This window comes from Catharus ustulatus, chromosome 1 (genome assembly GCF_009819885.2).
Source record: "Catharus ustulatus isolate bCatUst1 chromosome 1, bCatUst1.pri.v2, whole genome shotgun sequence".
In the NCBI taxonomy this organism is placed as follows: Eukaryota; Metazoa; Chordata; class Aves; order Passeriformes; family Turdidae; genus Catharus; species Catharus ustulatus.
The window spans coordinates 14,883,294-14,985,134 of record NC_046221.1 but is presented as its reverse complement, the minus strand read 5'-3'; the positions used below and the strand labels follow the sequence as shown (position 1 = coordinate 14,985,134).

The window sequence follows — 101,841 nt, the reverse complement described above, 5'->3', positions numbered from 1 at the left end:
CTGCCGTGGGTGATGAGACAGGTTTGCTCAGCTGAGCAGTGTTCCTTTAGGACAAAAATGGGAAGGAAGCCTTTGGCCAGAAGAAGTGCTTTCATTTGATATGGACCATGAATGGCCGAGTAGGAGCAGGGAAGCTGATGGCTAAAAGGGAGGCTACTGCCAGTTCCATTCATAGACTCTCTAAAAGCCCAGAGGATGGCTACAATGATGATGTCTGGCCTGCAACAGGCCATGAGCCTTAGACTACAACCTAGCAAATGAGAAAGGCAGCAGGAAGGAAGGAAAGGCTCTAGTCCCCAGCCTCTGACTTAAAAGGGCAGCACTTCTGCCATCTGAGACTGATGCTGGCAGAGTGGAATTTGCTGTGCCACCACCAGCAGCACTCAACATTTTGTTGTGCTGCATCTCGCCCTCACGTGCTCAGGCTTTCTTTTCATCTCAGGGCTGCAAAGAAAGCCCAGAACACATTAGGACAACCACCTGGGGTGTTAGTTATGATTTTTAAAAGCTAATGATGCCGCCCACTGTTCAGTGTTTATAATAAACTGTCTTCTCCGCCTCTTAACTAAATTGTGTGTATACAGGGTAAGAAGCTGTACCCAAGGGCCCTGAGCACTTGGCTTGCTGCACAGAGCTGCTCTACTCCATAAATAGGAAAGGTGGACAGAAAGTTATTAATTTTAACGCATTGGAACGGGACAGGCTGCGAAGATCAGGCAAAAGAAAACAACAAGCATGATCCTGGCCTACAGCTGCAGTGTTTTAATGCAAACCTGGAGACTGTGCTGTCCTCTTGGCAGCTGGCTCACAGCTCAGCCTACACAAGCGATGCAGACGGGGATTCAAAGGTTGCGTGGAAACACATTGCTTTCCTCCAGCCCTGTGCCAAATGTAATACCTAATTGCTCAGCTCACGTACATTTCTGCAACACTGGAGAAGAACAGGCACTCTGCAACACGGAGCAGCACACAGCCTGCTTTAACTATTACCTGGAGAGGAACATTTTTCTAATTCTCTAGTCCATGCTTTTACGCTGATGACTGCTTTGTGATGAAGTGTCTATGGCTGAGTGGCCCATGCCTCAGCCTCCGCCAGGGAAGCAGTGCTCTGGGCACAGCACAGCACATTCCAGCCCCTGGGCTCCAGACTGTTGTACAAATAAGGAAGCAAAATGTCCGAGCTGAATTAGAGCAGGACTAGTACATCAGTGAGAACAGCGCTTCAGCTCTGAACCAGCTTCTTCATAGCAGGAAATACAGCGGCATCCTTCAACCTGCCAGAGGAGAGGCATTACCTTTTGCACAACCATGTCCCAGTTTTTCCTCACAGAAGAAAGCTGTGAAGTCGAGCTGGTCACACGTGTGTGTTGGCAGAGGCCTTGGCAAGGCCAGCACCCCCAGAAGAGGCACTCAGTCACTCGGTGCCAGGGGAGAACATCCCTGCAGCAGGCAGGCGAGCTTGGTGACAGCACAGTGCAGGACAAGCGCCCGCAGACCAAGCACCGCCCCGCCCAGGCTGAGTTTTTCTTGTAAAGGGGTGATTTTTCAGTTCTGTTTCTAGGTTAGTTATCTCCTTTACTGGAACAACTAACTAGTTGGGACACTTGCATGCAGGAAGCCACAAAGCCACCACCAGCTCAGCACCACCCTCTTCCTAAGAGCAGAGAGCACCAGCATACCAGCGGCCAGGAAACACTGCCAGTGGTTTGATTCCAGTTATTTGGCTGCAAGATGATGAATTAGACAGGCTGACCGATGTTTAACATGTATCTTCCAATGCCTGATATAAGAAATGACAGCTTTTAATTACAGTATTTAATTTTTTAGAGGACAGCTGTTTCTTTCACACTTTGAATTAACAAGCTATTCTGAGCAGACTTGTACTGTGCATGCAGATCTAAACTAGTTGTGAAAACAGTTTAGCTTGGAGTTTTATTTTTTGGCATACTCCCTCTTTTGAGCTTCATGTATTTGTTTTTTCTGGTGTGCTGAGGTTGTAACAGACAGGACCACCTGTGCTTCTCAGGATCTGGTGCCACAAGGGCTGGATTTTGGATGGGGCCCTCAGTGTCACCAACACTGCCAAACTGACACCAAGTTTATTTTTGCATTGCACAGATGCTGGTTGAAGGGACATGGTTCTTGACTCCCATTGGCACTCAGGTGTTTGTGTCCAGGGAAGTGGACACAAGTGCATCCCTGAGGAGCTGACACATAGAAGCAGCTCCAGAAAAGATGGAGAAAGACATGTTTGCAATGTTACTTAACTCCACCTGTTCACAGAGCAAATTACCCTTAAAAAACATAGCTGGGCCTTCATCTGTACTGTAAGATGTGCAAAGGAAGAAAAAGAGAAAATAAAAAGCAGCTCCAGCCCACATCCTTGGCAGCCTGGCTCTCTCCCAGGTCTCTGGCCTGGATTCCTGCAGTTCCAAGGGAATGTTTCTTTGCTATCTTGCTTGTCAATCACACCTGCTTTGCCTGCTGCCTTCAGTGTTCTGCATTTACTTATTTCCACACTCAGGATCTTTCTCCCCTTCCCCAGCCCCCTATATTTTAGTGTAATTAGCTGTAAGATGAAATTCTTCGAGAAATAAAACCAATGCTATACCTGCTTGTTCCACTTTGCGGTCCTGAGTTTGCTGAACACAACACAGATTTCTTTTATTTTTTGAAAGTAGCAGCTGAGTACCTTAAGGAACTAGAATATGTTTGGGGAAGTTGTAGGAAACTAATATTAGAGCTGCCATTTAATTCTCAAGGCAATAAAAAGGAGTGAGAGGCCAAGTCGCCTCTGAATGTCTTTCATGTTGGTTTGTTACACAGTGTGAGCTTGTTTTACAAGTGCTCTGTTTACAAGAATGCTGGGGGAGCTGGAGAGGGGGGGGAATGTTCATTTAAGTCCCACATTCACATAGGGCTACTTTTGTAAAGGCCTGATCCAGTCCTACCAGCTGCTTGCCCACAAAACTTCCCAATTGTGGAGGCTAATTAAGATTCTCCAGAGGAGCTCTCCTGTCCCCAGCGGCTGCGGCAGCCTCATCAGACATGCTGTCCCTCCCCCTGGGCAGCAGAATGCCCTACTGTGCCTGGGCTGTGCTATGGCTTATGAATTAACCAATTGATTCTGAAAATATCACCACTTTAGGGCTAAATAAAGCTGTTCCCTTTAAGGGGAAAGAAGTCAGCTCGGTCTTGGAATAAACTGATACTGTGTAACCTCTAAACTCCCTCCTCTCTCATGCTGCACGGAGAGGATTTGCTTGCCAGGGTACAATGAGTTGAATACAAAGGGAATTTATCATGGATTTCTGAGAAGACAGGGAGGCTGTCCTGAGCCTGGACAGTAAGCATGACCTATCCATTCACAAGTAAATAAAGCTTCCTGCATGCAACTCTGGCTTAAATTAATTTACATGAAATGACTGTGCATATTTGCCTTGTCTTTTCTGTGTCCAATTCTCCCTCCAGCTCCAAAGTGACAAAAGCTGCAACCAGCACAGACCAAGCATAGCTGAAAGCTGCTTGGTACTACTGCTGTGTAGTGAACCACAGAGCTGAACACAACTCTAGAGCTGGAACAAAAACTTCAGCCAGCACCAATACATGATGTTGGACCTCCAGTACCCTTTGAGTGGTTATGGTCCCAAAAAATTTACATTCAGGCTTTAAATTGAGTTTAAACCAGAACCAAATCTGATATAGAGCATGAACTGAGGAATATATAAAATTAACTATGTTTCATCTGATACACACAGCTTGGTATGTTTGTGCAAATCCCTCATTTGGATTATTTAAAAGAAAGCTAACTGCAGGAACAAGACAAGATCTTTCAAGCAGTGAAGAAACTCCATATGGTGACATACAGAGTTTCATGTTGGTCACAACAAATGCACCATCAGCTTGGACTTCCTCCTCTCCCTGAATGTCTCAAGTGTTTGCCTATATCTCTTTCAATTAAAAAAAAAAATCCTCTCCCCTCCCCAAACTAAAAATTAGAATATTAAGACCACTGCACAAAACCATACTAGATATTGTAATAACAAAATGCTTTATTTTTGGGGAATACAAGGAAAAGTGTGACATCCTCATTATCAAATTGCTTTAAAAAGGCATTCTTCCTTTGAAAAAGGTAACACTCGCAACAAAAGGTGACCAGTGAACAAGCCCTCTCACGTAGCAGCAGGAATTCTTTCTTTACAGCCAAAGGCAGGGTTTGAATAATGTACAGCCACAGATTCCAACTCTGTCGGTATTTTGTAGCAGGTATGGGCACAGGCTGAGCAGTGCTGGCGTGACAGCCCCGAGGAGGCTGACAGCACACTGCTGAGCCCGGGCTTTCAAAGCTCTCACCCAGGTCGCTTTGCAACAAACCACAAGACTTCACCATTACCACAAGAAGACACTGAGAAAGCCACAAGGTTACTAATCTTCTCGCTCATCTCCAAAAACTTTTCATGCAAGCCCTATGCTCATGAAATTCCTGTACCATCAGTCTGGTTACAGTTTAGTGTGCCACCACAATCCCTCTGCTGCCAGCCAGGGCTGGGTGTGAGAGGGGCACAGCAGCCCTAAGGCTACAGACACAACCCCCCTTCCTCTACCTGACTCTTTCCTGTACAGCAGGGATGTGTTTTAAAGACTGCAAATTTATATCCATAAATTACTTCTGCCCTCTCTGAACCTTTATGTTAGAATTCAAGTTGTTAAGGGGACTGGGAAGTTCCTAAAATTGTCAGGCTATGCAGTAGGCATTCATATTTCAGTCCAGTGTGACAGCTCTTTGTCACAAGCGGGATCCATCCATGCTAAGGGGTAACATACATTGGTCTTGTTTAAAGGGGGTTCGTGTTGGCTGAAGTGGGTATGGTAAACTCTAAAAGAACTATTGGTTTTCTTTATTCAGGTTAGACATAACAAATATGTCAGATACAGCAGTTAGTCTAGAAAAATACATTTAAAAAAATCTTCAGCAGACCATGCTCCCTGTAACAAAATCTTTCAAAACCAATTTTACAAATTATTCTACATTAATGTAAAAAGAAAATCTTAAATTTAGCATTGTGGATTCCATCAAACATCTATCTATCAAAACATGACTTTTACTATCTGTAGATGTTAGAATTCATATTACATATTTCTAATGTATCCTGTACATATTAAATAACCTAAAAGGCTCTTCTTGTAGTGCATTAACAATTTAGCAAGCACACTCAGTATTTCTCCAGTACCATTTGCATTACAGTTATTTGCCCGCAAATGTAATTAACATCTAAAAGTGCACACAGTTAGATCTCCCTCCCTCCCCAGAACCTGTTTCCCTGCTGAAACCCAGACATCCACTGGAAATATTATGCTACTTTAGCTAACCTACCCATGATTAGAAATGTGTGACTAAAGTGTTCTTAAACTATACAGGAACTGAATTATGTACAGGAATCAAAAGGACAGCCTGTATTTACATCAAGAATGAACTTCCACTACCACAGCATTATACCAAGAACTCAATACAGTGTTACAGTCGGTATGTACTCAGGACTTTAGCTTTAGATCAGTATAACACAGAACTTAGCTCAGGACATACCCTGAAAAAATGAACATGTTTATTAAATATTACTTCTATTATGCCCCAAGACAAATAACTATTGCTGGATATTTTTACAAGTTCAGTTTTTGAAATAGTGTAATAGTGTGCTGCTCTATGAAGCAGCAAAGAACTTCCAGAGAGGCTGCTGGGGGAAAAAAAAGTAAGAAAGAAGTAAAAAAAAGAAAAAAAAAAAGAGAACCAACAACAGAAAAACAGGAGAAAAAGAAGGAAAGAGGGCAGCAGATATCAAGTGAAGAATTATATTTGAATAACTAAACCAAATTGTTAGCACAAGTCTATGACAGTCACTGCAAGCAGAAACCTCTTGGAAAAGTGTGTCATACAGATCTAAATACATTGTAATAAACAAGCTTAAGATGTGACTTCACTGAATTTTTCCATACCAGGAAAAATGGTAGCACTTTTCCTCATCATATGGAAGAATTTTGAGATTAAATTCCAGATTATCCAGTCTGAGATTATTAGTTTTACTCTCTGAGAAATCCAGTGTATGAACCTATATTAAATTTTTCCAATGATACTTAAAAAAGGCAAACTAGAAACTTTTCAATTCACTTTTTATATTGAACTTTTCAAAGAAATCTGAAGTGTTGTCTTTAATTCGCATTAAAGTGGTCAAACATTTCTCCTGTTTCTCTCCTCCCCGAAAGTGCAAAAAACAAGTTGCTGCTTGGTCCACAAACATAAAACATCATATACAGCAAGAGGCTTTCCTTCTGATGGAGTACTGCTGCCAACCCATCACTTCCAGTTTCTTCTCCAAGAAAAATGTCAGCGTCCAAAGATGGAATTCAATTCCAGTAGAATTAACTCTACAATCTGGTTCTGGTACACTGTGTGGACTGCTATGTTACCAGTCTCTTTCTCTGGCTTTAGTAAGGTTGGACCAAAAACTATTGCTATACTTTGATAGGTCATTCGGTTCTTTTCTCCATTTTCTACAACTCTGAAAGAGAAAAAAATACACCAAAAGAGATTTATCAGTGTTAGGACAATAGGATGACAGAAAAAGACATATCCTAAAGCAAATGGCTATTCAAAGTATTTATTCAATGAGTAGTCTTGCTAATAGGACATACAGCTGCTGTAATTCCACTCTCTATGAAAAAAGTTTTGTTTTGAAAATTCATTCTTGGTCCTCTCACAGTCCCTCTAAAGGACTTGGCAGCAAATATCACAACTACAAAACTGGCTCAAGTCTGCTGCTCTGCAAGCTCATATCCAAACAGGCTGATATGCTGCTTTTATCAAGTACAATATAAAAAATGCAGTAAGAACAGTCACTTGCTAACTTTTAATTGGATTCTTTATCTTTAAGGGAGGATCAGCAACACAAAGCTTTCCCTTCTATCGGTTACTTACCTTTTCAGGTGCCTAAAGAGTACCTGCATCGTGTCCTGATTTGGTTTTGGCAGCTGCTTGATTAAATCTTTAACAGCAGGGACACGCTGCCTTGGTTCTTGCTCTGCAAAAGGATGAGGTCGAGAAACAGAAGTTCAGTGTTTTTGTTTAAAACTTTAGCACAGAACTGAAAGGCGGTGGATGGAAGGCAGAATGCGCAGCGCTAATCCGAGATGGGACACTGCCACCTGCCGGCCGGCCCCGGCAGCACCGACAGCAATCCCACACGAGCCACCCCGTTCACAACCAAAACGTCCTTCTTATGTCCAAAACCATTCTAAAAATTGTACAGGACTTATCCAAACACCATGTGTTAGTTCTCCAGACTTACTAATTGCATTGACAAAGTCATTGAAGTGGTTGTAAGTGAACAGCGGCTCCGGCAATTCTCTGAAGAACATTTTTAGAGCTCCTGTAATGACATGTATATCTTCCCATTTACTGTCACTCAAGTCCAGCTTCTCATCTGAGAGAAAAAAAATAAATCATTAATGATAATTCTTCAACTATAAAAGCTATTTTTTTAAACTAATTCAACTATTCTTCTGTACTTATTGCTTTCAAAGCAGTGAAGACTTGCTCTGCTTCAGCACATTCCATATCCCACTCTGGGATACAGAGCTGCAGTAGCAGATGGAGATGGCTAAACTCTGCCTACTGCACTACATACAGTTCCCCTACTCCTAGAGCATTCTCCAGAAGGGAACAGGAGCTGCTGACATAACACAAAATTTACTGTTAGATCCTGTCAATCAGGAAACAAGAGGTCAGATTGTGGATGGGCTGCACTAAGACACTGCCAGAAGAAAGGGTTTTATACACAGAGTATAGTTAAGAGGAGCTAAGCCCTCCTCCCACTAAAAGGCAGTAGCAAATCTCACAAAAAAAAATTAACTTACAATTTTAATGCTAGTGGAAGCTTAACATGCTTGCTATTTTTCCAAAAGGTAGTGAGTTTTCTTTGAAATAAACCCTCTTCCTCAAACTCTATTACCATCTTCGTTTAGAACTCTCTTCTCTGTGGTCCACATGAGACTAAACCTCCAGAATATCAGGTTTTTCAAGGGATGTATGTTACATAGTCAGTGCTGTAATTCTGACACAACTTTACTTCGAAGACGACAGTCATTTCTCATGACATACTTCAGTTACAGAGAAATATTTTTCTTTAGCTTTCTATGAACTTCAAGCATCTGAAAATATATGCCATTGTAATATAACTGGAGGAAGCTTACCATGATTGACTGCAAATCTCAGCTTCTGTATCACCGCAAGATTGCCACTAACTCTGTATAAGCCATCAATATCTAATCCTGAAACAAAGCGATAAATCCATTTTAATATCTTACATACGTATAGGTCTACTCAACAGAATTAAAAGCAAAGGAAACCCGCCTTGTAATAAAGAAATAGTAAGTTAAACTAGCTTGTTTTGATGGGCAGCAGGGCATATAAGACAGAGGATGTTTAATTTGTTGACAAGTTTGGTAGCATCAAGCTCAAAGTAAATCTCTAAAACTTCCTATTCAAGTAGTAATGAGGCAACAGCTCCAAGTTTCCCCAATGAGATCAGATGTCTTGTTTAAGATGCTCTTAATGTGGGTGGGCAGGGAATACATGGGAATCCAACATGCAATAACCAGGTATTTTGTGGTATTTTGTGGATACAATGTTCAATTTTTAATGTATGGTTAAGAAAAATCCAATCAAGTCATGCATAGAGAGCATCTCAAAGTTGCCAAGTAACCAGGTTTACATGGAGAAGGATTTACATGCACACTCAGAGCTACCCAATAGCCTACAGAACTAAAATGGGCAGCCCTTGCCTCACTGGACTGCACAATCAACCAGAAAAGAAGAAAACTCTGTCTCTGTGGTTGCTACTGCAGTTACTCAGCAGTGATTAGGATGTAAAGAATTTATCTGAAAAGCCACTTGGATGCAGCAGGTGAGTCAGTGCCACTGAGAGGATGAGTGTTGCCAGAATACCTGCAAGTCCCTGTAGCTCCTCAAGGAGTTGTCTGATGCAACACACCACAGTTACCAGCACCATCTGACACATCCCTTTTCCCCATAATCCACTAGTCATTCCTTTACAGAAAGAACTGATTTGAAGTGTATTGGTAGAAGGAAGAAGAGTTGGAGAGGTAGGAAAAAAAAGCTGTTCATTTGTGTCAGCTTCCCCTTAGGTATTTAAAAAAGGAAAACTTCACTATCTTCACTGCAGTCCTGCCTTTAAAATAAAAAAGAAACAACAAAAAAAAAGGAACAAAAAAAGGAACAAAGCAAAATAACCCTTTTCTCGCAATCTTCAGATCACAAATGGAATAAAGCCTGCTGCCACAAGCAAGGTGGCAGTTTGTCAAACTGCAGTAATGGAATAGAAGCAGATTTTCTCCCCCCTCCAGGCCGTAAGACAAAAGCATTGTCAAAGAGGACTACAGGCTAGAAGAAGTTCCCATGGAAGATGCCCTGGAATTCACATGTATTCCCCTGTGACACTTACCCTGATACTCAAGAGAATGTTCTCAGATTAAAGGACTGGTAAATATCTGAATGATGATTATGGAGATGCCATAATCCCCTCTCAGTCATGTTTTCCAAGAGAAAAGGCAAAGACAGCAAAAAACAGGCAAGAAAACCCACAGAGACTACAGCCATGTCAAGAGTCACAACTGACAAATTTTCAACAAAAATATGAAGATGTGTTTTACAGCAGACAACCCAGAATGTCACATGTGTGTTCTCAGTTATTAGGTAGGAAATGCATATTTTCAATGAAAGTAAATAATAACTGAGTCAATATGTGGACACTGCTAATCTCCAGAATCGCATAAAATTTAGCAATTTGTGTAGCTGGCTGAAGGGCATCAAACCAACAGAGTGGTCTTCTGGTAGTCAGTGCATACACAAGGCAGGAGCAAAACTTTTCCCTAGAAGTTTATTTCAAGGAAGTTTTAATAGAAGTGATTGTTAGCATGCTTAAACCTTCCCAAAATTAATAGTTGCATTTTGATAGTCTCACTTTTTAATCTGTAAAAAAGAAAAACCTTGATAAGCTGAGCTCTCCTACTACTCCTTGTAATCCCTCTTCCCTTGGAGCCTTGCTGCCAGGAGTCCTCCCTTCTCCTCAGCTTGAAACACACTGAAGCAGATCAGTTTCTCAGATATGATTTCCTCCCCTCTCCCCACTTTGGATCCCACCTATGTCCTCACTCTTGAAAACCCAATGCTAACTCCATTTACAAATTTCAGATTATTTTCCCCAAATAAACCAACAGTATTTTAAGATTAAAATTTTCAACATTAAGAGTGGTGAGCTAGAGAGATTTGTAAATAAAAAAATTCAACCATACCATGTTCCTCAACATGCTCAATGCACAGCTTCACGAACTTTGGCACCGTGCTGTTTTCTCTTTGACACAAGCTGGTGAGATTTGAACCAAAAACTTGATCTGGAACCAAGTAAAGAGACTGATTTACAGTGGAACAGGACTCAAGTGACAGAACTAGTTCAGGTTAAAACAAACCTCTACAAAGGGCAAAGCCTACTGGATACAATTGTCGCAGCATTGGAGAGGAAACAGGAAAGTTTTGAAAAGAGTTCTCAGCAGCTCCCAGCGAGGAAAAAGCTCCCAGTAAGAAGAGAGTCAGCAGCTATACAAATGCGAGCCTTCAAGAAAGGAAGTTTTGCTACTGAAATCATTTTAATCCATCAGGTGAAACTTTAAAGAGTCATTTTGCCAATAATGCTGTAAGAAATGTAATGGATTCAAATGTGTCCTGTTACACTCCATTCTTGTCCCAAGTTCAACGTGTATTTACTGCAATCCTTGTTCAAAATTCGAAGAGATAATGAACTTTAACTGGAGTGAAAGCTTTCGGCATTGCTTGGGAAGAAACCCTGCAAAATGTTATATTTCAGTGCACCCACTGTTTAAAACAGCATTATATAATAATTTACTTTAACATAGAGTCTTCTGACATTTTTAAGTTCTGACACAAATTTGTAAATGACAGACTTTTGCCTCAGAGCTCTGAATGGATGCAAGTCTGACCATGCAGAGACAACCTGGCTGCAAGGTCAGAATCTAAATACAGATATTTATGGGCAATGGTAAATCTGAGTCTTAGTTTCAAAACTACACAATCCAGGGAGAGTATTTTCCATCATAAAGTGGAGCAAAAATGAAAATCAGCTTGGACAGAGAGGAGAATCTTGCCATGTCTCAGTGAATTTTAGCAACATGTTAATTCTTCTTGCTCAGATTGTTATCACCAAAATCTTTGATAGATCCATTTCTATGGCTTTCATCAAAGATGCCCAAATAATAGATGGCCTCTTCTGTTCAGAGGCACGAGGGCGACACGGGGTCTTGAGACAGAGAAGCAAAGATCCCACTCTTAAAGGGAAGGGATGTTTGTTGGTTTGTTTACTCTGTTAAATTAGGTACACAAGGGTCATCTTCCCAGAATCTGGTGTATCTTACTTCAGAGCTTCTGCAAAAGAGACTGCTCTTGCATTTGCATCATGCACAGCATCCAGCCCATTTTTCATGTTCAATAATTTCAGCAGATTAACAACTCTCGCATCTTGACTAGTGCTTTGGGAAATCCAAACCAATTTTACAGTATGAAAATGGGCATTTCATGGCATTATTAGCTGGATAGGGTAAGGCCAGTGGTCCACACCACCTCAGTGCTGTGGCAGCTACTCACGCAGCGAGCTTTATAAGCAGAATCAGTAGCAAAGGATTGAAAAAGCCCACGCAGCAGAAAGCCAGGCTAGCATGCAGCTGTGGCAGGTAAAGCAAGGCAGATTAGGCAGCAGAAGAAAATAGTAGCATGTAACAAAGTAATTTGCTACAATTGCCTTCAACTTTAACAATGTCAACATATATAGGAATAGTATTTTTTCTTCACATCTTAAAAGTAATTTCTGTACTTTTGATTTTCCATGTAACAAAACTTTAGCACAGTTCCTTCTCCACTTAGTGCATGCTGTTTCAAGTGGATTTTTTCTTCCAGAACTTTTCACTAATTTTTCTGCTCATACTGGATTTGTCAAGCTTTCCATTTACTAAGCTTGTTCTGCAGCAGCCACAAAAGTACACTGGGCCTTTAAATGAAGACTTCTGTATTCTTCATTCACACAATAAACGTAAAGCTGTAAATCCAACTTTAAAAACTTACACCATGCTTTTAAATAAAAACCAAACTCTTCATTCCTTAATGCCTTTATTAAAAATCCAGTCATCAGCACGCACATGTACAAATCAAACTTGGCTTAGTGTTCACTGTTGCCAATGTCAGAAGTTATGTCACTGAGCCATGACATGAATACTAAGTTGTAAAGCAGAGCAAAATGTCAAAGTCTGGGAATAATGCTTCCTTATTCCAAAGAAAATTTCCATCATTTACAAGTAAATTATATTTGCAGATACACAAATATATCAAACTCCACATGCAACAGAAGCACACCTGTTAAAGTATACGGTGAGGCAAATCACAGTAGGATTTGGTCTGGTATTTGCCTACCCATATTCTATTTTGACCCTAGTAGAGCACCACCTACAAGTCCTGCTAAAGCATACAAATAAATAAATAAATGAAGTTTTACAATGAGTATCAAGTTCAATAATCTACACAAATACAATAACTTAAACCTGTGCAAATACTGTACTTTCAAACTTCTACAAAAAGAAATCTTTCATAACTTTGATTCAAGAGCATCTGTAACACTCTTCATGAAACAATTAAAACAATGTATACATTCAAAAAACGTTATGGGAAAAAGATGTTTAAATTAAGACTCCTGTAACCTCATCCTGGTTTTCCTAAGTCTTTCGTTTCTTATGATATGGCACATGATTGTCTGGTTCCACACGGACTAAAACACCCTTATGAAACAGGTGAGCACATGCACTCAGCTTTGTACCCAAAGGGTTGTTCTTTCCCCTGTTTGCACAAATGAGGGTCAGATATCTGGATTTCCAGCTCAGAAGGGTGGAATGCAGTGCTTCTTAGCTAGAGAGTCCAAGTCCAAACGTGCTCCTGGGCCCCCTGTTTTCACTGCAGCTTGGCCAGCAATGAGCTGAAGGAGAGCAGTTTAATGGCTAGTAACAGCACTCAGAAGTACAGCAATCACCAGTTCCACTATACAGCCAAGACTTGTGTTAAACCAACTATACACATGTATTTTACTCTGAAACTAGACCACTTTAACCCCATTTTACACATGAACTACTAAATTCAGCTTTTCAAATTATGTCCTTTGTTAAAAAGGTTCATTTACCCTTAATGTAGCCTTTTTCACGGACAGCTTGTAACGTAGGGCGCCGTGTAAGAAACTTCTTGAGTTTTGTTTTGGTCTTTTTCTGATCTGTGGAATCTATATTGCTGGGTGCTTTCACTGCTGAAAAGAGAAACACATTTAACATTACTACCCACAGACCCAACACTGCCTTTATCAGCCAAGGAACCAACTTTAAAAGGAAAAAACAATTACATTCCAGAACACCCAACAAGCTATTCAAATTTGCAACGCATCCCTAACCTTTTCCGTAACTTTCTGGAACTTCTTGCAAATGACATCCATTTTTCAAACTCCCAAGAGACAACCCTGTCACTAAAAACTTGCAAAACCAACTAAATGGTAGCTTACATATGGAATTGATATGGAAATTTAAAAATGCAGTTACGTTTCAAAACCAGTCCTGCCTCTCATTAGGTTAACTATCTTGAAAGAAATAAATACTTTTTTGAAAATTACATATAGGGCCCAGAAGGAAAAGACAAAACAGTCAGCCTGATTAATGTATTTCTGTGCACAGGAAGTTAATTCCTGTGTCTAAAAGACATTTAGCTCCAAAATTCTGAAGGTGTAATTAAAAATGCTTTGTTTCTCTAAACAGCCAGTACATCAGTGGTAACTTAGCAAAATTGCAGCCCAAGTTAATAGTGCAAATATTTACAGATGCTGTGCCACAGATAAAATACAATTCCAATCAGTAAAACAACAAAAGAATTCTTATTCAAAACTATTTATAAAAGTCAGATACTATTTCTGTGCATTTGACAACACCTTGAAAATAATTCATTTCACCACTGCTTATTTTCCCCTGTTTTAAATGTGTCATACAGCAGGAGCTAAAGACATTTCACACTTCTTTTCTTCTTCTTCCTTTTTAAAAATATGATTAATAAAACATGGAAGAAAATTTACCCAGTGGCATCAAGATGTCGAATGAACTATATTAAGATTGTTTCCAAACTTGAGTAGTTTCATTTTCAGCTGTTCTTTTCTTCCCTATTTACACATAATACTGAAGATGCAGAAAATGAAAACTGACATTGCTAGAATCAATTAATGGAAAATTTTCAACTCACAACGAAGTTTCTTAGAGTCTTTATTTTCTTTTTCTTTGTCTTGTTTTTCCACTCCAGGTGAATCTGGTACCTCATCGTCCAATGCTTCATCAGACTCTATTACCTGTTGGATTTGAGAAGATTTATGCAGTGCTCAGTTTGCCAATTCAGAAAATACAGCATTAACACACACATTTCCTGCAGACAGATCTACAATATACAATTTTCCCCCCTATAAAGACATTCAGTTTGCTCTTTCCTGAACTCTAGATGTTAAACATCTTCAGAGACAACACCTCTCTCATTGGCAGAGTGAGTAACTTTGAGAAACACTATTTCATCATGACTCAATAAAGAAAATGTTTCTGGACACTGAACAAAGTACAACCAGCCTTTCATGATAACACTTCATTATTTCAACCAATAAACAGAAGTGATTTTTGGTTGGGCTTATTTTCCAAATCCAATAGACAAACATCAGCTATTTAATGGTCTGCCACAGAAATGCCTGACTGATAGAGTGGAAGAAAAATTCTAGAGCATTAACCCAATTTGTTTTCTCTATAAACAAAATTTTAAAATAGAAAATAGAACTATCAGTTGGAAAATCTCACTACTGTCAAAACATACACCGAATTCACTCTGAAAAATAAGTGTACTAGTGCCTGAAATTCTTGCCCTGTGTTCCTGCTATCTCAGCATATTCTCATTAAACACTGTCAAGTGGAAACACAGATCATGTTGAAGTGTGGAGGCAGATCCAGGGTCTGCTGATCTTACCTGCAGCCCATGCTACGTGCAGGACTGCAGATATACCAGGAAATGGGGAAAGAAACTTCCTCAGTTCAGTACAACATATTCCCTTCCCATGTCTTACTTCACTTCAACTGAAGTGAACTGGACTGCCACACAGTTGCTAAAATGTGACTGCAGAGTGCCTTCTTTTACAAGGAAAAAAACTGTACAAATGAGGCAGGGCTGTGTACTCCAGAGCACTGAGTGAGCAGCAGCATGACTTCATGATGCACTTTAACCTGTAGGGCAGTGTTATCTTTAATCACCTTCATTCCTGTTCCTTTTCAAAAGCCTTTTTACATATAAAAGATCCATATATTCAACTGCCCAAATAATGTCTCCACTAAGGATCCTCTGCCACTCTTCAAGAGGTCTCAAAGCTTTTTAGGATTTAAAACTATTAAAAGTTTTGGAAAAAAGTCATCTGGGATCTAGTTTGTATCATGCAACAAGTCTAAAGTAATAACTTGGAAATTTCTTTATTAAAAAAAATGCAGCTAGATCCTCTGCAGGTAGCTGTTTCTTTTGTACAGGATATTACCACAACAGCAGCCTGAGGGAGCAAAGAGAAGAGAATCTGATCTGGCCTTTCTTTTGAGGAAGATCTTGTCATGCTAGCAAGAGTGCCTGGGCCATGGGAAAAAAAACCAGCTGCTATTACCATAACTTTCCAAAATCAAAAGTTGGATTTAGATCTGATGGATTTTTGTACCCAAAGCTTCAGTGCTTCAAATTATCAATGCACTTTCTTAAGTCTTGTAGTCTTGGGTCTCTTGACTACCAGCTCCCAGCAGCATACAGCACCATTTCCACCAGAGTGATGATAAAACTCTCCTTATTCCACCATTCATTTCCTCAACCTAACACCTAACACCTCGCTCACATCTCAGCCTTTCCAGCTTCACTCATCTCTAAGCAGGAAGTGGCCTTGGTTGTGTGACACAGGGCAGACAGAAGGGTGTCACTGGGTGACACTGCCTTGCCTGGTTATTAAGGACCATGACATTGCCATACCAGGAGAGAGCAGAAGATTAGGAATCTAAACCACGAACACTCAGAAAGGAACTGAACCATTCATATTAGCCTGTTGTGTTTTGGTGGAAAACACCCATATGTGAAAAGCACTATCAGAGCTATAGAAATGAAAGCAACTCAGACTGGCATTGAAAGCAACAAAACTGGAGCTTATGGACAGCAGCCAAGCCTGGAACTATTAAAAAGTAAGTATACACATGAAGTAAACTTGATATGAGAGCAGTATTTTCTCCAAGATCTCCTCCAACTTCTGTTTAAAATCAGTTAATCTTGTTTGGCAGTATCAAAAGCAAATGCTTGAGCACTTCTCTGATAATTAAACACTTGGCATTATGCTGTCAGATAAGAAGAGACAATACAGTATTTTGCCAGGACTTTAATTTGCACTTCAGTGCAGCCACAGTGAGTGAAGAGCAGTATCAAATGCTAACAAATGTACGTCATTAAGTTGTCCCTTGACCATCCTCCCCCTTTCATTCCCTCTTTAGCAGAACCTGTCAGGTCACTGAGACAGAAGAAGTATTTGGGCACAGAAGTAAGTTCATTTCTGGGATGGACGCCAGCCCACACCTCCTGGATCTGAAGCCAGAGGACCATCTTTCTTCCTTTGCCACTATTAATTATATTTCACTCACTAATCCCTGGAACTGCCATATCCTCAAACTCCTGCCTGCTCTCAAGAAAAATCAGTAAATGAAGATGCACATGAAGCTTTAGAAGTTGTTATATCAATTTGTTTACTAAATAATATCACTGTGAAAACAGAACCTTCAAGATTCAAATACATACCTGATTATTGATGGTGTAGTTAAGAACTTTATACCATTCATTAATAAAGCTGTCATTATCTGATTGAATTAAGAGCTCAGTACCTTGGCGAGTTTTTAGCTTTAAAGAAATAAAAACAGGTATCATCAGAATTGATAAACACACTACAGTTCAAAAGTCAAATTACCTTAATCAAATTAAACTTCTCACTGGTAAAATTGTTAGCTAATACCTTGCCACTCAAGAACATTCACCAGTGAGAACAGCCATTAATAGTCTACTTAAAACTGAAAAGCATATCCCATACAGACATATTAAAAATGGACATTTCTTGCAGTACTAGGATAACAGCTATATTTAAGGATAAAAGTGGATAAAACTCAAGTTTTGAGTTTTTGATTTCAAATGTAAAGAAAATTTCTTACATCAGTAATTAAAGTGCATATAATTCTGCATTTAAATAAAATATTTTACCTCAATAACATTCTTTTTGCTGGATTTGTCCTTCGAGGCCCAGTCAATCAAAGCCCCTTTGAGATCCACTGTAAATTCTGGCTTAGATTGATTAACACCAAACTTCTGGAAAAAATTAGGAACAATGATGATAAAATGAAACCTGAGGAAATTCTTGACAGACTTGCAATCTTTTAAATATAACATGTATTATTTACAGTCTATACAACTCAAACCAGATATAGTACTTTGCTACCAATCAACAGGCATGACACCAGGAAAACAAAAACCTTCCACAGAACAACCTTTAAAGCACATCTCTTACAAGCTGCTCAACTCAAAATTCCGCAAATTAAAATGCCAGTCAAATTCCATCAGAGATTTTTTTCCTATCACAAATGGCAGAAGTCCATACAACATTTGATTGTAGCTTGGTTTTAGTCAAGATAGTCCCAAGCTTTAAACAAAGCCAGCTAATGAGTAACTGAACAAAACACCCCCAAACATTCTGCCACTTAATTAGTGGTTGTATGTAAAACCAAAAATCAAACTAGAATCATTAGGCTTGCTGGACAGGAATCATATCCCTCCACACTGAAAGACCACTCTCAGTTTGTACATTTATCTACTTAAATTTTTTTAAAAACACTTACTCCCCAATGCTTTTACTCTTTTCTGTAGTGCTTCTATTGCAATACTGGAGCCTGTCCTACCAAGTAAACAGAACTCACTGTCTGTCTACTAAACAAACAGCAAATAACCCACAAGCCACCCTTCAAACACATTGGAGGAAAACTTCAGGGAGCTATTCTTACATTCTACTTTCACATTTATACTAGGCATCAGAATTTTTTAAAATAAAGCACTTTTACTATGATTCCAACATACACCACATAGCTTTGAAATGTAATTCCTCAAGGAAACCAATCCAGTGGCCCACACAAACAAAAAGTTCTAACTGTGAATGACGTGAGTAAAATATGGAACAGGGAAAGCTGGAAGCCACTCAGTTATAGCTCAGAAATTTCACGCTGTAGTTCCAGGGAAAGCTTGTAGCATCTGCTCCCCTAGAAAGGTTCTTTTCTTATTTCTTCACAAAGTCTTTGATGTGTGAAGGCTGTTCCTGTGACAGCTCTGGGGGACCTAAGCCCCAGGACAAGCTCCTTGCAGCAAACACAAGTTTCCAGCCTGTACAAGAACAGCCATATCCAAGGGGAGAAAAGATGGCTCAGAAAACAGGACTAATCTGCTGCTTCTGATTAAACTCCCAGCATGGATGTTAATTAATGCTAATTGTGTTTCAGAAAGGCTGTTTACCACTGGAAAATCTCCATGCCTAGAGTCCTAAGGGCAATGAAGTTTTGAATGGAAAGTAGCATCTTAACTTCTTTATTTTACCTATGAAATATCAGAATATACCCTATGCCAACTGGCACTTGGGAAAACAATCCCTACCACCTTCCGCTTTCTAACTTAATTCTCAGACACCTCATCCAAGAACATTGCTTATTAATTATAGTAGAGCTTTTGTGAGAAGCCCAGCTCAGCAGCAGAGCCCACAGGAACAATCTCTGGGCCATTTGGGCTCCTGCAGCAGCTGCTTGTTCAAGAGAAAGTCACATAACTGCTGCACACACATCCAAAGTGTCCCAGGCACGCACTTCCTGGCAGTCTAGATCAATCTTGCTGCGTGTTGGAAAAAAAATTAAATCAATTTATAGAGTTTGGCACTGGAGAGAACAGGAAACAAGTGCCAAAGTCCTCTGCAGCACTGGGGGCAGGAGGGTGATTAGCTAAAACCACAACCCACATGATGCTGAGAATCACAGGACAGGACTTGCTACAGGTAACATCAACACATAACAAGAAAAAAATGTTACCTGTCAGTGCTGTTTTGACCAAAATAAAAGCCCTCCACTACATTAATCCATACCTGACAGATTACAGCACTACCTCCTACAGCTTTACACTCTACCCATCTTTTTGGCCTGACTCCCCCCAGCATTTCAGAGAAGCACAAAAGAAAGCAGAAACTAAAGCTAAAAGGGAAAAAAAAAAAAAAAAGAAGTCTTTTACCACTTCTTCACTCAATGGTGGCCAAACTGCTGTGTGAGATCCAAGGATGGGGAAAACCAGGCAAATAATCCAGCTACCCTGCAAAGCTCTTCTTAAATACCAGCACCTTACATACCCATCACAACCTTATTATTCAAGGACATTTTAAGTTTACCATGGAGCCTCTCCTTTCTTGTCAAGGTTCTTTTCTGCTCCTGGGTCTATGAAAATGAGATGCAAGTGCTGCACAGGGCTGCTCCCACAACCTGCACACAAAGGTTGCTGAAGGCAACTGAACCCTCCTGAAGCCAGCAGGTTCTGCTGACATGGGTTAAAAAAACCAGCCCTTCCTTTGGCATCTGCTGCCACACAGACATTCAGTCTGCTTTCTCAAAACAGTGCTACCTAGTCAGCACCAGTCAGGAGAAATCCAGTTCTTGCTGAGCAGACTCCTTACTCTTACTGGATTTCTCTTTTGAGCTGTCTGGGAATTCTGGAAAGGGCAGCAGTGTAAGACACAAAGAGGGAGGGCTCTATACATGATGCTGCCAGCTGCCCTAGATATTAAGCTGTCCTACAGCCACTTCTGACAGCTTTTTTTAGACAAAAAAAACATAGTCATGGGATGTACTTATGCTGGTTGTATGGGAGAGGTAACTTTTTGGAATTAATAGGGTGTTTTCTTTGCTTTAGATAGAGTAGATACTGTGCAGCTTAAGGACAGCCTTGAAGATGTATACTGATGTCAATATATAGAAGGCCTTTTCAGTCTTTTCAGGATTTTCTCCAAATCATGGAAGCCTGCACAGGGACAAACCACACAGACTGTACTGCAATATATTCTAGTATTCTTTGGAAATAACTGGAAGTGATTTATGGGATTTATGTGAAGTGATTTAATGGGAAGACCCAGCATTCTTGTAATTCTGTTTCTAATTAGTGTTGGGTAGGATCTTTTCATTCCAAGTCCTCCTCATCCATGGATGGACTGTAGAAAGAAAGCTGTGGAGACATGCACCTTTTTGGCTGGGAGGGGAGTTTCAAAATTACAACTTAAGCAAAAAAAAAAATTCTTTATCATCACAGTAAAATGATGGATTATTTTTAAACCAGACTGATAGGAGCATTTGCATTCCAAAAAGTTTTCACAAAAGCTTCCGAGTTCCCATATAATCAGCAGTGCAATACTGATGAACTGTAGTAATGTACACTACACATCCTTGGCTAAAATCACAGTTGTGTAACATAAACAAGAGTTTGCTCAGATGAATCTTGAAGAGTATCTTGTTCCTTGATGTTTGGGAAGTTTACAGGCTGGGTTTGCCACCACTGTACTTGTCACTGAGCACATGTGCCTATTACACAAAGCTGACAGATGAATCCTTCTAAGCAGTTACCATTTTCTTTGCTTTATGAAGCCCTGTCACTTTGACAATAGCTAATACATCTCATTCATACCAAAAACTGAGTGAAAAAAACTTTTAAAAAAATACAGATCTCCTTATAAAAAGTAGCCTTTTACAAGGTTATCAAACTGTTCACAAATTATGTGTTTCAGCCTTCCACATACAGAGCAAATAATTTCACAAACAAGAAAAAGACAGTTGCATCATTTTTAACACAAAGTTAATTTATGCACTTGGCATTTTCAAAACATAACTACAGATGCTTAAATTACATAAAAAATCCTACGAATTTCCATCAGCTTTCTGTATGTGGAATATAGCCAGAACATTCTTGCGCTCTTTTCCTTTCACCTCTTCACGCATAACATTTACATTTTTGGTATTCCAATTACAGCTAGTATTATCAAACATGTACACCATTGTATCAAAGGTATCATAGACACCATACAAAGATTTTAAATTAGTTGTGTTAGAATCAGACAAAATATCTGTCAAAAAACTCAGCATACCATGCTGCTTATTAGTCAAGGCCCTAGAGGTTCAAATAGGAAGCAAATTCAGGATTATAATTCTAGCACCAATGAACCAGATAGGCTTTCTACTTTGTTCCAGTGGAACAATTACAGGATTATTGCAATAAATTTGTGTTAATTTGCATCTTGGATGACTTTCAAAAACAGCAAACAAGATACATGAGTGATTATATGAAGTGTCAAAACTAACTCTTGGAAAAATTCAAGTTTAGTTTCAGGATTAGTGGTAAATAGCCTTACAGTGACAAGAGGCATGCAACAAGAACACATACACTGATAGCTGAAACTTGGGCAGAGTTTACATAGGTGACAGCAGGTCGATGACTGAGAGCATTTTTCCAAGAAGAAAGCAGCGAGAGCAAGAGCTCAGGAATTGAGCCCCCTTGGCAAAATGACTTGATGAGAAAAAGGAAGAAAAGTGATGAAGTCAAAAAACAATGCACAAAAAAAAGAAGATATGGTTATATCAATCACTAGAGAATGCTAACTATTCTTCTCATAAGATGAAGAAGAAATGTAATTCTCATTGTATGTCAAACTGCTAGACTTGACTTCATCTTATTAAAATACGGACACAGAACAAACTTTGAGAGGTGAGGTGGAATTTTGAATACCTAAAAAAAATAATAATTTCCTACAGAGACCAAGAAGAGTCTGAGCTGAACACACAGCTACATATCTACAAAGTCAGCTATGATTATGCAGGTGCAAAATATTAAGTCCTTGAAAGAGATTCTCACTTAGTATTTCCAGCTTCATTTTATTCTGTTTGTACTGTTGATATTTATTTTGCTGACCATACTCTAATGCTTTACAGTACATACAGTCGATAGTGTCTCACAGAAATATTCTGACTACTGGACTTATGGTCCACTTAAATTATCAAAAGAATTTATACATTTTTATTTTTAAATTTATTTGTTAAGATTTTCATTTATTTTTAAATTATTCTATCTGGCATAACACAACCTACACTAGTGCCCATAAATCATGCAACTCTTCTTATTGCTTATATTTTATGGATAATTAATTTGGGCACACATAATTTATAACTATCACACATAATTTATAATTCTCATATATTCATGAACAGTTTAGCATACAAAACACAGCTGAAAAAGACAGTTCTGTTGATTTACAGCCACTCCTGAATTAAGAGTATTAGTAGCTGTAGATGAGATTTTGGAACTTGACTAGTTATCTAGGTAAAACTTTTCCTTTGCTACATGCAAACTAAAATACTTTTTGGATCCTTGGATGCAAAAGCATACCACAGAAGTCACAAAAATCCACTTCCTGCCATACAGTGGAATTTACCTTTTCTCATGCCTTTCATCTTTATTGTTTTTCCTTTCTTTTCCCTCTGCTTTACCTTTTTCATTCTCTTCTACTCCAAACTTTATTTATCCATCCTCATTTGGTTTTTTCCAACCACCCCTTCTACAGAAGGGGGAAAAATATAGGTCTGGAAAAAACTAAACACTATAGAAATGAATTGTCAATTCCAATTGACTACCCATAATGAAGCACAGCAAGAGAACGTGAGCCAAGTAGAAAGATCAGTAAAGCACAGCAAGATAGCACAGATCTGTAAGAGGCAATTTTGCTGGAATTCACATGACAATACATGGAAATAACAAACACTGGCTCTGGTCTGTCTTTAGTTATTACAGGAGATCCACACAGTTTAATGTCAGACCTCCAAAAGAGGCTATGTAAGCTGCAGATAAAGAGCCATTTCTAAATATATTAATGCAGCTGGATAAATATAGCAAATTTAATTATAGTGCTATTACACTAGAGGTGATAAATTGAATAATCATTATCCTCAGTGTGATGTTTCTCTTTTGGTCTTCATCAGACAACAAAATAAGTACAAGTACTCGTCATGCACTATGAAGACCTAAAACAAAATACAGAATCCAGCAAGACAAAGACTAAATCATAAGACAACAACACTGCATTGCTCAAATAGGCCAATGCAAGAAGCCACGTGTCAGACTATTTTCCTCATTACATGTATCGCATCCAAAATTACCTGGAGTTCATGAAAAATATCCAAGAATGGTAAAACACACAAACTGTTTAGACAAACACATTAGTAAAGAACACAAAAATATTTGGCCTGGAGAAATAACTTCAAGCCTAAGGAGTACCTGAATATTATCAGTTTTTTGCCTGTCAAACATACATACATAAAACTGGTATATATAGGTATTTAGGCCCTGCAAATAAGAGAACTTCAGTTTATTGTGCTTTACATGACTAACACTTCAGTGAGGGTGGGGTTTGTTTCTGGGCTTACCCAGCCAGTTCCACTTCCTTGGGTTTTAGTGAACAGCAGGGATGACCCTTGTAACACTGCCCATGATGACATCCAATTCTTTCTGTAAATAATTTTAAACAAACATAAAATAAATTGAAACTGAAAGCAGATATTTAAACTGTCGATCATTGCTGCCCAGCTGACCTGTATGTTAATATAGTTAAGCACATATATAGTCATTAGTGGCATCAGTAAGTCTTAATTGCTATCACATTTGTAGAAGGGAACATATGTTAACAATTCCAGCCCTACCATCACAGTCTAAATCAAACAAAGCTAATTAGCAGTAGAAGCATTCACCAAGAGGAACACCATGCAATTATAATTTCAAAGGGCTAATCCGGAACGCTCAGCTCACTGTGTACTTAACATGCCAAACTACTGCATAATTCTGAAATTCATTGATCTGAGATGCAACTCTCCCATATTTATGCAATAAGCTCATTTATATTGGCAGTAAAGTATTTGCTACACATGTAAAAAATTAAGAGAAAGAACGAGTACTTTCAGTTGTCTGACTATTTGATTTTATGCCAGCAAACCCGTCCTCCTGATATGGTTATAAAAAAGAGGTGTTGACAAGCCCTGAATATCCATTCCCATTGCCAAACATGAATTATTATTTAACAGCTCTGAGAGTGACAGGAAGGCCAGGTTGCATCTTTCTGTTCAGCAGTGCAACAATCCAGATCAATGATTCCAGCAGATTCAATGTAAATGATGACAGCACGTTGTACCAGCAGCAGCTTACACAAGCTACTGTCAACCCAGCCCTACCAAACTCTTAGGAGCAGCTCTGAGGAACCAAACTGGAGGTCAGATATGCTGCCCAGCTGCACTGGACTAGGTCAGGGTGGGTCTACAATAACAGCTGTGTGTTGGCTATTTAATCCTCAGAACAAGCATGCTTCATGTTCCCAAGTCTGGGAAACACTGAACTAGACATAACATAATATTAGATCTAAAAGATTAAATTAACCGAAAAAGAAAAAAAAAAAAAAAAAGAAAAAAAAAAGGAGAAAAGGAGAAAAGGAGGGTGGGTAGAAAAAGGCAAGAGCAAATTCAAATTAACTCTGAGGAAGTACCACACCTCTGCAGTATTTGCCATTGATGCTTTGCAACACACCAGAAATGCAGTTAGACAGCATCACCTGATTACACATTGTGATTTATAGTGCAAATTGTTGCCTGGGACGCAGAGAAAAGTTACAAATGAGGTCACTCATCACCTACAGGAGACTGGGCAATACACTGCTCCAAACCCTTCACAAGCATAGTGAAGGAAGAATTAGGGAGCACATGGATGTACACTCCTTGGAAGTTAAAAGACAGCAAGGGAAATCTTAAACCAATTTTATCCAAGGAACAAGGCACACTTTAACCTATACAGATTTGCTCTTAAGTCAATCAATCAATCAATCAATCAATCTCATTCTAAAAAGCTGTCTCTCATCAATGTGTGAAGCCCTGATACATGAGCCTCTGGCTTTCTGCAGTCCATTATCTTTAGCTCACTAGGACAAGCACATGGGGTAAGGTTAAGCTGTGTCATACAGGAAAACCTCCAAGGCAAATTCAGACAAAAAGTAAGAAGTTGCAAAACCCCAAAATGTTGTCCTAACACAAAAGACCTTTCACAAACCCTCAGCACATGCACTTTTCAAGTCCAAGACTTACCGAACTTTCTTCCCATTTTCTGTAATTTTTGTCACATTTAATAGCCCATACTTTTCTTGACCCTGTAAGATAAGAGTAAGACATAAGAACTACAAAAGAAAATCTGCTTCTATTAACATCACTTCACAGAATTCAATCCCCAAATAATCCATTTCTGGCAATGAGCCATCTTTGCTCATGTTTTAACTTCAAGGAACTGTCTTTAAGCATATTTAAATATTCAAAGATCAGCAAAATCAAAATTCCTCTGGGAAAGTTCTTATTACCATTCAGAGGGTAAAAAGCCTTCCTTCATCAAGACCAAGACTCTTTGGACAAGCCAAATTAAATAATTTGTGAGATAGTAAACAGTGAAAATTATGAATGTAAATTTATCATGATTTGTATAATAGCACAATAGTCCTTTACTAAAACACGAGGTGGTTGACAAAAAACCAGCCTAAATTCCCATATGAATTTTTCCCATTAATTTTAATATCATTTCATATTTTAAATAAAACATGGTTGAAGTGAATAAAAAATTAAATATTCATGTTAAAAACAGAAGAGTGAAGCACTTCTTTGATGTCCTCTCTTCTTCCTATCCCCATGGAAAATAGTAGAATTTTGAACTACTTAGTTATGTCTTGTTGATGAAAACCATCTACATTAGTATGCCTACAAAAAAAATTGAAGACCAGTCAGTCATTGGTGGGAAAAGAACACTGCTGAACAAGAAGGCTGCTTGCAAGTTTCAAATATTTGGAGTGAATATTTCTAGTTTCTGTGTAAAAATAATAACATGAAGGAATGTTCAAAAAAGCATTCTAGGACAAAAAGATTCACTTAAACCATCATCTTAAGATGTGGTATCAAAATCCACCATTTTCTTCTGACACCCCAGCCTTGTCCTACCAGCCAATGGTGCTAAAAGAATGCTAAATTACTTTTTATCAATTCCTTTTCAGTAACAGCTTCTAACAGTTCCTAATTTATGAAATAAGCTGTTAGTTGAAACATTCAACTAGGCAATGGATCGAAATTAGTTTTATCATTAAAAATTTACCTCAAATCTAGATCCAATGAAAATAAATCCTCCTCAGAATTTTCTCTAAATCTCAAATTTAAATGGACCATAACTGCACAATACAATTTTGAAGAACATTTTCATGCTGGGATACCACAGACAACACTCCTATCAGAGACATAGATTTTTTTTTGTGGACCTTAAAAATTCTACCTACATGTTTCAAGCCCAGCATACAAAATACAGAAAAGACACATTATCAAGGACAAAGGTGTTTTGCTGGTGGATCAGATGTTATTCCACTTCAATGGTAATAGCTGCTCTTACTCAGTTTAGTATCTTCACTGGGCTGAAATGCTTTTCCAAGCCAGTGACAGATAAACTGGTATTTTCAACAGAAGAAGTGAGTCCCTTCCCTCATCCACCCTCCAAAAGGCCCAACAAATGAATTACCCCATTCTTTAGACTACGCCATTTGTGATCCATGTGAACCATGGACCAACAGCCCACTGCACCCTTTTAACAAGAAGAACAGCCTATCACCAATCTTCATAGTGACTGAGGAACCTGTGCTCACTTCCCAAAATAAATCATGGTTTTAATCAATTACTCAGAGTGGAACCAGTGGGGATGTTCCAGAGAATTATTCAAAGTATCATAATGCCCTACTCAGCAGCAACACTAGGGGGTACTAACGGGAAAATTAATGGAATCAGGGAAAAGAAGAGGAAAGCAGGTTAAGGACCAAAATTCTCAAAAATTTACCAGTTTTCTTTGGGATATTTAAATCCTAGGGAACAGTTAAAGAAAATACAGATGTTTTTTCTATTATCAAAATCAGGAGTGAGCTCTTCCACAAAATACAATTTCAAAAATTCAAGATCTGAGCCATATTTAAAGAAATCAGATCACGTGCAGAAATAATTGCTCTTGTGTAAGGCTATCAGCTATGCTTGCTTAATAAACGATGTTTATTTTATTGTGGAAAAACTGTTTGAAGTATTGTGAGAATGGATTATCACAACTAAGCCAGAGAACTATTCTCCTGCACACAAAGCAAGAAAAAAACAGGAGAAGTTGTGCTTTTAATGCCTTGAGGTACCTACCAAGGGGCTGGTAAAACTGACCAAGTGGCTTATTTCAATGCTAATGTAGTACAGTTCCAAAATTTAAATAAATAAAATAATATAAAAATTAAGATTTTTATCCATTTCCCACTGTTTAAAAAGGAATGATCACAATTGAAATATAAACTGGGAAGGAAAAAAAAGAAAGCTGTTTAGCAGGCCTAGGTTTTTCTCCCAGAAGTTACTCTACTAAATCCAAAGGACAGTTTATTTATGCCATGTCCTCCATGTTTCTTTAAGAAGACTGGAACACAAGCCAAAATTAGAGATATCAACTATTATTGACTAACAGTGAGGGATTCTGTGAAGAGGAGGAATTTCCTGGTTTTACTTTTCAAGATGCTATGTGAGAAGATGGGACTGTCAGAGGAAGCAAACTGAGTTCCACATAATTTGACACAACTTGGCCACAGTGAATTTTTAACTTAACCTACTATCACTAAGTTGCATTTAAACCATGGACATTCACATTTTTTTCCCCGAAAGCAGAGCTGGAAGTAAAGCATTCCTTTTAAAATGCAAAGCTTCAAATAGTTTTATCATTATTTTTCCCAAGAAAAAAAAGGCTTGCCCTCAATTTTCTAATCACAAATAGCTCAGTTTCTACAACACCTGTTTATCTATTTAAACACTTTGCATACTGACTGTGGCTTGATGCTTTGGTGAAGAAGGAGATGATTCATTTTCAGGAAAACTGGCCTTAGAAGCAGTTGATGATTCCTATAAAATTCAAATAGTTAATGTCAACAGGTACTGTAATCTTTCACACAATTCCTTTTTTTTTTTAACCAAAAGATGCTTTCTCTCTTTCTTTTTACACACTCATAGATTAGAAAAGTACTTCTTTTAAGCATTCATGATATTCTCAGACAGTTACATTCTAAACTTGCTTACTAAACAGTGTTCTTACAAGGTTTACAGACAACACTCAAACTGGGTTAATTAGTACATAATCATTTGAAAAAAAGAAGTTAATACATGCTGCATCAGCTTCAAGCAAAGCCTTCATCCTTATAAAGGGGTAGATTGTTTCTATGACATTCCTATCAAATTACGATGTACACTTAAAATAATGGCTTATTACAACATACCATACACAAATAATAAGATTTTAAAGAATACATTTCTTTATGGTTAGTAAAGACAAGATTAGCACTATATATGTACATATTATATATGTAGAAAAACATATACCAACTTCATTAATTTTTGTGAGTCATGATCATTAATCTCCTTATGATCAAACACTGAAAATCTCTAGAGATTTGGGGTTTTGTGTTGAATTGTTAACTACAGACAAAAATAAAATACTAAATCCTGAAAATAAGAAAAATTGCCCATCTGGAGAAAAAAAAAGGCATGTGCATTTCCTCTGAAGTAATGGTTGCCTTGCACAAACACACTGCTTGAAAATCTGGTAAAGAATTTCAAAGGGAAGAAAAGCATCACTTGTTCTCTGTTACTGTTAACACATTTCTCCCCCTCTCTCTTTTTAAATCCCTTGATAGCTCTCCTAAACCCAGTTTGCTTTTGCAGCATTACATAGCACTCTACACACACTTCTGCTTTAAAATTCATTTGCAAATTTACCTAGAGAACTTGCCCGCTAGTTCTTTTAGTAGCATAATAACAGAGAACTTTAGCACTCCTAAGTAGAACAGCCTAAATGTTTCATATTTTCAGATGTCTGCAAAATCAATTGTCCCTCACAGGAAGGTGTATTTCCTGTGCTTATCAAATTTTTTAGCTGATGGCTATATCCAGATATGTGCCACAGCCAATAACCAGTATGTTTGGTATCATCAAACACTCATGAGCCCTGGCAATCCATACTTTCACTCTGACACATTTCAAGTACAGTAATTTCACGAATACAAGCCGCACCAATTTGACCAAAATTTTGGTGGAAACCCGGAAGTGCGGCTAATATTCCGGGGCGGCTAATCTATTAACAAAATTCTAAAAGCTGCCAACACGGAAGTGAGAGCCCGCGGCAGCCCCAAGCCAAGCCGGAGCCCAGCCGGCCCCGGCAGAGGTGGGAAAGCCTGGCAGAGGCGGGGCCAGCAGTGTGGGGGGCGGGCGGCAGAGCCTGAGCCAGCAGGGCGGGGGAGCCCGGGAGAACTGGGGCTAGCAGTGCAGGGGAGCATGGCAGAAGCAGGAAGGCCGGCGGGTGGGGTTGCCTGGCAGCGGGGGAAGCCCAGCATAATCGGGGCCAGCAGCGTGGGGGAGCCCGGCGGTGCGGGGGCCTGCAGTGCCGGCCAGGGCGAGGAAACGCGGCGGCGGTGCAGACTGGAGGGGGCGGCCGGCGAGCCTGGTGGCGGCGGCGGCAGCCCTGCCGGCGGGGCGAGCGAAAGCGGCGCTCGCGAAGCGCCGCCGCCGCGAGCGAAGCGCCGCCGCCGCGAGCGGAAGCGCCGCCGCCGCGAGCGAAAGCGCCGCGGGGCGGGCGCGGCGCTCGCGAGGCGCGGCGCTCGCGAGGCGCGGCGCAGGGCGAGCGAAAGCGGCAGCGGGGCGGGCGGCGAGCCCGGCGGCGGCAGCCCTGCCAGCCGGGCGAGCGAACGCGGCAGCGGGGCGGTGCTGACGGGAGAGGGGGGCCAGCGAGCCCGGCGGCGGCGGCAGCACCAGCCGGCCAGCCCCGCCGAGCCGTGGCGCTGAGCTGGGCCACCCGGCCCCGTCGGCAACCATGAGCGGGCCGAGCCTTCCTGGCCCCGCCCCGAGCCAGTAAAGCCCACTATGCCGCGATCCTGTTACTAATTGGCCAATTTGTGAAAGCTGCGCACGGATTCTCGCGACGAACGAAAGTGCGGCTAATATTCGGGGTGCGGCTTATCTATTGACAAAGACAGCAACATTGTCGAGGCACCGGGGGTGTGGCTTATAATCCGTGCGGCTTGTATTCGTGAAACTACTGTACTCTTTTGACTGCCTATTTTCATACAACTGAGTTCCATTGCTTTTCCAGGAAAAAAACAAATAAGGAAAATAAACAGAAAGCAGCTTCCCTAGGAGACAGCTAAAAAGAAAGATTGGTGTTCATGTGCCCATCCAGACAAATACCAGTTGCTTTCCCTTCTATTTCATTCTGAATTTCAGATAGCTTTCATACAGCAAAAGCAACTCTGGAACAAGAAATCCAGTATTTGAGGTAATGAAACATTCCCTTTCCACATACTAATTTAAAGCAGAATATATTAACAGTGTGCCTGCTAGTGGTAATAAAACAGCTGCACTAATGCACTAAAAATTACTTGGTTTTCCATAAAACATTAGTTTATTGCTCCACTACACATTTTAAATTTTCTCAAAGCATTAATGTTGTGCTTCACATAAACTATTTTCTCCTCACCAATAAAAAGCACATGCTGCCTACATCTTTGGAAACTGTTAAAGGAACTTTAGGCTGCTGACTTAAGACTTCCCAAATGCAGCTCAAATAGACTTTCTTTTGGTTTTAGCCCAAAACATTTGTGTATTTTCATGTTTACTTCACTAGGTTTAAGTTCTCTGTATGTGAACGCTGAGCCTTGAAAAACGCAAACAGCTATTATTCAATTATTCAAAGTTTTACAAAAGCTTCTTCATTCAGTGTAGCACTACATGAAGCTCTTTCCAAAACAGCAGTACATCTTATGCCAAAAAATAAAAAGTTAAGTCTTCCTTTAAAAGCGAAGCCAGAACTTCAAGCTATCTCCAACAAAATTGCTCATACCTATGAAGCATAAACTGCACATGAGGCTAGAAGTGTCCACTCAGTTTTGATTTAGCAGGGCTCCATCTAGGCTGTGTCTCGTGGAGTACCACACTGAGTACAGAAGGATGCACGAGGCAGAGGAAGAGGAGGAGGGAAAGGAGTAGCAGCAGGATCTCAGAATCGCTGGAGCTGAATTAATGCCGAGAGGTGCAAAGTCTCCAGCCAAGCACAGCCCACTGCCTCCTCAACACCACACATGATATATCCCAAACTGACAACTCAAAAGCTCAAGATCAAATCCAATATATCCTGCTCTGAAGTGCTAAGTCAACTCATGGCAAGCAAGTCCATTAAAATGGAAACAATGGGTCGAGCAAGCAAGATTCTTGGCAGCAGATCCATTGTCATTACAGCTACTGTGTTTTGTCCATTTAAGTTTGGTTTTGACATCCTGGATTACACAAGGCCATTCATAGGCTTCTCCTTACATTTTCAAATCTGCATTCATTTAATCTTTTTTTTCTCAGAATTTCAGGAAAAGGGAGCTTACAATGCCATTTTTTGGTATTTCGTTCTGAGAAGTTTGTGCTAATATTTCAGCACTACCAAGTCATTTCATTTTCCATGAATCTTGGGATGGACTGCAGGGAAGTTACAGAAACCACCATACAGCACTCGTTTCAGTTCCTCCCTGCTCAGCTCACATCAGCTCTCCTCACCCACAGGCAGAATGGCCCAGCACAAGCAGAAATGGCTGGCAATGCTAGGGAAAGGTCAAAGCACAGGGAGAGCAAGGGAGAGGCCCTTTCTCCTTGCTGGCTTAAACAGCACCTGTTACTGTACAGCCCATAAAGACTATCAAGAATATGCCCTAAGAACAAGCAGAAAGCAGCTTTTGTTGTTACTGACTCACAGCATTTTTCAGACTAAATACCAGCTCAGCTCTGGAGAGGACCAAAGCCAAGTGCTTCAGCACTTTCAGCACAGTCCTCTGCCCTTCAATAACAATATTACAACCCTGTTGTAACCATGCACAGCTTTTCCCCTGAACCAACACTAGCACAAATATTCAAGGACAAAAAAAGAGCTACTATTCACAAAGTAACAGTAGTGAAGTTATTGAACAGCCCTTGGTTTTGCTGTGTGTTATACACAGTGATACAAGAGATCAAAAGAAAAATGAAATTTCAGAAATTCAGGCACAGTCACTTCTAGTACATTAAATATGTCACACATCAGAAACAAGTGGCATTTCAGCATGCTGATAACTTGTTCCTACCTTGTCGTTGGTGTCCAGCACAATTGTGCTGTGCCTCCATTTTGTTAAAACTATTGGCTCCTGTAGCCTTCTGTCCAGACTCCTACTCTTTATTATATCTCTCTGCTGCTGTGGTGAAGCATTATACTAAAAAAAAAAAAAATAAAATTGTGAGTTGATTCTAATTAATGCAAACAAGACCTGGACATACCACTCATATGCCTCAACAGTGCAAGCTTTCAGATTCCTGATGTCACCACCCAAGATGTGAAAACAGCCTGGGTTTTATTTTGCATTTAATCTTCAGAATTGTCCTTTCTCCTGTGGTCCTCTCTGAAGCAGTATTGGGATAATACTCTCAATTAGCAGAGAGATGTTTGATTTCTTCTGCAGCAGATGCTGCTGATTTTGCAACCCAACGGGGTATTGAGAACCACCAAGGAATTACAGGAAATACAAAATTTAAACATTCACTCTTCACATTGCATTGACAGTACTACAGCACCTGACCAGCTCTTGTGTAAGAAAAAGAAAGCCTATTAACCTGCAGTAAGATATTTAGATTGTTATGACTGCCTGGTATGACTCTCTTTGACCCAAAGATTTGGGGTGTCTAGGAAAGGAGACACGAGGGTAAGGACTTGCTTTTCAGAATAAATCCATCAAATTGTTTATAAAATACTTTGCTGGTGTGGAATATACATACCACATATGAATGTACGCATTCTGTAAGTATGGAAGATAAATATTTGGCAAAAAATAATTTTAAGACTTAGCAGAGCTGTAACAACCAAGGAGAGACCACATTTATCATAACACACGTTTTCTAGTAACTCAAGAGCATGCAAACTGGTTGAGAAAATGTAAGGGTCATGAGAAGGACACAGTATTTAACTAGATCTCAATTGCAGCATATTTTTCATTAATAGTGTTGCCATTTTATATCATCACAATACATCAATACATTATAAAAAAATCTAAAAATATTTCAAAATGTTGTACTGAAAATACAAACAAGAAAAGACAACATCAGTGCATGCAGGGTGTAAGTAATTTATTAACATCTCATTCTTTTTACTCAGTATCTAATGACTAAAATTTGCACATAGAAAGAAACTTAAGACAGCATTTGTGGAGTCACATAAAGCACTAGAATCCACTAGGTAAGAAATAAGAAAGAAAAGGGAAGTACCCCTTTTACCTGAGAAGGCTAAAGAAATAATCTTTGCAAGGACACCAAGTTCCACAGCTTTGCTACTGATTCCTGCTACAAGTGCAGAGCCTCAAGTGTTCAAAGACAGAATAACCTTTACCTGCACATACCAACAAAGCATGGCAAGATTTAACCTAAACAACAAGCACTAAATCTAACCAAAATTGCATAATACAGTTATATTTATAGCCCCTATAAAGAACCAGCATTGCTACTGCTATAGCACTCATGATGCTCAAGTTAGCTTTGTCTTTTACTATGAACAGAGTTAATGCTCCAATAAGCCAACAGGTAAATAACTTTATCATTTTGTTACATTATTTTAATATGCACAAGACTAGTAAAACACACCCAAGTGAATGGATGTTGCAGTACTGGTAATAAAATTCAGTAGTTCATGTACAGACAGAAACTTAATGGTTGCCACTGCAAAAGTCACTTCTGAGCCTGCTTGGTACTGGCTTCAGCACATTTCACATTTCCACTCACATGACAACTGCTCCCCCACAGAGGTGAGGTTTAAGCAACTCTCAGTTTGTCTCCTTGTTAAATCAAAAGCTGAGCCATGATACATGCTGGAAGGACTCCAGTCCTGCCTTGCCTTCTTGTTAAGGAAGTAATATACACTTCTGCCTTCTTGTTAAGGAAATATCCACTCTGCTGGTGCTCCTGCAACCCAAAACACGGCAGCATGCTGAGCAACGTGCAGCAAAATTGCCTGCCAGCATTAAAATTAAAATCTAAAATTTCCAACAAAACTATGCCTAAATCACAAAGGCTGCAACAAACAGCATTCCTTGCAGCAGCTCTAACCCACTTAGGTGGGCAATTCCAACACATTTCTTGCTATGAAACAGAACTGTTTATTTCAGAAATAGATGTACACATTACTGACACTGGTATACATTATTTATGCAAATCTTCCATGCACTTTCCTTGAGTAACTCAAGGAATTGAATAAACAAATACGTATTTTGAAGTAATTTATCTTGAATTTAAGTACATTTTAAAAGTTAGTATATAGGCACAGGCAATCTATATTTAAACAGTGACTTTGACACTATCAAGCAATCAGGAGTTAACTTCTCTAACAGCCCCACCTTGAAGGAGAAAGGAACTGCAACATGAAATTCAAGTTTTACTAAACATATTTAACAAGTACAACAGTATATGGAGCTCATCAACAAAACACTGCTAACAACTCAGGAACACTGAGCTCTATGTATCTTAGCAGCTTAAATAATTTGCATTGGTGATACAAACAGTGTTAGTAAACTGACAAGTCTTTAAAGGGAACATTTGACATTTTTGCCCCATTTTCTCACAATAGAAGTTTCAAGTAAATCTTTTTTTCTTGGGTGTCTATTAGTTTTTTTTCTTTGTTTTATTCATTTTAAATAGTAAAACACACTGGGGGGAAGGGTGATGTGAAAATAAGTTTTGTGCTCCTGGGCTCAAGACAAGTCTCCACTTTTAAAATACATGAATTGGTCTGTGATCTGCAAAAAGAATCAGAGGGAGACAGAGACACCACTTCCTACTCTGCACTGTCCAGCAGAACCCACATCCTCTAGACCAGGCAGAGTCCCCTGGCCAGGGAGGGGAGGCCAGAGCTGGAAGGTTTGCCTGGTTGGATGGCACCACCCTGCTGCTCTCCACTCTGCCCCCAGCCAACCTCAGTTCACAAAGCCTTGCAGAACAGCTTCAGGTCTGGTTCCCTTTCCACTACACTCTGACCTGCTCTCTCCCTCTGTACTTGCAGTATTTACCATTGTTACCAGAAACTAGGCTGGGTTTGCCTTCCCTCAAACAAAATACTGTTTTTGCATAACCATAAGCAGGTTGCCTAAGATTTAGTGTAATCTTGAAGACAGATCAAGTAAGGTCTGTCCTCTGCAATAAAACTGACCTATTTAAATTGCCTGGTGGGACAAACCCTGCCACACCACGTGCCTTAACAGCATCTTCTTAGGGTGCACTGTTATCTTCCTAACTCTAAAGCTTTTAAAACACCAAATTTACACACTATTGCTCCTTGGAAATCCTCCACAAACTCAAATTTGTCCCATTACACCAACCCCTCTCATCACCTAAGTTTGTTCTCCATTTCATTGGGAGCATCTCCTATCACACAGGGGGCACATGAGGAAGTCATTCATTCTCTGACTGCACACACCAAGCAAAACAGGGATTTTTTTTTTTAACAGTTCTTGCTGCAGTTCAAGGACAGCAGTGGTGTAAATTTAGGTCACACAGTATTCTTTTCACTGCTGAATTTGTTCAATACCTTCTCCAGCTACTGAAAGGCTTTCTTTGCCTCAGTATAAAATTTTCTAACCTTCTCAACCGGCTGAGTGATTTCCATTTAATTTTAAACTGATACACGGCATGGCTCAAGGCTCTATCCTACCCTAACTGTGGCTGAAACAAATGTAACACCTCCAAGTTATTTGTAGTAGTTGTCCCCATTCTTCAGAGATGGCACAGATCTGTCAGCTTTAAGAAATAGAAAAAATATTCTTCTTGGTTTGTGCTAGCAAAATCTTCAGCCAGACAAAGGAACTGGGTGGGCTAAGGGAAAAAAGACTGGGAAGCAATCAATACTGAAAGTTGGTAAAGACCTGAAGTGAGCATTTTACCTTACTGCAGTCAAAGACCAAACTTGCAGCATTTAAAAACATTATCCTAGAACCCTGTAGCACCTCATAGATGTTATTTGCAGTTGTCCCAATAGAATGTCTGAAATAGAAGAATCTTCTCCAAAAAAATTAAAGCTGCCTCAGAGCAGAATGACTTTCTAGTGCTCCTACTGTCCTTGGCTTTGAATGAACTTTTTTGTTGTTGTGACAGATGTAGCACCTATGTTAAGCTTTTGCTTTTCTTATCAACTGAATCAGTAACCCATTTTTCTTAAACCTACATAAATAAATAAATAAGGATTATTTTTGGCCTTTTAAGGGATTTCATTCCCTTCCTTTCTCTAGGGAATGAAGATTCCTCACTCTTCGCCACAGAATGTCAGGGTGGCAGGAATTGGAGGCCACATGGAAGGAACAGAATCCAGCAAATGAGACCATTGGGACAAACAGCTCTAGCTCAAATGTACCAGTGACTGAAAGACCTCTGGATAACCTACTTTGTTCACTTTGCTGTCTTGGACATCCACTGCTTCCCCTTTCAATCCTCAGGGTCATTGATGAGCAGCCCCAAGCCCATGTTGACTGCCACAGGTCCCTCTCTGTGCCCAGGCAAAAGCTGAGCGAGGTGGGAGCCACTAAATCCCAGGACAAAGCAGGAACATCAGACCAGGTTTTATGAGTAGAAATACACATATTAAAGAGAAAGGGAAAAAAAAAGCCTGACTGCATTCTCATACTTAACTCAGGTTTTGTTTTTTTAACAACTTGTTATCACACCAACTGAGGCTGTCTCAACTTTTCCAGCCAATCCCCAATTTTAGGACGAGAATGTCACTACTGCTAATGGAACTGCCTAGCACGTTGACTTGCAGTAGACTCAAAATGCCAGTACACAGGGTAACCTCAAATCCAGGAGCACAGCTCAGAACAAGACAAATTTACCATAAGACAACCAAGCTTTATTTACATATTCTCATATTTATTTTCTTTTACCATTTGATTGCATTTCTTTTACCATCTGATGTTCCTGACATGACCTGCACCCTGTGTTACTGTAATTTTTTCAGCTATCATTCTCTGACAGTTTTCAGGTCTGGCCCATTAACACTGCCAAAAATGAAGATCCTCCAGCTACTGCAGATGCAGCAAGGAGAGCTTATGCTGCAGGAACTTGTGAGAAGAACACATGCAATTGCAATATCACAGTCTGTAAATATTAACTCTAAAACTGAGTTCACTCCAGAGGCTTACAGTACACACATTTTTCTTCCAAAGGCTACTCTTGGATCAGTGAACTTGCTCAGAGGAAGGCCAAGCATCACAATCTTATGCCAGGTGTTGGCTCAGGAATGCATTTTGAAAATCTGAGATATTTTTAATCTCTACTTTTTATTAGGTTGTTCCCTCTAACTCTTATTTGATTGATCTAATCTCTCTATTTATTAGATAGATTTCACACTTTTTTTTTTCATTTTGATAGGTTAACTCTTTTTGAAACTCAGAAATTAGGGAGTTCCTACTCCTGAGACGAGTTTAATTCCCCTCACCCTTACTAGAGATTTCTCATTTGCTTAAGTCATGAAACTCCCATTAGAAAACTAGGTTTCTGGAATAGGGTTGTAGCCCTTCTTAACCTGAATTTAAACAGTATTCTTTCACTACACAGGAAATAAACATATTTCATTATAGTGATCTAAAATGATTTCTAATTGCTTGTTTGTTGGGGATTTTTGTTGTTTGGTTGGTTTGGGGTTTTTTTTATAATTGTCAAGAACCAAAAACTGAACACAGCAGAATGCAGAAATCTCAGTCTTGCATGATCTAGTAGAAACTATGATTAAAATATTATTATCCATTTTAAAGATTAATTCAGTATGTTCTTCCCTTCCATTGCAGAAAGCTGGGTCACACTCATCATGAGCCTTAATAGACTTTTCAGCAGTTGTCAAAGCTACTCCATCTGAAACATCATTTTTAGCCAGAGGCATCCAGCTATTCCTAGATGTTATTTAAATTCACATGACTGGAGGGCTTTCTGTGAGACTGTCTAAAGTAATTTGTTTTGTAACTGTCCTCCCTTCCCAACCTATACCCTCACAATGTTTAACACATGTACAAGAACAGTGTGTTATTCCCAAGCACGTGCACATTTACAGTTAATTCTATTATTCCGACGATTTTTAATGTCACAGCATTAGCTCAGCTAGTGTGCTATTTCCAGAAATCTCTGAAATATTCTTAGTTTTAATGAAATCCAAATTATTAAGAACCATCTAACAAACAGATTCTATTATTTTTCTGGTTTAATAGCATTACATGACTGTGCTATTACATCACTTTACTTCACAGGATTTGGAAGGTAATATTTGTGCTAAATACACTGGGGAAAAAAAAAAAAACCAAACCAAAACTGAGCAATAGGAGAACTTTTCCTATAATCTTACTTTTCATTTAAGCAAGTGTTACAATGCTGAGATGGTTTCACTGGTTTTCTCTCACTACTCAAGAGAATTTTCAAAATAGATTATTTATCTTCAAAGCAGTTTTGTGGTCTAATTCATTTAAGTACTTTAGAACCAGCTTCAGCAAGATCTTTGCGAGACTAATCTCCAACCATATTTAATTACTCACAAGCATAACATCTTCAAATATATAGTTACATAAACTAGCTAAATCTTTTGTTGACATATTTAATCTATTCCACAGAATTTAAAGTTAAAATCCAAGGATTTCTGAAAATAGAGATTCTTGGAACATGAATCTAAGAGTCAATTGCTCATTTTCTTCTGTCAGTCTTATATTTGCTGCCAGCCAGGATTTACTAGTTTCAAGAAGAAATTTAGAAGCACATTCCACCCAAACGGATCATGAAAAATAATATTCAAGGAAAACTTCTAACACTTTCAGATCACAGATTACAAACCAAAGGCTATATTTCATATTTTGGAAGTGGCTACTAATACAACAGAAGTCAGACTTTGTCCAGAATCACTAGAATAAGATGCATTATTAAACAAATACTAGAACCCACTCCTTTATGCCTCCTAATGTACCTCAGGTAATGGTTCTGGATTATGTTTGTGACTTACTCTAATTGGATTAAAGGCAATTTGCTATTTAATTCAAATCCAAACTCAATCTATTTTTGTGAAACACAATCTCTTCCAAGTCAAAACTTCCTGCACAGCAGAAGTCATAGAATGAAGCACTCATGATATTATTCCCCAAAATTATTTCAATTATACATATTGAAGTAATAATAGTTTCTGGTAAAACCTGGTCTATCAGATTTTCAGACTTCTAATAAATCCAATAACTAATCAAAAGCTAAACAGCTTTTAAAACCAACAGGTACAGATTATATTGTTACATTGAGCCATGTAACAAAATTTGTCTAACACATCAGACTAACACAGGAGAATTCTCAAAGCTAACTCAACTCTTCAGTGATTCAGATGCACATCCTTCTACTGACACAACAAAACAGTTTAGCATATAATTTCAATCAGAATTTTCAACATAAATATTTTCTCACAAGTATTATGAAAGCAGTACCTATTAAGGTTGATCCTTTCTAAGTGGAAGTGTCAGTGTTTACTGACAAAACAATAATGGAAAAACACACTTTTTCCTACATTTATGCACACTTTCGTGTGAAGCAATTTTTTTAATGGTCACACCTTATTATGTAGTATTGAACAAAGAGCAGGGAAGACCTACATTACAACATCCATATGACAAATGCCCTAGTTTTTTGAAGTGAATATGAGAATTAAATAGTATTAGATATGTCCTCAGACTACCAAGTGTCCCTAGATCTGTCACTTCCCTACAAATTTCTATTTTCACTACATAATTAATACATACCAGAACCCACTTCTGGTGAAACTGTGTCATCCTCAAAGATACCACAAAACTCTGCTGAAACTTTTTTTTTTCCAACATTTTGTTTGTATAAGCACTTTGGAGAGTACTAAAAATAGACTACAGTTTCACAGTGAAGATTTCTCTTTTTCCTTTACAGGTTTTCTTTATCACAGCAAAACCACAGACACTATTCTGCAGCCCTGCATAAAGCCTTTCTCAGTTCAGCAAAGACACCAGATCTCCTTTGACATCTGAATAGCTACATACATCCATTTTTCATGTCCTTGAGTAGATTTTTTTTCTTCATAATCAGAAATTCCATAAAAACGCAAAAAGTAACAAAGATCAATATCTGAGTTGTCTGGTGGTTAATCTCACATTAAAGGCCTGACAGAACACACATTCAGGAAGAGGGGAAAGCCCCAAGATGCTGAAGTTTCTTTTTTAGGTCACTCACCTTAGGTAACTCCCACTCTGACCTGGAACCATCAGCACTGTAGTAGTATGGTCTACCTTGCTCATCTGCGTGTTTTATCCACTGCAGAAAGAAATGTGATGATAGAAAACATAATCAGAGTGACAGTCACAACAGTAAATCTCTGAGACCTGAGATTTAAAGTTAATTAAAAATTAAGTGCCATCCACTTCAGCCGTGTCTAATGCACAACCTCCATTAACTAACCAAGGTTAGATTGCAATGACAGCAACAGTTTTCAGCATCCTGATATTTTTCTTCTGTAACTCCTCAGAAAAAAAGTCCTGCAATATCCCAGAAGAGATTGTGATAAATTGATTTTTTTAAGATACCGTATCTCATTCTTATCAACATTATATTGTCAGTTTAAAGGAGGCTCAATTTTTCCATCAGATCTGCATCAGGATCTTACACATAAAATTACAAAAAAGCAGCTCAACCAGCAACTGCTGATAATCTGAGAAATACATGCACTTGCTGAACAACTTTTTTAAAACATCAATGGAAACATGAGATGCAGTCCCTAGAGAAATCATGAAGAAGACAATACAATTTCTGTAACCTCTACAAGCACCTCCCACAGTCAAAGAAGCAAACCCATGACAACTGGGACTGGTCATGCAGAAAGAAAATAATTGCAATGAGCCAAAAATCAACCAGAAGATTGCAGAAAAATACAGAAACACTCACAGCAAGGCTCTTGGCCCAAGCAGGTTTCACAAGATTGCCTTTCTACAACTTTGTAGTAGGAAAGACTGGTTTTTATCAATCCCAGCGCAATTAAAAAAGCAGGCTGCATATTTGCTAAAACATAGGAATGTGCTTTACAGATGTTTGTCAGAAACAGATTAAAGAGGATAAAATTCTAAAACTGACCAAAAAAATCCAATTATTTAGAAAATTCTTGCAAATAAAACTTGCCTAATTCAACTCAAGAACAGGTGATGCTATATGATAAACAATGTACTGTTTCAGTGAACACTTCAGAAGTTAAAAAACTCAAAATGCAACTTCAGTGAACAATTAGAAAAATGGACTGCTTTACAAATATAAACAAATGCTGTCATTTATCCTAAGTGGGAGAAGTTTTATGGCACGCCCACAATCACAGTAAGTAGTAGTAATTAGACAGCAAGAATAGGACATAAATCTGCTGGTATGGCTATAGTTTAATAAACAAGTTTGTCTACATCTGAAAGCAGTAGTGAAAATCTCTAATAAAAGAAATTATGAAAGTAATAAAGCAGCATTACATTCAGTTTAAAAACACCTTAACTTGAAGGTCTATGTAGACAAGAGCAGCTCTTAAAAGACAGTAAGAAAAACTTATTGGCATGAAGTTCATTCCTGAAGTAAAACCAAGAGCAAGAGGGAGAGCAGGAACTAAAAAAAAACCCCACATGCTATGTTCATTGAATATAATCTGATACACAAGTGGAAATAAAACTTCTAAGAAACAAAAACATACATAAGAAAAAAAGTTCACTTGCTAAAGCTTCATGCATATTTAAAAAAACAAAAGGAGATACTGCTGAGGTATGCTCCTCACTTTTGGAAATGTAGGTTTCATTTCTAGAAGTGAATTAGTAGAAAAGATTTAGAACACATGATGAGAAGAAGGAAAAAGTACCTTTTCATTAGTATAGTCATTGGTATATAAGGTTTGACCATGTTCATCCAACTCTTCTGACCAACCCTTTGGAGGAGAACCATACTGACTATCTGACTGGCTGTAACAAGAACTGTGGTCGTTTTCTTCTGATGAAAGATGCTACAAGTAGTCAGAAACATATAAGGCAGTTTTGAGAATGAAAGCGCTTTAAAATCTGAAAGATCAAAGATTATTTGACTAGAAAGAGAATAGTAATGAAATCAGGGAGTTCACATTTTTATACTTTATATGACAGAATGAGATGCATTTTTATAGTGCAGACAATTCAAAGTATTTTCAGAACAACTAGCTTTTACTGATACCTTTTTTTTTTATTTCCATTATACCAGATTTCACTACTCAAATTTAAACTCCAGGGGTTTTGCCTATTCAAATTTTATTCCTAGAAATTTACATTACTGATGAAAAGAGTAGCTTTACTAATCTGCATTGCCTTAAAGAAACCTGGGAGCCCTGCTATCTCAGTTTTCTACCACCATCCCAAATTTCATACTTAAATCCTTCTTCTTTTCTGAACTACATCTGGAAACACAGGAGTGATTAAGGACAACTTGAAACTCCAGTTCCACCTTCTTAGATACCAGCATTTTACAGTATTTGTCCAATCCATCTCAAAATACTATGAATTTCCACTCGCTTCCAACTCTGATGCACATGACAAAGAGCATTGCAAAACCAAGGCTTTCCAGCAGGCACAGCTAGCTGAGGTGAAAAATTGTTTCCCAAAGGTAGAAGTAAATTATTATGCTAGCAACAAGTTTGATGTGTAACGCAAAGAAAAGATTTTACACACACATCAAACAATTTCTGCACCCCCATAAACCTTGTTCATCCCCTTGCTAACACACTGTAGTCTTAGTCTAAGCATCCACTCCATGCATCAAAAAAACCCCCTTCTTTCATCTCCTACAACATCTCTATGCTGTGGTCTCCTGAGGAATTCTATGCAGATTTCCCTTCACAGTGACTTGGATCCTCAGCTAGCAGGAGGGATAAGATTTAAGACACCCTGCTACTCAGAAACTACAGGAAGAAAATACTATGGTTCAATAACACTGGCATAAGGGTTTTGAGAAAAACTGTAAGGCAAGAGAGAGACACAATTTCAATTTTAAATATGAAAAAACCTCTCCCAAAAAAAGTAAGTCTTACCAAAAATATTCAATTATCAGAAAATCCCCAGTTTTTAAAAATCAGTGGGTTTAAAGACTATGTTTAGTGATATATCCAAATGATTTCTATGTAGGTCTTTGGTGTTACTTTTCTGAGTACCTTACCACTTCTGTGACAAACTCCCTCAACTGACATGACCCAGTTTACCAAGCACAGGAAAACCCACAGGAAGTTTTTAGGCCATTAATTAAGGAACATGGAAAAATGCAAACATCCTGTACAGCTTACAGAATGTGAGCATGTAAACTATGGATTCACCAATGCTACCTCTCCTGCACATGGGGCAATGTGAAATTCTCATGTGCCAATTCCTGAACACCGGAGGAGAGGAGAGCAGAGGGAGCAGGGTGGGGGGAGTGTTCAGTCCCATTTTTACAGTTGCAGAATTAAGACTGAAGAGTTGCCAAGGGTGCTATTGCCACCCACATGAACTACTGTTTCATAGGATAACTATACTGTATACATGTACTTAACTTCACCTGGCCTTAATAGTTAAATATTAATTGCACTGACATATGCCAAATCAATGTAAGAGACTTTGGACATTTTTATTATTACTATCTACAGAGATTATGACCTAATAATATATCCTCCAAGTAATTCCTGATACTGAAGAAACACCCTACACAGGTAAACAGAGGACTGAAAATGAAAATTCTCCTAGTAAAACCACTGTTGTATAGCAGGAATTACTGTTAATGTGTCTATCTGCATGGCATCCATATAGTAATAATTTAGATGCTGCAAGGCTTAACTCACATCCTGTACATTTGCAGGCCCAAACTTCAACAAAATTCCTGAGTTGTTACAAATTTTACCAAGCCAAGGCACTCCTTGTCCCTCAGCTGTCAGGAACAGCTGCTAAGGCTGCATCCACAGGGTTTAGAGAACACTGGCTAAACCACCTTCCACAGTTTTCAATTTCACTTTCAACACTTTTCCAGCATTAACTGCTTGTATGTTTTTTTCATACTGTCCATGCTTTATCTCAAGTCTCATCCCCAGTTACACTATCTCACACCTAAATAAAGCCATCTTAAGCAGACAGTTGCCCAACCTTGCACCTTAGCTATTACATTAAAGAGAATTACAGAAAAGGTCCTTCATATCATTGCTTCAATTTACATAGAAAATTCCTGGGGGCAGAGACCAGTTAGCACCAAGTAATTAAAAGGAACAGCTATCTGTCTCCCTTCTATCAATTAATCTTTCCAGCTTTTAACATTACTACTACTTGTGACAGTAAAAATAACCAGGAAGAATACTAATTAAGCAAGCTACCATCCCTTCATTACTGTTTGTTGATATTGAAACAAAAAACATGGAATTAAATCACATTCTGGACATGATTTAAATCTAGCTTTGAAAGTCAATTAAAACACGCTGCTTTTCTACAGCTGTTGGGTAATTTGTGAATGACTACTTCACATCATGACCTCCTATCTAGGTATAAAGGGTTTGCCTTCTCTGATATTGTGACATCTCATTCCCTTTACAGTTCAACTTAATTAAATCACTTCACTTGACAAATTTCTCCTAGTTCCTGTTAAGCATTCCTTCCTCAGACACATTAACAAGTCACTGCCTCTAATACATTTTATCTGTAATTCCAAAATCTTACACACTTTCTTATAGGCCCTGTCCATAGGACTTCACTGCTTCCTCACATCCCATCCCTGTAACATATAACATCCATTTAACTGTCATGAACTACAACTGTTTTCTTTGTGCCATGTCTGTGACCAGTTACTCTGGCAAATAAGGTATAATTCTGCCCCTTTTTAATTATCCAATAAAACTTGATTTCCTAATCACAAAGTTCAAAGACCAACTATAAACTATGTCATGTTTCATATATTACTCATATATTAGAATATGTGATCTCTCAGATCTCATTTTTGCATCACCTTCCATTTTGCTGCCTAATAAAACATAAGCTCCTCTGAGAACAAATCAGTAGAAACTAGCATTTAATCCTTCTGCATGTACTCTTTTATTATTAAAAGAGCATAACTCAGACTAGCATAAAAGCCGATTTATAATAATTAAGATATGTTAGCTCTAACTTTTCCTAATCAGACAAAATTTGAGATGCCCTACATTTTACTGAGCCTAATCTTGGATCTCAATCTTTATTTTATATTGGATTAAGTATCCAGAGGCTCCAAAAAGGAACACAAACAGTGGAGTGTGAAGCATGTTCCCAAATACAGAACAGAAAAGGAAAGAAAGGAAAGAGGGGTGGGGGGAAAGGCAGTTTCAAAATCAACACATGACTGCTGGTAAGTGGACTGACATGATCATGCAACATGTACCTCTCCCTGAACTCACATTTTGATAATACAGTCAAGAAACAAATTACCTAAGGAGCTTATGCTACTGGAAATACAGTTAAAAATCAAAATATGTATCATCCACTGGTCTCACAAAGACTGAAAACTTGATAGACAAAAATGTCTGATGGTCAACTTGCGATACTTGAAGCATCACAAATAAACAGAAGAAATGAGATGAAAGAAGCTATGGGCAATTTTAAAAAAAATAAAATTACAAATCAAGCATTCTGAAGATGCAACCATGTGGTGAAGTGATGGTACAGATGTATGAGTAAGAGTCAGAGGGATTGCTTGCAGATGGGGAGGGAGAAAGAATTCTTGCAAGTCCTCCCATAAACAGGAAGAACTGCAACAAAGAGAAAACCATCACTACGACAAGGAGAAGCACTACTCAAAAAAGCAATCGGCTTATCCAGACTAAAACCAGTCTTATCCAGCAAAAGGACAGTCAGTGATAAATTAAGAGACTATCACCAGAGATACCAAAGGGACAGATATAAACATTCCCTCTGTTTGCCTGTTGCTGCCATTCGCCTGAGGCAAGAAAATTTGGCTGTTTAAATGCTTGTGGATGTCATGGTTGCTGTGAAGGCCAGTGCCAAAGGAAATGAAAGGTTTCCCTTTCCCTTTCTCTGCTGTTCTTGTTACTACCTCTCCAGAGACAGACTTCTGTGACAGGTTTCCAATAATCAAAAATTTTTGAGCAGTCCATAATTCAATTTTAAAATTAAACTCTATTTTTATAGCTTAGATACATATGTAGGATATACAGAGACACCATATATAGTTGGCGTAGGAGAAAATCCACCAAAACTATATATATGAATATATATATATATATTTGAAATGGGTATATAGAAGTGAAGTATGTAGAAGACTTCTTGATAAATATTTGCTTTTTCTTTCCATCAGGAAACTGGTTAACCTCAGCACTATTTGGACAGAAGAACACCATTTTAAGCATATCTAAATAGTAATATCCATCTCCCAACTATTCCTTTGCTTTATCAGAACCAGTTCAGATAAACAAACCCCATGATCAGACTTTCCTTAGCAACTGGCAGCACAGAATAAATTTGCACCTCAAATATTAGTCCAAATCATCCTTTAACATAAATAACTTCATGCTAGGCCTGTCTCAAGGTCAGTAGCAAAGCTTTACCAAAAGTCTTTGCAAAAGCAAAACTTTTACATAATGAAAAAAATCCATTGATATACCTAAAGAATATGTTTATGGCCTGAATGTAACCTGGTCAAAAGTGGCAATATGTGCTATGGGGTTGTTTGTACAGCAGTTTTACAACTTGCTACTCTTCCACACAGCTCATGTATGTATTCCTCTACACAAAAGCAACTCAAGAGTGAAACTGTTGACTACTTCATAACAAGACACATAACCAAAAAGACAGACAGTCCTTGACACCATGAAACTAAGAGATACCAAATTCCACAGCAAAATAGCATTCATATGCATTACAATCTCATTGCTTTTGATCTCAGAAGGAACTACCTCATGATCTGCATGGCTCTGGGAATCCCCTTTATTAATGCTTGCATCCCGGGCCCACCGCGGAGGTTTCCAGGTTCGCTCCTGTGATCCTCTGTTGTAGTAATAACAGCGTCCTGTCGTATCTTTATGGGTTTCCCATTCCCCATTTATTTGGACTGGAGCACTTGTAGGTAGTGGTGGAAGTGCAGACTGAGATATTTTCAGTTCTTGTAAATTAGCATAAACTGGTGAATCAGGCCTCCCTTGGCTTGGTGGAGTAGTTGGCTATTGAGAGAAGAAATGCACTGTTAACGAGCAAATGAATTTTCGAATGCTCCCTTACAAATCAGAATACAGTAGTAAAACAAACCAACAAACTCCTTTTTATTTGTTAAGTACAAAAGCACAAAGGACAGCCATAAAATGCTGAGGTGTAAGAACATTTGATTCTTAATTCTAAGGTAGATATCACAACCTATATTTATTTAATACTGAACCAATTTTTCAGCATTTCTCAAGATGACAACTGATAATTATGTCTTACAGTGGATTTGAAATACACTGGAATCATCATCAAAAAATTATATGCTTGCCATGCCTTGCTGAAAATCTTCAGCTTTACAGTTCAAGTATTGCTCAGAAACTGTAAGTAAAGTGATCTTGTTGAATACATAGCATTTCTGAGATGTCACTTGATAGGCAAAGATTGTTCCCCAGCCTTTCCAGTTTGCTGTTGATACAGTGATGGTGAATGTAAAGCAGCACTTTTGCATTCTCAGCAAGGTCTAAACAGGCAGCTCAGTCAGAAAGATGAGCACAACGTTGTGATTAAGAAATTCTGAAAAACACCTGGACAGTTCACCTGTATTCCTCTTCAAACATATTTATTTGAAAATATTTTAGGTAACATCACCAAGTGCTTCAATTACCCCTCTCTTCTTGTAGAAATTAAGTAGATATTCTTATCCACCTGATTTTGTTCACATACATGCACAAAAGCAGAACAACAAATACCTACAAGAAAACAAAACACTAATGACAATTGATTATTAATAAATAAATAGTTTGTTTATGTGACAGCAGAAAATACGGTTAGAAGACCACAGAACTTACTGAAACCTCAAGTAATTCCAAATGAGTGTTTAGGAGAGAAATAAAGTTTCAGATGTTCAGTTTTTAAAGTCTAATACAAACACACCATGCAGAGTGTAAGAGCATGTGTTTTCATGAGAGCTGTGATTATGAGACTGTGAAAGTAGCTAGTTATTAAACCAAATTAATTAAAAAGAGTTTTCTGGTAATGCACTGCCATTTCTGTATTTTAAGGCACAATATTTACGTACTCTAAAGGAAAAAACTACACAATTTATACCATCCCCCTTGGTTTTAATTGGACAGCTTTGCTGTAGGCAAGTCCTTGTGCCTCCCGTTGCTACTGCATTGCATAAAAGACCTTTTATAATGTACTTTTAAACATTAAAATCATAAGATGCTAATCTAGGCCACATCTAATCATAAATTATCAGGGTTTGCTCAGGCAAGACAGCATATCATACCACACAATCAGATATAAACTGATTGCACCATAGGTAGAACCAAATATGGGCAATATCCACAACCAAAGGGGGAAACAGCTAGAGAGGAACTTAACGAGATTATAACGGGCATGGACTTGTTCTGCGTGCCTTTAAACGAGACAACACCAGATCTAGCAAGTACAGTACATCCAAGGCAAACCACAAGTGCTGAAAACAAAAAAATATGCAGCACTGGCAAAATGTGAAAGCCAAAAGCAATCAGTATCCTCCTATACCTGAATCAAAGGAAAAATCTGTTACAAAACTTGATGAATAGTAAAAGGATATTTTTCTACTATCTAAGTCACACGTGTTGCCTTTTCCTTTTTTTTTTTTTGTGAGAACACTACTGTGAATGAAGACCACCCTACTGTCTTCAGGGATGAACCAATTCCCTGGGATGTCGGGGCAGGAATCCTGATGCCTCCTATTCAAGAGCCCCACTTCTGTCTCAGTGTCCTGAGTCTCCAGAGCTGCATCTCCCACATAAACCATCCTGCCATTAAACCACAGGGTTTGTCACTGAAATGACACCACGGAACGCACAAACCTCCAGCTCCTTCCTCTCTTTTAAGGAAGTGGCAGAAGTGGCACCACCACTGCTGCCATGGGGGTTGGTGGTTTGCACAACTCTCACCTCCTGAAATTCCTCCTGTACACAAAGCAGTAAGGCAGCTTTGCTGTCTGGCCCGCATTTAACAGCTACTTTTTTTGTTTCAATTAGGACAATTAAGTGCCATCATTAAAAGAACGGTTCTTTGTATTAATAAGTGCTTTCCAAATAGAAAGCCTGTAACAGAGAATGCTTGGTGTATTTTTGCTTTGGAATATTTTCTCAAACAATGCACAGGAATATGGCTCAGAGGCTTCACACTGAGGTCTCCAACCATTCCAGCATTACAACCTGCACAACTCCAGAAGAAGCTGCAGGACAGGGATGTGCTCAGCCAGTACTGGGAGCTCACAGCCAAAGTCCTGCCACCTAACTCAGGCAGTGTACAAGGAATGTTTGAAACAGTAACACGACATCAAAGTGTAAATGAGGCATTTTCTTCTGAATGCTCAGCGCTTCCAAACTCAATATACCAATTTCTGGTTTTCAAGGAGAAGACAGAACTTTTCTCTTGAGCAACAAACAAGACATCTAGTCCAGCCAAGCCAGCCCTCCAGCCACTTTCACTCCCTGGTGTTTTCTCTTCTGACAGATTTTTCAGGGAGAACTGCAGATTTTTCAAAGACATCTGGAAATGACTGCTTTCAGTGACGCATTAAGACAATGCAAAGCCACCAATCTGACTGTAACACACAGCTTAGCTCACAAGCACGTCTTTGAGGGATATGACTTTGTTATCAGGAGCTATTTTTAATAACCTTGTAGCACACCAAACTTCCTCATACCCCGAGCCACATGATGAGGTATGTTGTTGTGTCTAGGATTTTGCTCAGTTCAACAGCACTCAACCTTACCAAGGCTAATTTTGTCAATATCTTATTTATTGATAAGGAAAAACAGGTTTTAGGAAGTTCAAAATTTCCTAAAATTCACTAATTAACATTAATTAGAGTATGTTCTATGCCAGTGTTGGCAGGAAGGTCAATCCCCCCTCGCCCCCACCCCTGAGGCTGGGGAGTCCCACAAAGGAGGTCACAGTGGATGTCCCTGCAGAGCTCCCAGGCACTGCACCACCTCCCCTTTCCTTTCAGATGACCATCTTGTGAGTTCCCAAATGAGTTGCAAAAAACTTGAACAATTTCAAGCCAAAAAAGCAGATTAATTTAACTTTATCAAAATCATTACTCACTGACAATATATTAATATGAATAGACAAAGTATTACCTAGATCAAAATAGCTCCTGATCACTTCCATGGGTGTATGCTCAAAACCAGACATACCCAGTTAAGGGAGATTTAAATACATGCTAAGTACTAAACAGGACTTCCAGCGAGAACTTCCCTCCCTGAGGCCTTTTTTTTTTGCACTATCAAACTCTAAATGCTCATAAACAAGGAATTAAATCTTCCCAAAGAGACTCCCTGTCTTCTCACTATCAGAATTGCAAGAACACGTCCTTCAACACGCCCATGCATGCACACACTAAACGCCTTCTACTCCAAACATTTCAACATTCATTTGCTATTTGATAGGGATTTCAGACTTTTTCACGTTGCTTTCTCTTGCTAAGAAGAATGAAGGACTCCTGCTGTAAAAGTGATGTAGGAAAATTAGAAAGCAGAAATACTTCTATGACACTACAACATGAATGAAAATTGCACAGCCCATTAGGCACACTGGCAACTTCAAGAACATAAGGGCCTCTCCCAAAGCTCAGTGATGTCCTGTATAATACTGTAGAAATCTGCCACATTTAACCTCAGTCTCTGAGAAAAGTCTGCTCACACTAGATCCTTGCTAATTGATAATGAAAAGAGTTTCATGCAGGCAGGACCACATTTCCAGGATCAACACACAACACTCGTCAAACAGAGACTGCACACACAGCACTTTCAGAACAGTTTCTATACTGGCACAGTAGGAAGCAGATAAGTGCCTTAAAAAAAAAAAAAAAAACCAAACCTGTTAATCATTCATGAATGAACAGTCAACATTTTTAACAAAGGCCACAGATATGCTATCAGGGCTCTGGAAACCTGAACTCAGTGCAGTGGAAAGCAAATGTACACATTTCAGTAATGAAAAGTACCTTGTGAAGCAGCACAGTATGCCAGCAACAAAAAGCCAGAAAACAAAGTTTGCTTGTAACTGGTAATTAACTTTTTCCTTTTACAGAACTTAAATGCAAGACAAAAACTTCTAGAACATAACAATTGCTTAAAGAATGCCTGCAGTGCCGGCCTGCCAAACACGACCTACCACACATCAAATTGCTTTCACTGTGGTGCCTCTGTTTGCAGCTTCTCTTAATGTTATGAACCTGAATGTAAAGGCTCTCATTTCAGCAGCAGCATTCAGATTGCTCTAAGTAGTTGCTAAAAATGAAGATACTTCAGGGAAAAAAAAAAAAAAGAAAAAAAAAGGCAAATCTCAACACTCCTTATGAAGTTACAAACAACAGATTGTCCATACTCATGCAAAAGAGGAGCGTTATATTGAAGGAAAGCAAGGGAATATTGTCTCTGCAGCAGGAAGCTGAAGAAAGGAGAACAGGAAAATCCCACAGCATCCTGAGACTGGGAATGAAGCATCCCAGTTCCCTCAACAACTGAGCTTCTTGCCAAGGAATTCCCACTGTCCTTTCAGGAAGGCCTGGGACTTCAATACCAGCTCTATTCAACAAGAATGATACAAAAGAAATCTCAAACTCTACAGTTTCATTTTCATAAAGTGACAGTTTCAACTGGAATAATTAGCTCATCTTTTATTTCCTCTTTCTGCTTTTGGTTTATTTTTTTACAAATATGTGCTGGATTCTGTTTTCCTTCTAATAGATACAGGTATATTTACAATTTATATCCAAAAACCCACAGGGGAGACTTTTCAGTGAGTCCTCTACTACCTCAGAGGTGAATAGAGAAAGCTAATTTAACAAACCAAATTTAAATGGGAACCGAAACAATTTTTTATGCACTAACCTTCTCCAACATAGGATGGATAATTCACTCTCTAAGGAACATATAAAACAAAATATAAGAGTAAATATTAAAAGCCTGTTAACAGCTAATTATAAATTTCAGATAACCTATAGGAATGCAAATATTATTTAAATGCATTGAAGTTCTTGTGTTCAGTTGATTTGCCATTATAAAGTGATAAGAAAAAAATAACATTGCAAAGCAACACAGAAATAAAATCATCCCATACAAATCATTCACATATATCTGCCTAATAAAGGCCATACAACAGCTAAAAGTGCCCCATTTAAAAAGCAGATAGATTCAAAGTAATTTTTTAATGGCTAGTCAGTGTTTCAATTAGACTGCAAACACTTAAATTAAGCGTGATTCACCTTTGCTAATTTTATCTTTCAGGAAATTTTGTATTTTACTTACACTGAAAAACAGGCTGATATATTACTTTCTATTACTGGAGATAGTTGCATACAATTATTTTTATTATATATACTTCTATTAATATTCTGCTTAATGAAAACAGATTATGAAAGAGAGTCTTAGGACATCAGGGTTGCCAAATGTGCTTGTGTTATTTCAGCCATGTAAATTCCCTTCTGTTTTAGCTCTCTCATAATAACAACAACAAAAAAAATTCTTATAGTTGATGAAAATATAAATCTTTATCTAGTGCTACTGTAATGTACCAGTATCTAGGTACATAGCAAAAAGCAAGAAGTGGCTTAAATTATTTTCATACTCATCAAGATAATGATTTATTTAATTGTATTGCAAAATCCTGCATCACAGAAAGTTAAAGGTGGCTGCCTCTGCCACATTCACAAGCAGTGGGGAACAGGAATGGAAACTGGCTGCAGCAGCAGGACTCAGCCTGTGACAGGAGGGAGCACTTGACTGGGTCTTGGAGCACCAGAGACCTCTCCCAGATCATCCATCATAAATGACTGATCAAAGAAAATTGATGGAAAACCATTTTTTTTCCCCTTCATACTCTGCAAATTTCCCATTCACATTCCTGCAGTTGCTCACTGCATGAGCAAACTATTACATATGAACGTAGGAAGTTTACAGCAATAAAAGAAAGTAAACTGAAGGACTGCAACTGTGATGTCAAATATTTTAAAAAACGGAAATAAGATCTTACAATGGGATCCTTTGTCAAACATGCACAAAGATGACACTGTTTACCGTACTTGTACTTTGCCACTTGCACAATCTAGCTTCTTCTTTCCATAAAAAAGCTTTTGTCCAAGGATACAGACAAAGCTGCTTTTCCTGTAGCAGAAAATTTCAATACCGTATGAAACACTTTACGTCATACATGCTTACACAGCAAGCTTACCCCAGTTAGGAAAGAGGGGACAAATTTGACAATGTTCAAAAAATCAGACAGTAAATTTCCTTCACTCCTTTTTCCCCATTCACCAGACGAAATGCTGATACTTTCAACACTCATAATAAAGTTATGTGCAACCTAATTCAGAAATTTAGTCCACATCTTGAACAACATGAAGGAGATTTGCACATTTATTTTTCCTCCACTTTTAGGGAAGTTAATTTCAAGGTGTTTCTGGATTTTAGCTCAATTGCTGTCAATTATTGAGCTCTGTGAAGCCCACAGCACATATCTGAATGCAGATTTGTGAATAATAAAGCTGATGGGAATCATTTGTGATGTCTCCCAAGGATGTATTGCATAAAAATTAAAATACTACACTAAGAAAACACAAGAAAAGCCTAACTTGCTTTCTCCAGTAGAAAATTATCCTATAACAGTCGAACAGGTACTGCTTTTCAGATAGCAAGTATCACAAGAGCACAACAAGCTGTACAGTTGTTTTAGAACTGTACAGCAGAATAATCTCTTGAAGTTTCAGAAGCAGTGGAGACTCCTCACTTACCAAAGCATTTATGGTTTTAGCCAGTTTAATGCATAGCTGCACATCTCATTTGTCTCAGAAAGGTGAAAGTATTCTTAAAGGCAAATCTTAATAATCTTCATGGAACACTTCTGTGTTGTATCCATTACAGAAACACAGCATATCTAAGAAGTTAGCTCCTATGAAATATTATTGTGGGAACACTGTAGAATGGTATTGTTTGAACTCATAATAGCCTAAAGGTCATGGAAAAGTTTCCATTACAGTCACTTCAAACTGAATAGCAATTTTTTCTACACTTTACATTTTCAAAAGTACAGATTCCATAGCCTCTAAGTGTACTTTTGAGGGTCCAGTGCTTACACAAAGCAGTGTAAAGTCAGGAACCCATGGAAAGTGCAGATGGGAAAGTAAACACCATCTCTGATAAAATTCCCAAGTTATTGAAGTTGTAGTACCAAGCAAGCTCAAAAACCTAAAAGATAGCTTGAGAACCACTTAAATAACTAGAATGAAGTCTAAATACTACCACACAAGTTACCAAAACCCCATCATTCAGTAGAGCAAAAACTGTAATATTCTCCTATTAGAAAGAGAAGGAAAAACCCAGAACAATTAAGAATTTTTAAACTCTATGCATGTATTATAACGGTTCACTTTCACAACCGATAGCTGGGGATTCTTTAAAAAAATAGAAAAAATAACAATTTGCAAGAGATAGCTCTAAAACAGAGCAGTCATCAAATATGTGTTCTGTTAGAAAGGCTATTTCATTACAAACACTTGACAAGAAAACGAAGAACTCCCACTCAGTTTACAGCTGCTGTCCTTTTACTCTGCTGCAAAAGCAGATTTCACTTGTGTGAAATTCTGCTTCACCAAACATTGCTTGTGGCAGCCAATCTGGCATGCGTTTGCTATGGTCATATTTCTTGGTTAGGTGTCAGAATTTATTTCAAAATATCTTCCTGAGCTTATGAACTGCAACACTGAGAAGTTTTTAATAACACATGCAGCTGCAGAACATCACCAGTATTCAAACAGTACGAGCAAAGTTGAGGTATGAGCACACTTACTGGGATACTGGAAATATCTTATGGGATTAATTAAGGTGGAAAACCCCAGTGAAGAACACTGGCCTAGGAAGCAAAGTGTCAAATCAGTTATTAGAATGGCATCTGCTGGTTTGCCTGACTAATATATTAACAGTAATACACTCTGTTGTGTACCTGGTAGGCTCCAGTTTTTACCCTGTTAACCTCCACATCTGCCTCTCCAAGCACTCCCTGAGTTTATTACCTGCAATTACCATGGACAAGCTACTACACCTCTCATGTGCCCCAAAACTCCAGAGGGCAATTCCCTTGATTACATTGCCCACTAGGGAATAAACTTCAGAACCAGCCAATGTAGCTGTAGCTATTCACATTGACTTCCATAAACATTGTATTGAAATCCTGGGAAACAAGTTTCAAGAGTGCTCAATTTATAAACAGGAACGCCTTAAAAAGCATAGGGATCATAACTGGCTAAACAATTTCAAAATATATAATTTGAAGAATCACATTTTACACACTGCCATACTAACTCTGTACCTATACAAACCAAAACACAAATTATACACCCGAAGTCTAGAAAAACTATGATAAAATCTGTCCATTAAGCAATGCGTTCATATTCTAATTCAAAACAAACTTGGATGAGGGAAATAATAATCTCAGAATGTTTTTAAGTCTGTACACAGAAAGTCCATGTTTCTAACTTCAGGCAAATTTTTTAAGAGCTATAATTTCTAACACATCAGAGTGCCTACTATTAAAAAAAAACAAAACAAAAAAAAAAACAACAACTTTATTTCTTTATTTCACTTCTTCCTTTTGAAAAAAAACTGGTTTGCTAATCTTCACAGAAAGGTAAACCAAGAGAAAAGTAATTTGCCAAAGTAACTTTACATGAGTTAGTTACCCTAACTACCCAGGCACACAAGAAAATAATTTCCTTCATGCAGGAAGGCAGAAGCCACACTGACACTTCTGCTCATACAGGAGTTCAGCAAATGCTTTTGCTAATTCAATGCATACAATCAATTCAATAAAGCACATAGTTCAACAGACTCAGGTAACAACTCAATGTTTAGAAAACGAAAAATCACAAATTTATATATTTCAGAAAATCAAAGATTATTGATACATTTTAAGACCTAGCTATGCTGGTCTGCTGGCCACCAGCTACCAAAAGGAGCAACCCCATCTCCCTTGTCCTCTGCACCCCTGGATGGAAAAAAACCAGAATGGCAATAAAGTAACCCTGTTGAGACTTCAAAAACAAAACAAACAAAAACCCGGCAAACAAACAAAAAGCCTCCCATATTTAAACTTCTTAGGTGTTTGCAGGTCACTACAAGGTCAGCCAGAGACAACTCTGAAGTGTCTCAGGTGACAGGAGAGCAGGACCTTCTCTTTCAGAACCTCTCCTGGCCCTTAAGGAGGTTTAGCTGCCTAATTAAATTCCAAGGTAGCTGAGAGAAGGAATTATCTTCAAGTATCCAAAACAGAAACAGCTATAGAAGCAATAATAAGTAAAGAACTGTCTATTTCTCCAAGGGACAGAAGTAAAAAAAAAGGGCTAGATTGAAGAGGGGGAAAAGAGTTACTTACATATGGAGCAAACAAGGAACTAAATTTTGCAACAGCCTGATCAGGAAAATAGGGAACTTTCCTTGAAAGCTTAAGTGCACAACCTTCAATAGCACTTCTGGTATTCTTGATTCTGTCCCTATGCAGTGAGAAAGAACCACAACGGGGTTGTTCTCTATTTTCCTTACTTTCACAAGGCTCTGTAAACAAAGCCTCATTTCAAATCTGTAACCCTCATCCTGAAAAGCAGCACACTCACATCTGAAGTTTGAAACAAATGAAGAAGCTATTAAAAGTATATAGTAAAAAGCTGATTTATTGTACAAGTATGCACAACTGAAATGTTGGGTTTAAGTCCCTGTTTCTTCTTAAGAACAACCAGTAGCCTATAAGAAAGCACAATGCAGTACCATGGTGATCAGAGCATTAAAAAACTGAAGTAGAAGAGGCCTCATGGCATCAGAGCAAAATAAGTACCCAAGTAGCTCAGGTAGAGAATAACAAATATTTTTAAGATGACTAAGGACAGCTTTTCCTGTCACCACAGAGTATAGAACACAGCAGCAGGATGACAGATAAGAGTGAAAAGAGAAAGATATTTTGTTTACTAGTTTAAGTTCTACACTCAAAATGAAAAAAATGAATTCTGAAGAACATGTTTTTGTCAGCATTTTAAGAAAAACTGTTTTAACATGAAATCTAATACATGCAATACTTTACATATGGAGCATAAAACATTCTCCTCACAGCTTCTTAAAAAAATTAAAAATATTACTAATACTCATTTTTAGTAGAAAATCCTCGGTCAGGAATGGTGGGAATATCTTAAACCAATTTAAGCAATTCTATATTCTCCTCTCTTCTGCAAAGTAGCGCAATACTCAAAGTAAGTTAAAATCCAGAAGTGTGATAAAATCATGCCAGTAAGGAAAGAGGACATTTACTCTCCCCCTCCCCCTGCAGACCTTCCCCAAAATGAAAAATTTAAGGATAATTTTCTTCAATCTGTAGCAAAACTGGCAGGGATAAAACAAGAAGCTACCTCTGGGTCTAGTCATCCTTCCAATTTCAGACATTCCCACAAATCTGAGGGATGAGTTAAGGACAATCAAACTTCTCCAATTTCAGAAGGAAAATAGGGACATATCACTATTTTCAGTCATGTCAACCCTGTAGTGATCCTTTCCAGTTCACTGAAGTGTTTACCACAAACAATTAGTGAGATGCAAAATAAACCAGACAAGAACATATACACAGTGCTATACTTTGTGGGAGTAATACTTTTTTTTTTTCAGAACAAGCAAGTTCAACAATGGACAAACCCACTTCCATGTCCAGAGATGATCAAAAAGGCAGTAAAATCATGTCTACACTAAAAAGCTTTCCAGCACAGAATTCAAGTCACCCAAGGCAATATCCTGAAATGTGGGAATACTTGTGCTTCAACTGTATTTCTCCCCTGACTGTGAGTTATCAATTTCACCATCCTCAGAACTGCAGCTCATAAGTCAATTCCCATGTATAATTTGCAAAAACAACCCCAAAATGTTATGAGCTGGCAAACCACACATGTTTAATTCAGAGTTGTTTTACTGAGACCTGTGGCCATTTCCCCCTGGTTCGCTTTCACAGCTGCAGCACTGACAGGAAACTTAAAGTCACTTTTCTTCCCTGAGAAGTTGCAAATAAGCAAATGATGAAATAAGCTGCATTTTGTAATACAAAACAGAGGTCCTGCAAATGAAATTAACTGGGCTTTGGGGCTTTTGCTTAACTTCTTTATGCTTCCAAGTAAATGCAGGGCAATCTAAAATCCACTATTCATCTCTTCAGAAGCAGTTAATCCTAATTTTCACAGTTTAAACATAACTTCTGCATGGCCATGAGGACAAAAAAAATTCCCTTGATTGTATGCTACAGCAACTAAGAAAAAACCACAAAATAGTGCCTATAGTGCCATGTCTATTCTGTCTTGCATAAAACAATTGGTGAAGGGATTAGGATGGTGTGTCATGTGATCTAGAAACTTTTTAAAAAGGGGGAGAGAAAGAGTGTATGCTACAATATTCTAAGAATAATAATGAATGGGCATATCAACAATTCCCCCAGAAGCTCAGCACAGATATGCACCCTCCAAAGCCAAAACTAAATCTGAGTGTCTCTCCTCTTCCAACAACAGTCCTTAAACCCAGTTACAAGTTTCACACAGGAAATTATTGCATGATGTCTATTGGTATGCATTGCAAAACAGGTGTCAGAACATGTTCCAATGGTCCCTTATGTTCCACATGGACTGCTGAGCAATTAAAAGGCTTGGTACTGCCTATTCAATAAAATGCTGTTTGCTGTAGATGCCAGCTGTGTAAGTAACAGGACACACACACAAAAAGTCTTACTCTAGTTTTCTGAGTGGATTTCATTCACTCAGACAAGTATGAACACCTACTGCAATTAATTTTTTAACAGAAATCCCCCTGCTTGTTTGCAGGTCCTTCTCAACAAAGTGTGAGGATGAAAGAACTCTTATGAAGAGCTGAAACAAAGAGGTACAGCCTGCCAGAGAGGAGGAGGAGGTGTGTGTGGAAAGGGGGTCAAGTATTGTGATATTTGAAGCAGACTCCATCTCCCTAAGCCTGCTGTCACAGTTATACCAATCCAGAGAGGGTCTGCTAAAGATGCACTGATCATAAAGATTGCATCAGTTTTTCCCAGGGATGGCACTGCATTCAAAGTAGAGTCATTCTGACCATGAACAGCACTGCTGGATTAAGACCATAAAAACCTTTTCTGAATTCTGGGCTCCAGGAATGAGATAAGACTCTCAGAAGTAAGAGAAAAGAGTGAGAGCAGCTGCAAGTGAACCAGACCCTGCAATAAAATTAGGAAGCAGAGTTCTTTGTCATATCCCTGCCCAACATGCAGACTGCCTGGGCTGACTGTCTGTTACCACACTGGGGAGTGGGAAAACACAATGACCCTTCTCACTTCTACCATGATTGCAAGACAAATTCACAACTTATTAAAAGTAAAATTAACTGACATAATTGAATTCCTTCTGCCTTGCAACACTTTTTCACTGCTGACAAGAAAAACTAAAAATCACCCCAAGCCCTAGGTATCAGAGTTCATTCCATTTTATCAGTAAAATGAAGGACTAAGTAAACTACCCTAAAAAAAATTAACGCCCCTAACAAAAGACAGGGAGGAAAAGGAAACAGTCAGATTCAGATATCTGGCACCAATCCTCTCTGGAACTTACTCCTGATGATCCATGTGAAAGAGCCCACACCAGCACACACACTCCCCTGTGCACTGCATGCTCCACATTGCAAAGCGTGTTCCAAAAGACTGGGGAGTGAGACATAATCTAAATTAATTTTAAAAACCACAAATAATTTCTGTGATTTTTTTTCACTGAAGTAGGATTTACAAAGTCTTCTGACAACTGTAAAACCGTGACTAAATTTAGAGAGTATGTTTAAATGGACTAATAATATGCAGATGCTTTTGTTGCCAGGAATCTACTTTGTAAAATAACATAATTTTAAATTCTAATGTAAAAGCTTTCATGTAAGAAAAGTTGCATTAGTAAAGACAGAAATAAATTACCAGCACTTAGTACACAGGAATGTGTAATGGTATTCTTGTTATACAGTGTGAGGGAGTTCTGAAAACGCTGTCAAACTTCATTAAGAGGAATGCTATGCTTACTCAAAATTACTAAAACATTCCAGGCTTTTTTGACTGTCCTATGCAATAAAGCAAACCGATTAGCAGTACATTATAGCTGAGATGGCAAGAATTTGCTAATAGTTTCATGCTGATTAAGCAACAGGCAGCAAGCAGTGCCTGTGCCACAGTGAGCACAGCCCTCCCCCGTGCTGCTGAATTATAATTCCATGCTCAGCACTCAGCGGATCAGCTGGAGCCACCAGCCTTTAGAGAACATTCTCATTGAAACTACAAGTATAATAAAGTATGGCAGCACTATCTGCCAAGCTGTCGGGGGAAAAAAATGCTTTAAAGGTCGTGTATGTATGCTTGAGTATACAGCAATGCTCAGCACACGAAGCTGCTCTTGCAAGATGACAGAAAGCTGGTGTTCATCTGCAGAAAACACAGGTGGAATGGAAGAAGAACTTCCTGGGAGTCTCCAAAAGAACAATAAATTAATAATTTATGTATTTAGAACTACTGGATACACAAATACTTTGTTGTTGATTTCTATGTTGTGTTCCAGCGAGATTTCCATTGAACTCAGGTAAAAAGGTGAATTATGCAGCTGCAGGCGCTGTAGGAGCCCTGGGTTCCAGGTCCCACGAGGCTCTGCAGAGTAACAGTGCTGAAAGCTGATCAGCCCACTGCCCAGAGAGCCTTCTGCAACACTGCTGCCAGTGTCACAGCTTGTTCTGTTGGAGACTGTTCAGATTTTGTGTTCAGCCACATCCACTACAACAGCTGTATGAAAGATATAAAGCTTATTGGGAAAATTTAAGTGCCTGAATAGGCTTTAGGCTAACATTACTCCAAATGCTTTTGTCTTCACAAGAGCAGTAATTGAGTATGGAGGGTGATTAGCTGTATCTCTTAAATAACACTTACTGGAAGCTTTAGAGCTGTGCATTTCAGATTGCCACTGAAATGGGGGATTAGAGGAAGGGCAAACAATCTGGCACAGCAACAGTACAGCAATCATAACAAAACCTCCAGTGAAGCCTCAAGATCAGCCTTGCAGCCATAAATCCCCTCAGAGGAATGCAGGGAGATGTTAAACTGCTAAACTCTGCTAAGAACACATACTTTCCATTTTAGCATATAGATTCATCTATTTTGAGCAAAAACTGAAGTTTTATGCCCCCTTTTGCCATGAGCTTTGGGCATTACTGGTTGGCATACCACAATGAAATGCCTCTAATAGCTGCAAGAAGTTACAAGTATCAATTTTTTAAGAAGTCACTTGTCATAAATCATGCCTTTATTTATATTCTTAGCATAATGCATAAATATGAGAAGATTCTTCAAGGTGAAGAAGATTCAGACCAAGAAGCTGTTTGATATGGTTTTGGTGGCTTTTCATAGGCTTCCTTCTCCATATAAACCTTCCCTCAAAACAGACTTAAGCTTAGAGATTATGCAAAAGCTATTTTCCCCATATTATTCAAAATTTTTAACATATTTTTGAACAATTTCAGCTAACAAGTAATCTTTTAAATGCTTAAATTAAAATTAAGACATCATGCTCCCACTCACTCATTTATTTTCTTATTAAAATAGATAACCTAAAATTTTGTTATTTAAAAATCAAAATACATTTTCACCTGGTAGATTTCAAATAACAGTCAACATATTAGACTTTCCTGTTCTTAAAACCAACTAATCCCTCTATTAGACTATCCTTTACTAAATCTGTATTCAGATCCAGTATCCTCACATGTTTACTGTGTAACACTGAATATAATTAGTGGGTTCTATGACAGACAGCAAGACTTCTTTTACAAAGGTGCAAGACAAAGTCACTGTATAAGGACTTAGAGAAGAGATTGGAATTCCATTTTCAAAGGAGTCTTTGGTATTTTAAGACACCGCATTTCTTTGGAATCCTCCCTGTCTCCCAGTATATTGGAAAGGGACATTCACCAGCCTGCCTGAAACAAACCAACCTTAAGGCAAAAAGTAATAGATACTTAATTGTAAAAATACTTAACATTAAAATTAATACATTTCTGGTTTTTCCAATACTTTGCATGAGTTTTGTGCTTCTCTGACAAGGAAAAGTACCTCTGATTTTGGCACTTGCAGAAATGAAGTTCACAGCTCCACTAGAGAAGTATTTTAAAATTAAATTCCCATTATAAAGTTGGGGTCCTAACAGACTCTTTATATATTGTCACCTCCAGTACACATAAGTACTCAGTTGTTTAGTGTGCATGTTGAAATTTCTAAATAAACCATAAAAAATCCCACATATACTGGCATCTGTCACTTATACTGGAGGGGAGAGAGATACAAAGAATTAAGACAAAATGTCACAAGGCCTCCTAAATTCCCAAGACACTGCCTCTATTCTCAAGACAATGGACGTGCTACAGCACACAAGCAAAACTCTGAAGTTTTGTTAGGGCTGCCTGAACCCCCTCAATCTCATGTATTTTAATGACTTAGGACAAAGAACACCTCTTATTACATCACGTATAACATTTCTTTCTGCTAATGAAGGATAAAGTAGAAAGCCAAGTCTCATGCCAGAGAAGACATACAGAGAACATTAGGTCAAGACTCAAGTTTAAAATTTTGCCTTAAAAGACATAATAGGATAAGCAATATAAGTGCTATCAATTAGCACATTTATGTGTTTATATGAGGTGTTTCAAATTTTGAGCAGAGCTGGAGTATTTCCCTCAGTAGCTGTTTAAGACCACACAAAAAGAAGTCTGTACATAATTATGCCATGGTGCTAAGATATTTTAAATTTTCAACTTTAACTGAGCTAGAACAGGCTATGACCACTCCAGTTTTAACACTGGGATTCAGTTTAGCAAAAGTATACTGAATAGCAGAAGGAACATTTAAAAAATATATCGAATCCATGGTGCCTAACTTAAAGAAGTTAGATTTTTTTAATATCACTTTTGAGGGCTTTTTGAAACTGCTAGAGCCAAGTAACAATTGTACAGACTTCTCAAAATCCCAGAAATACTCACCCATAGACTATATGTACTGCTTACAGCAGAATTAAGCAAAGCAATAAAATTCTCATGGGAATCTCAACCAGGTTGCATCTTTTTTCCTCTCTACAACTACTGAAAATAGAAGTATTTGTTCTTTGACTGTATTTCTTAGTCTGTTTCTCTCAGCTTGCAGACAGCTTGTTGGCACCCAGTGTAAGGACTGAAACACTCAGCCATGCATTTCTGCAGTTTTTCTTCCCCTTTATTTTCCTTACACTAGCAAGAATGTCTTTCATTTTCAATAACAGCTATTTCTGCAAATCAGTATCTAGAAAAGGAAGTATACCTTTGCCATTGAATTTTGTGTTTCAACATGAAAACGTTAAAGTAAATCTGCAACTACCACTTTACTTCGATGAATATTAAACCAGAGATTTTTGTTTCAGATAGCAGTTAAGAAGATATAAAAAGACTCAGCTTTTGTGGAATTTTATTTACTTTACAATTCTGAGGTTGCAGTCAAGCAGATCCAGCCATACCAAGAACAACAGAGAGGCAGGCTCAGGGCTCAAATCACCACTTAACATGATACTTTGAGAAGCAAAGCAGCAGTTCATGGACAGACAGTAATGACGTGACAGCAGGATAAGCAGACAATTCCTGAGACCAGCTATGGGTGTAGAATTTAAATACACCCCTTCAAGCTACTTTTCTCAGAAAATTGATGACAAAGAATTTGTTAGTGTAGCACGGTCTTTGTACAATGTACATTTCAATTGCTTTAATAAACAGCACACCAAAGATGTGCAGCAGCTGGAAAGAGCTGTTTTACAGCCCTCACAAATGTTGTTCAGGGAATCATCACACCTTAAGTTTGGACACAATCTGTTGAGGTTTTAAAGGTTTACAAAACAAGAAAAGGAGAACAACAGTTTAGATCTAGGTTTTTAGAGCAGCACATAGGATTTGGATTTTTCTGTTTTTCCATAAAAGAAAAAATAAAGAAACCCACAAGATCAAGTACATAGTTAAGTTTTGCTCAACTGATAGTTTCAGTAGCAACTTATGAACTAGGAAAAAGCAAAAATGGATGCAATTTTTTGCAAATATAAAAGTTTTATACAGTTTTTACATATATATATATAACAAAACTTAAAAGTAAAATTTACACCTTGGTGGATCACTACCCACAACCTTATGGAAGACCAAGACAGGTCTCTCTTTGAGACTGAAGCATGGAAGAATAAAAACTATCTCAAGTTTAACTTGGCTCGCCCTGTGTGTCTCCTCAGGCAGGCACATAAGCATCGCCCTTCAGGCTGGCAAAGGCAAGAATGAAAGCCAGGGAGGCTGAAGGCTGCAGCTTTCACTGAGGAGGCTGCAGTGGGCAAATGATGAGGAGCTGCCACAGCAGGAGTGAGCTCAGTGAGAGGATGAGAGATGGACAGAGGGACAGCACTGTGTGACCACCAGGACCAGGCTGTCTCTTCCCCAGCCCCTGCTCCCTGCCCAAGGCAAGGCAGCCACACAGCCTGGCTGTGAAAAGCTCTCCTGGGAAGAAGCACTGCAGTCCTCTGGCATGGCTCGTGGGCATGAGCACCATGGAGTAACACATACTGCAGCAGGAAAAGCACAGAGCCTCAGGGAAGCATGAAAATGCCATTACAAGTCAGAGTGCAGCACCTGGGAGGGATGAACACAAAAGTCACAGCCAGGACAAATAGACTTCTCTGGATGACAGAAAAAGACAGCACTGATGAGTGCATCTTGCGAAGCTGTTGTGAGGAAGCCTGAAATTGGTAGCCACACTATATGAGGTGTAAATCAAGATCAAAGTGCAATCAAGAAACAACAGTTGCCCCTGGTTTTTTTTATATCTCATATATACAGAGAACACAGGTATATCCATATATACCCACACACATACATAGTCCCCTCTGCCTAAAGCACAATGCAGTTATGCATGACAAACATCTATTAGCTTTTCCAGTTGGATGCCCATAACCAAGAATTGATATGGATAGTGTCAAGCATGTTGATAAATCTTCAGTGTTGGGGGCTGGGAGGAGGAGGGAAGCACCAGTATTCCATTTCAACAGGAAAAGCAGTCAAATCAAACTCACTCAAGAACCTCATTTATTGGTGCAACACTTCAGCACAGGATGAAGCTTCTGCTAAATACTTAAAAGACAAACAATAGTTATGTGGAACACTGATGTTTCTGTTGTACCATGAATTGTATTCCAAACAATATCCTGGTGATCTTTCAAGCTTTCTAGAAAATAAATGTGCATGCAATATTACTAGACACGTTGAAAAACCAGTTGAGAATCCAGAAAGTTTAATGTATTTTTGTTTTTATCAGACATATTATTACAGTACTGCATAAGCACACTTGTTGCCCGAGTCCCATCACATCAGTGACAGTAAAAAGGTAAGTGTGTCCCAGAGTCCTTCAGAACTGCTGACTTTGCACTAGACTGTGCCTATTTCAGTTTGCCATAAAAGAGTTACTTACAGGCTTTTGACACACTCATCACAACACTGCCTGGGCCAGCACCACCACTTCCCTGCAGCACTGGAAATAAATATTTGTAGAGCCAGGTGGTGACTAGAGCAGCAAAGTGATTCAGCTGAACAACCATCCACAAAAGCAAAAGTCTGTGTACACTACACACCAGCAGAAAACAGACATAAAACTCTGCTCTTCAGCATTGCATTTAAACAAAATACAAGGAAGTTACTTAATTTAACTAGATGATCCGAAGATCATTCAGAAGCCTTAGGTAAACCATTTTAAAAGGGAATAATTAAAACTATGTTATTTAAATTCAAAATGCAATATGTAATTTCAGATTTAAAACAGGAGTCCAAGTTTCTAATCACGATTTTGATTATAAGCAGAAGGTGAAGCCAGATAATTTAACATCAAAACTCAACATAGGCAATAACCTAAATTCATTCAGACAGCTCCTCAACTTCTAACTTTCATTTACAAAACTTATCAGATGGAAAACTAGAATGAATTAAAATACAAACTCCAAACACCCATTCCAGTCTTCACAGCATCACTGTACACAAGCACCAAAGACAGGACAAACTATCAAAAGATGGGGGAAAATATTAAAATTAAGGCTGCCTTTTACTTCTCAATAATCCCTCAGACATTTCAGCAACAAACAGCCTAGAAGTTAGGAGGCAACACTAACTTGCCTATAATACTAAATGTGCACCCACTCTCATATAAGATTTTTGTTCCATGTTTCTGCTTGTGCTTTTCACCTCTACCACACTGTTTTCAGCACTATTACCTCCTCTTCAAGATGAGAGAGGCCAGCAAATGCATGTTATTTAGAATACAGAAACACCATGAAATTTGCATCCTGTATTTTCATTTTGCACCATTTCCTACTACTGACATTCTCTACGCTTGCTTGACTGCCTCTCTGCACTAACCTAGTACTTTCATATCTACCAGAATAGAACTATAAACTACTAGAAGTCTACTGTCTTTCCCAATAAATCAATCAGAAGTCCTTTTCAGACAGGCTAAATTCAAAATTGGTACAAGTATTCTAACAGCATGTTGTCCAGTTACTCACAATCACAGAAGTCATTTGAAAATCCTCAGTTCCTACTATCCTGAAAGACTGTTTTGTCCAAAAGTATTGTCCTGAGCTGTAGAACAAACTCCACATAAAGGCAAAACCCATTTGCCTCTATCGTTTTTAAATCAAACATACCTGGCAAAGCACGTCAGAGACATATCAGCTGTTGGGGTACTAGATATGCACAGATTTTGCTTTCTTTTTTTTTAAAGCACAAATGCCTACTATTCCAGAGAGCTGCCTAAAAAAAAAGGGAAAAAAGCATTTTGCATTTTATTCTACAGAGTCATACGTTCCCTGATGTTTTGTCACACTGCTGTGAAACAAATGATACTTTCTTTAGGATTCTACAGAATAACAGCAGTTTTGTTCTATAGGCAAGCACTGCAACATTAAACAACTGCCTAGATCGGAACCAGGTAGAGACATAGCAAAAGCAATTGTGTGTACCCAGAGTTATGGGAGAGAACAAGATATGATCAAAAATTCTCAAAACAGTCTCAAGCAGAGTTTTACCTATGACAATCTTTTCTCTGTCTGGTGGTTCCCTACTTCAAATGACAGAAGCACTGCCAATGAGAAAAAGCAAATTCCCAGTATCTCCAGCTGCTCCCAACTTAGGCAGTAGTGAGACAAAACACCTATTCCCTTTCCTAGGGCTGGTTTCCTGTTTAAGCATTTACTCCACCACCCCTAAAGATTCTGTCATCACCCTGCTGAGGCTGAACTTGGCATGAATTCAAAAGAAAAGGCAGGTGAGACAGCATGCACCAAAACTCACACATTGCACACCAGAAGTTACACTTTTCTACATAAAAACAGAAAAAGAAATTCCATATTATGACTATTACTCCTTAAGCAGTGCAGCTTGAGCTTCATTTAAGCAAGGAAATAATTCTACCAGGATAAAAGGCACAGGTTTATTCATCTAAATCAGTGTCTTCAAAGTTCCATTTCATCATTTTCTGCATGAAATTAGAATAAATAGGGGTGCAAGAATCAAAAGACTCTGTTGGCACTTGCAGAATTTTAACAGTGTACTAGATGTTTGTTTCAATTCCAAAAGCACAACACAAAACTGTCATGTACCAAGTAGATCTGCAGTTTACTCAGCTGAGCATTCCAACACCAGTATTAGAACAAGCCAGTCAGCTAAAACCAACTTGTCTCACAGGTCATGATTTTCTGGCAACTGCCTCACACAGATAACACTTGTGCTTGCTGTTTAATTTTTTAAGGAAGGTCAATGTGATTTGCAGCAGGGATGTTCAGAGGATCTGTGGGATATGGGCTGTAGGATATAGGCAGCGTTAGTGGCACACAAGGGCTGCTCATTTTAGGGCACCTAAATGCAGAATTACTCACCTGGGAGAACTATCTGCAACCTGACTTACATATTAAAACTGCAGAGACCAAGCTGATCACAAACAGCACCACTGTAAAATGAAACTATCCAGACCTGTTGAAACTGCGTAGGGAAAAAAACCCCAAACTACATACAAAAAAATAGTCAGGAAAAATATTCTCCAGTATTATCCCCAGAACCTTTGAGTTATTAATGCAATTTAGCAAGCATTTCAAGCTGTTTACAAAGTTCTAGCAGCAGCTACTGAAACTACAGAAAAAAATATTAAAATTAATGTTTTATAAAAGTCCTTAAATTATAAAGCTTTTGGTTCCTTGTCATTGAAAGTTATGCTTCACCTCATTATAATGTGTGCATTTCAGTATTTAACATCATTAGAATAACAAATGGTGTTTTAAAGAAGTTAAGAGATTAAAGGATGGTACTTAAAACATAATTCAAACTATTACATTATACCTACCACCATGAATCTGTAAACATGTTCAGTTTTATTAAGTAAAAAATTCTTGCATGCTTCCTTCATACTGCCAAATTACTCATCTCTTGGGCAAATGAATTAAATTTAAAAAGCATGAAATTTCTTATCATAGAAGCAAACTGATTCTGTGTCCCACAAACCATTGATAGTCATTTATTTCAGAGGTTTGACATTTGACCAGCAAGGCAGTCTAACACAAATTATTTGCCACCAGTCTTTCAACTAAGTGACAAAGTCAAGAACACCAAGATCTCCAGAAGATATGCTCTGACATCCACAGAAACACAAAATATCTTTTTCTCCTGACTAAAAAGTTACTGCAAATCCACAGAAATTGCAAAGGCAAGAGGCAAAGAGCTCTTGAAGATCTTTACTACTCAGAATTAATCAAAGCAAAACAGCCATCCTAGTGGTAATCCCCTTTAGTGCTTCACAGTTTATGCAATAGTCAATTACTAAAGAGGATGAAAGACAGAACAATCTTTGCAAATAGGTCACTGTCTATATTTATAATGATTAAAACCAACCTGCTGCTAAAAGTAACTTTTAATAAGCATAAAAAGTAACATTAAGATAGCGCCGTGTATTTACTCCTAAATACATTCAATGTCTCCTACGACAAAAGAGGAGGTAACATGCATCAGAAACAAAGTTATTTCCCATAAGTCATGCATTAGCATTGCCAAAAGCAGATTTCAATTTCTGTCTGTAATGATTTTATTCCAAAGTATCATCCTCAAAGATAACACCTAAATATTCTTGACATAATCTCTGAATTTACCCAAGTCTCTCCCTGTCTGCACACCTTCTCTCTCAAAACCTGTTAGGAAAGTAAGCATTGCCCAGGGTGATTTTTAAAGATCACTTTTAATGTCTTCTTCTTTTGCTTCAGCTTTCCCTGCCTGTTTAGGCATGTCTGAACATGTAAGTCCTCCTTTTTTTTTTTTTTTAATCTTCAGAACAATTACTCAGGTCTCTCTTCTCCTGCATACTGCTCAGACATCCCATCTGCTTCTTTCAAGTACTGTCCATATCTGCTGAAGAATCACTCTTTCAGCACTTTCCTTCTTCCCCACATCTTTGGCCTCCCTGAGGAGTATTTCTGCCCTTTCCTTGGGATCAGGACATCACACCTGACACCATTTTCCTAAAATTTTCTTTAGCTTCATTGATTCTCACAGCTTTGAGTGCCACCATTGTCTCAATGATTCTTACACCAAGCTGTGCATTCATTCAAACCACTTCATTCAGGTCCAATTCGACCTGCAGTCACTGTCAACACCAGAGATTTAAATCTGGTTAAATTGAAGCTTGTTTCCTCTCAAGCCCTACTTCCTCTAATTACCTCCAGCCTTCCTACAGTTCAAGTCCATAAGCCAGTATATGGTTCTTACAATGCCTTATCCACCAGAGTGGCAATCAACAGTTGTAATTTCTTTGCATAAAATGTCAAGAATGTTCATCATCCAGTCCTGATGTTTCTCTTGACCAGACCCTTTGCTACATCTTCATTAGCAAATACTTCTGTTCACACTGCCACTTCTCTGTCCTTCACATATTTCACCTGCTAAAAAATCCTTCCTTTATGCTTTACTTTGGAGGTTCTGGATCTTCCAGTATTTCCACAGCCAGCAAGCCTATGACTTCCAGACTGTACACTTGCAGAACCCACATTTCATTACTGGAAAGGAGGAGGAGGATAATCTTCAGGGAATAATGTAACCACTTCTTAGAAAGCTCTCACAAGAGAAGCATTCCCTGTATCTCATATATTTGTACTCAAGGACAGTGAAAACACAACGAAGGTCAGGCTAAAGTTGAATACAATCACCTCAACACCACCAAAAATTTAACTTACATGAAAGTATTATTAAGGCGATTCTAACTTCTAATCTTACAAATTTAAAGGAAAACACCTGTAGCTTGGAGTTTATTATAATGCAGACTGCATAAGACTGAACTCCACAGCAGGCAGGGGAGGGAGAAGCAATCAGTCTTGTGAAGTGAAATCCTGTTTTGCGCGTGAAAGCCAGGAACTTGATGTTCTCACTACAGACTAAGAGCAATAAAAACAGCTTTCTGAGCCATTAATTTCTGCACAGCTGATTTCTACCAAACAATGCTCATTATTGAAAGAATTCTAAAAAAACTGCCAAGCTGTTCCAGTGAGAAGGCTGGCACTCCGAACATCTAGACTGAGCTAACAGTGACATCAGTTCTACCACTGCTTTAATCCCCACAGCTACTAAATGTCAAACATTTTCATTGTATTTAAAGAGCTGGTGATTACACAGGATGAGATTAAGTTACAAAATAAGGCAAACTGCAATGCACACCGAGCACCCACACTCTTGTTCCCCAAGATTCTGATAATGGCAAGTTCTTCGTGACATCAGTCAAACTGCCAAGCATTTTCCACAGCCAAAATGTGGCATTTTTAGTATTTGTTATTCTTAAACACTGTGAAAACTCACAGTGTCTACAATACATGCCTTTCTGCCCCACTCAAATACAAATTTATAAATCATTTGTAGCATTGAATAATGTATAGTGGGGAGGGGGGAGAGGGGAGAATGGTGAAAAGATTAAATGTCACTGCATCAAGAGGCACAAAGTCCAGTGGAAACTGAGCTGCAGGCCATATATTTATTATTGACAAAAGACACCCATGTAATATTAATTCCATCTGCTTTAGAGAAGGAAATGCATCAAATTATAGTCAACGCAGAAGAAGGAACTCTCCCGCCATGTAATATAAATTTTAATGTGGTAAACTATTTAAAGTAGGATATACTTTCTAAACATTCCTTGGTATTTTCATAATTTGTTTGCCAATCAATTAATATGGTAGTAACATGCCAACACATGCTTCTAAAACAAATATCTAGTAATCACTTTATCATGCCAAGTTCTAAGTGGTTCACATCACTGAGCTAGGGCAGCGCTGTAAAGAAAGTGCAAGAAAGCTCAGGAATTCTCACACTGCATAAGAAAGGCATCACTGAAGGAAAAATTAAATTCAGTAATCCTATTCATTCCATACTATTTGGGAGAGGGGTGATGGAAGTTTAAACTAACATAAAATATATAAATATTAGAGACACATGGGCCAAAACTATAGAAACTCTGAATATCAAGAATGAGGTCAAGAACATAGTAGGACATTGAATAACTACTGATTCTGAGAATTTCAATAAATATATATACACAGTTCAAGACTCTCTAATTCACGTAATCAATCTTGTATCTTTAAGATCTTCCCTGACTTGTTCCTAAGCAGCTTTGTCTTCATTGTTTCTTATTAGCAAAGCACTGATTCACAGCTCTCAGTGGCAAAACTTTTCATATCTAAAGTCAGCATCAGGTTTGATTTGAGACCCTCTGGTACTCTGAACACACGCTGGCAAGTGGGATTTACTGTAACAATCAATTTTTATCCAAGCAAAAACAGTTTCACACTACAGATTAAGTTCGAGAGTAGGGAGCTTTTAACAGAATTTAAAATAATTTAACATGTCCCTACAGAAATATGGGGGAGGCAAGTGTGAGGTGGGAGAATTATCTACATACACACATATATAAATTTATAACTATGCGTACACACACACACATCACTGGTTTAAGAGCAAACCTGGATTACAATAGACTAATTAACTTGGTTACCCGTACTAGAAGTGACCTGATTAAGTCAGAGTTCTAATCTTTTGATGGGGGCGGGGGATGCCTGTTACAAAAAAAATTAAGAAGCGAGAGAAACTGCTTTACCAAGGACAAAGGCCGTCAATGCTCAGTTTTAGCCTGAAGTAGGAGTACATCATTCCTGAGATTCTTCCATACTAATTAACAAACTCACATGTTTAGAGTTTTAATCCAGAGTAAAGTTGTGAGAAGCAGAATTGGCAGGGCTGACTCATTAAAACAGTCTACAAATAAAATGATCAAGCCAGAAATTAAACTCCATGTAAATCTGAAGTGTAACTAAACCCACTAAGGCATAAATTTACAGTTCTTACATTATCTATACACACTTAGGGAAAACTGAGAGTAACTAGCACTATTATTTCAACAAGCCAACTCGTGAGGAGTTACAGCAGTAGGCTCCCTTCCTCTGAAAGAAAATATAACCCAAATTGAGTGTCAAATTAAACCAATCCTAATATGGAAGCACTATTTTTCTTTAAATCGCTGAATAATGTAAATGGAATCAATTCCCACAGCACAGTAATTCTGCAAGGACTAAACACATCAACTGTTTTGATTTTAGTAACAATTTCATGCTGAGAGAAGACATTTTTATTTAAACAGGTAGATTTTTTTGGGAATAAGTCTCAAAACAGTAGCAGACAATTATGGCAATAACAAAGAAAACAAATCAGACATGGTCTGGGGCCATTTTTTAGCTTACCTGCACTTGTTCTGTGGAACTACTACTGAGTTCATCTCCAGACTCTGAATCTTGGTGAATTTTTTCTGAGCCTTCTCCTGCAGAATCACAAGATTGTTCATGCAAAAAGCTGGTCTTCTCTATTTCCAAGAACTCAGGGCATGGGAAATGGCCCATGGAAATGGTTCTAAACTGATTGGAAACCTTGGGAGATTGCAACTCATTGTTAAGTTTTCCATTGTTCTGGGTAAGGTCCAGACTCAAACCAAAAGTCTGACAGGAGCTATTGTTCGGTCCTAGATTCTGATTGGCATCTCGAACTAAGCAAGACACTTGAACTGGAGAAGATTTTCCAAAACTAGAAAGCTCTGGTGACTTATTCACATTTTCTGTTGATCTCTGTAATCCATGTGTCAACTTCAAGGTGTTATTTGGCAGCATGCCTGCCTGCTTCACAGGTGGCATCAGTGCTTTCCGGGGTATTTCCTTCACATACTGTGCTGGCACATAAAAGGGTTTGGAATTTTCATCTCTTTTGACTTGCCACCAATCATCATTAGTCTTTTTCACTAAGATATATTTCTCCCCTTGCTTGATCACAATTTTCTTGTCCTTGGCCTCATACTCATAGTCATATTCCACTTGAATGTATAATTGTCCTGGGACCATCTTCCCACCTTTATCAGCCATTTCTACCTGAAAAGATTTCACCTTTTCAGACAAAAGGTAAGCGACATTCTGTTTCAGTGTTGTCCTCCTGTTAATGTTCAGAGCTGTAAGGAAAAAAAACACTATATGTAATCAAGTGGTTATTTAAGAGCACTTTGGAGAAAAATAGTTTTTTTAAATCCTGCCTATTCAATTCATGTCAACCTTAGCCTAACTGACGGAAAAATGAAGTATTTTCAGATATCTTTCTCAGTGTTGAAATAGAAAATCAGTAGAACAACTTAAGTCACTGATTTAACTGTACTATTCACACAAGCCTCCTGCTATCAAGTGGCTCATTAGCTTCATTAATTAATTAGTTATTGCTTCTATTACTGAATATCATTGATCATTGGGGATTTGGTAGGGGGGCTGATTTGAGTCAATCTCTTGCTTACATATAGGCTTAATTTATTTGTGAAACTCTGTTATTACACTAGTTTTAATCAAAATATTCCAAAGAAGATTATTTACCTCACAGAAAACCTGATATAACCAAATGTTTAAGGGCTAGATCTTAAAATGCAAACAAAAACCTCAACAGCAACAGAACAGGACCAAAAACCAAAACGAGTAATTAAATAATTAATAATACATGAAAATTCTGAGAAGTACTTTTCAGCATCTTTATAATCCAGACAACTGCTACTGCATCCACACCCATGAACAAATTCTCTCTATTTAATCATGTAGCATCAATGTCCAAATTCATGGGTGGGTAAGCATTAGTCTTGCCAACTTGCACTGAACACAATATAGTAAATTAACATGAAAAGTGGAATTTTTAATCTTGAAAAATCAAAGCAAGTAAGATCACCAGCATTCACATGGAACATAGGAGAACTCAAGTAAAATGCTGCCATATTTAATCTTACAGAGATTAACAAACAAATCATTTTATTTTTAAATGCATGTTTCACGAATGAGAAAAGTTATGCAAAAACTTGCAACTCTGCAAGTTAAGACTTTGTGATGAGATTTGTAGCCTTTACCCTGCCACAGAGTGGAACTAATGCAATTCCATGCAGGCACACACACGCAGAGTGAGCTCAGCTGCTAAACGGGACTAAGGACAGAAATAACAACAGAAAAGAACTTCCAGGGAGTTCTAAAGCAGAAACCACTAAGGATGGTTCCATTTTCTTTTGCCATTTCTCTTATTTGATCTGAGCCTTGAAAGAAATACATTTACCACATAACTCGGAGACAAAGTAAAAAGCTTTGGTAAAAAAGGTAAAGAGCTAAAGCATTACACCAAGACCAAAGTGCTCATCTTTAATGTGTGTCTCTCTCCCACAGCCCATCTTCCCTTACTTCCAAGAAGCCTTTCCTACAGTAACTAGGAAGCCACCACTGTTTTCAAGGCTTCAAATAGAATCACAAAGTCAGGTTAACAATTTTATCATAGACTTGACAGAAGGAATGATGGTACCACATTCAACAAACCTGACAATAGGAACACAAAGCAGTAGGAAAAAAAATGCCAGGATTCTGGTGTTTACTTTCTACCATAAAATGGTACGTTGACATTCAAAGTCTATTTACAGCCTCGGTACAAAACAACTTGCTTACCAGCTATTCTACACAAATAGGTGCTTTTAAGTGCAGTTCTGCAGTTGTTTAGCAACAGCAGCAGAAGGTAAACACGAACAAATTGCAGCCATTCCCACTCTCTTCCTAGTTTTGGAAGCTCTGCCATGCAAATACCGGTTTTTAATTCTTAACAAACCTGACTCCTTCAAAGCTGCTACCAACCCCTTTCATGGCTTCCAGGTCAGACACCAGAAAAATGCAAGTCTTACCAAGCTGCAGTCTACCTCAAAGCTCTGTTACCTCAAAAAGCTGAACCACAGGACAAAGATCCATCCAGAGTCTTTCTCCCACATAGAAAACAAAGAGAGAACATAAGCCTCTGGTTTCCCACAGGGCTAACAAGTGTTTAAAAGCTTGGATTTTTCATTCCTCTTTTGCCAGTTCCATATGACTATTTATTGAAAATACACGCTTTAAGTTTTTTCAAAACAGAAAGAGTCAACAGGTATCACGTTATCTTAAAAAAAAATTTAATAATAGAAGTAAAATAAAACAGAACTGCTACAAAAATAGCTCTACCCACTTTCAAAGTAAATTTTGCAGCCTAACCCCTTTCCAAAAGATAACAACAAAAAAGAAACAACAAAAACAAGCAGCACAATTTTTGGTCCTTCATCCAAGCTGCAAAATTATCAAGTAAATAGAAAACATTTGATAATGTTGAACATATGATTAAAGAGAAACAGGCTGTGTTCAGCCAGAACACCAAAACAGTTTTACAAACAGATCACATCATCAGGAGTGAGCAAGGCTCTAATTCTCCTCTTCAACCCAAAAAAGCAAGAAATAGGTATGGTGGGGAATTAGCCCTGTAGATCTGCAAACAACTACCATGGCCCTGATTTCACAGATTCAAATGCATTAATTTTCATCTTGCTTTGATTTTCTTAATGTAGCTCTTGTGTCACAAAAGGCAGACTGCCTGTACCCTGTGTACAGCCCAGGGGACACAACTGCAATGCCCTTTCATGAAGCTGTCTCAGAGAACACAGTTTAAAGGCCAAGGGTGCCCAGGTCAAATCTGTGCTATAAGGGGCTCAGAACAATGCAGGTGTGAATGCGCAGCCCTGGCACTTGGACTGCTGACTTGACTGTGCTCCTAGTCAACAACTGAAGCGATATGGCTGATCAGTCCTTGTAACCTCAGTGTTTTTTATTCCTCACCATCTACCTGTCAAGCTGAATGGCACCCACGCTGGTAAAGAAGGTTGAATAACTCTAATCAGAAGACGATAAATATGAAAAATCATTTACTTCCACAGCGAACATCTGTAAGCTTTCATACCTTAAATAAATAATACCTTAAATAAAGTCTCAATAGCTCATTGAGAGATTAATAACAAGTGGTCTCATTAAGAAAACATACTCGTGAATACCAAAAGCCAGACTCAGACCTCGCTTTTCTCCTGGTGAAGAGAACCTCAATCGCTACTGGCAGGTGATGCAAGGTGGGTCACATCCCTACGAGGACACACAAACCATTTCACGGAGCATTCCTGGCACGGCACCGGGTGCGAGACAGGCGAGCAGGGCTTTCCCTCGGCACCGGGGCACAGCGATCCCTTCGGACTCCGGCTGCCCATGGAACCGTTCCCATCTCTTACTCAGCTAAGGCTGACTAAGGCTGGCAACCCCGGCTGTTCGCAGGTCAGCTCCTCCCTTCGCCACCGCTCCGCCCGCGGGCGCGCCCCTGCCCGGCCCGGCCCCGGCCCTGCCCGACGGTTCTGCTCCTCCCGGGACCGGCCCTGCCCGAATGGGCTCTGCTGCTCCCGGCACCGGCCCTGCCCGAATGGGCTCTGCTGCTCCCGGCACCGGCCCTGCCCGACGGGCTCTGCTGCTCCCGGCCCCGGCCGTGCCCGATGGGCTCTGCTCCTCCCGGGACCGGACCGGCACCGGCCCTGCCCGACGGTTCTGCTCCTCCCGGCCCCGGCCGTGCCCGATGGGCTCTGCTCCTCCCGGCACCGGCGCCGGCCCTGCCCGATGGCTCTGCTCCTCCCGGCCCCGGCCCAGCAGTGCCCGCTCCGCACCCGGGGCTCCGGGCAGCTCTCCCCACAGGCGGCTGCACAGCAGTGCCAGGGGTTCCAACCATGCCAACACTTGCCTCTAGCTAGGTTTTTATGTGTCCCCACAAAACGAGACCGTTTTTATGCAGAGCCGATGTGACAGCTCCCATCACCCTCAGGCAGGTTCTGAGAGCTGTAGGTCGGCTCAGAGCTGAGCCTTTCCTGCAGCAACCTAAGCCCTGCAGCTGCAGCCTCACCTCCTTACAGCATCCAGTCTTAACTACAGAATGATGCTCTCTCGATTGAGGTCCATGCAAATGCTTGAAAGAAGCACGGTCCTAAGACACAGAATCATACATGTGATCATATATCATACACATAGAGCACGCTCATGTATGAGGTATGATCACCCCTACCTTCAGTATCATCCTAGAATTCAAGACTCCCCCCCACCCTCTCTTTTGAAATTATCAGGCACAGAGCATTTACTTCTCATCTTCCAGGACCGTGGAATCTTCGGGTAACTGAGTCTTGGGAAATAACCTAAAATACTTTTTGCTATTTCTTTTATTTTCCTCTAGGGAAAAAAAAACCCCTTTACTGGGGATAGGGAATTGTTACTTTCTAATGCAAGCAGATGATAAGTTGTTAAAAATGCCACTGAGTATTAACAGATCGCCTTAAATTTCTTTGTGTGACCTTGTTCGCAGTGTCCTACAAAGCAGCAGCAGTTGACTTGTGTAATCTTTTTCCATTTTCAGCATCAAACTTCACCCACTAGTGAAATGAACCCTTCCACAGTTCTGATACAGAAATAAACTCAATTATGTAGGCTAAATTAAGATAAATTCTTAACAGTTCAGGCCAGATGAGATACCCTGGCTACACCTCAATAGATTCCACAATTCTGCTGCTCCCTGGGGCAGTTTCTTAGGAGTTCAGCCTGTATCTGCATGACCACTGCCTGGCAGACTGGTCCCTAGCCAGACTTGGACCCTACTCGTACCTTTATTCCCCAGGGCCACCACTGCTTGTCCAGCACACCTGACTCCTCAGCCAGTATTTCCATGCAGACCAGTCCTCCCGATGTCTGTAAGAGCCATCCTCTGCAAAGCGTGCATTCAGAGCATGCAAAAGTTGCACACAAATAGAGGTAAATGGAAACAACATCTTACAACCAAACACAGGCAACATACATGCCCTATGAAAACAAGCTTGGACCTTTACTCTTTCCTCAAACACAGCTGAAATCGAGCACTACTAGCAAGTAAACTACCTACCCGGAGCTCACACGTCTTTAAACGCTAGAGGCATAATAAGTAACCATTTAATAATTGCCCGTGACTCAGAGCATTGAATAAGCGATGCATTTTAAACAAGTGTCAAGACAACTTTTCAGCGCCGCTGCAGCCCCCCCGCCCCCCGCTCGCTCCCTCCCAGCCCCGCTCGCTCCTCGGTGCGGGCTTTTGTTAAGTTGTTGACTGCGCGCACTGCCTATAAATAGCGCGGCACGGCGGCCGCGACCCGCCCGGCCCGAGGTGCCGCGCTCAAGTTCACACAAGGGCGGCGGAGCAGATCCCCCGGCCCGCCGGGGGCGCCCGGGAAGGGCGGCGGGGCCGCCGCTGCCTCCCTTTGTCTCCCGCAGGTGAGCGGGCGCCGCTCGCACTCGGCAGCGCGGGCGGCCCGGCCCCGCCGCCCCGGCAGCGCGGCCCGGGGGGAGCGCCCAGGTGCGGAGCTGCCTCCCGGCGCCGCCTGCTCGGCGCTGCCGGCGCCGCCCGCGGAGCGGAGGAGCCGCCGCCGCCGGGGGCAGCGCGGGGCGGCGCCGCCCGGACCCCCCGCGGGCGCGGGGCCGCTCCGCGAGGCGCCCCGGGACGGCGCGGGAGGGCGGTGCCGGGGGGCTGCGGCCCCGCGCGCCGGCCCGGGCACGGACGTGCCCCCGCGGGGCCACCCAGCCCTGCCCGACCGTCCCGGCGGCCGCGGCGCCGCGCCCGTCCCCGCGCTCGCCCTCCCGCGCGCTCCCCGCGGGCCGAGGGGCGCGGCGCAGCCACCCACCTGCCGGCCGGGCCCCGCTCCGGCTGCGGCGGCTCCCGCTCCGCTCCCGCCCGGCCCCGGCGAGTGGCGGCTCCGGGGCACGGCGGCGTCACCGCGGGTCACGTGGCGGGGCGGGCCCGGGGGCGGGGCGGGGGCGGGGCCGGCCCGTGCAGAATCGGCCGCGGTCCGGCCGGTCCGGCCGCGCTGCCGCCCATCCCACCGCCCATCCCACCGCCCGCCCCACCGCCCGCTGCCCCGCGCCGGCTGCGGGAGTGGGGCCGGCAGCCCCCGACTGACCGCGGTCCTGCGAAATACCCAGGCTGTCTGTCTGTGCTGAAACGAACCGAGGGAAAACAAAAACCACGCACCTTCCTCGCTGCAGAGTCTGACTGCTTAATAGAGGATGCCTGAAGAAACCGCATTTTTAACAATAGTTGCCCAAAGAGAAATAATAAGAAATAGTCCTTGACATTTATTTCGAGTTAACTTGCTTTGTATCTCTTACTATATTTTAAAAAAAAAGTTTTCAAACATTGTTTGAAAATATTAAGGCGGCCTTCATAGCGTTTTCAAATTGTAAGTAATCTTATCTTCCTCTTTGAAAAAGCGGTATCTAGTTCTCTTGGTTGCAAAGATAACCTTGAAAGCATGAACTGACTGTAACTGATACAGAGGTATCTGAATGAATCTGCAAACAGCCTGAAACAATGGCATGGAGATGTGTAAACTGTCTGCACTCTATTAATCTAGTGAAGGGTAGTGCTGGTCTAACTTCTTTGACTATTTTAACACACGGAAGGAGGAAGGAGACAGTAAAATCATCAAAAGGTGGAAAGAACAGGTTTGCTGAGGGAAGGACAAGCAATGGGAAAAGACCTGAGAAGTGCCCACAAGAGAGAGATAAACAGACTTTAATTGAGGAAAAGATGAAAACAGCATCAGTAGGTTTAATTGAACACTTAAACATATTTTCATACAGAATTGGAATTCATCTTGAACTTCCAATATTGATATTTCCTTGAAATCTCATATGTGTTATGCAGCAAACATGCAAAACAAGTGGAAAACACTGAATACCTCAAAGCTTTTTCTTCTCTAGCCTGAATACTTGTGAGAATGTCCCCTTGACACCAAGGATCATTTGACTTTGGGCTGTCTGTTCACAAAACAGAATTATTAAAATTCTGTTGGTGTTGTAAGGCTGATAACACTGTCACACCCACTCCTTCAGCAGTTGTTCACAGAGTCTGGAAAAAACAGGCTAGACACCAGCATTTCTTTTGTAAGGTAAACAACATCTTGTATGTAGATGTCCATCATTTATCATGAAAAGGTGAAAGAAATGTGTCAAAGGACAGTAGTTTTTTATTCATACTCACTCTTTTGTAAATTACACATACATGAAAAAGATACAGAATAAATCTTGGATGTTTCTGTCTAGTAGGATTCTATCTGTATGCCCAGTTTTGTGGTTAAAAAATATACTTGGGACATTTGGGTACTTCTGAACAAGCTGACTGCATTTTACCTGCTGCCATGCCTGAGGTGTATATAAAAGCATCTCAAAAATCAGTCATAGTAACCACATTGTAATTATCCTTCCTTACTGCCGAGGCTTCACTAGAGTGCTGCAGGATATGGCATTAGTGATTCAGTCTGAGGCACTCTTCCCTCTGAGTCAGGGTTGAACCAATGGTCCCACATAAGATCAACAGGCATAATAGAGCTGAAGGTGCCAGAAGATATGTAATTTTAAGTCCCTGCCCAAATGCAGTCATGAAAGATTCCACATTACAAATAAACCATCCAGCCCAAGTTCCAATTTTAGTATCTGTTGCGTATTCTGCGTCTGAAGGATTATTGTGCCATTTCACTGGAGCTAAAGTTCACAACCTTTACTCCTTTACTGTGGCTTGTTTTTCCTGGAGATGTAGGAATGCTGCTATAGTCAGCATGGGACTACATGTATGTATTAGTTGGAAACATCCAGTACATTTATTGACCTCACAAACCCCAGATTGAAAGAACTGCCAACTGTAATTGCTTTACATAGTACATGTGAGCTATGGTAGAGAGAACAGGACTCAATTCATGTATCTATTGTGTTCTGACTGTTCTGTATCATAGCTTGCACACAACTACATCAATCTCTCTCTTTGTAAACTGATTCCTTATGAAACATCAGTGTTTGAAGTGTCTGTTCTATTATGCCAAACCTTCAAAACCTTTGTGCAAATTTAACTGTGTTTGCCAAAAGGGAGTTCCCTCAAAGGGAGTTTAGCTCCCACAAGGTCTGTGGAAGCAGTCAGCCATGTAAAGGTGGAGAAGAATCCCCATTAAAAAGTGACATTATAAATGCTGCAACTGTGGAGAAAAAGATGATAGTTACTATCTATGATAGAACACAAATCCATAGAAAACAAGCTGCACAATTCTGAAAATCCAGCCTTTAAATAATCATTTTCTGATGTTTGAATTAGGCATGGAAATGTTGCTTTTGATCCTCAGATTCAAAGTTCTCAAGTACTAGCATTATATGTATAAAAAGCAGAGCCTATTAATTTGGAAGGTCAGATTGCCATTTTATTTCTTTTCTGTTTTTTTCTTCTGAGTCTATATGAAATCTCTGCAAGTTCAGCTGTCCATTATTTTATGCCTCAGTCACAGTAATTCTAGATGTGTGTCATGTTTCAATTAATTAGAAATGCATATCTGAGAGTGGCTGCTGCCATCCTGTTACTCATAGTGCCAGAACTGGTGTTAGGTAACCAGAAATGTGCTGCTGAAAACGTGACTGGTATTAAATCTGGGCTGTTTATTCATTGTTTGCTGCCCCTCCTTACCAAACATAATCTCATTATGAACTGTGTGGATTCTTTCTTTCGGAAATGACCAAGAAAGCAAATACAGAGTGCTTTGTCACATCTAACAGGCAGGTACTACAAATATCCACCTAGCTCATTTTGCTGGTTCCTCAAGTTTTCACTCCTTTTTAGAGATCTTTTCTCTTTTTGGTCATGTAACCTCAACAGTGATAGGCTCTAGAGAAACCATTCTGAATTTAGACAAATGCACTTATTTCAGCAAATATTTTAAAAATAAATAGAAGGTATTTTTATTTTACTTTTAGGTATTTTTATTTTACTTTTAATACTACTTACAAATATATACATTTGTATACATTGTATTTTATACAATGGTGCAACTTGCCTGATATAAAACACATTACCTGGGGCATCTCCTGTGTACTCTGCTCCTACTCTCAGTTTTTTGACAGCTTCCAGCCTCTCACCTCTATCTAAAAATACTCTTACCACCTACATGTAGACATACAATCAATTCCTTCTTTCTGTTCTTTCTCTGTACTACAAAAGCACTTTTTCACAAAGTGCAGATGCTGTAGGCTTTTTGCATGAACTTGTCAATTTACTCCCCATCTCCTGACTCAACTAATAGATGAGCCATTTTTATTTATATAACTGTGCATTATAAGGAAAATCAATTGACAAGGGAACAACTAAAGTAAAGAATATAGAAAAAGCAATCCAGATTTCTTGCGAGTTCAGTAAAGAATTTCTTTCACCATGACACTACAAAGGAATTTTCTGCCTTAAGGAGGAACTTTCATCCACAGTTCAGAGAAGATGATTTGTTTTACTGTGAAAAATCAGTAAGGAATTTGTAAAATTTTTTCCATTTTTCCAGCAGATCATTTTTGCAAATTGTATTAGGCAGAGTGGACTGTGGCCAACACATGCTTTTTTACTCTGCTCTAGCAGATGTGATAGCCACATCACCACTGTGAACTTCAATATTCACATCTCTCTCAGAGCAGCCAATGGAAGCTGTAACAAAAATTCAAACATACCTATTGTTTGTATTTGCAGTCTCAGTTTGCAAGTGAAGGACATTTCTTTGCAATTATCTGATTGTCAGCCTTACTAAAGAACAAAGTGAGATTTGTTTTGGTCAAACTGATCTTTTGATTCTGCTCTTGCCAAGATCTGCCTCCCTACTTACCTGTGTAGTTAAACTGTTTATCTCTTTTCTCTTCATGAGCACAGTATTCCAAACCATATCACTTCTGTGTGGAGCACTAAAATATACCTCTGAGTCACAGCACAGAATTAAAAGTGGAGAAAAGTAATGAATAATTTTCTGACTGAATAGCTAAAGCCCCCAGCAGATGAAGGCGGACACTTCTTTGTGCTATCTTGACCTAAGACTTTTGCCTGAGTTAAATCTGAGTCATCTCTGCACAGCTAATTGTGTCTTGATCTCACCATGGTTTGAGCTAACAGGCAATTAATCCTTTAAATATCAATTGTTATAAACCTATAATGAAAAATGCTGATATTTAAAGGCACAGTGTAAATGTCCATTTATACCATGGAGAATTAAGGGTAGCCCTGCATAAGTGCCTTTAATTTCTAAGTACCTTGTATGTTTTCTAATGAAAAGGAAAGATTGTTTATCAACAACTGATAAGCAGAATAGAAATAATACATAGCTCTCCAAAAGGAATTAAATAAAACCTAGTGTGTTAAATATTTTACTCATGCTGAAATTTTATTATACTGCACCAAATTCAGGCTTAGAGAAGATTCACAGGGTAGTTTCTGGTTCCTCAAATCACAGAAGTTCAGAATTTACTTCAGTGCAAGGGTCTGGCATGACTTGGTAAACAACCCAGTCACTGGTGGGTGCTCTGAAACTGGAAGCTCCAACTGCACATTGCTAATCCCATGCAAGCACAGAGGCTCCTCAAGGTCCAGCAGAGCTCCCAGTGGAGTTATGTGGAGTTATGTGAAGTTATGTGAGGTTGTCTAGTTAATACTGGGTGGTTTTTTTCTAAGGAACAACAGAAACTGATAGCCTGGAAAGGTTTTCCCTCAGCTTAACAAGCATAGGTAAAAGTCAGGGGAGAGGCCAAGTGACTTTTTTTGGGTATCTATCAGTGTGTGCCTAAATCAAAGATGGATGACAAAGCTCTCTTCAGACTCAGTGTAGTTCTATTCATGCAATCAAATGAGTTTGGGGAGTAATTAATCTCATCTTAAAGTAGGCACCCTTATGTGACTAGAGTTCATTCATGTACTTAGTGGAAATCACTGCCACTGTAAATGGCAAATACCAAAAGTTTTCATGTTCATAAAGAATTAGACAAATTCATGAGAAAAAAATGAGTGACTTAGACTTTAATTTTCAGCTGCCTGAAATCAGTCATATGAGAAATAGACACACGTTTTATTTCAGATGTTCTCCAAATTTATTGTTACATAAGCATGACATTTTCTCTTGAAGGTATTGCCTGGTCACCATGAGGCTGTTCTTGAAAAAAACTAGAGAGCAATCCTGGTGGAAAAGGTTTTTCTCTGTGCATCCCAGTGACTCAGAAAAATACTTAATCTGGTAACTGTGATAATCAACTGAGTAAACATTCTTGCAAATCACAGTCTAAATCTTGGCTGGGAATGGTCCCATTGCAGAACTGCCATGTGTGGAGATGGCAAGCTAGCCTCTCATCAAAGCCATGGGAGGGCTGCTCTCACAATTTCGCAGTATGGACGATCAAGTTCCAGCACCTGTGCCTGTGTTTAATTGACTAGTACAGATGCCACCTTTTATACTTCCTTCTCCAGTTCCTCTGTTCCATCACAGCCCCTGCACCAACTCTTTTGAATTTCATTCTGCTTCATAAAAGAAAAAACCAATCCTCCTGTGCCAATAGCTACTGAAGAAGGAATCAGGTAGAAGGTCACAACACTTCCATGACAAGCTGTGTTTCTATCTTTTGTTTCTGTGTTTTGTTTCTGACAAAGAAGGTTATTTCAAGTCCCTGAGTGGGCTGGTATGAAGGAAACTATGTGCTGGCTCAGAATTCTTAGCAATTTCAGTATATCATAGCCATTCCCAAGGAGTCACTGGAGTTCAGGGCACAAACCCTTTCCAATCCAGTCACTCCTTCAAACAGAGATATCTTAAGGAATCCAAGTCCACATTTTGTCTTATGTTTGCTTTCTTGCAAGATTCTCTGCTGCTTTTCCTTCCTCTTTCCATCAAAAAGTGAACAGAAACACTTACAAAGAATTTCGTTGCTTGAAGGCTGGCCTAGCAACACTCCCATAGGTGATACAGTCAACGCTGACGTTAGCTCTGCTGTCTCACCTGCTTTTAGCCAGAAATGAGTCATTCCAGCTTTGCACTAGAGAGGAAACCATGGGAGAAAGTGATAAAATGGGATTGGCTGGGTCTTTGTTAAGTTCCATTAGAAAGAATGGAAATTTTTTGTATTTTGGCTCAGCCAGTGTTTTACATCCCAAGCTGATGAGAAGGATGCCCTGGAATGTTTCACGCAGATAATGGTTTGACCATTGTGATTGCTCTGTGATAAAGAAAGGGAGAAATCAGAGGCAGTGCTGGCTGTGACACTGCATTGCACCTCTTTGCCTTAGCTGTGGTCTAATGCCTTTCTCCCAGCCTCAGCCATTCACTGAGCTGGCACTCCCTAAAATGTTCATGAAAACGCCTCACCCTTATCAAAGTCATTAAAGCAATCCCCAAACTCTCACAAAAATTGATGATTCATGGAATCACAGACTTCATTTGAAAAGTCAGATTTCAATTTAATAAATGCTAAACTTTCAGAGGCTTGAATCTCTGGAAGCCAATGAAATAAAAACTTATGCACTATATGGGCATTTTAGCCAGTTCTAATTAGCTCAGTCCCTAATTAGAAGGTCTAGAGGCCTTGTGCATTCTAGGTCATGACTTTAGCAGTACATAATATGTTCTCTGCATCCGCTGTTTTGCATAACCGAGGTCATGATCTCTTCCTGCAGCGTGGGAAGAAATATGGTGAGCACCTGTCTGTCCCAATGACAGTGACACTGCGTAGGATGCTGGTTTTGGTCAGGATGAAACTCTGTCCTGCAAGGGAGGAGCCCCAGAGCAGTTGCAAACAGCTGAGCCAAGATAAAAGCTGTTAACACCAAGGCAGATCCACAAGGAAGCAGTGGCAGGGCTGTAAGTATCTATTAAACTACTGATAAAAGAGTCCCTCGAAGGTGCTTCCAATTATGAAATAACAGCTCTACCTTAGGGATGAATAAACTCCAAAGCCAAGTGAGAGGTGTTCACTGGCTCAGAGTTTTGTTAGCATTATGTTTGCAATTAATGGAAAAGGAGGGAGTGTTCTCAGGCTTCCTGCTGAGACAAAAAAAAGCAAGGAGGGTGGGGGGGAGGGGAACAAAATTAAAACCAGGTCATGACCAGGGTCAAAACAAATTTAAATGTCAGAGTTTTTATAGCAAAACAAAGACCTTGTAGTTTAGTTCAAATGAAGCAGAAACTGGGTTTAAAATAATGTTTATAATCTCTTTCAGATTAGCCTCCTAACCACAAGAGTCACTCTAAATGGGCCACCTTGGTCCCTCTGCCACAGTTTTAGTGTACGGAAAATATGTGAGCAGTCATTTAAACAAAGGGTGTGAATGCTTCTCAGCCTGGAGCACTCCTCGAGGATGGAAGATATCTGAAGCTCAGTCCCTCTGCAGTGAAGATTTAATTATTAATGCTAAGTGGAACAGCAGCAACAGGATTGCAGGCACCCCAGAATACTAAATGGTGTGGCTCTTAGTGATGGAGGACTGAGAAAGAGGTGGTAGAGGGGGCTTAAATCCCCTCAAGCAGATACTGAACCTGCATTTTTCATGCCAAGCGTGAATGTTCAAAAGAGGCGTTCCCCTCCCCCAGTCCGTGATAGGAGCACAATGACATTGCTTTTCCTTTGCTCTCCCTAGGCAGCATCGTTCAAATGAATTCTGATCAAATCTGAGTTTTTTGAGTGACTGAAGCCAAATTTGTTGTTAATTTACTATTCGCTGGGAAATGCGTCACCCATTTCCACTCCTGTTTAATGGAAATTGTTTAGTGCATTAATAACCACAAGTTATCCTCAAAAGAACCACAGTATCTACAGTCATCTCATGGTGAGAAAATAAAGGGCAGGACAGTTACTTCTGAGCCAGTCTCTCACAGTGCAGTTTTCTGTGCCAGTCCATCTGGCACTAAATGATCTCTGGCACTCACTGCATCAGCTCCATCTTAACAGAATAGCAACAAAAACACCGAGCTGGTAGTCTGGACCACGTGCTCTGTGCATGCCAAAAATTGAGTGTTTTGTTAGGTGCTGGACACACCATAATTCAGCAATAAGCATGAGACAGGTTACTGTGGTGGAGGCTGAGAATCTGCCATGACAGCAATGATGATGCAGCAATGAAGAAATAATGAAGTTACTAATTTCTAACAGTTATAGGCGTTCAGCCATTGCTCCTGCAATCAGATACCCACCCAAAAAATTACCTTCCTCAGCCCTTTGCACTTGCTTCTTGAAAGAAGACAGGGGAGCCATAAAAACTGAAGTGTTGCCCTCTATTATGTGAGTAGCTCTGTAGTTTTCTGCATGTTTTCTGAGTGGGCATTGCCCATTCTTCCCACTTTATTGTGCTTTTTTTTAAAGACATTGAAAACATTCATATTTGGAAGAGATCAGTACCAGGAAACTCTGAAATAAAATATATCATCATGGTAAGGACAACTCAAATCAAAAGTTTCTAAGTTCGTTTTTTCATGAAAAGAAAAAAGAAGGGAACATCCAGTGATATGAAATGCTACAAAGCAGAAACTGAGAGAGGTTTTCACACAAACTAGAACATGGGACTTATTGCCAAAGTCTTTCACCGAGGCCAAGAGTGTAGCAAGATGAGAAAACAAAAGGCACTTTACACAGGTACCCTGGAACAGGGGCACTCACAAATGCTCGGGTTTTACAGCAGAGACCTGCCTTTTATCTCTCCCCTCGGTGATTAGGAAACCAGGACATGTTGTCTCACTTGCTATTCCTCCAGATGAGCTTAATTTTTCTGACTTTCAGTGACAGGATATTGGCACAAGCAGAGCTCTGAGACCATGGTCTATATTTATGTGACTTTCTGTAATGCAAATAAGAATTTTAATCTTGTGTTTAATCTTGACAAATCCAAGGTGTAAGTTATCACATCGAATCATCACTTTCAGACACAAACATGCTCAATTCCCAGGGAAACATCCTTTACAGACTCCAAGTTAGCCAGCCTGCACTCCCTTGTTCATTCTGCAGGAGCAAAAGAAAAGTTAAACTGGTTTTTATTTGCTGTGACAAAAGTCAGCCTCACTAAATTTTATGGCTTGCAAAGTGAGCAGGATGATTAACCATGAATCACAAGATAGAAATTCCTCCAGGGTATTTTCAGGAGCAGTGAAACAGCCATTGACAAGATGGTATCAGCATTTTGTCCGGGTCTTTTTAAAGGTGTGTCCTCAACGCTCACCACTTTGGGCCTGCAGTATTACAGGCTACACTCATTTTTAGGTCGTGCTTCAGCCTTGGCATCTCATGTGTGACCTGCCCCATCACCTGACAGATGGCAGGATGGTAGCTGGGTCACCTTTGAGCCCTAAGGCCAAGACAGGTGAATAAAAACACATCTACACTGCTGGAAAACTCAGAAGAGAAACAAAGGGAAACAAAACCCAGCTCTCTTCTTTATTTAAACTCTTCCCCCAAGCAATTATAGATGAATTATGCACTCTACCCCTCTCCTGCGTATGCACTTTCTCCCTGGTTAGGTTTTAGTAATCTATTATTCATTGCCTTGCTCTCTCTTGCCTGCATTCCCCTCTCTGCACACCGCAGGGATTTGCAGGGCTGCTGGGGGGACTCTGGCTGCACACACCCTGCTCCTCCCGCTCACCCATTATGGGTTATTGCCATCTGCTGGAAAACCAGCAGGGAAACTCACCCAGGCCCAGGGAGTAAGGCCAGACCCCTAAACCCTGCAGCACAAGTGGCATCTTCGGGGGTGTTGAGGGAACAAGTTGCCCCCAGGGTTCTGGATGAACCCCAAGCAACGAGATTATTCCATAGAACTGGGCTGTCAGGCAGGTGAGTAGGCTTGGTTTAAATATAGATCTTTTCAGGGTACTCTGTTAGATATACAAGAAGACTTCTTTCTCCCAAGGGCTCAATAAATAAACACAAGTGAGAAGACTCACATTTAAAATTCCCCTAAGCAAGCAGGTATTTTAGGAACAGTAAGATCTTCAAGATCTTACAAAAGACCAAAAAAACCTACTCTGGAAAAAAGTCATGAAATTCCCATTTCAGGACCTCCTGACCATTTCTGCAGCTTCTGCCAAAAGACCTAATGGTCCTGCTAAGCCAAATGTGGGAGGAAAAGATTACTGTACTTTGTACAGATGACTGTCAACACACACTTTTAAAACAAGTTCTCATGCTTTCATTTTATATGTCCTTTTTAGGGGCCTTAATGATCATCCAGTCCAACCCCCTGCCATGGGCAGAGATACTTTCCACCAAACCAGGTTGCTCAGAGCTCCCTCCAGCCTTGCCTGGAACACTTCCAGGGATGGGACATCCACAGCTTCTCTGGGCAACCTGTGCCTGTGCCTGGCCACTCTCAGAGTAAAGAATTTCTTCCTAATATGCAATCTAAACCTATTCTCTTTCAGTTTGAATCAATTCTTCCTTGTTCAGTCACTACATACTCTTGTAAAAAGTCTCTCTCCATCTTTCTTGTGGGTTCCCTTCAGACACTGAAAAGCTGAAATTATGTCACCCCAAAGCTTTCCCTTTTCCAGACTGAACAAACCAAATTCTCCCAGCCTTTCCTCACAGGAAAGGTACTCCATCCCCCCAACCTTGGTGCCTCCTCTGGACTTGCTCCAAGAATGTCCTCCCTGAGCTGGAAACCCAGAGCTGACGCAGTGCTCCAGGTGGGTGACAGCAGAGCAGAGGGACACAATCCCTGCCCTGCTGCCCACCCTGCCTTGGATGCAGCCTGGACACCTTTGGCTCTGGGCTGTGAGTGCACATGGCTGGGGCATGTCCAGCCTCTCCTTCACCCCAAGCTCTTCTCAGCAGGGCTGCTCTCAATCTCTCCATCCCCAGCCTGTGCCAACACCTGGGGTTGCCCCAGCCTGGGGCATCACCTGGTGCTTGGTCTTACTAAACCTCAAGATGTTCCCGTGGCTCCACTTCTTGAGCCTGTCCTGGTCCCTCTGGATGACATCCCATCCTTCAGGTGTGAAGCTCAACTTCAGCTATGTTGAAGCTCAACTGCAATCACTGTCAAAGGAAAATTATTTAATCTCTTAATGGGAGATGAAATTGCAGCTCTGATTTTCTGTGTTACCATTTATTCCTGACTGTACGTTGCAGTCATTTTATATCCCCCAGAGAGATGCTTTTATAGAAGCATACATATTACTTTTTATAGTTCTAAATCTTTTGCTTCTTTATTTGCAACTTCAACTAACTTTTTAATTAGCTTGTCAGATAGTAAAAAGGCTAAGTAAGGTACTCCAGTGGGTAATAATCCTGACCAAGGAAAATACAGTGAAGAGGAGAGACAACTGTATTTACTAGACAAGCCTACAGTATATCAAAAGATTTAGTTCATATGAGAGATAAAATTGCAAAACAATTCAAACCAGTGATTTGAAATATTTGAAATTCCAAGGACTTGCTCTGGAATAATTTTTATTTAAAATCACAAGTTTAATCTTCATTTTAGTATCCTGAATATTTGGCTTGATGTGATGCTGAGAAGTTCAGCACAGTTACTGGATGACAGATAGTGCTCAGATTAATTTCCTAGGCTGAGGAAATCTGACAGTCACTTGTCTCCAGACAAATCATACTCTGACAAGATGATGTGCTGATGACTCTCCATTTCCTGTAAATTCTGCAATTTTTCATTTTGTGATTGCACAGCAAGAGAAAGACAACTGACCTTGCTAAAATCAATGCTCCCCAAAGTAAAAGAAGCCTTTGATTTGGTCAAGATCTTCTTCTGAAACCTGTAGAAACTTTATAATGCATTGATTTTTGATAAACTAAAAAATGGATCTGCAGAGGCTGCAGTGCCTTCTCACACCGGGGGTTTGTCACATGTATTTCATCCCCAGATTTATTCCTCTTACTTGACCACAGGATGAAGTTGTTATTTTATTATCCAACTCTTGTGCTGGGGAATATAATGAGGGAAGCAGAGTACTCATAGTTGTTCACATTTACAATCTACTGTGCCAGGAATAGCTAGTAATAGATAAAACACAGTAAAAAGGTGGCTCCTGTGCTGAAGAATTAATACTGCATAAAAGAGAGAGGAAGATGCTGTGGGAACTGAACAGCCTTGGTGCTCCAACTGTAGTATGTGACAAAGAAACCCATGGCAAAGTTCTTGGGAGTTGTAGGGGAGCACTAGGGTTCCCAATTTCCCTCTTCTCGCCTGGGAATCTACATCCCTGGACAACAAAAAATGCTGCAGCAGGATTGGTCTTACTGTTTGCTTCACTGGAGTGTTTTATTGACTTTTAACAAGAATTAATTTGCTGAGAACACACCAAGCCTCTCCTGCTGGTGGTTCATTTGGAGGTATAATTTAGGGATTTTTTTGAGTTATTGATTTTAGAACTGCTTTAGGGTAGGAGATAAGGGAACATGATCCATGTAGCTGCTTCTCACAGTTTTCCTTGTGCTCATTGGATTTAGGGGCTGGCTTGGCTGATGAAGGGCACTGTGACACCAGGGCTGTGCTCAGGTGAGTTCCTCCCTCTCTCCCTGCCCACCAGCCCACAGGGTGCCTTCACTGGCCCCGTTTGCTGAGTCGAACACTGGCTCTGTCCTCCCATGCACTGCCCAGAGATGGGGAGGTGGCAGGTGCACTTCAAGCCTCTTCCCAAACCCTAGGGGAGGCCCCAGGAGCCTGCCCTGGAGCCAGAGGAGAAGCAGGGGGTCCTCAGGTCACTGCCCCTGGTGCTGCCATCCAGGAGGTGCTGAAAGCAAGGCTGGGGCGCTGGGGACGGCAGGGGTGGCTCAGCTGGGACCAGTTTCTGTGCAGGGAGGGCAGAGTTGTGGTCACCTCCTGTCAGGGGTTTCTTTACTTCTGCCCAGGATGCCACACAAGCTCCTCAGCAAGCAGCCAGGCTGCTGCAGAACACGGGTTTAAAACAGTGAAGATTTTTTTGTTAATAGGCTTCCATTTCAAAACCTGGAAGGTTTTATATAGCAGGGCACAGATTTTTCTGTCAAATCTAATCCCAGCCAATGCCATGCCATAATCTCCTAATTACACTATGCAGTAGGATCAGTCTCTCTAATCCCTAATTATATCTTTGCTTGGAAAATGTTTAGTCTCACTTCTATCTCTCCTACATGGTCTCCAGCTGCCCAAAGGATCCTCAGAGCTGCTAACAGTAATAATCTGCTGAGGTAGATCTCAGCAGTTTCTTAGAAGGAAACTACAAATTCTCCCTTAACAGTAATTCAGTTATCCCAAAACTGTTCATCAATTTGACCGAAATTTGTGGGAAAAAAAATAACAAAGGAGCAAACAAAAATGTGATTAATTGTTGGTGACAATTCTCCCCACTACAGAGAGAGGATTCTGCAGGATGCTCCTGGCCCCACGCCCTTGGAGACTGGAGACTCACATCCGCTGCAAATGAATCCCCACCCATCAGGGAGCTTTTAGCCAAGGAACAGCGATTGCCTGGCTATTCAGGAGATCATCCCTGAACAAGACATTATTTACTGGTCAATTGGACACATCAGCAGCGTTTTGGGTCAGTGTGAGATCCCTGTCATTCACCCAGAGCAGTGGGGCACAGCTGCTTTCTGAGGGAGGATTTCTCAGCGTGATGCTGGCTGGCATCTTGAATGTGTAGGAACAGATCTGTGTATGGAGCCTCTCGGGTTTTTTCTTTCTTTTTTTAACAAAAAGGAAATAAAATAAGGAAGGAAATAAAATGTTTTAATGTTGATCAGATGAAATGGTTTTTGTGGACAAGGCTTTTTTTAGCTAAAAGAAAGACCTACAAATTTTACATACTGCTCACTCTGATAATTGCTTCTTTGTTTCTTTTATTAACATTTTGGTTCAGCTGCTGAACTGAAAAAATTCAGTAATTTTCTCAAACCTGTTCATAATGCTGGGATGGGGCTGCCTCCCTGTTCAGAATAATAATGGTGGTCTGCTTACTGTAGGTGTCAGTTTAGTGACCTGTGGAAAGTCTGCAGTAAAAATAATATGTGGTCCTTCTTCAGTCCTGCACAGCTTCCACAAAACAAAAGAAATCAGTAGTCTGTGCGTCCAGCCTTACCACTGCAGCAGCTGGTAGAAGCCACTTGATAATTCATCAGGATTCAGAGATTTAACAACAATTACTGTGTAAAAAAATGCAGTCAGATTAATCTCATATTATTAGAAGTGTGAACCATTAATATTGTAAGAGGGTCATTAAGGTGTGGAAAGCTAAAAAAGATGATCCAGGAGGGCTTGGGGACATATTTGAAAACAGCATTTAGTTCAAAATGCTTTAGGAAAAACTGTAACAGGCCATGAAGAGTGTGAGGTATAGAGGCAAGAGGCGTTTGGTGCAAAACGAAGTTTGCTTTCTAAAAATCCGTAAGAAAGAGTGGGAGGGGTGGGGACATCACCACTGCTCTCCTCCCTCTGGCAGGCACGGGGCACCAGCACCAACCTCTCTCTTGTAAAAACAGCCTTGGCATATTACAAGCATAATTTTAAATTTCAGCCTCACTTCTTTGTTCCCCCTGCTGACAGGCAGTCCTTCCTTTCCCTGTATTCAGATGTGACCATGAAAATGCCCCAACCTTCATCTCAACTGAGAAAACCCAAATACTGGGAAATTCTAGGTTGGGTCCCCAAACCCCACACCTCTGACAGTGCATCTGTGATGCTGGAAGCATCTGACAGGACCAGAGGACAAACAGGGTGGCATCAGCCCAGGATGTCTTTTGAAACAGGAAATGTTATTGACAGGCAACACGTGAGCTGAGTCACTGCAAAGGTGTCTCAGCTGCTGGACAGGCGTTTTGGATGTGTAACCCTGGAGGTAGCATACCCATGGACAAGCTGCATCACCCACTGGTTCAGAGCCCAGCACTGCTGTGCCATGGGCACTGAGGCAGGCACAGATCAGGTTTGTTCACAGCTCAGACTGAAGCCCTGGGCTGTGGTGTGACCATTCCCCACGCTCCATGGAACGGGAGCTCATACGAGAGGGAGGGAACTCGTGGTGAATGTGTAGGAGGAGACTTCAAGGAAAGAAAAGTCAGTAGGAGGACCTTCAATATTCCCCCTTTGCAGGGGGAGAGCTGGCTCTCTCCTGGGCTCAGGATTAATCTGTCACTCAGAGATGTGCTCCAGGAAAGAAAAACTGGCATTTCTTTGGAGATGGAGCTGCAACAGGGTTCCTGTGAGGTGCAAGCAGTTCCTCAGCCTGATGATGCAGAAAGGCTTGATACTGCCCGGACAATTTGTACAAGTGGAACAGGATTTTTGACACAGCAACGGCTCTAAAACTCAGGAATTTCTAATTGCCATCACAACCCTCTCGTTGCATGACTGATACTCAGTATGTGACACACCATTAATTATGCATTTTGATTCACAAGTTGCAACTAATTGCTGATGTCCTGATGAGTGCTTCTATACTTCATCTTGTTCACATACACAGGACTGGTAGGAATACATCAGAGATGTGCTCTACACTGTTCATTCAGGTCCTCCCTGCTGAACCTTTCCTGCACCTCTGGATCTTCTGAGCCATCCAGCCACTGAGGTCGTGGCTCCAGCACAGGTGACACTCTGGACACTGTTAGAAAGAGCCACAGACACTCAAAACGTGCCTGCAAAGCACAGGCAGTGCCCCTGCCGAGCTGAACATGCGGTGTGGCTGTTTGTGACAGGAAGGGCCATGTGTGCCACTGCTGCCTGAACTTCCCATTTCCCATTCCCTCTGAACGCGTCCATGGTTGCCCGTGGTATCCATCACCATCCTGGTTCTGCCCATGCATCCATCACCATCCTGGTTCTACCTGTGCATCCATCACTGTCCTGGTTCTGCCCATGCATCCATCACCATCCTGGTTCTGCCCATGCATCCATCACCGTCCTGGTTCTGCCCATGCATCCATCACTGTCCTGGTTCTGCCTGTGCATCCATCACTGTCCTGGTTCTGCCCATGCATCCATCACCATCCTGGTTCTGCCCATGCATCCATCACCGTCCTGGTTCTGCCCTTGCATCCATCACCATCCTGGTTCTGCCTGTGCATCCATCACCATCCTGGTTCTGCCCATGCATCCATCACTGTCCTGGTTCTACCTGTGCATCCATCACCATCCTGGTTCTACCTGTGCATCCATCACCATCCTGGTTCCGGGTGCCCTGGGTGCAGCTCACAGCACCAAGGATGTGAGTCATGGGGCAGGGTTGAGCAGGCTGCTTCCTTTCAAAGCACAATGCCCTGTCCTGGGGGTTGGTTTTGGTTTTGGTTTTGGGAGGGTTTTTTTTGTTTTCATTTCATATGCCTTCCCCTGTGGGCAAGAGCCTGCCCTTCTTTGCAAGGTAAGGTCGGGGCAGAGCTCAGTCAGGGAAGCTGAAGTGCACAGGCAGAGGCAAGAGATGATGTGTGCACCTGCTTTGGAGCATTTTGAGAGGCAGACCAGGAGCAAGGAGCTGTAGTCTGAACACAGCCCTACCACCTCATCCCTTCCATCGTATTTCAGTTATTAACATTAATTATTTAATGCTTAATAATTACATTCTACCTTGCTACTGACATACTGTGAGACTCAAAAAATCATTCTGTACCCCCATGTGCAATCCTTACACAGACAAGTCTGACCTCTGCAAAGTGTTTCATAAACCAAGAACAATAAAAATTGTTTTCCCCCAGGACCTGTTTTCCTTATTTCAAGCAAGACTTTCCCAATACTTATTTGTCTGCTTTTAAAAACCATTTAAAATGTTCAGCAGTAAGAAGTGCCATTATAGAAATAAATTGCACACATGACAGTTTGGAGTAATCTCACTGACAGTATTGCACACGCATTAGAACACACATCAAATGAAAATAATATTTCAGAGGGGAACATATTCCACGTCACTCCCCCACAAGAATATTTCAGAGGGTAGGAGAGACCTGCAGCTGTTTGGAAAGTATTAATCTCATTGCAGAATGAGTCAATATTTAGTGACATATCTTTTTCCAAGTAAATCAGAGTGCAGGACAAGATCTTCCACTTTGCTGATACTCTGGGGGTGCTTGTTCAGGAGAGAGGTGGCACAAACCAGCGCCTGCCCCCATGCCCTGGTGCAGAAGTGCAGCAGCCACTGCTGATCCTTGGCAGAGAGGTTCCCCCTTGGTCTGCCCTGGCAGAAGCAGCTGGTGGGTTGTTGCTGCCAGCACTGGTGGTGTGGCCACAGTTTGGGGATACACACTGCAATTTCAGGGCAGTTTTGCTCCTTGGTGAATGCTCACTGTGCCCCTGGAGTGGGCAGCAAAGAGCTCTCAATGCAGGACTGCAGCCAGCTCAGGCTCTGCCTTGGAAACAGACACACTAAATAAAATGTGAGCCCTTCTAACACTTGGTACCAGGCCCAGTCTGCACCAAGCTGGTTTATGCAGCTAATGCCCTGCTGCTTCTTTCCCACCTTCCAGAGGGATGCTCATCCTCAGCTGCTCTGCTCCCTGGAGTGGGAGGAACTCCAAGCACGGTCACCCGGGCACTGGTGGGGCTGCTGCTGACTTCAGGCTGCGTGGGCTGGGGCTGCACTGACAGTGAGAACAGCCCTGCCTCACCCCACACTCGTGCTGTAAACTGAGTGAGCTCATTTCAACTGGAGAGCACCCACAGGGGTGACTCTGGGTTGAAGGATCAGCAGAATAGAAGAGTCTCCAAACATACACGCACATGCATGCATCTACACACATCTTTGTGTATATACATGTTTTGTGTATATACATATATATATATATATGTGTGTACATATATACCTGAATAAATAGTGCAATCATTTTGTAGTGCTATGAGAAGCCTGAGGTATTTGGTGTATTAAGCAGCAGTCAGCTTCTACCTGACTTTAAAGAGTATTTGTTAATGCCTGTGTACTAAATGACTGCTGACTGAGTCAAATACAAATGATCATATCAGTAACATGTACAGAAGATAAACCTAACTCCTCAGCTAAATTCATTTACAAGCTGGCATTTACAAGCTCCAAGCCTAGAAAACAATCCTGCTAACAATAATCACACTCAACTAGCTACAAGCCCAGACCAGAGTCACAGGGATGATTTAGGCTGCAATAGCACCCTGTGATATTTAACTTTTGACTAGCATTCATAATATCACAACTACACAGGGGATGCAGAAAAGGTAGGTAGATACCCACAAGATGAAAAGAAGCCAGTGCAGGGAGTGCAGTATGCCCCAGGCAGGAGCTGAAATAGCTGCTGAGGAGGGAAAAGCCCAGCCCTGCTCCTCATGAGAGCTCAAACAATAGTCTTTTGCAAATATTCTTTCTAAGTTCATCTTACAAAAAATAATAATAAAAGAAAAGAAGATGTTTTTTTCAGCTCTTTGAAGGTATATGGGAAGTGGAAGTAGGAAATTCTGTGCAGACCCATACACCATACATGAGTCATGACTTTCTGTTTCAGTTCATTTAGCTTCTGGGTTTGGTTTTCATTGCTTCATTGGTTTTCTTCCTCTGGTTTAGGAGTTTTTTGTGGTTAGAACAGCCATGACATGGGAACTCCTGGCCCTGCCCTTCCTCTGCCCAAGGGCGGTGGCAAGCTCTTGTTGCCCTCTCAGCTCCACCTGTGGAAGTTCCCCACTTTTGGATGGAGTCCATAAATAATTCATGGGTCACGTCAGAGTGTGTCTCTGGTCTAGAGGTCACCACTCAGGAGCAGATGCTGAAAAGCCCTTTCCCATCCTCACTCCTGAAATGCTGAATCCCAAATAATGTAATCTGTAAGGTTGCCTGCAGCACATTCCCAGACACTGAGCCCTGGTCTGGGTGAGAAGGGTCAGTACCTCCCCTCTCCCTGGCTGTGGTGTCCTGGGAGGTGACAGACATGGGAGGGGACAGACTTTGATGTCTGCAGGTGTGGAAAAGGAGGAGATAACAGAACTCGATCCCTACTGGGTCGGGGCAGGTTGCTGTGATCCACCTAAATTTTGGGTTATGATTGTGTCTGAGGCTCCTCTTAGATGTGAGTGGTGTGCAATCTGCACAGGTATAAAGACACAACAGGAATTAAAAGAAAAGGTGGCCTCATAAATATTTTCTAAAATGTCTGAGGTCTGTATGAGTTCAGAACTCCCAGTGGATGCTCAGTTTTCTGTGGATGATGCTGTCAGTGATGCTGCCCACTGCTAGGAGCAGCACCTGGCAAACTCTTCCAGCACTGATCTGTCAGAGGCCCTCAGCTAAGCTAATGCAGCAAAACCTTTGCTTAGGGTGAAAGACTTTTCCTGGGATAACATTCAGGAAATGTAAAGGCTGGGGAAGAAATTAAATTGAGCAAAGAAACACTCTGTACACCTTTATTCCTTTCAAGTACAGCAGCACATTTTCTAAAGAAGTCCCCTCGAGTTCTCCCAACCACATGGGCCATTTTACCTTTGAAATTCCCTTCAGGCACATTGATTTTGTCTGCTCTTATGGACCCACTTTATTTTTCCATTGCTCACCATACAGAAGTGCAGACTCTTCACAGTGATGCACTTGACTGACTGAAGAGGAAGCAAAGCCCCACGGGGCCCACCCTTCACCATGTGGCAGATTGGTGCATCCCTCTGGCCTCACCTCCCCGAATTTCTGAGTGTTAAAGCAGCGAGGGCCCTGTCCCAGCAGGGAGGTGCACTCAACCAGCAGGAACCCAAACCAGCACGAGTATTTTGCTGTGTCAATCCCTAGCAGCACCATAGCTGCATATTTTCCCGATGGTTATCTCCTCTCCCAGGGTGCAGCTCAGGGGAAACGTGTTTCACCAAGCCAGCGCCAACCCGCGTCAAGCCACCCTTTTATTCAGCAGCAGGAATCTCAGCATCCATTCCAGCATCCCCTGCAGCAGCCAGCCCTTGGCATTCCCCACGGAGAACGGGAACGCCGCTCAGGCTGTGCTGTGCCTGTGATGGGGCAGGGCAGCTTTCCCTGCCCTCCCTGTGCCCGGCGTTCCTGCTTTTCCCAGGAACAAAACCCGGCTTGTTTCCGCTCGGTGACCCGCGCTGGATCAGCGCGCCCCAGCGCCCTGGGGTCTGCAGGGACAGCCGGGGCTGCCGGGCCGGGGGCAGCGCCTGGGCCGTGCACCCACAGCGTGGGATGGGGAGCTCCAAACAACCCCAGAGAGACAGTGTAAAAAAATAAAAACCAAACCCAAACTCAACCCACCCCGGGTTTTGAGAGGGTGATCCGTGCGGTTCCTTGGGTGGGAAGGACATGTGCAGGGACAGCCTCATGCTGCATTGCTGCTGGGGCTGAGAACTGAACAGAAGGGTTAAATAGGTGATATTCAGAGCAGCAGAGCCCCTGAATTACTTGCCTGCCAGCTGTGAGTTTGATTTCTGTCACCACCACCATCATCATCATCCTCTAGGCCCTTTGTAGGGTGCCCTACCCTGAGGCTGTGTGGCCCAGGGAAATTTCCCTTAGCGGGATCTGGGAGCAGGACTTGGGGAACAGCAATTGCCAAATGGGGGAACAATTTAAGGACACCAAAGTGTTTTGCCCAGCTCACCTGCCACGGAGCTGGTGGAAATGTTTTCCAGCCCCTACCCAGCAGCATTTGCAGCCCCCAGGGAAGGAGTCTACCCTTCCCCTTCTGCAACTTTCTCAGGACTTCCAAAGGCCTTTTTTTTCCAGTTGCTGAGAAGATGATGTGAAGGTTTGAATGTCTAGAATTCTTTTGGAAATACTAGTTACACCCATATGCAACTTCTTGCAGACCTGAAGAAGTCAGGCAGCCACAGCTGGATCTGGCTTTCTGCTCTGGCTGGAGGCTGGGGGTGGTTCTCCACTTGCCTTGCTTGAAAGCCCTGAGGGAAGGCAAAGGAGGCAACAGCATCCACCCACTGCTTTATTTGGCGGTCCCAGCATCACCATTTTCAAGTGCTAGCAGGATGCTGCTGTAAGGCAGGATGAAGAAACACTGCAAGGAACGCTCTGAGAGCCAAACACTGGAGCTGGAAGCAGAGGAAGGGGCCAACCCACAGTGCAGGCCAGGTTACCTGCGGGTCCCTCTTGTGCCTGAGTAGACACACCTGAGAAAATCTCTGATAAGAAAAACTTGGTGGTGCCTCACAGGGGTCTTTAGGCACCAGAGCTCACTTACAGAAGGTTATAATTTCAGTCTGTATCACTTCATCTCAACTCCCAGGCACATTTTGGGAGTGCCTCTTGCCCCTGAGAGCAGGAGCGAGCCCTGGGGCTGTGGGCAGTGTTTGGGACCCCTGCCTGACCCGGCAGTAGAGGGAGGGCTGCAAGTACATGTTGTGGACTGCTGCTCCTCCATGGTCTGTGCCTGCAGCCTGCTCATGATCCCTGCAGCCCAGCAGAGGACAGGAACAATGGACAACCAGCAAAAAAAGACTCTTGACATCCGTCCACATTATCCTGTTTTCACAAGCTTTCATAGAAGAGGTATCATCGAAAGATTCAGTTCCTATCCATTATTTACTGTATCAAATCAGAAATCTCAGAGCTGGTTAAAAAAGAAAGAGTTATTACAGAAGAAGATGTCTAGTAATTTAAATTATCTGCTCCCCCCTACTCCACTTTTTGTGGAGCTATGTTGACGTTTGGGGAAAAAAAAAGTTCTGTTGCTATAGCTACCAAGATGAGCTTCCAACCATGAGATTATGATCAATAAAATATGCCAGATGTGTCTCCAAGAGCTTTCATTAATAAAAAACCAAGTGTGATGAGAATCTTCAGACTAATTCTAGGGGACATAAATGAGATGCTTTTAAATATCTCATCTGATGAAAAGTAAAAAGCAACTGGC

General features: G+C 40.3%; 1 protein-coding gene across 9 annotated transcripts; it reads right to left on the bottom strand.

The window, feature by feature from the left end:
• Positions 1-4,032: 4,032 nt before the first annotated feature.
• ARHGAP12 (Rho GTPase activating protein 12) lies at positions 4,033-79,959 on the bottom strand. 9 transcript variants are annotated; one of them, XM_033056117.1, is made up of 20 exons: positions 79,911-79,947; positions 78,865-78,964; positions 73,576-74,327; positions 47,390-47,653; positions 42,329-42,469; positions 40,681-40,761; positions 32,526-32,651; positions 28,204-28,278; positions 25,426-25,487; positions 23,728-23,809; positions 21,695-21,817; positions 17,450-17,554; positions 16,997-17,095; positions 14,399-14,501; positions 13,305-13,421; positions 10,366-10,464; positions 8,245-8,322; positions 7,341-7,475; positions 6,971-7,073; positions 4,033-6,554 (listed from the first exon to the last, which is right to left on the bottom strand). In XM_033056117.1, the coding sequence occupies exons 3-20, from the start codon at positions 74,242-74,244 to the stop codon at positions 6,380-6,382; spliced, it is 2,637 nt and encodes an 878-aa protein (XP_032912008.1). In that variant the 5' UTR covers positions 74,245-74,327; positions 78,865-78,964; positions 79,911-79,947; the 3' UTR covers positions 4,033-6,379. The 9 variants fall into 9 exon arrangements, with proteins under 9 accessions (XP_032912008.1, XP_032911990.1, XP_032911999.1 ...); XM_033056099.1 differs by having other exon boundaries at positions 13,305-13,424; positions 79,911-79,946; XM_033056108.1 differs by having other exon boundaries at positions 13,305-13,424; positions 17,450-17,551; positions 79,911-79,946.
• Between the last annotated feature and the right edge of the window lie 21,882 nt (positions 79,960-101,841).

Excerpts from the sequence above, each read along its gene's own strand:
- ARHGAP12 (XM_033056156.1), bottom strand. The coding sequence starts at position 74,244 with ATGGCTGATAAAGGTGGGAAGATGGTCCCAGGACAATTATACATTCAA. Across the intron at positions 13,425-14,398 it reads AGACTCTAAGAAACTTCGTT|CAGTGAAAGCACCCAGCAAT; the intron begins GTGAGTTGAAAA and ends TTCTCTTTTCAG. Across the intron at positions 7,074-7,340 it reads TGACTTTGTCAATGCAATTA|AGCAAGAACCAAGGCAGCGT; the intron begins GTAAGTCTGGAG and ends ATCCTTTTGCAG.